We start from the raw sequence: 144179 nt of genomic DNA on the forward strand, positions 1-144179 counted from the left end.
TAATTCTCTTGATCACCCACCCTTTGTTCTTCTACTCAAGGGAGAGCACAGGATAGCAGGCCTCTCACTGCCAAATACACAGGCCCTGCCTCCCCCCACCACTTGCCCCAGGACCTCTGATAACAGCTTAGGACATTCTTAACTTTTCTGGCATATGGATGACCCTGCTTCTTCCTCTTACAATTTGATTGCAAAACTCCTTGGGGGCTGTGTTGCTACAGGAGGAGAGGTTGAATAGGGGTTCAGAAACCAGGATAAAGAGCACACCCCACACTGCTTTTAGGGAATAAAAGTCCACTGATGAATGAATTTCCAAAGTAGGCCAATCCTTCCCTCAAGAATCTGGAGTAGGGGCCTCGCTGGTGGCACAAGGGTTAGGATGCAGCACTATGAAGCTATCCACAGCCACTGCAGCACAAGTTTGATCCCTGGCCATGGAGGTGACCCACATGGCGCAGCAGACCTCTCCTGTCTTGCCCACTGCTCCCCTCAGCAGTATATTTCAGTCAGTTTGCCTGTTCTGTTCCCCACTCTGTCTCTGGTAAATCCCCCACACCTCTGGCCTGTACCCCAGTTCTTGTATGCATAAATAAATAAATCTTAAAAAAAAAAAAAAAAAAGAACCTGGAGTACCCGGGACACCAATGTCATCCTTTCCTTGACTTCATGTGGCCTTGGGGTTCCTGTACAGCCTCTACAGGCAGGACTTAAGCTGGCAACCACGTGGTGATGTGTGGTCTCTGGCTTTATGTCCACTGACCAGCCACAGGCCAGTGAGCACTGAACAGGACTGGGCGGGCTCAGGAAGGGGGCTTCAGGCAGCACTGCTCATGAATCACAACCAGGAAACATTTTTAAAGGATATTTTTAATGCTTTTTGAAATTCCAAGTATTCTTTTACTGATTCAAACAAATCAGTGGTTAAAAAAATAATGTTTTCAAGTCAGTCAAGAAGATTGAACTCATTATTAAATGATATTTTCAAGTTACTGTCAATTGTGTTAGATGTACTAATAGTATCATGGCTTGTTAAAGTCCTTACTGCTAGAGATACCCTTAGAGGAGGCAGCTGGGGTCTGGGCTGGCAGACTAGCACTGGGGCAACAATTTTCAACATTTTAAATTTTAGCTCAGAAGAGTTCCACTTCCTTAACCCAGCACCAATCCCCTACACACAATCAATGGAATGGAGTTTGCTTCCTGGTATCAAAAGGGAAGTAAGAGAGTGTTCTCTTAAAGCAAACAGATATACAGGGGGAAAAATTTTATTTAAACAGAAGAAGAGAAAAGGAAGGCTGGAATAGGAGCTTACAATGCAGACTGACTATGACCCACAGTCTCAGAAGACCCAAGATTTTCAGGGCCTACAGAAAGGGGCCCTTGAAGCAGCTCACATGCTCTCCAGGTATCGGTCTGAGGAGCCATTTGCTCAGACTTGCCCAATCCAAGGAGAAGCCCACGCTGGATCAGGGTCTAGATCTGTGTGGTCCAACATGGTAGCTACTGGTCACATTGCAACTTGTCAGAAGTTATTGAACACTTGAAATGTCAGGGCCAAAGTGAGATGTGCTGTATGTGTAAAATACAAGCAGATTTCAAACAGTATAAAAATAAAAATATAAAATTTCCATAACTTTATGTGGTTTATATGTTAAAGCAATAATATTATGGATATATAGGGTTAAACATATTATTTAAATCAGTGGTTCTGTTTCATACTGATCACTATTGCAGTATAACTGATATATATAAAAAAAACTACATGTATTTAAAGTCTATACAATTTGGTAAGTTTGACATACATATACACTGTGAAACTGTTACAGTGCTGGAGTCCAGCTCCCACCGGGGCAGGATCCCTGCAAGGACGAGATGGCAACAGCAGAATGGAGGGATGAGAGGAGAGGGAGATGAGGTAGATGAGTTAGTGAGGAGACACTGACACTTGATCAGGGTGCAGACATCTCCCACTGATTACCTCAGCGGAGCTTTATTTATACATCAGAAATTGCTATTTGATCATTACATTATGCAATCATGATTGATTTTACTTTTACATTGTTTCAGAAATTATTAATGATCATTAATCAGTTCCCAGTCCTTTTTTTAATTTTCCCAGTCTATGATTAACTTGGTCACTTGGTTACAATATTTCCCTAGGTGATGTATGTTATTCAGAAAATAAAAACAGGTGCTATACGCAATGTGATTTATATGTTCATGCTAGGTAATTAAACAAAGCTAAGCAGGCCTTGCAAAATGGAAGGGCGGCTTCCTATTTTCTATATAGAATCAAAGGGTCCCGGTACCATGGGAACAGTATGTGGTGTGTTTCTCTCGGACCATTTCGCCTCAGGGCCTTCTCTAGTGGGGACTTTCACCGGGCTCAGTTCCATCAGTTCTATCAAGCATGGCTTGGCTTGTTAAAAAACTCAGTGTTACTCATAGTAACTGAATTACAAATTGGAGGACATGGAGAATTATTGGGAATTGTTTCATTATCAATCATGTTAGAAGGTACATTTCTCAAACTACTGAAATGTGCATTACTGAAACTGGCATTGATGCCAACACTCATTGTGTTATTCTAAACTTATAGAAAATTTCCATGGTTTCAATAACTGGCACAAACAAATGAAAGGAAGTAGCAGGAGCCAGCTATGGGGCTTTCTGACTTTTCAGAAATTTCCCCCATGCCTGGACCTTGTCAGACAGCATGAGTAGCCTGGCTGACACCATTACAGGGCAGCCCCGATATAAAACTGGCTTTGGTCTGGAGTGGGGTTGGAGTCCACAAAGCCTGTATGGAATTAGCTCAGGACATCCTTTCCCCCTAACAAAACCAACAATGCAATCAAGATAATGAATATGCCTATCACCCCCCAAAAGTTTTCTAGTTACCCTATTTGGTCCCTCTTCCCACTCCTCTTCCAAGATAACCACTAGTCTGCTTTCTCATGCTATTGAATAATTTACATTCTCTAGAATTTTACGTAACTATATACTTTTTTTTCTGTTTTCACTCAATTGTGAGATTCATTCATATTGTTTCATGTATCGGGAATTCATTTCATTTGACTGCTGGATGGTATTCCATTACATGAGTATATATGGAATATATATGGAGTATATATATGGCTGTTTATCCATTTACCTATCGATGAACACTGGGGTTGTTTGCAGTTTGAGGCTATTACAGATAAAGTTGCTACAAACATTTGTTCAGCTGTTTCTTTGAACTTTTTTTAATGTGGCAACTAGAAAATGTAAAATGTGGCTCACATCATATTTCTATTTGACAGTATATCTCTAGAAGCTCTTCTTGGCCCCCCATTTTCCCAGCTCAGGCCAACCACCTACTTGAGTTCAACAAACAGGTGCCCTGAGCCAAGTGCAGAGCTGTTGTGACAGAGGTAAAGGGCCCAGGGAGAGAGGGCACTGGTTTCATGTCCCTTCCATGTCCCTCAAACCAGAACACCTCAGGGCACTGACTGTCCCGACCCGCAGGATTCGTAGGCACGAAAAGAGAAGGGCTGAGGATTGAAATGAGGGGCTTGAGACAACTTGCCGCCAGCGGTTGCTTCTTTATTTTTCCTTTACCTTTCTTTCCATGTCTTTCTTTTCCATGTCTTTCTTTTCCCTGTCTTGCTTTTCCCTGTCTTTCTTACTTCCCTGGCCTTCTCTCTGCTCCTCTCGCAGCACTCTCCTCTCTCGTGGTTCTCCTCTTAAATCTCTTTTCTTCTCTCTCCCCCGCGTTCTCCTCTTATACCCTGGTCGCTCCTCCCCCCGTACCTCCCAGTCTCACGTGATTTGCAGGAAAACGCAGGGGTTTCTCCGAAGGCGAAACAGTAAATCGAAACCTAACTCATCGAGCACATGCGCAACAGGGCGCATGCTCCAGGCGGCTCCGGACACTGACCATCTGAGCAGGAAGTACATATACATAAGCAGTCACTGCAGATTCAACATAAGAAGCCAGAGAGAAAAGTATAAAGTCTCTGGTGATACAGAAGAGCAAGCCTTCAATGTCTGTCTGGGGCAGTGGGGCAATCTCCCCAGGAGGTGATGTTTGAACTGGGTCTTAGGGCAATAGACTTCACCCTGCTGAGCTGGAGGACGGCTTTCGAAATGCAGGAGAAAGTTCTCCAATGCTTCAGGGCAGGGCAGGGGCTGGGAACTAGGAAACTTGAGCAGAGAGGCAGGCATGACATGGGAGTATCAACAGAGCAAGCTGAAGAAGACTAAGTGAGCCAGACAAAGGTCTTTTTGCCATGCTGAGGGGGTTGCTCCTGTCCTCCTGTCCTCTAATTGTGAGATTTATTCACATTGTTTCATGTTATCAGGCATTCATTTCATTTGACTGCTGGATGATATTCCATTATATGAGTATATAATAGGCTGTTTATCCATTTACCTATCAATGAACATTGGGGTTGTTTGCAGTTGAGGCTAAGCAGTGACACTACGGTATCAGGGAAAAGAGCTAGACCAGACTGCATGTTAGAAGAACACTCAGGTTAAGAAAATGGCCTGGAGGGCCTCCCCGATGGCGCAGCGGTTGAGCGCTGGGTTGCGAAGCTGCCGGCGACCTCTGTGGCGCCGGTTCGATCCCCGGCTGCTCCCTGGCCACCAGAGGAGGGTCCCACATGGCGCGCAGACCTCTCCTGCCGCCCGCTGCTCCCCTCAGCAGTGTACCTCGGTCCCTCTGCCTGCTCTGCTCCCCGCTCTGGCTCTGGTGAATTCTCTCACCCTCCCTCGCTTCTGACTGTACCCAGTGCATGTCTAAGCAAACAAACAAACAAACAAACAAATAAATAAAACATGCCTCTATTAAAAAAAAAAAAAATGGCCTGGATAAGGTTCCTGGAAATGGACAACAGAAACTAAGTTCTGGGGAGATCAGGAGCAGATGGAGCAGGAAATGGTATTAACAGGATGCAAGGCACACAGGAGAGAAAGACTCTGGGCTCCCTCCCGGCTGGTGCACACGCGTGGCACCATCCTCTCTTGCCTACACTCTGGCTGCAACCTCCCCACGGTTGTCCCTTTCACCCTGTACCTCCCACCCCTGCTCACACAGGAAGTCCCTAAGTGACTTCTCGCTCTCAGCCTGGCTAGCTAGGCTCTCGGGGAATGGAGACACGCCATGAAATGGGACTCTCAGGGAAGTCTCCATAAACAGGCGTGCTGTGGCTGGACCTGAAGGCAGGAGGGGTGTCCCAGATTGGTTCAGGGCCTGGCAGTGGCAGGGAGTAAAGTTCACTAGTTCATTGGTGGGGCAACTGCTGGCACAGGAAGTCAAAAGGCTAAAACTGAAAATTCTCATTAGTCAGTGGAAAGAACTAAAAGGGACTAGGTATGTGAAATCTGGAATGACACACTGAGGAGCTGTGATTTATTTTAAAGGGGAATAGTGGGCTGGGGTTAGTTCTTAAGTCAAATTTTGCTGACACATTTGGAAAAAGCAGAAGAGTAAGGAATATACATCTACTTAGAGGATACGGGGAAATGATGTACAACTTCTCTCTCTCTTCTTACTTTGAAAGATTCAGCTCAACAATTTGGCAGTATGGCCCCATCCCTTACCTCCATCCCCTTGCCTCAATCCAAGCCTTAGTCTCTGAGATCTTGACTCCAGGAGCCTTTGAACAGGGACAGCTAAGTCTCAGCTAATCTAGCACAAGAGGAAAGAAATGTTCTTCTGTGGTTCTGGAAGTCTCTCTTTCTCTCCATAGATGTATAAACAATTCAATGGCACATGATAAAAGAGAAGGGGAGGGACCCACATTAATTTCCTCGAGGCAAATGATAAGCCAGCAGATTTGTCTCCATGGAAGGAGATAAAAGCGCCAAACATAGTTGAATGACTATTAGGATCCGAGCCTGGTACGGATGCAAATGAAAATATAAACTATATAAACAGCAGCACAATTGCACTATTCAGTCCCCTTCATTAGCAGCCAGCTCTCCAATGCTACTGCCTGCAAAGACAGCTTCCCTTTCTTCTTCTAATTTCTAAGCTGGGTCAACAAAAGGGGCTAAGGACAAAAGCAGTTCTTACTGATGAGACTCTGGGGAGAGGGTCGTTGGGGAGATTCATTTCTGTGCAAATCAAAAAGCAAATGTGATGTCAGGCCAGCTGAGAACAGTTCTCCTGCTGGGGATTCTGAGGTGCCAAATTCCTTTTCCTAAAGCTCTCCACAGTCAGATAAAACCCCAATTGTCACATTCACCAGCCCTGACCACCCAGAGCCTGATAGAGCCAACTTCCCAAAACACTGCCTCATGAAGGGAGACCTCATTCAGTAGCCAGGCACAGGGTATGCCCACCTGCTGGCAGAGTGGTCTCGTGGCTCAAAAGAAGACTCACTCATTTGTGGCCATGATGGATCATTATGTAAGCAATCATTAGGTGAGGAGACAGTATTACCAAAACTCACTACTTATTAAACGTTCAGGCTCTAGGCGGGAACCTTGCTCACAAACCGTGGATTTCTCTCATCTTCAACTCGGGTTGGCATACATAATAACCTCTACCTCTGTAGGAAAGTCTCATCAAATGCTTAGAGCTCTCCAAGTATGTCTTTCCCCCCACAAGCCCTGCTCTTCAGCAATGAAGTTTCCATTGTTCTAGACTCAGCCCCAAACCCATATTCCTCCCCACACTTGGAATTCCCTCCTACTTCCCTTCTGCCTAGCTACATCCCTTAACCTCACAAACCTCTGTTTTCTTACTTTAAAATGGGATAATAATCTGCTCTACTCACCTCATGGGCTACTGTTGAGATGCAAATGAAACGAAAGCTGGGAACATATAAATGGCATAAGCACAGAACAGAAATGTATATTTTTTAAGATTTTATTTATTTATGCATACAAGAACTGGGTACAGGCCAGAGGTGTTGGGCGGGGAGGGTTGAGAGGATTCACCAGAGACAGAGTGGGGAACAGAACAGGCAGATTGACTGAAATACACTGCTGGGGGGAGCAGTGAGCGAGACAGGAGAGGTCTGCTGCACCATGTGGGTCAGCTTCCTGGACAGGGATCGAACTCATATGCAGTGGCTGCAGTTAGCTTCGTAGCACTGCGTCTTAACTCCTTGTCCCACCAGGGAGGCCACCAGGACATTTCTTTGGAAATGTCTTGAGGTTATAGCACTGCACCATGGCATGACTGCCCAAAATCTCTCTCTTCATGAAACAATTTTTTCCAATCATTAGGATAAATTAACACCAAAATGTATTTCAACACCAAAGTAACACTATATTAACACCAAAATGAATTTTCAACACTTTCAATTGACAGAAGCCAAAACAACCAAAGCAAGCCACCTCTGCCTTGACTCCTCGGTGTTTCCCCAGAGCATCTCACCCGCAGCTACCTGTTATGCACCCTCTGCTTCACCCAGTGTTTGCTTCCCTTCACTCTGCTCTGACATCAGGAAGAAGACTGGTGCCTAGAAGAGGGAAAGAACAAGGGGTTGTGAGGAGGAGGATTTTCCCTCTAGTTTTGAAGTTGCCTTACTTTGCCTGCTATAAGAAGAGCTCATCATTTAGAAAATGAGCTGTGTTTGTAGACTGACTGACAATAGCTGACAGTTTTTTTTCCTGCTTATATGCTAAGAAGCAAAGGAGGAGTGGGAAGAGGAGGCATATGAATATCCCACAACCAGATGCCCTTTCTACCCCTCCCCAGCCAGCAAGGGTAATCACTAGGCTGTGTGGTTATTCTCTTATTTTCCCAGTTGATAAGGATAAGGAAAGTGTTCTCTTCCCTGGACAGCCAGGGCTTTAGGCTAGGAGAATCCCAGAGCTAGTGGCTAATAGCACATGACCCAGGAGTAATTTTCTCAATACTTCAAGCCTCGGCTGCTTCAGCCTAGATAGTTGGAAAGGTAATAATGTGGAGTTGATATGCTAGGTTTTAAGTCTTCCAAACCGGACACCACTTTCCAGAAAGTATGGGGTCCAGCAAAAGCAGTAATAAGAGGAAAATATATAGCAATACAGGCTCACATCAACAAACAAGAAAGAACTCAAAGAAACAACCTAATCTCACATCTCAAAGAATTAGAAAAAGAACAACAAAAAAACCCTAAAGCCAGTAGAAGAAAGGAAATAATAAAAATCAAAGCAGAAATAAATGAATTAGAAATAAAAAAAAAAATCCAAAAGATCAATGAAACCAAACGTTGGTTCTTTGAAAAAATAAACAATATAGACAAACCTCTAGCAAGGCTCACAAAGAAAAAATGGGAGAAAACACATATAAATAGGATTATAAATGAAAGAGGAGAAATCACATCAGACTCAATAGAAATCAAAAGAATAATCAGAGATTACTATGAACACTTATGCGCTAACAAATTCAACAACCTAGAAGAGATGGACAAATTTCTAGAATGATATAATCATCCAAAGCTGGACAAAAAGAAATAAAACAATTAAATAGACCAGTTACAAACAGTGAAATTGAAGCAGTAATCAAAGCACTCCCCAAAAACAAAAGCTCAGGCCCAGATGGCTTCACAAATGAATTCTACCAAACGTTTAGCAGTGAATTAGTACCTATCCTACACAAACTCTTTCAAAAAATTGAAAAAGAAGGAATACTACCAAATACATTCTACAAAGCCAACATTACACTAATACCAAAACACAACAAAGGCAGCACAAAAAAAGAAAATTACAGGCCAATCTCCATAATGAACACTGATGCAAAAATCCTCAACAAAATCCTTGCCAACAGAATCCAACAATGCATCCATAAGATAATTCACCACGTTCAAGTAGGATTTATTCCAGGGACACAAGGATGGTTCAACATCCGAAAAGCAATCAATGTAATCCAACACATCAACAAAAAGAAATATAAAAACCATATAATAACATCCATAGATGCTGAGAAAGCATTCGACAAAGTACAATAGTACAATACCCATTTATGATAAAGGCCCTTGAAATTCTCGGGATACAAAGAACATACCTCAACATCATAAAGGCCATCTATGACAAGCCCACAGCCAATATCATTCTCAATAGTGAAAAGCTGAAAGCATTCCCATTAAGATCTGGAACAAGACAAGGATGTCCACTCTCACCACTGCTTTTCAATATGATACTGGAAGTCCTAGCCAGAGCAGTAAGACAAGAGAAAGACATACAAGGAATCCAGATAAGCAAGGAAGAAGTCAAACTATCACTGTTTGTGGATGATATGATAATATACATAGAGAACCCAAAAGCTCCACAGAAAAACTAATTCAACTAATCAATCAGTTTAATAAAATGGCAGGATATACAAAATCAACGCATGAAAATCAGTAGCCTTCCTATACACAAACAATAAATCTGAAGAAGAAATCAAGAAAACCATTCCTTTTATTATTGAAGCAAAAAAAAAAAATCAAATACTTAGGAATAAACCTAATAAAAGAAGTAAAGGACCTATACAAAGAAAACTATAAAACACTGTTAAAAGAAATAGAAGTAGACACAAAGAAATGGAAAGACATCCCCTGCTCATGGATTGGAAGAATTTAACATTATCAAAGTGGCCATCCTACAAAAAGCAATCTACAGATTCAATGCTATTCCAATTAAAATTTCAATGTCATTCTTCAAAGAAATAGAAAAAATGTTGATGAAATTCATATGGAGCCACCAAAAACGCGGAATAGCCAAAACCCTCCTGAAAAAAAAAAAAAAGAAGGGAATGGAGGCATCACGCGCCCAGATTTCAGACTATACTACAAAGCCATAATCACCAAAACTGCATGGTATTGGAACAAGAACAGACACACAGACCAATGGAACTGAAAAGAAAACCTAGAAATAAACCCACAGATTTATGGTCAACTAATCTTTGACAAAGGAGCAAAGAATATGCACTGGAGCAAAGAAAGTTTGTTCAATAAATGGTGCTGGGAAAACTGGGTCACTACATGCAAAAGAATGAAGCTTGACTACTACCTCCCACCATGCATAAAAACCAACTCAAAATGGGTTAAAGAACTAGACATAAGACCTGAAACCATAAAATATATAGAAGGCAATATAGGCGAAACACTACATGACACACACCTCAAAGACATCTTTACAGACACATCACCCAAAGCAGTGATAGTGAAGGCAAAGATAAACAGCTGGGACTACATCAAATTAAAGAGCTTCTGCATAGCAAAAGAGACAATAACAAAAACAAAGAGAAACCCCACCAACTGGGAGAACATTTTTGCACCCAACACTAATGATAAAGGACTGATCACAAAAATCTACAAAGAGCTGATAAGACTCAACAACAACAAAGAAAATAATCCAGTCAAAAAATGGGCAGAAGAGCTAAAAAGAAACTTCTCCAAAGAGGAACTACAAATCGTCAACAGGCATATGAAAAAATGTTCAATATCTCTTGCAATCAGGGAAATGCAAATCAAAACTACCATGAGATACCATCTTACACCAGTGAGAATGGCACATATTAAAAAAACTAGCAACAACAAATGCTGGCGAGGACGTGGAGAGAAAGGAACTCTCCTGCACTGCTGGTGGGAGTGCAAACTGGTCCAACCACGATGGAAATCTGTGTGGAGATTCCTCAACCTACTAAAGATAGAGCTTCCATATGATCCAGCAATTCCACTCCTAGGTATTTACCCAAAGGACACAGAAACATCAATTACAAAGAACACCTGCACCCTTATGTTTATAGCAGCACAATTTACAATAGCTAAGCTTTGGAAACAACCCAAATACCCAAAAATAGATGACTGGATCAAGAAGATGTGGTACATATACACCATGGAATAATACTCAGCATTCAAAAAAGATAAACACATGTAATTTGCAGCAACGTGGATGGAGCTGGAAGGGATCATGCTCAGCGAAATAAGCCAGAAAGAAAAAGAAAAATACTGTATGGTCTCACTCATAGCAGGAATCTAGAAAACCTAAATAAGGGACCAGGAAAAAGAATTAACTATAAGAAAGAAAAAAAAATCAAAATCAACAAACAACTATGAACCAGAGACACACTATGGGGGAGGAGGGGTTGGTGGGGAAAGAAGGGATTGGGGTCAAAATAAGGGGGTTGCAATTGTATGGGGAATATAAAAACAAAATAAATAAACAAACAAATAAATAAATAAATAAATAAATAAATAAAAGTCTTCCAAACTACTCATATCACCACTTGTAATTATTTCCTAAGGCTGCAGCAAGAAGATACCACAAACTGGGTGTTTTGTGCAGGCCTGAAGCCCCAAATCAAAGTGTCAGCAGACAGGTTCCTTCTGGAGGCCTGGAAGAAACTATTCCATGCCTCTACCAGTGGCAATCTTTGGTACTTCCTGGTTTGTGGCTAATATCACTCTAATTTCTGCCCCTCTTTTCATGTAACCTTTTCTTCAGTGCTTATGTGTCCTTTCCTCTTCTCGTAGGACACATTTTATTGGACCTAGAGCCCAACCTAAGTCCAGGATGATATCTCCAGACCCTTCTTTACATCAGCAAAGACATTTTTCTGAATAAAGTCACCTTTACCAATTACAGGAGTTAGGATTTGGATGTACTTTTTAAGGACTAGTATTCCAGTCATCACAGCAACCAACCAAAGGGGAAAAGAGAAGAAAAGGAAGCCACAGTGAGCAACTATTCAACCTTGTAAGGATTTTTGGGACAAAATGGGGACTAGGGTAATTACATGGAGTGCTGAATGGACCTTCACCATGGTGGTAGTAGAGAAAGGGTACCAGCTTGGAATCTACCCTTCACTGAAACCCACAGAGCATACTAGGTAACTGGAATGCCAAAGTCACAGGGAAAAAGCCATATCACCAATAGCTCTCCCCACTGACACACCCCCTTCCTCTCACTTCACTCAATCCTACCACGTGACCTGTGGACAACCCAGAGCTTTTACCCTCCTGGGGGTATGAGCAGTGCAGCAGTGCGCACTGAATCCCAGAAACTCTCCCAGCAACCCATCTATCTGGGGCTTCGCCTGCTCCAGAGGTCAACCAATTCTATCCACTTTAGAAATGCTTGAATGATTGCAATCTGTGATTGGCCTAAATCACAGGATTTGGTACTTTTGTCTATAGCTGTTATTGTTTACAAAAGGCAAAGCCCTCAAAAACGTGAAATCTAAATTAGAGCTCAGAAAAAGTATAAAAATTCTAAAAGGTAATTTTTCTAACAATAGAAGGAAAAAACTACTGAAACTACCACCATTTCCCCAAATTCACCAAAATTGTGAATGTACCACCAAAATTCCTGGTTTTCAAAGGAATGATTTCATAACTTATTAATGTCACTTTGCTCCAAGAAATTCCTGCCAGTTGTGTAAATAAGCAAAGCAAATGTATCAGTGGTAGTTACCAGAAAACTTCTGAGATCCAAGATGGTAGGCCTTCAGTCAAGGCCAACCTTAAATGTTTTGCTTTTCAGATCTGGAGTCCATTAACAATTGAAAGTGAAATGTTTCCCTAGAGTGCTAGGAAGAGGAAGTCTAGCAAATGTGGCCTAAAAAAGTTCTGTGTATCACTTGAGGTGCTGAAATTTTTTTTTTAAAGATTTATTTATTTATTTATTTATTTATTTTTAATTTATTTATACAAGCACTGGGTACAGTCAGAAGCACGGGAGGGTGACAGAATTCACCAGAGGCAGAGCAGGGAGCAGAGCAGGCAGAAGGACGGAAGTACACTGCTGAGGGGAGCAGCGGCGGCAGGAGAGGTCTGCACGCCATGTGGGACCCTCCTCCAGTGGCTGGGGAGCAGCCGAGGATCGAACCAGTGCTGCAGAGGCTGCGGGCAACCTTGCAACCCAGCGCTCAACTGCTGCGCCACCAGGGAGGCCTGAGGTGCTGAAATTTTGTACTGATTGAGTTAGCAGGTATTTGTTGAGTGTGTATCTCATTTTGATCACTCTACTAGATGCTGGGGAGACAGCCATGAACAGCAATTCACACACAGCCCTGTCTTCATGAAATTTTCATTCTGTGGGGGAAAGGGAAGAGGGGAAACATAAAACTATCAGACAACAATTGTATATGAGCTAAGTGCCGCAAAATGAACTGTATGGAGTAACTTGGAGGCATACAACAGGGTACTTTGCATCTCTATCAGATAACTTAAGTGGAAATATAAAGGGCAGCACCTTTCTACTTACTAGAAAGGATGCTACTCAATTCATGAATCATTTATTTTTTTTAAGATTTATTTATTTTTGCAGGAACTGGGGTAAAAGCCAGAGGTGCGGGAGATGAGAGGATTCACCAGAGGCAGAGTGGGGAACAGAACAGACAGACTGACTGAAATACACTGCTCAGGGGAGCAGCGGGTGAGACAGGAGAGGTCTGCTGTGCCATGTGGGTATCTCCCTGGGCTGGGATGGAATTCGTGCTGCAGTGGCTGCAGATAGCTTCATAGGTTATGTCTTAACCCCTTGGACTACCAGGGAGGCCCCAATTCATGAATCATTTAATAAAGCAAATTAGTTCTCTGAGTAGGTGGGTAGGTAGATGAAATGAAGGCTAGGAAAGAGAGTAGGGAGGTAGGAAAGGAGAGGGTGGGGAGGGAGGAAGTGAAACAGGGGCTATGAGGACAGGAAGATAGGGTACCAGGATAGATGAGCTAGCTACCTACCTGCCCAGACTCTAAGAAAAGAGAGCCACCAAAAAGTCCCAAAACGCCAGAAGGCTAAAAACCAAAGTCAAGGCCTATAGTAATACAATACCCACACAACAGGGGCTTATGGGCTATAGCCGAACAAAGGACAGTGCTCAGTAAGAGGACAGATCACTGCCTGTGAGTTCTCACTCACGTGCACAATTGCAAGAGAACTCAGGCTCTGAGAAAAACAACTGTGGGATTTATTTTAAAAACAGGGGAAACAAAGAGTTTACCGTAGTCACAAATGGCTGGCTATCTCACCCAGACAGTGTCCACCAGAAGCACAAGCAGAGTACCGGTCACCTGTCACCAGGTGTGCCGGACAGCACTGGCCAATAGTGATAGTCACTACTGGTCCCCCTGAGGTGGTGTCAAAAACACCAATTGCTAACAGCTCTTTGTGACACCAGGCCTGGACTTGAAGCCTTTGGTACTCCTGTCAGGCTATGTCAGAGATAGGACCAGAGGCCCAGTTGCTGACAGAGGTCTTTGGCTTCTTTTCCCTCCTCAGAGGATGGCTGCTGGATGCTTCTTTTCTTCTTTCTTCTTTCAGCTTCTGGTCCTACTTCTTTCCTGTTTCTTTGAAGGCCAGGAACAGAGTCTTCTACTTCTTTCTTTAGAGGCTGGAACAGTGTGTTCCTCCCCTCATCCCCTGCTTATGTCCTCTTTCAGGGTGCCACACCCATAAGTCTGATTGGACTATTTTCCAATTCTGGGCTGACTGGATCATTTAGCACCAATCAGTTAATAGCTCGGACCTGATTGATCCACTCCACAGTCCAGGAAGTGAAAGGGTGGTTGCTGGGTTCTGAGGAGCAACTGCTACAACTGACTTGTAGCGGAGCAGCAGGATGAGAGAACACCACTGCTCCTGCCAGCTCCTGCCACTGTGGAGGCTGGGTTCAGGTAACAGAAGGAAGGCTTTAGATAATGCGGGGGTCAAAGCCAGCTAGCTGCCTGTTGGTGTAAATAAAGATTTATTGGAACAAACATCACTTATAATCAGGGAAATGCATATCAAGACCACAATGAGGGCCTCCCCAGTGGCGCAGCGGTTGAGCACCGGGCTGCAAAGCTGCCCGCAGCCTCTGCAGCACCGGTTTGATCCCCGGCCGCCGGTGAGGGTCTCACATGGTGCGCAGACCTTTCCTGCCGCCCGCTGCTTCCCTCAGCAGTGTATTTCGTCAGTCTGCCTGCTCTGTTCCCCACTCTGGCTCTGGTGAATTCTCTCACCCTCCTGTGCTTCTGACTGTACCCAGTGCTTGTATAAATAAATAAATTAATCTTAAAAAAAAGTCTATACATATTAAAAAAAAAAAAGACCACAATGAGATATCACCTTACACCAGTAAGAATGGCACATAAAAAAACTAGCAACAGCAAACGTTGGCAAGGATGTGGAGAAAAAGGAATTCTACTACATTGCTGGTGGGAGTGCAAACTGGTCCAACCATTGTGGAAAGCTGTCTGGATGTTCCTCAGTCTACTACAAATGGAGATACCACATGATCCGGCAATTCCACTACAAGGGATCTACCCAAAGGACACAAAAACATTGATTCTAAAGACCACCCGTACACCTATGTTTATTGCAGCACTATTTACAATAGGTAAAACCTGGAAACAACCCAAATGCCCAAAAATAGATGACTGGATCAAGAAGATGTGGTCTATATACACAGTGGAATACCATTCAGCAATCAAAAAAGATAAACTAATGCCATTCATAGCAACATGGATGGAGCTAGAAGTGAAATAAGTCAGAAGGAAATCAGTGAAATCAGAGAAATAAGTCAGAAGAAAAAAGAAAAATATCAGATAGTTTCATTTATAGGAGGAATATAGAGGACCCAAATAAGACATCAGGGGAAAATAATAACAATACAAAACACAACACAACAAAACAAAAACAAACAGACAATTATAAAACAGAGACATCCTGCAGGCGAGGAAGAGGAAGAAGCATCACAGGGAGGGAGAGAGGAGCACAGGGGACTGTGGTGATAGTATTTAAAATGAACAATGATGTAAAAAATATATTTAAAAAATGAAAATAAAAATTTATTGGAACACAACCACACACATTCACTTACATGTTATCCAGGGCTGCTTTCACAATACAATAGTAGAACTGAGTAGTTTTGGCAGAGACTATATGATCCACAAAGCTGAAATTCATGACTACCCTGTACAAGGTTATCAGCTGTTGGTTATCTTGTTTTTCTCCACATTTCTGTTCTTGATATTCTCCAACTGGAAAACTTGAAATGTTTCCCTACTTCCTGTTGTTCTGTCACTCAATACACAGACTGGGTCTAGCCTTATTTAACACATGCTCCACAACTGCTATGTACAGTAAGCTAGCTATCAGACACATATGGCTATTTAATGTAGATTTAAGGTAATTAGATGTTTACAAAAGGAACTTTATCACCCCTTACTTTAGATTCCTCAGTGCTCTCATCACCACACCGCAATGTCTCCAAAACTTTTACCTGGACTGCGCTGGAAGGAGTACCATAATCCCAACAAAAAGTCTCCTTGCTAATAAGAACATCAGAGTCCACTCCTAAGCACACTCCGTGAGCCAAACAGCTAAATACTGCAGTTAGCTGTCACATCAACTTAGAGAGGAAGGAATGATCCTCTTCATTTACATTTGAAAAGAGAGACTTAGAGTTGTAAACTGCTAAAGTGACAGTCATGTTTAAACTTAGATCTACCTGTTGTACACTTTATTATTGTATCCATCTTCCTGTCTTCTGCTCAAACAATTCTACAGAATTAATGGGGAGAATCCCACCACTTTGAAAAAAGAGATAATGAGTAGGAACTGCACCATGTGAATTCACTGTGCACAACAGACCAGGCTGCCCCATGACCCAGTGTTACTGTGGTGGTTACTTGGAACATTGAAACTTTGAAACTTCAGCTACTGCTGAATTCCTTTTAAAATGCTGAACTCCTGAAGGTGTGTCCTGTGCTTAGGGCATGGCAGTGGGGGACATAGTTTGGAGGAGTTTCCCCTATTACAGGACCATGAAAGATGTAGTTGCTCCTTGCCAGTTCATATCACCCCCAAATAATCACATTATAAACCTTTATGCTCCTCATCCAGAGCAGAGAACCAGGATTGTGAGGTGATTCTGGAAACCACATAAACAATGAACACTTCTTCAGGAAGCACTGCTCTGTAGAGAAGAGAGCCTTCTGTGTGTGTTCTATCAGAGTTAAGAATGAAGACCAATAGTTAGAAAAACAATGGAAGACTTTGGCTTAAAAGTTGAAAGAATATTCCAACAACCAGAAATATCTAACAATGGAATGGTCTATTGAGATGATGAGTCTACCCAAATCTACAGATGTCCAAGTAAGGGCTAGTTGACATCTGTCAGGAATGCTGTGGCATAGATTCCTGAAAAGCATGTTAAGGTTAGACTAGCTCACCTCTAGTTACCTAGAAATTCAAATAACTAACAATCCTGTGAACAAAGAAACCAGCCTGAGGACCACACTGGGAAAATCAATGTTTAGGACCAAATTTGTTCTTTCTAAATTCTTTTGCATCCTAATTACAACATTTCACTAAAATCCAGTGCCCATACTCAACCAAATTCTAGTCACCTATGGTCATAATATAGGACAGAAAGTGTTTATGATATAGTTATCAGAATGATTTTTTTAGTTTGTCTTATGAAATTATAAGTTCTCTGGCTTTGGAGTAGGCAGCAGGGAATGGGTGATCAAAATAATATTAACATAACAAAATAATAATACTCACATTGACATTAAACCTTGCCATTTACAGGGGACTTATGATCTAGTTAATTCTTCACAACAACCCTACAAGGAAGAAGATGTTCGTCTTTATCATCCATTTTTACACTAAAAGGTTATTTGAGGGCCTCCCCTAGTGGCGCAGTGGTTGAGCGCTGGGCTGTGAAGCTGCCCGCAGCCTCTGCAGCACCAGTTCGATCTCCGGCCACTGGCGAGGGTCCCACATGGCGCAACAGACCTCTCCTGCCGCGCCCGCTGCTCCCCTCAGCAGTGTATTTCGTCAGTCTGCCTGTTCTGTTCCCCACTCTGGCTCTGGTGAATTCTCTCACCCTCCCAGCTTCTGACTGCACCCAGTGCTTGTATAAATAAATAAATAAATCTTAAAAAAAAAGGAGGTTATTTGATTCCCCCAGCTATTACAAATGACTAAAGATCTAGTGATTCCTTGAAGATGATAGGGGTCACTGTGATACACACTGTTTTGATCAGTGCCCTATGAGTGTAACTGAGAGTTCTGAATTATTAGTTAAAATTTGTTTGCATTCTTGTGAAGAAGGTGGTCATGTTGGCAATGAAACCTGTCAGAGGTATATATGTATTGCTCAGAACAGAATGTTCTTATGGTAAATGCTTTTGAAGAGCCTACCAGTGTTTTTCAGCGTTTAAGTTATTAGAATGAGTTTCACACTCTGAGGGTGCATTTAACTTGAGAGGCTAGATACTGTAATAGGTAATTATCAAGGCTCATGCCATTTAAATATAGGTTGTCATTATTGTTCACTGCTCACATGAGTGGTATTGGATTTTATATCCTATTTTCCCATCAGGTCTGGCCTGAATCATCTCTTCTTCTCACAATATTTGCCTTTGGAGGCTTCCGGAAGGAAAAAAATGTACAAACGTTAGTTAACCTATGTGCTGATTAGAGTATGCTTGCAAACTGTCACCTGGAAAAATCCTCCAGTGTTGCTGGGGTTCCATTAGGGTAATTAATAAGTCTGTGAATAACTGGAGATAGTCATCTTTGCTTCTAAAACTGAAAAATATCCCTCGTCAGAAACATGCCTGCCAGCATTTAAGGTAGGCATAAATTGGGCAGACAGATATGAGGTAAGGAATGAGAGAACATTTCAGGCAGAGGAGACCTTTGAGTAAAGGCACAGAAATGAAGACCTGATCTGTTTAGCCAGAGCACAGAGTGTGTGCAGGGGTTATACTATGAAGTCCCTCCAACACCAAGCTCCAGAAAGTACCTAAAGCTGAAGTCCAGTTTGTCAAACTTACAGGTACATCAGAATCACTGGAAGGTGATTGTTAAAGGACAATTTGCTGCACCCCACCTACAGAGTTTCAATTCACTCAGTTTGGGGTGCAGTGCAAAAATTTGCTCTACTAAGGATCCCCTAGCTGACACTTACTCTGCTGGTCCAGGTTCCAACTAGCTTTCAGAACAGCTTTGATGTAGTCACTCAGCAGATGGTAACAGTTTTGAGTACAGAAGTGAGGTGACCAGAGCTATGTGTTTACTGTTTTTGACCACTTTCAAGAGCCAATAATTCTATGAGAATATGTGTAAAGAAAGAAATTTTTAAGGAGGATTTAACCCTGGTTGTGGGTTCACATTTAGTGGTGAGAGCTGATCAAGGCATCTCACTCTTCACCTGGTTGACACTGGGTTCTGAGGGGCAGAAACCACCTGGCCCTTGTTCTACATGAAAGAATATTGGAACCTCAAAATGTTTTCAATTTTTAGATAATGCAGTCATTTAGAAAGTGCTAGAATGGAATTGTTAACGCACAAAAACAAATTTTCATAATTTGTCTAATGACACTTATCCAGCCAGTCATCAATGACCCTAGGGACCGGCAGAAGTAATGTTTCCTGGCTTTTCCTCCCTGACTTGTCATCTGCTAGGTTTGAAGAGGAAATGAATGACTATGAGTTATTCTGAAGTATCTTGAGTTTCACTGCCATCACAGAAATGACGACTAGGAAAATACAAGAAAGGCCCCAAAATATGCCTTGGATAGGAAACCCTGCCATGGCCCTTTCCCCAAACAGAAAGTCAACATGGTCTTCTCAGCTAATCACGCATAAAGATGCTGTCCTAACCAAGGTGGTCATGTGCTCTAGGCAAAGCATAAAGAGCAAAGCAAGGGGGAGACTTTTTACTAGTAGGGAGGGAGGAAATTAGTCTTAAATTATTTTAAGTGTTGTAGATATAAGAGAAAACTATTACCATATGTTCCAAAGTGTTTCTGATGATTAAAGCTTAATGCATGGCTTCATTTTATAATTTACCAAGAGACTCTTAGAATTGAGTGCTTCAGACCAGTTGAGCTGGAGGATATAACATTCTGAGGCTACACTGCAGAGGAGGTGATAACCATTGACCTAACAATTGAAGGACCTGGATTCTTTCCCTGGTTCTATAACTCTGAATTTGGGCAAAATCTTAGCCTTGTTGACTTGGATTCCTCATGTGGAAGAATCTAGACAATTGTAGCTGGTTATCTCTATGATTCCCACCATCACTGGTCTTCACTGGTTTTGTGCCAGCCATGCTGAATCTGGCTTTATGGAATGAGAGTATGCTGAGCAGTCATCATAGTGATACACCTGCTGGACACCTCATTTTTACCTGAGCCCTGCTAAGTTTAATTTCCTCATACCATTAGCATTTACCTCTATGCTAGCCTGAGAAGGCTGTGGTGGAGGAGTTTCATTATAAATAAGTAAGAAGGTGATCTAGGAAATGATCCCTTTGAACTAATGAGCTCATCTGGCTAGCTCAGTCCTCATGAAGGTAGCTCAGTCCTCATCTCCTTGCTAGCATGAATGAAAACATTGATGCCCCAAAGAGAAACAAGTATCATCAATCACTTTAAGAGATTTCCAATGAGACCACAGTACACTCTGCCCATTTGAATCACTAAGGGCATCCAATCCCATACTCAGTTCATGTACCACACTTTCTCTGCCTACTCCTCACCCCAACTTTTCACCCCCCTGTGTGTGTGTGTCAGTTTCCCCTACTCCTCACCCCAACTGTTCACCCCCCTGTGTGTGTGTGTGTCAGTTTCCTGGCCACCTCATCACAATGAGGGCAGAGACATAGTTTGTTCTTCTTTACCTAAACTTTGTGTTTGTACCCTATTAAGCCTGGGGAAGCAATTAAGAGCAGATCGGGGGCCTCCCCGGTGGCACAGTGGGTTGAGCACCGTGCTATGAAGATGTCCACAGCCTCTGCAATGTGGGTTCGACACCTGCTGGCCGGCGAGAATCCCACATGGCATGGCGGACTCTCCTGTCTCACCCACTAATCCCCTCAGCAGTGTATTTCTGTCATCTGCCTGTTCTGTTCCCTGCTCTGTCTCTGGTGAATCCTCTCACCCTCCCGCACCTCTGGCCTATACCCCAGCTCTTGTTTAAAATAAATAAATCTTAAAAAAAAAAAAAAAGAGCAGATCAGTAATGTTTGTGAATTTTGACTCTGCCTAGAATTGTTCCTGGAAGTCAGGCTCCCTACTGAGATGCCTATTCCCAGACATACCCCTGACTCCATTGCCACAATGAGAAAGGTCCCCTATGTAGCTCCTCACTGCTCCACTGGTGACAGTGGAGTCGACAGAGCTCACCGCCAATGCAGCAAGAGCCCAGGACCCTGCCTCTGCCAGCCCATTGCTTACCACGTGCCCTCTCTCACAATTTTTGCTCCTATCTCTCATCACAGAAAGGAAAGCTTCTTTCTTCATGTAGTGATAACAGTCCCTGTGAAGCTCCTCCCACCTCCCAAGGAAATCTGATCACCTTCATTTATGGATCTGTCTGCAAAACTGCTTAAAAGTTCAGAGATATTTAACTTGAAGGTGGTTGGTTCTTGGTTGTGCTATGGTGTTAGCATCTCAAGGTCATACTTCCCTGAGGAGACTGGAGGGAGAAAGCTTTGGTTGTTCAACTAACCATCACCGACTTGAGAAAACAGAAATCAGAGCACTAGCTTCTGTCAAAGGCAGACCAGGAAAGAAAGGTCACTAGCCCTATCATACATATGATGACTGTGGAACTCATACACGCGATGAACCTGTAAGATCCTCACACCCGAAATGAATCTGCACAAGTGGCAGCCCTGTGCAGTGCCTAACACCCTAGAGACCTGGAGGCTGTCCTCCTCCGCCCTCCACCACCTACACCAAAACTATGGATTCTGGAGTAAACAAAGAGAAACTTTGAGCAACCTGAGGACCTCTGAGGCTGCTGTCACAAACCCATGTGCTTAACTTCTCTAGAAAAGTGCCATTTCCGTTTCCCTAAAGCTACTGTGTGAGAAATAGGGTGATAGAAATTGGAAGCAATTGAACGTGAGGCAGAAGGGAGAAAGGAAAAGCAGAGAATGCTAAAGTTTCAGGGAAATAAAAGGACACCACAGGATAACTATTTGGGGACAGTGAGTAAAGGGGACAAAGGGTCAATTCATGTGTCTCATTTGTCTGGAGAGAATATCATTGAGTGACAGTAGTATTGACTGCTGACACCAATTCCTTGACTGCTGAAAATCACTAAAATAAAAATTATATTAAATTAAGTATGCAATATTTCAGAAACCAAAGTTATGCTACAAAAGTTTAGAATCTTCAAATTTTTTATTTTAAAGGTTTAAATTTTAGATACTAGAAAAATACACTATTTGGAATATACCATTCCCTGAAGAGGGTAGAAAGTTGGGAAAAATAGATTGCTATTGTATATAAGAACTGCTCTAAGTTTCTGCCTTGTTGTGCATTCTTCCCTAAATGTGTGTCAAAGTGGTGATTACCACAAATGGGAAAAAATAAAAGTCTTACATTACAATATTGATGGTGATTTCATAATACAAAAATTTTGTAAGTATTCTGGATGTTGTATACAAAAACTCCTCTGAAGAGCTAATGATAGGTCCTGGGGAATTGTTGGTCCTGGCAATGCCTCAATAAAACCAGCACCTACTCCCCAAGTATCAAAGGCCATGAATCCTCCCTCCCCCAGGGGGTTGGTGAAAACAGAGCCTCTGACAGAACTATCAAAATCAATTCTGATTACTAGACAGTGACATTTAGAGGACATCAAGCACCAGAATGATTATGTCAGGGCACCATTTACCAGAGCCAAATGCTCTCAAGCCCTTTTCAGGGGCAGATGTATGATAACACAGGCCTGACTGTGCAGAGAGCCATGGAAACTGTTTTGCAAGCTGTTACCATTAAGAAATACTCCTAAAGCCAGCTTCAGTGCATAATTAAGACAGGTTTCAACTCATCAGCCACCACACCCATCATCTGAAAGCATCACAAAAAGGATAAATATGCCTGCAATAAAATGAACTAGGGCAGAGTTAACAGCTTCCAGGTAAGCTATGTCGTCAGAAAACTGGGCCTTCTGGGAACAGTGGGACAGAGGCCCAATCATCAGCACCCTAGACACCACCTGCCTTTACTCTCTAAACAAGTGGTCAGATGGGGCTGTACAGCTGTGCTGCATCAAGTGCAAGAGCAGAGACGGAGCCAAGTGTGTTCCAGACAAATTCTTTCTTTTTCTGAGCTTTTTCGTCCCTCACACTGCTGGGAAGCAGAAAATGCAAGCTTCTCTACAAGAAAGGGTGGGTTCAGTCACCGGTGGAATTTCAGCCAAAGGCACAGAAAAGGAAGGAAAGGGTACTGTGTTGTGCCCACAACTGGACTCAGCACACTTCCTTGTGTTGGCACTGTCAGCGCTGAACTCATACCAAACACCCGACAGTCACCTTTCTTGGCTCAGAGCTTTCTTCATAATGCAGATTTCACTTATTTGCCCTCAGAAATTCAAGAAGAGTGGCCAGGAGCTGGTGGGGTGTAGTGGTAAGAAAAGAACTTTAGACTCCAGTGGCCCTGAGTTACAATCCTAGCTGTACTGCTTACTAGCCAGGTCACCTATACCCCTCCCACTAACCTCTCTGAGTCTCACTTTTACAAGTATAAAGGGGAATAAACCCTACCTATCTTTCCTATTTGTTTTAAGAATTCAAGGTACTATCTAGCAGAGTGATTGGCAACTAGAAATTGCCCAATAAATAGCAGCTATTTTTAGTATCTACTAATAAATTGATACGTGGGAATGATTAAAAGGGAGGTAGGAAAAAGAGAGATATTGGTACAAACAATGAAATGGATGTTGCTAGATAAGAAAGATCTTTCAGACCCATTGAGCTCCCCCATAAAAATGTTCACCAGGTCAGAATCCCGCCTCCCTCAAAGACATTAAGAATATGTAAATATTCTCTGCTCTCTTTAAGGAAGTTTCCCACAGACTTGAGATCTACAGCAGGCAAGTATCATCCTGTTTTCGTGGGCAGGAGAAACTGAGGTACAAAAGATCACCCGATTCTGTAAGTGAGTCAGAGGCAACACCCAGAATAAACCCAGGGGCATCATAGTTTCCACTATTTCTGGACCTGAACTATTCTAACAAATGATTCATATTGGTGTAAATCACAGTTTTAAAAAAATAAAAGATAAGTCCTACAATGAAGAGCCCTGTGCTTTCCATATGCAGGAAGTACACTGGCAGAAGCCCCAGGTTGATCTTTCACAGTGCGTGCTCCAACACCATACCGTGTCAGTCTTCCTTTCTTGCTAGTATCTGGTTCTCAAAAGAGTGAGTGGGTGACAGACAGAATGCACACCAAAGCATACCTTCTGAACACAAACAATTGTGATTCACCCTGACCCAGAGGGGTCCACGTGAACTCCAGACATCTGCCTATCCCTCAGATCCAGTTCCTACACCTGACTCACCAGGTCTGAGGATCACATCTTCCCACCTACTAGGCTAGTTCAAACTAGGTTCACAGAGCTGGGGTTGAGAACAGCCAGAGAGAGCCCCTGCTTGCTGTGTAAGAGGGCCCCCCCTTCAGAGGTGTGCCAGTTTCCACGACTTTGCAGAACTCCATGATGAGTTTTGTTTCTTGCTACATTTGATTATTATTCCATGTCTTGTGGCCTAATACCTTCTCCATACACGCCCCTGGACAAGAGCATTCTGAAATTGTGTGAGAAATTGGTAGCCTCAGAAAGTCCAGTGGGAGAGAGGCTGAAGCTTGTGGTCAAGTGACCGCCAGAGACCATTGAAGGAGTCTCTTCTGTTTCCATGTCCTTCCTGTTAGGTGGACAACTCCTGCTTCCTTCCATTGGAGGAATTAGAGCCTGGAATTCCTTGCTCTTTTAGTTGGATAGTGTTCTGATCTTGTGCATTTAGGAAGATGCATGTGAGGCTTTTATAAATAGGTACTTGGTTTTGTGCCTAGCAGAGTGACTTGAACATAATAGGGGCATAAATATCTGTGAAGTGTTCATTTTAGTGGCTATCTTTGTGATATTATTTCATGACCTCTGCTTTTTATTGCACCTTAAGTGATGATATACCAACTTTTACAAATGTAAATTCAGATTAACTTCCTTTAAATAAACAAGCAGAATTTAGCTATGTTCAGCACATGCTCAGGAGAGCAAATGCTAGGACCAAAATTATCTCGTTAGTAATTTTTCCCACTGAAATGATACAGAGCTCGGTCAACTGTTATTCTATTTCAGGGACTACAGGCATTCCTCTGTATTCAAGGAGAAGAAAGCAAAGCAACTACTTGCAACAAGTTCAAAAAAGCCAAAGAACCTAGATCTAGGAAAGTCTCTCAGGACTTGTAAGTTTTTGCTGCCCGGTTGCTAAGACAATAGCAACATAACAAGTATCAGGAGCATCAGCCTCTGGCTGGAGAGATTGCTCTTAAAGCATTGATGCTTAGTGCCGGTTCTTTTCTTTCCACTTTTGCTGGCTAGTTCTTCTGAGGCAGTTCAGAAGTTCTGCAGCACAGAACTGCTCAGTCTCCCTGAACATTCCTTACACCAATACTCTTTGTAAATGTTTGCTTTAAACCATAATCTGTAGCTTTACTAAGATTATGCCCTGGTCACACATTTTTTAGTCATTCGAATCTCATCTGAGAGAGCTGACAGTCTCCTGCACCCTCAGTTCTTACTCCAACTTTTCTCCTTAGATTTCCTCCAGGCCTTTCAGTTCAGATGAGGGCATTTCAGAGTCAGAAACCTACAGAACACTTGAGGACAATGATCACTTGTCACCCTTCCTTTGTATCTCCTACATGCCTTACACATGGGCGGCACTCAATAAATATTTTTAGCAAACTAGCCTACTCATTGCTCCCTGCACTTGTTAAGCACATTCCCGTCTTTAAGCCCTCGCTGTGGCTGTGGGCTCACCTCCTGCCAAGAATGCACTCCCTGCTTGTTTCCATTTATGCAAGCCTGACTGTCCCTCAGGACCAAAATCAAGCCCTCTGAGATCTTAAGAACCCTCACCGCTTGGCCATTAAAACACTTTATTTTTTTTTTAATTAGTTTTTGTCTAATTCTTGTTTCTTCAATTAATTCGAACTCCTGTATGCTCCATCTGGGCCGAACCAACTTGTCAGAACCAAAACCAGTAAGAGGGCCAAGGTGATAAAGGGAGTACGATACCAAAATTGTGCCTCTGGTATGGTGGCAGAGGTCTTTCCAAATCAGACAGGAAATAACAAATGAAAGAAAACCACAGACAGACAGAATCTGTGCAAATGACTGAGGTTCAAAGGCAGAATTTATGCAAATGATTTGGACTCCAAGAAACAGAACAGATGCAGAAGCTGAGATTAGGATGTGGTCAGTCCAGGATGATGCCTTTGGACAAGACTCCTTTGCCCTGACACTGATATTGAAGTCCAGGTCCATCTCTTCCTACCAGATTGCTCAAGGCAGTACATAAGAGAGTACTCCCCAAATCTAGTATTGACACACCCAGGCAGGTAGTGTTAAGTCCCCTGTTATAACATATCCAGCCCCCCTACCCTGAGAATCCAACACAGTGTTATAGCGGGTTTTCCACCAGAAGGAAAGGAAGAAAAAGAGAAAAAGACAAGTGGCTTCTGCCAGTTCAAAGGGCTGAAGTAAACCCAGGGGAACTGCCACCCTCACACCCCCTACTCACGCTCACCAGATACCTAGTTGTCTTGTAATAACTGCCACACCTTTCATGCTTTGTTCTTTCTGGTAGATTGTGAGATCCAGCACAGGGTCTTTAGCTGCTCTTCTTTGTATCTTCCACAGAGGAACAGACACTAGTCCCAGCTTCCAAAGTGGGTATGGAGGGTCTCACCACACAGCTCAGGGCCACTTCTGTGGATGGGTATAGCCATTCTGCTCTGTCTATCTAGTTTCTGAGAGTTATCTCTTTCCCCACCCCACCCCCCCCAAAACACCCAGAGCCAACCATGCCAACAGGGAGCAGAGTCCCCTCCAATAAGCCTTCTCCAGGTTTCTGCCTATTAGGAGTATAGGGAGGCAACCATGCCCTGGTGATTCCTCTCAGAGCCAACAGCAGAGGGATGGGGCCTCAGCACAAGCCTCGTGTTTATGGTCATGCTGAGTCCTGCCATCCTTACCCTTGCCAAGTATAACGAGAACATGTACAGTATGAAGGTGCACTGGTCTTGACACTGGGTCTGTCAGTGTCCCTCACTGTTTTCAAGACAGAATCACAGCTAGGAGAAGAGAAAGTTACTGTCATGCTGATTGTTCTGCCAATGGCCTCTTTCTCTCTCATCACACACAAAATTGGAAAACTAAGTTTATCAGGGGAATCATGAACAATGAAAACAAAAGATAAAAAAATAAAATCTAGGGCCTCCGGTGGTGCAGCGGGTTGAGTGCAGCACTGTGAAGCTGTCCTCAGCCTCTGCAGTGCCGGTTGGATTCCTGGCCAGCCAGGGAGATTCCTACATGATGCAGCAGACCTCTCCTGTCTCGCCCGCTGCTCCCCTCTGCAGTGTATTTCGTCAATCTGCCTGTTCTGCTCCCCGCTCTGTCTCTAGTGAATCTTCTCACCCTCCTGGGCCAAATAAATAAATCTTTAAAAAAAAAAATTGGTGTTTTAAAAACAAAACAAAATCTACCACCTCGTGAACAAAAGAATGGGAAATTACGCTCCATTAGGTGAAATCCTGTTTCAGATTAACTGAATGTAGAAGGAGAAAAAAGCCCCATGTGACAGAATAAAGCAGTCAAGCAAAACTGAGGAGACACTTAGTTACTTTCATAATCAATGTGAGGGCAAGGTGGACTCCGGGGAGAGAGGCTGATCCAGTCACAGCCCCAAAGAGCAGCTCCCCAAGCAGACAGGTGGTTGGGACTCACCTTTCCTGTTCCAGGCCCCATGTGTTATCTCTAAGCAAACAAAAGCTTGTCTCTTATAAGCTGGGGTGTAACAACAGCTGACAGGCGTCAACTCGACCCAGTGCTTGAGGTACAAAGAGGTGACCCTCTGGCCCTAGACTACAACCCTATAGTAGGCAGGGCAGGAATTGTCATCCATTACACAGGTAAGAAAATCAAGTCTCAGAAAGATTTGTACCCAATCTTCTAATGAAAACAAAAAATGTACCTAGATCTTAAATTAGGCTCTTCTAATTCTACGTTCCCACACTCTCATGAGGCCTTGGGCCCGTCAGGAGGGGAAGGAACCAGCTGGGTCTCTGTGAGATCCCTTGGACGTCTTGAATCCCTTTGAAACAAGAAGTGAAAGCACAGATTCCTGCCCAACCCCCAACCCCCTGCTATCCTACTGCACCCCCAAGTTCAACACCAAGACATGCTGTCAGCCACACTGGAATGCCAAAGCTGCTTCTGGTAGGACAAATCTATAAAGAGATTTATACTAAGGAGGCCCCACCCAGTTAAGCAAAAGGGAGAGAATGGGTGGATGACAAAGCTTCCTATTTTAGGAAATCTGTCAGTTCTCTATCAGTAGAGCCTGGGCCTCTGGCCAACAAGTCTCTGCTGAGAGGAAGAGTGAGTGAGGAGTCAGGGGCAGCTGTAGAGAACTTGTATCCCCACCACCAAGGCACGAGGACTGAGGAGGTGACCTTGGCCCAGCTGATCTCATGCTAGTCTGGCACTGTAGTTTGGCTCCCATCCTACCTCCACGGGACATAGACACCAATTCCCACAGCCTGGCCCTGAGCCCACTGGGGAAGGGGCTGGAGGCTATGCTGACCCTCCCCACAGCAAAGTGTCAGAGGAGAAAAGGCCCAAATCTGCCCTCTACTCACTCCTATTTCCTCGGAGAGGAAAAGGCTGTCCCCTGCAGTAGCTGTGTGACCCTGGACAATATCCTCCTCTACAAACAGGTAACTGCAACACCTACATCATAGAACACTGTAGCAATTAAATGACAGAATGTGTGTGAGCAGCCAGCACATAGTGGGACTCAACTAAAAAGCATTCACCCTTTCTTCCCAGCAGATTCTGAATTCTCCTATAGCCTTAGCCCCTCTTAGATTTTGTTCCGTATCATCAATTACAACTTTCTCTAAGCCCCTCAAATTTCTCTCTAACCTGGCTTCATATTTCTCTCTGTTGCTTCTTCAGGCCCTCTGCAGTGCTTAGCTATGCTGTATGTTTTATTATCAAGCATCACATGATATTTACCACATGCCGAGCACTCTTCTAAGGCCTTTACAAATCCACATTTCTAAAAAGCGCCCGCAGTGGTTACACTGGGGAAGGAGTACAGAGGGAGGATTCACACAACATGCTGGGCAGTGCCATGGGAAGCAGGGAGGCCCCTGGGGGTAAACTCTTCCACTTAATCATCACAGCTTCCATCTAATGTTCCAACAGCAGGCATGAGGCGCTAACTTTGCAAAGGGAAAATTGGCTGCTAACCCTTATTTCTATTTCCAAATACAGTATATTTCTTTTACATGTTTTCAAAATCTTACTCTGAGGACTTCTGATGTTAATGTGTGATCTTTCTTTAAGAACTTTGCTTGGCTCAGCCCTTCTACCATACATTCCAAGACTGAAGCAGCTTCAAGAGACAAAGCCAAACTGCAGAAGCTAGCAAATTATGAGTGTGACACCCTCTCTTTTCAGACCTTTCAAACTCAACAGTAAGAAGATGTCAGCCACAAGCTGCAGCAAACCTGGTGAGGGCAGCCAAAGGAGACAGCGTCAACTGCATCCTGACAGTTCAGTTAAAATCTCTGCACAGGCCTCGGGCCGGTGCAGCATAATGCAGTGTGACTATAGGGAGCAATCTAAACATGGATATGGAATGGGCAGCAAACACAGCACCTATAAAATGTGCCAACCACTGGGCCTGCTCCTCTGAGGGCCTGGCAACTATCATCCCCTGCAGCACAAACAAGTGAACTTTGTAAATCAAAATAGTATCCTGGGTCTTAGAAACAATGAAGGACAAATCACCAGAACTCAGAGTCTTAAAGCACTTCTGCAAAGAGAAGCTAAAACAAGATAAATCCCTGAAAGGGTATCGACCTTCCTCCTCATTGTTATGGCCCCTATTAATGATAAGGAAGGTGCATCATCATCCTCAGCCTCATGCTCCAGTGGTCCCCCTTCACCGACATAGCACCTACTTAGCCTATGGGGCTGCCTGCAGGTTGGAAAGGCAACAAAGAAACTAGATTTGCATAATGATGTTGGTTAGGACAAGGCAAGAAAGCAGGCTAAAAGGAGAGACAGAAGCACTAATACCAAGTATTTGAGACTCTGCTAATTCCCTAGCCTTTCAGGGAAATGTGAGGTGGTGGGTGACCCCACTGCCAGGACTCTGCTCTTTCTGCTCCCCTACAGCCACCCTCTTTTCCTGGGATCCTTGAATTGGAGACACCGTAAGGAAAATGGAGTTACTCAGACTTTTTCATTTTCCCACCACTAGCCTCTACAGCTGCCACCTGCAACCTTATTTGCCCAGCAGGTTTCGTTGCCCACATGTGATAACATGTTATTGCCGGAAGCACTTGGGAGCAGGAGCATGGGGGGCATACACACCTATGATTACACGCACTTGGGCCGAGAAGCCAACGAGCACGGGGCACACGCTTATAAATGTGGATACCTGGGCCTAGAAAGGGGGGTGAGAAGCCAGAGAAAAGCCAGGTAGAGAGCACGGAGGTGAGGGGGTGCAGGGGACTGGGAGACTCAGTTGCTGCTGCCCCGGTCCCCTTGTCTGCCTGGGTACCTGGCTCCCTGCTGTCACATCTATCAAGGGCTCCAAGATTCCTTATCCATTTGCCTTAATCAACCACAAACCTGCCCAGTCTGGGATGGCTGCCCCACAGACACCAAGACCCCAGGACTCTGTCTCACATTTCCTTCCCTTTTCTATTTCAGTAAGGACAGTATTTTGTATTTATTTTGTGAAGAAAGATAATTTTCTTCCTGGACCACACTGGTTTTATCAGATAGTCCAGGTACCTACTGGGTACCTGTAAGAGCAGGAACAGGACACAGTGCAGGTTTTCTGATCCCATGCAGACCGGGTAAAGGAGGAGTCAGAGTCCTCAGTGGTTTTGCAGGTCTTTTATTGGGGTTCACCAGGCATATGGCAGGCACGGGTGCTGTGGGGCCAGGAGGCTGGCAGGCCTCCCAGCCCCCAGCAAATCTTCACTCTATCTGGGCTCTCTGGTGATCTCGGCTTCTCTTTCAGCTTCTGCTTCGGCTTCTGCTGCTGCTGCTGCTGCTGGCGTCCCCGTGATGCCGCCCTTAAAAAGCACAGTCTTAGCTCAGCTGAATCCCATCTACCTATGCCCACACCCTACTCCAGGTGCCCGCCATCAGGCATGCATTCAGGACAAGGATCCATCATCTATCCTGATGGCGGAAGGGCAGAAAAGCCTGATATTTTCTTTACCCTACAGAGCCTATCACAAGTCCAACTGGGAAATGAATGTTTTTAGGAGGGTTGATGTAGGGTAAGGTAAAAAGTATCAGGCTTTTCTGCCCTCCCGCCATTAGGATTAATGATGGATCCCTGAGGTCCTGAATACATGCCTGATGGCGGCACCTGGAGTAGGGTGTGGGCATGCGTAAGTGGGTACACCTGAGAGACTGGGCTTATAAGGGCGGCGTCACAGGAATGCCAGCAGAGAGAGCACAACCACGGGAGCAGAATGAATGGAAGAGCAGAGAAGCAGAGAGCGAAACAGCAGAGAAAAGGCCACGTGACAACACCAGAAAGAGTGAAGACTTGCTGGGGTCTGGGAGGCCTGCCAGCCTCCCGGCCCCCCAGCACCCCTGCCTGCCGTGTACCTGGTAAATCCCAATAAAAGCTTGAAGCCACTGAGGGCTCCAGGACTCCTCCTTTACCCAGTCTGCTGGAATCAGAAAACCTGCTCAGTGGCCTGCCTGCGGCTACAGTTGATTTATTAACTGAAGAAAAGGAAAAACAGTATTACACCCCCAGAGGCAGTGTGTCCCAGACACAGGACAACGTGTACTTCATCTAAGAGTATCTCAGGAGGGGCCCTTCAAACAGGCAGGGCGCCCTGAACTCCTCACCAGTTCCACACTTGTTACCCTGAAACTCATGTCCTGGGAGGCCATCCCAGTGTATAGTAACCCAAGCCAGGCATTTATACCTTTCTCCATGCTGAGACCTGGCCTTCCGAGCTCCCAGCAAGCAAAGGTTCCGCTGAAAGGGAAGCGTCCCGGGTGATGAGTACAGTCCTGCTGATAGCAGCCTGTCAGAGCTACACTCACCACACCTGCTCTCTTCACCTCACAGCATGGGAAAGGGTTTCGTCGCCTGCTGAGCCCACAGCTGATTTACTTCGAGGCACAACCTGACATGAACTCCCCGGTGGCAGTCCAGTGTGTCCACTTAGCAACCTCCCTGCAGTCCCTGCAGGGCCACTTAGCAACCTCCCCAGACCCAGCCTGTAGCATCTAGGCAAAAAGGCAGATCAATAAGACTGAGGGTAGTGAGCAAGGGTGTTGTAAAGGGCAGGACTGGACCACTGAGCAGGTTTTCTGATTCCATGCAGACCGGGTAAAGGAGGAGTCAGAGTCCTCAGTGGTTTTTTGCAGGTCTTTTATTGGGGTTCAGCAATTACGTGGCAGGCAGGGAGGCTGAGGAGCTGGCAATCCTCCCAGCCCCCAGCAAATCTTCACTCTATCTGGGTTCTCTGGCGTTCTCTGCTTCTGCTTTGGGCTTCTCTTTCAGCTTCTGCTGCTTCTGGTGTCCCCGTGACGCCGCCCTTAAAAAGCACAGTCTTAGCCCAGGTGAATCCCATCTACCTAGGCCCACACCCTATTCCAGGTGCCCGCCATCAGGCATGCATTCAGGACCTCAAGGATCCATCATCAATCCTGATGGCGGAAGGGCAGAAAAGCTTGACATTTTCCCTTACCCTACAGGTGTCGAAATCTCATTTCAGCCAGTATATTCCACATCAACCCCAACAAGCATTTGATTTCCTTTATATTCCCTGTCAACCCTTTATATTCCTGTAGGGTAAGGAAAATGTCAGGCTTTTCTGCCCTCCCGCCATCAGGATAGATGATGGATCCTGTCCTGAATGCATGCCTGATGGCGGGCACCTGGAGTAGGGTGTGGGCATAGGTAGATGGGATTCACCTGGGCTGACTGTGCTTTTAAGGGCGGTGTCTCGGGGACGCCAGCAGAAGCTGAAAGAGAAGCCAAGAGCAGAGAAGCAGAGAGAACGCCAGAGAGCCCAGAAAGAGTAAAGACTTGCTGGGGGCTGGGAGGCCTGCCAGCCTCCCGGCCCCCCAGCGCCCCTGCCTGCCATGTACCTGGTAATCCCAATAAAAACCTGCAAAACCACTGAGGACTCTGACTCCTCCTTCACCCGGTCTGCATGGGATCAGAAAACCCGCACCGTGTCCAGTTCTGCCCTTACAATTGGCGTACGTCAGCAAGATGATCCATGTAGACGGGTATTGGAGCCCTCCGAAGGCCTGGAGGGACTTATGAGTAACAGACTGTGTTTGCCTGTGTGTAAGGGCCGGACTGGGCACAGTGCAGGTTTTCTGATCCCATGCAGACCGGGTAAAGGAGGAGTCAGAGTCCTCAGTAGTTTTGCAGGTTTTTTATTTGGGGTTCACCAGGCATATGGCAGGCAGGGGTGCTGGCTGGGGGGCTGGGAGGCCTGTCAGCCTCCCAGCCCCCAGCAAGTCTTCACTCTATCTGGGCTCTGCTGCTTCTCGGCTTCTCTTTCGGCTTCTGCTTCGGCTTCTACTACTGCTACTACCGCTGCTGCTGCTGCCGCTGCTGCTCCTGGCATCCCCGTGACGCCGCCCTTAAAAGCACAGTCTTAGCTCAGCTGAATCCCATCTACCTATGCCCACACCCTACTCCAGGTGCCCGCCATCAGGCATGCATTCAGGACAAGGATCCATCATCTATCCTGATGGCGGGAGGGCAGAAAAGCCTGACATTTTCTTTACCCTACACTGTGACAATGCTGGAGGCACCATGGCGGCACAGAAGGTGGACACCGTCCAGGAGCTGCAGGACGAGACCTCAGCTGGAAGAGGAGACGCCCGAGAGGACCAGCCAACGACCCTGAGGCAGCAAGAATCTTCGGGAAGAGAGGGCCACGATTCTGAGCTCGCCGGTGCTGATGGCAGGGAGAGGCCTAATGGACTTGGACTGATGGACTTTCACTGACAATCCTACCAGAAGGCGGAGGACCTTGGCAGGTTATGTTCTTTTGAGAATCTGGGGGTGGCCAGTGGGCCTTGATGGCCAAAGGCAGCATGTGTATGCCCAGCAGCTAGGCGGAGGAGAAAAGCCAACTGGAAGGCAAAAGCTGGTGCTGATGCTAAGTTTGGGAAGCCCTGAGCGGCTGCTAAGCAGCCTGAGTATGCTGAAGACCAGTGAGTCTCGTAAAATCACCTGTGGGTGATGCCCTGCTCGTTGTTGAGTGAGGGTGAGGAGCTGAGGAACCCGTCCTTGGGGGACAGGTGGGGAACGTGGCTTGGGGTGGAGCCCAAGCCGAATGCAGAGTTTGGATCCCCGACCCATGTGCTTGTGCAGCGGGTTGGCCTGAGTGCAGGGTGTCTGTGTGTCATTTCTTTCTTTCTCTTCCGCCCAAATCCTTCGACCACCTTGTGCTCGTTCTCGCTCAGTCCCGGAGATTGCCTCGATCTCCCCGCCGCTGCTGGGCTGGTCCGCGGCAGTCAGGCTTTTCTGCCCTCCCGCCATCAGGATAGATGACGGATCCTTGTCCTGAATGCATGCCTGATGGCGGGCACCTGGGATAGGGTGTGGGCATAGGTAGATGGGATTCACCTGGGCTGACTGTGCTTTTAAGGGAGGCGTCACGGGGACGCCAGCAGAAGCTGAAAGAGAAGCCAAGAGCAGAGAAGCAGAGAGAAGGCTGGAGAGCCCAGAAAGAGTAAAGACTTGCTGGGAGCTGGGAGGCCTGCCAGCCTCCCGCCCCCCCCCCCCAGCACCCCTGCCTGCCATGTACCTGGTAATCCCAATAAAAGACCTGCAAAAACCACTGAGGACTCTGACTCCTCCTTCACCCGGTCTGCATGGGATCAGAAAACCCGCACCGTGTCCATTCCTGCCTCTACAATTCCCTTTACATTCCCTTCCTTTATATTCCCTGTCACCCCTGTCAGGGGTGAAAGTAAAAGCTCAAAAAGGCAGGAGGTGGAAAGAATATACAGAAAAGGCTGCCGATCCACAATAAACACTGGACACATGGCAGATGCTCAATAAATATCTGTTAAATAAATATCTGTTAAAAGCACCTCTGTTTTAGACCTCTTGGTGGACATTTTCTGAAAAGATAAGGCAGATCTATTTGGTATGTCATTCCCTGACTTCTAAAATGTTTTCATGCATTATATTTAATCTTTGCAACAAGAAAAGGATACTAAAGCTGGGCTGGGAAATCATTTTCATTTCCATTTTTTAGCTGAGAAAACTAAGGAGCACAGACATGACAGAGCAGAGAGGTGACTTAGCTGAGTGGCACATCAGTAGAGGTCATGGGAGGGGAACTCATCCCCCAGCTCCTCTAAAGGCTCAACCACAGGCTTCCCCCCAGCAGGAACCACTGGACATCTGAGAGGAAACAGGCACTCAGGTGTACACTGAAGCCCTGTCCGTGCCTCGGCTCTATAGCAAGTGGAATGATGAAATATTTATGTGGCGATAAGACTTTGCCCTTCAGATCAAATGGCCGCTGCTGCCTGGATTATTTTGCAATGAAACAGACCCAGTGCCTGCTGCCTGAGTTGCTGGAAGGCCACTCGCACCAAGGAGCTAGAGACACAGGCCCAGGCCGAGGGTTCCTTGGCCCTAGCCCTCATCTTCCTCAGGACATCTGACTTCTGATCGCTCTGCTTTCCTTTCCTCCTAGGGATCGCACCAGGGAGTCCGTCTGCTCTTCTTTCTGCAGAATGCATCACTGCCCCCCATCCCACAGGGGTCCCTCCCTGCAAGGCAGCCTGTTGAAAAGGTTATTTTCCTACTTTGGGGAAACATTCAGTGTAAAAAGCACAAACATGGGGAAACTACAAAGGTTCACGGAAGTGGACCAAGAGCCCACAGTCACTATCCCAGCAACTTCCTTTTTAGTTGGTATTTTGAGCTCCTTTGGTGTCAAGACCCTGCTGATGGGTTTAAACATACTTCCCCTCTCCCCTACTCATCAGCAGAGCATGCCATCAGTCTTGGGTGTGGTGCTATGCCCTCTAGCCTCTCTGGCTCAGCCTGAAGACCTCCTGGCTCAGCCTGTTTTAGACTGATGTTGAGGATTAAATGATATAATTATATGAAAGTTTTCAAAATATACAGGGTATATGGTCATGAGATTAGTTGCCTGTACTGCTTAATCTCCATTTGACTCACCTCCATATGTTCTCCATCCTAAAGGAATGACCACCTGAGGAAGGCCTCTCCTGGGTGCCCTTGCTAACCAGGTCCTGCTTTGGCCAAAGGGAGGCACCCAGCAGGAAAAATGGCCAGGAGATTTCTTCCTCATGCCTTCCCAGGCGCCCTGTCTCCAGCAGCTCTAGCACTCGCTGGCTCAGGTACCAAGATTTCATTCCTCTCTTTGTCTTTTAGCCCGAGGGGGGCCATGGTTCCCTGCTACTGTGTCTGGGTACCCCGGAATTCTATATTTGTTCCCTTAAACCTGCCTGCAACTCTGTGAATCCCTTATTAAAGTCTTTTTATTTGAACCATCTGGAATAAAGTCTGTTTTCTTATGAGACACATAGACTCACTTCTGTGTGAAATCAACTGAAAGCACCAGCCTTGTCCTCCATCACCAGGTGCAAAAAACTACAGTGTCCAGTGCTGGTTAACTTAGTGTAAATGCAGTTTCCAAATTCCAAGCAAGGTGAACTCACCCTCCCTCCTCTCGTTTTCCTAGAGGCAGTGGCCTAGCTGCACATTCTGATAGAGCAGCCCAGTGTGGGCTGCCAGCAATCTGACATCAGGATGGAAGAATACAGAGGCCTCAGAGGTTCTGTACTTTCTGGAATCTAATGATTCTGCAGATCCTCTGGTGTTTAGCAATAGCTATTCAATTTCAAGATGCTTAAACCACTGCTTTGTTCTTTCTGCTGTGTAACTAGGGCACCACTAGGAATCCGGAGGAATTGCTGTTTAGGGTAGATTGGGGGAGGGAGGAGAAGTGACTAGAGGTTTTTTTTTGGGGGGGTGGGGGGGGTTACCTAGTTCTTGAGGAGTCAAACCAAATAGTAGAAGAAGGTCAAATTTATTTAAGATTTTCTCCTGTTGTAGGTCCACCGCTGACCACTTCTTTAAATGATGTTCCTGTCCCTAGGTCTCTAGAATTAACTTTTCACTTCAGGGTGGGTGCCTAGTTTGGGAGGTAAACAGGCCTTTCCTGTTTACCTCCAACTCCCAGGTCACTGTAGCTTCTTTACACATTTACACTGTACCTTCTTTACACATTTACTTACCTGCCATGTACCTGGCATGACACTGGAAACAGTGGTGACCAACCGCTGCCCCTGCCCTCCAGTACCTTCCAGTCCAGTAGGACAGGAAGGCAAGAAAAAGCTCAGGGAATTAACAGGAGGGCCTGGGTGAGAGGGTGAGCACATGGGGGTGAAGTTCCACTGGACACAGCCTCCTGTCCATCAGCTTTCTAGGGCAGGGATCAGGTTCACAGCTAGCCTATTTTCTACACCTCAGAGGAAATGTGCTTCATGAATAAGTAATCACACCTGAGTTATTATGCAAATACACACAGCTGTGCTCTCTTAATCACATTCACTCTCCTACTCCAGATTCTACACTCCATGCTACATTTACTCTATGAAACTTATTTATCATGGTTTGGGATTACTGAATGAGACAACAAGCCTGGAAAAGGAGAATTGGAAGGGTTTCCACTTGATCACCCTGAGTCAGAGTCCTTTTCATGGTCTATGTTGACTCTGGTCATCTTATAGGGAAAAAAAAAAAGACAGCTGATACACAAAAATTCAGCAGTGATAGCTCAATCCATTTATATTAAAAGGGGAATGGGAAAAGTATAATTAAAGCTGCAGGAAATCTCTTGCTCTAGTTGTCTCCCTGATATTTCCAATGCAGCCCAACACCTTCAAGGCCTCAAAGAGAGAAGCCAAGTGCAGCTGCAAGATAGGCTGCTAAGAACTTTCTGGTTTTAGTTTAGTGTCCAAAATGTTCTAGGGATTCGAAGTCTGCACTCCCAAAACACTTTAGACTGTGCTGTAACTAATGCCATGTCTTGCATTTATTTGGAAAAGGAGGCTCAAATATTCTATGTGGGTGAGATAGATACAAAGACTAGCAAGGGATTCTGGCATCCATCTTGGTTCCCATTTCCTCTGTGAAAATCCTTCAAAACAAAAAGTTATTGAATGTTGGAGTTAGAAGGGACATTGGAGATCACTTAGTCCAGTGGCCTCTCCTTTAGGAAACTGCCCTCTCAGGTATGTCTTCTTCTAGGAGTAGCCCCCATCCAGTGACTCAGCCACAGGAGTCAAAAGGCTCAGACCTCTTGCCCCAAAAGGGCACACCTCAGAGGGGCCATCCCAGCTCCAGAGCTCTCCATGTGGTCAGTTGACTTCTTTTTTGTTTTTTTTTTTTTGTTTGTTTTTTTGTGGGACCCTCGCTGGGAACGAACCAGCGCTGTAGAGGCTGTGGGCAGCCTTGAAGCCCAGCGCTCAACCGCTGCACCACCAGGGGAGGCCCTGACTTCTTTTTTGGATTGCTTCAGAGCTTAACTTCTCAGCCCCAATCCGGCTTTCTTCTCCACCCTTCCACTGGAAAGTTCTTATCTAGGGGAGAAAATTCCCTCGCAAACAGCCCACACACAAATCTCCACCTGAGTCAGCTTTTGGGGGAACCCAAATAGCAACAGGGCTTATATAAATAAAGGTACAGAGCCCCACTGAAGACAGAGAGACCTCCATCTGTGGAATATGGTCAAGTAACTCATACTTGTGAAAGACACTGCCTACTTCCTGACTTACAGGAAGAAGTCAAGGATGTCGAGGTGACAGCCTATCTCCTCTCTACAACCTCAACAGGGCTATTTAATCATCCAAGCACCAGAGAAGTGGGACTGTGAAAGCCATTCCCTCCCTCCCTCGTAGAACCATACCACCCTTGGAACACCCAACCAGAAAAAAGTTTAGGCGATCCTTAAAGACCTTTAAGGAAGATTCCAAAACTACCCTTAGTACAAGCACCTCTTGTAAGAGTGAGAAATCTTAACCATATCAGAAATGTACCCTTGCAATAATTTAAATTCCTGACACCCTGAGTTAATTTTTGTTATTTTAGGCAGAGCAATGGAAGATTTATAAGCTGCTCTTCGACTCTAAGACTCATCTTCAATTTTTTCCTTCAAGGTGAAGGATGCTGTTTCCACTAGTTTCACTGCAAAAGATCATGCTTTCAATTCTATCATCTGTGTGGCTTTTAGTAAAGAACATAAAAGAACTTCTTTCAAATTTTGGTTTGAGTGTTGCTCATTTTAATGGCTGTGCCAGTGTCTCGCCTCTTAAAGTCTGTTTTATCATCCTATGTGGCAAATGGCACTCTGGTATAATAGCAAGTCACGACCTTCAAGCCACCAAGGACACTTGGTTTCCATTCTCAAAGCAGGTATTCCCACAGCCTGGGGGCCCCAGCAGGATTTCTAACTGACTAGGTAGGAAGGGATTAAGAGGTAGGAAGAAGAAATGTTAAACCTGCATAGGTCCTAGGAACAGAGAAGCCACTGTACCCACACAGAATAAGGCGGAGGGAGGAATTCTGTAGAACTCAGTCAGAGGCAGGAAGCCTATAAGGGTTATGTATTTCTGCCTATGAAAGAAATCTTAGCACATTAGTTAGTTCTTTCTTGCCAAGAACCCTTGAGATATTTAGGATTCTGAGTTATAAAATAAAAGTGAAATAAGCCATATTTTTTTCCCCTCAGGATGCTTTCTGGATCTGCATGGCAAATAACTTATATAGGAGAAATAAAGGTGGTATTCACTTATCTGCTTTGATCCCCTTTGCAAAAGAACCACCCAGTAATTATATTTAATTGTAGGTTGATTTTTTAAAATTTATTTATTTATATATTTCTTTTTTCTAAGGTATAGTCCCCATAGAATTTCCTCCACCAATTCAGGGGACTGTGGTGACGGTGCACAGGTGAATTGGTGAGGATTTTTATATTCATTAAGAAAATTTACACCAGTTGTTGTCAACCACTTGGCCAGACACAGCGAAGGGAGCACTACTGGCATCTAGTGGACAGAGGTCAGAATGCTGTTACACCCTACAGGGTACAGGACAACTGCAAATAACAAAGAACTATCTGGTCCAAAATGTTGCTGGTGCTGAGACTGAGAAAGCCTGACTTAAAATAATTCCATGGCCTCCTAAACATATTCACCTCTTCAGGAAGCTTCAGGCATGGCTTCTTCTCCTCTAGACACACAACTAGCCTAGAAAAATTACAACCTGCTTGACTAACAAGCTCATTGTCTTGTTTTTGATGGAGGGAGAGTTGAGGGAAAAAAGGCAAGTGAAATCCCAATTATGAGCTAAAAGTAGGCTTGACCTTGGTTTATGGGCTCCCTTCAAAAGCTACGCATTGTGTAGAGACCTGTGGGTGGGCAGACTTGGTCAGAAAATACCAGAATTCTCAGAATTACTTCTTAGCTCAGTCTTGCTCAGAGACACATCTTGCTTTCAACTCTGTAATAATCTTATTTTCCCACTTTGAAACAAGAATTGAATACTGTCTAATAAATAATAAGGTAACCTCTTTAATTAGCATTGAAACCATCTCAAAGATTTTGGGAAAACACTTCCCCAAATCTGAGATATTTTTGTGTATACACCACTCCTTATTTTCCTATAGAATAGACTGGGCATGCCAATTTTCTTTGCAGCTATAGTTATAAGCAACAACTTTGTAGTTATCCTGTGCTTCAACCTGAGGTAGCATAAACAGAAATGTCAGCCAAGCCACGAGGGCATGCTGGAGCATATAAGAGTGTGGGATTGCTGCATAATGACAGGATCCTACTACAATAGGCCTTTTGAAATGTCTTAAAAAGAAATCTTATGTCTAGAATACAAAGTCCTCCTCCCCAGGCCCCAACTACCCCCACTCACCCCAGTCTCATTCCTGCTTCAGCTGAAAAGTTCAAAAAGAGAAAAGGTGCCAGAATTTTGAAACATATAAATGTGAAGTAATTTTTTGCCTTTAAAATACATATTCCTAAGAATGGTCTTCAAGTAGGATTCTGGGAAGATGGCAGAATAGAAAGTACCAGGAATCTCTCTCCCCACCCAGACAATTACACAGGCAGAATCTGTCTGATGTCACTATTTGGAGATTCTGGAGAATATCGAAGGATTGCAACATTGGGGGAAGGCCGAGTCACTAGTGCAGTCATATCCACCATCCCCAACCCCTGGCCCCATGAGAGGCATCTATGCACCTTTTCCTGGCACAACTTGAACACAGTTTGAATGTTAAATGTAATCCCCAGGATAACCACAAAGAAAATACTATAGAGTATATACAAAATAAAATGAGAAAGTATTTTAAATTTTTACCACACACACAAAAAAAAATCAGTTAAACACAGGACAGTAATGCAAGATGAGGGCCAAAAAGTATACAACATAAAATAGCATAATGACCAAAGGCCTCCTTATCAAGTAATTATTTTTTAAAAAATATTTACTTATTTTGTAGAAGAACTGGGGTGTAGGCCTGAGGTGTGGGGGGTGAGAGGATTTACCAGAGACAGAGTTGGAAGCAGAACAGGTGGATTTACTGAAATTCACTACTAAGGGGAGCAGCAACCACAGCAGAGGTCTACTGTGCCATATGTGTTAGCTCCCTGGCTGGGGATCAAACTCAGGCCTGCAGGGGTGATGGTGCTGACACTTAACCCTAGGCCACCAGAGAGCCCTTTACCTTAAATTTAAATACATTAAACTCCTCAAAAGACAGAGATTGCTAGTGTATAAAGGACACACGAGTGGCCTCCCTGATGGCATAGGGGTTAAGTCAGTGCTCTCATGCTATCATTGCTGCGGCCTGAGTTTGATCCCCAGTCAGGGAACTAACCCACCCATGGCACAGCAGACCTCTCCTGTCTCACCCACTGTTCCTCTCAGCAGGGTATTTCACTTAATCTGCCTGTTCTGCTCCCCACTCTGTCTCTGGTGACTCCTCTCGCCCTCGCCCACCCCCACCCCCCTATCCTGCACCTCTGGCCTACACCACAGTTCTATTATGCATAAGGAAATAAATTTTTAATTTTAATTTTTATTTTTAAAGATTTATTTATTTTTATACAAGAGCTGGGGTACAGGCCAGAGGCGCGGGAGGGTGGGAAGATTCACCAGAGACAGAGCGGGGAGCAAAACCGGCAGACGACCGAAATACGCTGCTGAGGGGAGCAGTGGGCACAACAGGAGAGGTCTGCCACACCATGTGGGAATCTCCCGGGCCAGCTGGGAATCAAACTCGCGCTGCAGAGGCTGTGGACAGCTTCACAGCGTGGCACTCAAACTGCTGCACCACTGGGGAGGCCCAATAAATTTCAATCCTATTTTATAAGTTGATTTATAAAATTTCATTAATAAAGTGTTCACTTTATAAAATAATAATGATATAAAACACAACACAACAAAACCAGACAACGATAAACCAGAGACATTCTGCAGGGGAGGAGGAGGGAGAGGGATCAGAGGGAGGGAGAGAGGAGCACAGTGGACTGAGGTTATGGTGCATGGGTGCATTGGTGAAGGATACTCTATGGGGACTACAACTGAGGGGGGGGGGAAGCAAATATTGTTTAAAAATGAACAATGATATAAAAAATCAATAAAATAATAAACTCAAAAAAATTAAAGTGTTCATTTTATGAGCAACTTTTCATGAATTATAAATTACAGAATGAAGATACTCCTGTTGCTGTCTAACATAGGCATCACTTGGATTGTCATGTACCCTTATCTGGTATCTGCTACTGGTGATATGAGCTTTTCAGTATCTCTCATTCCTTACAGAGATGGTCAGCATGGAGGCCATCCTCCTAGATTAGAAAATATCACCTTAATTAGAAGCTTAGATAAAAAGACATCTAGAGGGCAGGAGAACTTTGGAAAATATTCATACCCACAAACAGCATAAATTTTCTCCTTCCCAGGAGGGACAACCTGGGCAAAGAAATAAAAGGAATAGACTGGCAAAAAGTCCCCCAGTCCCTGTACCCTCAAGGAAAAAAAAGACAGATTTTCTTACATATCCCAAAGGGCAAGTTTATTATTTAAAAAAAAAAAAAAGGAAAGGTGAAGAATACACTTGCAGACACAGTGGGCAGAAAGAACTGCTGCTGTTGTGACTTTGCAAAGGAAAAACGTTAGTGAAAAGAAACACCTGCATAGTCACAGGTGGGCAGGAGAGTTGCCAGAAGACACATTCTTTGATGCCAAAGTTTATTCCTGCCTTTGGATTCTAGGCAAGAAGGGTTTCTGCACTGCAACCTGGAAGAAGACAAGGCCACTAGATTCTCTCCACTGAAGTTTCTCCTCCCTGCCCCCCGTTTAATGCTATCAGCACAAACCTCCCTCTGAATGTGTGTTCAGAAACAGATCAATGCAAGTGCTCATCTCAGTGAAGTGTGGCAAAAACAGTATGCACACTTGATGCAGACCGTATGCTCTTTGGATCAGTCAAGGCCTGCAACTCAAAACCTGTGATTATTTATCACAAAATTGTTCATAATATTCTAGATATGGAAATAACCTAAACGCCCATTAAGAGATGAATGGATTTTTCATTTCTGAACAATCATTTATTTTCATGTAATCTATATATAGTATATATGGGTATCAATAGCCTTAGATGACACATCCATAAATATACATATACCCATATCCACAACATGGATTGAGCATATTATGTTAAGTGAGATAAATCAGACAGAAAAGGACAAGTAATGTATTATATATGGAATCTAAAAAAGTGAAACCTGAAAAAAAATTTAAAAATTAAATTAAAAAAAACTTGTATAAAACACAGTAAAATTGTGGTTATAAGGGGATGAGTAGTGCAGAGGTAAGACTGATGTTGTTTAAAGCTACAAATTTGTGGGCCTCCTGGTGGCGCAAGGGGTTAGGACACAACCTGTGAAGATGTCCACAGCCACTGCAGCACAAGTTCAAGGCCCCAGCCGGCCAGGGAGCAACCCACATGGCGCAGCGGACCTCTTCTGATTCAACTGCTGCTCCCCTCAGCATTGTACTTTGGTCAACCCGCATGTTCTGTTCCCCATTCTGTCTCTGGTAAATCCTCTCACCCCCCACACTTCTGGCCTGTTCTCCAGCTCTTGTATGCATAAATGGATGGATCTTTAAAAAAAAAAGCTACAAATTTGCAATGAATCATAAATAAGCCAGTGATATAACATACACTATAATGAATTTAGACAATTCTATAATTATGTAATATAACAATTTGCTACAGTTGCTACAATATACTATAATGATGTAATGAGTCATAATATGTAATATGTCAAAGTAACACATTGTTCACCTTATATTTATGCTATGTTAATTGTCAAATTTAATAAAATTTAAAATAAAATTGCAAATTTAATTATTATATCACCTTGATATAATTAACCCATAAATGTCTGTACCTCTATGCAACTTGGCAGAGATCTTTGATAATTCAAGTCTCCTTCATGGTGGTGGCTTCCAAAATGTATATTCTCACATTCACTCAGTGCTTTCAGACTGTGTGAATATGTGTGTGAGGAATTACAAGTTCTAGGAAAGAATGGATGGGAATTTTTTTTTTAAGATTTATTTATTTATGCAAGAACCGGGGTGCAGGCCAGATGCACAGGAGGGTAAGAGGATTCACCAGAAACAAAGCGGGGAACAGAATAGGCAAACTGACAAAATATACTGCTGAGGGGAGCAGTGGGCAAGACAGGAGAGGTCTGCTGCGCCATGTGGGATTCTTGCCGGCTGGCCGGGATAGAACCTGAGCTGCAGAAGCTGCGGACAGCTTCACAGTGTGGCACTCAACCACCTGTGCCACCAGGGAGGCCCCTGGATGGGAATTTAATAGACATCTCTGTCTACAACCAGAGTTTGGAGGTGACATGCACTTCATTTCATGTTAAGCACAAATCGAACTAAAGCAAGTTCTATTTATAATAGCACACTCTGACCTGACCCAAGAAAACAAGCTAATAGAGTATAAGTCATACATCTGTTCCTTAGATGAAAAAGTGGATCCTCCCCACTGGCATGTCAGTACAGATAGAAGCTTGACAGTAGACTGTGGATTCAACGAAAGACTAAAAATGCTTGGTGTGCTTATTTCTATAGATTGTTTGATAATACATGATTAGGGCAGCTTCTTATAGCCCCAATGGAATTTCCACTGATAAGCTAATGAGATAGAAACAAAGACCCATTTGTCAAAATATTTTTAGGAAACTCTCAGTAAAAACTAATATTGCTTCATTCTCATCCTTATGGCAATATGTTGGTAAAGATAGTGACATTATTTATAGCATGAGAGAAGTGTCAAAATTACTTAAGGAGCATTTATCTTTTCCTCTTTTTATACAAATTACCTCTGTGTTACTTTCCAAACTCCTCTGCATTGGAAAACAAAATGGCCTCCATTGTTGATTGGCAATTCATATAACATGTAACTTGTTAGAATAAAAATCCCTGCCTCCTATTTCCAGGGCATCAGTAAATTGAGCATTTCCACAGCAGCTTTTTCTGAATGAGAAAACAGAGTAGTAGCTTCTTAGTCCCTTTATACACTCAAAAAGTTTCTTTTCAAGGTGATGGAAACATTAAGTCTGGCTCCTGAGTTTAGGAAAGAGGTATCAAAGTGATGGCGAGTAGGTCTGCAGATGTGTTTTGCTTGAACTATACAGCTCTCTGAAAATCAAGACTGCCCATACCAAATCTACTTTTCCAGCTTCTGATAAGGTAATTCTGAATCCACAATCCCGCATAACAAAAATTAGCTAGGCTTTACCACAATCATCCCTTTCAAAAAGTCCCCAGGTTCCCACATCTAATTATAAAAATTTCACTCATTTTAATTAGTACCAGGCCTCTTTAGAAACATGAAAGTGACCCTTTGTTAAGAACTCCAAAGAGAGATTTGCACAGGCACCCAAGGTACCTGCAGGTAACTGACAATTAAAAAAAAGAAGTGATCTCTGAAGAGGAAATGAAAATGGCCAACAGACATATGAAAAAATGTTCAACATCACTTGTAATCAGGGAAATGCAAATCAAAACTACCATGAGATACCATCTTACACCAGTGAGAATGGCATATATTAAAAAAACTAGCAACAACAAATGTTGGCGAGGGTGTGGAGAAAAAGGAACTCTCCTGCACTGCTGGTGGGAGTGCAAATTGGTCCAACCACTATGGAGAGCTGTGTGGAGATTTCTGGACCTACTAAACATAGAGTTTCCATATGATCCAGCAATTCCACTCCTAGGTATTTACCCAAACGACACAGAAACATCAATTCCAAAGAGCACCTGCACCCCTATGTTTATAGCAGCACTATTTACAATAGCTAAGCTTTGGAAACAACCCAAATGCCCAAAAACAGATGACTGGATCAAGAAGATGTGGTACATATACACCATGGAATATTACTCAGCATTCAAAAAAGACAAACACATGCAATTTGCAGCAACATGAATGGCGCTGGAAGGGATCATGCTCAGCAAAATAAGCCAGAAAGAAAAAGAAAATTACCAGATGGTCTCAGTCATAGCAGGAATCTAGAAAACTTAAATAAGGGACCAGGAAAATGAATAACTGTAAGAAAGTGAAAATCAAAATCAACAAAAAACTATGAACCAGAGACACTTTTTGGGGGTGGGGGGTGGGAGGGGAGGGATTGGGGTCAAAATGAGAGGGTTGCAATTGTATGGGGAATATAAAAATAAAATCTATTATTTAAAAAATTTAAAAAAAATTTAAAAAAAATTAAAATTGAAAAAAAAAAAAAGAAGCGAAAAGAGGGCCTCCCCTGGTGGTACAGCGGTTGAGCGCTGGGCTGCGAAGCTGCCCACAGCCTTTGCAACGCCAGTTCCATCCCCAGCTGCCGATGAGGGCCCCACAGGGCGTGCAGACCTCTCCTGCCACACCTGCTGCTCCCCTCAGCAGTGTACTTCATCAGTCTGCCTGTTCTGTTCCCGGCTCTGGCTCTGGTGAATTCTCTCACCCTCCTGCGCTTCTGACTGCACCCAGTGCTTGTATAAATAAATAAATAAATAAATAAATCTTTTTTTAAAAAAGTGAAAAGAAACAGCTATATAAATAAGTTTCCTTATTATGCACTTAATATCATTTTTATTCAAGAATATCAGAAATTATAACTACCATCAAATTGACAACTTTATACAGTATAGTGTTATACTGGTTTAACTGTTAAAATGCTGGCTTTTTTCCCTGAAGGAACAGAAGAAATTTATGAGCTTTCCAAGAAATGGAAAAACTTTTTAAAGAGCAACATTGAGGCCCATTCTTTGATTTTTACCTTAACTTATGCTTTAGCAATCCAACAGAATTCTGGACACCTAAAAAGTAACACTCCCATCTTTTAAAGTGAAAAAAAGTAATTACAATGGTTATTTCTTAATCCAGGACCGAACATTCCTAAATATTAAGAATTTTTTTTCATTAAATTTGTTTCAGAAAATCTCTAGACCTTTCTGGGTAAATGAAATTAATGGAAATTAATTTTGATAAATGCCTAACTACAATAATTAAACCTTCTGTAACTAGAACAAATACATCGTTCAGCTCCCAGGAGAGAAACATTTTCTTCTCTTCTACTGATATGGTGGAAAAATACTCATTTGAAGTTAGAGAAACTTAGTTCATCATAGCCCTTGTTATGTGATCTTTAGGATATTACTTTACCTTCTGAACTCCCTTTTCTTCACCTATAAAATTGGGAGTAATAATATCTATTTCATGAAGCTGTGGTGAAAAATTAATAAGTATATTAAAATAGCTAACAGTGTCTGACACTCAGCATTGTAAAAATATTTCTCTCCTTCACACACGGGAGGGAAAGAGGTACCCCTTATAAAAATTTTAATTTATAGGAGACTAAGGTGGAATACAGAATCTTTAGGACACTGAATCTATACTATCTGACACTTAATGGTAGACACATGTAATTAAAAATTTGTCCAAACTCATAGAACGTATACTACCAAAAGTGAACTCTAAAGTATGGATTTTGAGTGATAATGATGTGTAATTGTAGGTTCATCAATTATAGCAAATGTATCATTCTGATGCTGGGATGCTGATACAGTGGGAAGCTGCACATATTTGGGGAAAGGAATTAAATGGGAAATCTTTATACCCTCTTCTCTATATTGCCGTGAAACTAAAACTACTTAAAAGTAAAATGTATTTTAAAAGCAATTGGTTTGGAAATATATGGCAAATTTTGGCTATTTCTAACCCATTGCAAAATTGCTATTATAGCAACTTTATTATAGCTGTCAAAGGAGAACAATGTTATAAATCAAATGTTATTTAGTGCTGACCTTGAAAATTATACCTACAAGTAGACCTAATATATACCCATCAATATAAAGCCTAAAAAACAAAGCAGGAGTCCAACAGAAATGCACACATATGTTCATGTACAAGACAAGTATAAGAATGTCCATGAAAGCATTTTTAGTAGAGCTCCGCAGTAGTAGATCCACGCTAGAAATAACTTATGTCCATCTATGGTAGAATTATGGTACACTTTAACAATGGAATAATAGATAACAATGAGAATGAACATTTTTACAACATGGTAGACTCTCACAAAAAATAATAAAAAGCAAAAAATAAAAGACTTTTTTTGGTGTGAGATTCAACCATGTTGTATAATTATATCTATGGTATGAAAGTCAGGATATTGGCTACCTTTGGGAGGAGGGTAGTAAAGACTATCAGAGGGCTTCTGGGGTCCCAGGGGTGTTCTGTTTCTTCATCTGAGAGTTGTTTACACAGCTGTGAGAGAAATTATTGAGCGCTACAGTTATAATTTATGCATTTTCCAGACTGTATTATTATGCACATGTTTATAAATGAACAAAGTTTTTTTTTTTTTTTTTTTTTTTTTTTTTAAATTTTTTTTTTTTTTTAAATAGAGGCATGTTTTATTTATTTATTTATTTGTTTGTTTGTTTGTTTGTTTATACATGCACTGGGTACAGTCAGAAGCGCAGGAGGGTGAGAGAATTCACCAGAGCCAGAGCAGGGAGCAGAGCAGGCAGAAGGACCGAAGTACACTGCTGAGGGGAGCAGCGGGCGGCAGAAGAGGTCTGCGCGCCATGCGGGACCCTCCTCCGGTGGCCGGGGAGCAGCCGGGGATCGAACCGGCGCGGCAGAGGCCGCGGGCAGCTTCGCAACCCAGCGCTCAACCGCTGAGCCACCAGGGAAGCCCTAAATGAACAAAGTTTACCAAAAAATAAGGCAATAAAGCAATTTAAAGACTGGCATTAAATATAAAAGATACCAGATTGAACCTGAATTTATTAATTCAACAATTCCTTACTGAACATTTACTTTGTAGCCAGTACTATGTTTGATTTTGATAACTTTATTAATGGTAACTGTTAGGGATTGAATTATGTCTCCCCAAATTTGTGCTATGGCCCTCAGAATGTGATATTATTTGGAGACAGGGTCTTTACTGAGGTAACTAAGTTAAGGTCATTAGAGTCAGTTCCAATCCAGTATGACTGGTCTACTTACAAGACAAGGAAATTTGAACATAGACACACATAGAGGGAAGATGACCTAACAGACATAAAGAAGATAACTACCGATAAGTTGAGAAAACAGGCAGAGGGCTGGGATAGACTGAATCCTCAGAATGAATTAACCCTGGTTGCCTTGCTCTCACAATTCTAGCCTCCACAACAGTGAGACAATAAATGTTTCATCAAGCACTAGAAATGTCCCAAACCTGCAAAAAGTACTGTCCTTGACAACAACCATGATAACTGCAATATAGGACAGCACATAAAAGGAAAAGTGACATAATTAAGAAATATAAAAGATTCTCCTGAGGAAGTTTTAACTAAGACAAATATAAAGTAAAAGAAACACTAGGAAAAAAGGAAAGGGACAAACCTTCCACACAGAAGAAACAGTACATTTTAAAGCCCCTCAGAAGAGGAAAAGAAAGAAGGCAAGTACTTGATTTGTAGAAAGTGAAGAATAAAAGATAGAAGAGGTAAATTTTTTTTTTTTCCTTTTCTTGCTGCTGTTGGGGCGGTGGTGGTTGGCAGCAGCTGCAGTGATGGTGTGTGCATGTGTAAACCTCTGAAGCGACTGTGCTTCTCACATGGATGCACTTATGTTTCATCCACCTTAGCGATGTCGACTAGAACTGCAAGTTAGGAAGGGCAAGGGAATGTTTTCCATGACTTCGATATGTAATTCCCTGTTTAAAAGATTCCTTTTTTTTTTTTAATTTAATCTTTTTTTTTTTTTTAAGATTTATTTATTTATTTTATACAAGCACTGGGTACAGTCAGAAGCACGGGAGGGTGAGAGAATTCACCACAGCCAGAGCGGAGAGCAGAGCAGGCAGAAGGACCAAAGTACACTGCTGAGGGGAGCAGCGGGCAGCAGGAGAGGTCTGCGCACCATGCGGGACCCTCCTCCGGTAGCCGGGGAGCAGCCGGGGATCGAACCTGAGCTGCAGAGGCTGATGGGCAGCTACGGGCAGCTTTGCAACCCAGCGCTCAACCGCTGCGCCACCGGGGAGGCCCGAAGAGGTAAATTTTTTAAAAAGATTTATTTATACATACCAGAAATGGGGTACAGGTCAGAGGTGTGGGGGGTGAGAGTATTCACAAGAGACAGAGTGGGGAACAGAACAGGCAGATTGACTGAAATACACTACTGAGGGGAGCAGCAGGCAAGCCAGGAGAGGTCTGTTGCACCATGTGGCTGCGCTCAGCCACCTGCTCCACCAGGGAGGCCCAGAAGAGGTAGATTTAGAAGATAAAGCTGGATGGGCAACTGGAATCCTGATTACATATGGTCTTTTAGGCCAAGTTAAGGACTTTGGACTTCATCTCAAAAAGCAATGATAAGACAACCAAACATTCTGTATATCACAATATGAACAAATATGAACTACTCAGCATCACCTATGAAATATCCTTGCCAAATAGTTGGACCTAAATATAGTCAAGCCTTTAGAACTAACTTCCATTTATAGGAAACATAAGAAGTGAAATAACAAGCTAAATACTATAAGGTGGGGCCTCCCTGTTGGTACAAGGGGTTAAGACACAACCTATGAAGCTATCTGCAACCACCGCAGTACCAGTTCAATCTCCAGCCAGGGAACTACCCACATGGCACAGCAGACCTCTCCTGGCTTGCCCGCTGCTCCCCTCAGCAGTGTATTTCAGTCAATCTGCATGTTCTGCTCCCCACTCTATCTCTGGTGAATCCTCTCACCCCCTCACACTTCTGGCATGTACCACAGTTTTTGTATGCATAAATAAATCAATCTTTGAAAAATAAATAAATAATACTATAAGGGAACAATTAGACAAATACAGAATGTGGGACATTCCCAGTAACAACCAGATGAGTCCAATTAGTCAATGACAAAAGGAAAAAACAAGGGGGGAGGGGTTTACACACAATAACCAAAGAGAATAGAGGAACTTTGTTTAGATCCTGTTAGAAACAACTGTAAAAAGGCATTTTTAAAGTAATTAGTAAAATTTAAATATGGATTGAATAGTAAAGAATAGTAGTTGGTACCTCCCTGGTGGTGGAAGGGGTTAGGACACAGCCTGTGAAGCTGTCCACAGCCTCTGCAGCAGATCCTGGGAGCAAACCACATGGTGCAACAAACCTCTCCTGGCTGCTCCCCTCAGCAATGTACTTCCATCGATCTGCCTGTTCTGTTCCCTGCTCTGTCTCTGGTGAATCCTCTCATTCTCCCCCTCCCCCACATCCCACACCTCTGGCCTGTACCCCTGCTCTTGTATACATCAATAAATAAATCTTTAAAAAAAAAAAAAAAGAAAAAAAGAATTGCTAGTAGTTAAAAAAAAAAAAAGATGCTGCGCCTTCTCAGTGAAGATGTAATCTTAAAAGCAGAGCCAAGCACAAAATAGCCAAGCACAAAATTCATACTGGTTGAATTTTGGTATTTAAAATTTAGAAGGTTGGGCCTCCCCTGGTGGCGCAGGTGGTTGAGTGCTGGGCTGTGAAGCTGCCCGCAGCCTCTGCAGCGCCAGTTCGATCCCTGGCCACCTGCGAGGGTCCCACATGGCGCAACAGACCTCTCCTGCTACGCCCGCTGCTCCCCTCAGCAGTGTATTTCGTCAGTCTGCCTGTTCTGTTTCCCGCTCTGGCTCTGGTGAATTCTCACCCTCCTGCGCTTCTGACTGTACCCAGTGCTTGTACAAATAAATAAATTTTTTAAAAAATAATTAAATTTAGAAGGTCAAGAAGTTCTGTGAAATCAATTGTACCTTTGTGGAATAAGTCTTTCAACACATTGCTTTTTAAGTTGTGCCCATGTATTTCTTTTGATTGTAAATGACATAGAAATTATCTAGTGAAAATACATTCATGAAGAAAATGACAGAAAGTTAGACAGTAGCAGAGCTGATGTGATGTTAAGGACCGCTCCTGTGCTAAGCTCACATAGTACCTTTCGGTGCAATATACAGGGCGGTTCTCAGAGCTTCCATACCCTGTAAACTTACAACTCAACTTTTTCTCCTCCCCGGGTTGACTTTATATTCTCACTTTTCCTTTCAATTCCTTTTTCATCTGCAGGCGTTTTAACTTACTTTCCTTGGGAAAACTGCCAAAGGTAATGCTGACAGAGAAGGAATAATAATGAATATGGGAAAAACATTTCAAAACCAAAGTAAAATTAACCATAACAACAAAAGCTTCTATTTCAAGCTTTCTCCAAATTTTTTTACCTATTTCATTCTCCAGGATTACATGGACACATTTTTTCCTAATCTCTGTCAAAAAACACATAATGGCTTTCTATCAATCATATAGATCTCAAAGAAAATAAAGAGTTAAAGCTATTTAATACCAAAAGAATCAATACTGCTAAACTACCTTCTCTTTTTCCCTTCCTTTTTTCAGTCTTTCATGTTTTCTTCTCAAAAATCACAGTTAATATGCCGGTCAAACATAAAAATATTATTAGTTAGTATAAGTCTTTTAACATACTGCTTTTTAAGTTGTGCCCATGTATTTCTTTTAAAAATATTATACTTTATAAAATCGAATTATAATTTTACAGTATTGTGTTTAGCAATATGTGGAAAAACTGAAAATTCAGTCAGTGCTCTTTTGGATTTATAAATCAAGCCAACCCTAATATTAATGTGGAAAGATAGCTTAACATAGGTCATCAGGTATGTCAATATATCAAATACTCCAAAGAAGAATAATTATATAGACACAAATGGAAAAAAATGTGGGATTTAGTAAGTATAAGCCAAGTAGAGATTTATGTGTTTCTGACACCTATTACATTAAAATTATAATTACTTTCCACTAGATTCCTCCACTATGTTTTATATTTACACTACATATACACATCACTGATCCTCACAACAAACCTCAAGGGGAAATATTACTGCCCACATTTTACAAAGATAAGAGGTAGGGCCAGAATTTAAGTGTGAGAGTGTCTGATTCCAAGTCCATATTATTCCATATAAGGTTAAAAAAAACATTGCATTTAAACTCAGGAGGGGAAAACATAGGCTTTTTGTTCTTATTATAACAGCAGTCAATTTTTACCATGCTTCATAATCAAGGCTGACATTCAGCTGGTCTGCTTTGGTATGGCATAAGGACTAAAAGTTGTTTTGTTTTATCGGGTATCTGTTCTGTTTAGTACCCATGCCATGCGGATCACCAAATATTTTGAATATCACACCTTTCCATGATACCTAACTCTTGAGTTTTCAATAAAAAGCTTATTCGGACATTTGCAATAATCCAAAAATTACTCAAAATTACTTCTTATGGACACAGGTATCTCAGGTCTACTTCTATGCAAAATTGGTCCAGTCTTCTCTAGGTAGTAACTTGGGAAGAGTCCTAGTTTTTACAGAAGCCTAAACTTTGCCACTTATATGTATCAAAGCATGGAGCACAACTTTAAATCGGTACAAAATTTACCATACTCTAGGTTTTCATCCATGAGACCAACCTGGAAATGACACCCTACTTTTTAGCATTTGATATTTGGGGAAACAGTCTAAGAGAGACAAGATACTACTCATATATCCTCAGTTCTTGCTATCAAATTAGATAACCAGAAAGGAATTTATCTGGACATTAGCTTATGCCCTTAAATAGAAATGCCTAAACTGAGTTTTCTAGTGTTTTATCAAGATTCAATATGAAAAATGACTATATAGAAAAAAGGAGGCGCTAGTATAAATGTTTCAAAGGTAAATTTAAATGTCATCATAACTAAAGAAGTATGGATTTCTGTGAGTTTCATATTCTAGATTTATTTATGTTAGTTATACCAAAATCAGTTTCTCCAATCCACCACACATAAAATATTATAGAAGCTCTCTCAACTGGTTAAGATATAGAACTACCAAAAAACATGTTCCATTAAATTGACTGTATCATCTTCTTTAGAAATTTCTGTAACTCCAGCCTGGGATCGAAGAATGGAATTGATGTCATGAGATAATTTTTGAAATCCATTCTGTAAACATATATTTGCCATTTCCTGCCAGTTTTCTATGGAGCAAAATGGATCATTTATCATAACTTGTTCAATTGCATCTGAAGAAAAAAATACAAAATTATAGTATGATATTTATTTTATTTGATAATCCATTCTTAGCAATTCATCATAAATAGAAAAAATACATTTCTACTTAATTAATAATAAATTAGATTTCCATACCTGATTCCTGTAAGTTTAACATGGTAAGTTCATCATAGTAAGTGCTTAAGGGTTATTAATTCCTTCTCCTTCTCCATTTTCTTTAACCTTTAATACCTTAAATCAACCCTCTACCATTTCTAACATTCCCCACTCCTCTGCTCATCTCCTTCTTGATTAGGTTAGATGTTGAAGGCTACAAGAAACAAACCTCAAAAAGTGAAGAATGTATTAGGTTCAGACTTGCTTGTGTAGTTTACACGTAGCCACCAGAAACTATCAAATAACTTAACAATTATAATTCAGGTTTCATGATCCTTCAATCAGTTTTATAAATGCCCTTTTAGTGCTGACCCAAGATTTTAAAAGGTTGTTGGCAAACCCTCTATTTTATCTCTAGATAGAGACCTCCAAATAATATAACCTACATGACAAGTATTTTTCTAAAGGAAATATTTTGCTTATTAAAGAAAAGTAATGAAATTCTTTACTTTTGAAAATCAATAGTGCCCCTCTTTGAGAGATATTTATACATAAAATTCATTTCTTATCTATTACCTGCATTATTTAAAATACTTAATGTAAGGATCTTTTTCAGAATATTGTCATCACTATTATTTCTATCATGGTTATTATTTTTTATTAAATAAAATATCTTAGTTGATATCTGTAGTGATCTTAAAATTATCTTCCTAAAATGTTTTTATATAATTTAACATCCATTTTTTAACCCCCATAATAATTTAAAGTCTAGTTTTCTGCTCAAGTTTATATTAAATTAGAGAAAAGAAAGGAAAAAGAGAAATTGAATTAGTTCTTCTTAATCCCACTGCAAAGTTATCTTCAGAGTAAATATATGTGGTAATATTTACATATATATTTTATTTAATAATTAAAAACACTTGAGTCTAAACAACATTTAAAATATAAAAGATTACTAAATATACACATATGTTAAAATTATAAAGTTTTTAGTGTTAACTATTACAACATTCCTCTCAAACTTCATAGAGATTCTCTTTTCTAATTTCCTCAAGAAATATATACCATTGCAACAACACAAAAAAGGAAAACTACGGGCCAATCTCCCTAATGAACACTGATGCAAAAATCCTCAATAAAATTTTAGCTATCAGAATCCAACAATGTATCCATAAGACAATTCACCACGACCAAGTAGGATTCATTCCAGGGACACAAGGATGGTTTAACATCCGAAAATCAATCAACGTTATACAACACATCAACAAAAAGAAATATAAAAACCATATGATAATATCAATAGATGCTGAGAAAGCTTTCGACAAAGGGCAACACCCATTCATGATAAAAGCCCTTGAAATTCTTGGGATACAAGGAACATACCTCAACATCATAAAGGCCATATATGACAAGCCAACAGCCAGTATCATTCTCAATGGTGAAAAGCTGAAAGCAATTCCATTAAGATCCGGAACAAGACAAGGATGTCCACTCTCACCACTGCTTTTCAATATAATACTGGAAGTCCAGAGCAATAAGACAAGAGAAAGACATCCAAGGAATCCAAATAGGAAAAGAAGAAGTCAAACTATCACTATTTGCAGATGACATGATAATATACATAGAGAACCCCAAAAACTCCACAGAAAAACTAATTCAACTCATCAATCAGTTCAGTAAAGTGGCAGGATACAAAATCAACACGCAAAAGTCAGTAGCCTTCCTATACACAAACAATAAATCTGAAGAAGAAGAAATCAAAAAAACCATCCCTTTTATTATTGAAACAAAAAAAATCAAATATTTGGGAATAAATCTAACAAAAGAGGTAAAGGACCTATACAAAGAAAACTATAAAACACTGTTAAAAGAAATAGAAGAAGACACAAAGAAATGGAAAGACATCCCCTGCTCATGGATTGGAAGAATAAACATTATTAAAATGGCCATCCTACCAAAAGCAATATACCGATTCAATGCTATTCCAATCAAAATTTCAATGTCATTCTTCAAAGAAATAGAACAATTATTGATGAAATTCATATGGAATCACCAAAAACCCCGAATAGCCAAAGCTCTCCTGAAAAAAAAAAGAAGGGAATGGAGGCATCACACTCCCAGACTTCAAACTATACTACAAAGCCATAATCATCAAAACTGCATGTTATTGGAACAAGAACAGACATACAGACCAATGGAATCGAATAGAAAATCCAGAAATAAACCCACAGATTTATGGTCAACTAATCTTTGACAAAGGAGCAAAGACTATGCATTGGAGCAAAGAAAGTTTGTTCAATAAATGGTGCTGGGAAAACTGGGTCGCTACATGCAAAAGAATGAAGTTTGACCACTACCTCACACCATACACAAAAATCAACTCAAAATGGATTAAAGAACTAGACATAAGACCTGAAACCATAAAATATATAGAAGGAAATATAGGTGAAACACTACGTGATTTGCACATCAAAGACATCTTTACAGACACATCACCCAAAGCAGTGATAGTGAAGGCAAAGATCAACAGCTGGGACTACATCAAATTAAAGAGCTTCTGCACAGCAAAAGAGACAATAACAAAAACAAAGAGAAACCCCACCAACTGGGAGAACATTTTTGCACCCAACACTAATGATAAAGGACTGATCTCAAAAATCTGCAAAGAGCTGATGAGACTCAACAACAACAAAGAAAATAATCCAGTCAAAAAATGGGCAGAAGAGCTAAAAAGAAACTTCTCTGAAGAGGAAATGCAAATGGCCAACAGGCATATGAAAAAATGTTCAACATCACTTGTCATCAGGGAAATGCAAATCAAAACTACCATGAGATACCATCTTACACCAGTGAGGATGGCACATATTAAAAAAACTAGCAACAACAAATGTTGGCGAGGGTGTGGAGAAAAATGAACTCTTCTGCACTGTTGGTGGGAGTGCAAACTGATCCAACCACTATGGAGAGCTGTGTGGAGATTTCTGGACCTACTAAACATAGAGCTTCCATATGATCCAGCAATTCCACTCCTAGGTATTTACCCAAAGGACACAGAAACATCAATTCCAAAGAACACCTGCACCCCTATGTTTATAGCAGCACTGTTTACAATAGCTAAGCTTTGGAAACAACCCAAATGCCCAAAAATAGATGACTGGATCAAGAAGATGTGGTACATATACACCATGGAATATTACTCAGCATTCAAAAAAGATAAACACATGCAATTTGCAGCAACATGGATGGCGCTGGAAGGGATCATGCTCAGCGAAATAAGCCAAAAAGAAAAAGAAAAATACCAGATGGTCTCACTCATAGCAGGAATCTAGAAAACTTAAATAAGGGACCAGGAAAATGAATAACTATAAGAAAGTGAAAATCAAAATCAACAAAAAACTATGAACCAGAGACACTTTTTGGGGGGCGGGGGCGAGGAGGGAGGGATTGGGGTCAGAAAGGGGGGCCTGCAATTGTATGGGGAATATAAAAATAAAATTTATTATTTAAAAAAAAAGAAATATATACCATTGCAATATAATGTAATCTTTATAATCTTTATATTTTTAAATTCCTAGTGTTAATTCTTGTCAAGGACTCTTGGAATATTAAATTAACTTATAAATAATAATATTAAACCTTTCCCCAAACAACCCACTACTATTTATTCATAACAACATTTTAGTCTACCTACCTTTCCCACCCTTACTTATTTCTTGAAGCAATTTAATGCCAACTTTTTTCATATCTACAGAGAACAGATGAAGTATAGCTAGACCAAAAGATAAAGGTGGTGGTTTTCCATTCCATTCTTTAGTGAGACACTGAATTAATTCAGCATGGGGACATAACTTTGTTAGCTGCATCAGTTCATCTGAAAGCAAAAACAAAAGACTGTTTCAACATCCTAACACGAAACACCTCAACTACTGGGACCAGCCATTGTCTATACCTGCCAATCAACACTTCTTGCTCTCAATGACCCATTCCAACCCAAACTCAACAATATTCTCCCAGTCAAGAAAATCAAACTTTGGGCCTCCCCGGTGGTGCAGCAGTTGAGCGCTGGGCCACAACACTGCCTGCAGCCTCTACAGTGCTGTTTCGATCCCCAGCCACTGACAAGGGTCCCACATGGCTCGCAGACCTCTCCTGCTGCACCTGCTGCTGCTCCCCTCAGCAGTGTATTTTGTCAGTCTGCCTGTTCTGCTCCCCGCTCTGGCTCTGGTGAATTCTTTGAACCTCCCACGCTTCTGACTGTACCCAGTGCTTGTATACATAAATAAATCTTTAAAAAAAGATAAAAAAAAAAAATCAAGCATAGCATAGCAAAAAAAAAAAAAGGGGGGGGGAATGCCTATAATAAAGTGTACCAGAAATAGAAAGTGTTATGAAAAGAAATGTGGTATAGGACGAGATAGGCAACAGAAAAATTGAATTCTAATTATAGATCCATTGCTCACTTAATCTTTTGGATCTCAGTTTTTACATCTTAAAAGAGACAGAAAAGATATTGTTTATTTCTAATGTTCAAGCTAAATACTACATTATGTTTGCCTATATCTGGTTATTCTTATTTGGCTAACTTCTAGAGTATAAAATATATTTCTTTCTGGCCTTGCACAGGAAATAAGAGCTCAGTAATTTTCTCCCTAAAAAATATCAAGTAATTAGAAACTCAAAAATGAAGATTTTAAGCCATGAGCTAGTTGGGTAGCTAATGGTTGAGCCATATGAAACTGTCTCTGTCAGACCAATCTTTAATACAAAAAAAGCCATTTCAAAAAATATGGTTTAATATACTTGTTAATCACAGAGGCAACTTAAAGCTGCAATTATGATGTCTTTCATAAATAGAGAAACTTTGAGTTAACGTTCTAGATTTTTAAAATAAAAGTATTTTTCTTGGGTCACAACAGAAGTAATTTTTCCAGAGTTCTTTTTTTTAAGGTTTATTTATTTATGCATACAAGAACTGGGGTACAGTCCAGAGGTGCTGGGGAGTTAGAGGATTCACCAGAGACAGAGTTGGGAGCAGAACAGGCAGACTGACTGAAATACACTGCTGAGGGGAGCAGCAAGCGCAACAGGAGAGGTCTGCTGTACCATGTGGGTAATCTCCCTGGCCGGGAATCAAACTCGTGCTGCAGTAGCTGCGGATTGCTTCATAGTGCTGATGCTTAACCGCTTGCGCCAGCAGGGAGGCCCCTTTCAGAGTTATTTCTAACAGACTTTCAAGAACTATTATAAGTATATTTGTACTCTGAAAGAAAATATGAGGGGGCCTCCCCTGGTGGCGCAGGCGGTTGAGCGCAGCGCTGTGAAGCTGTCCGCAGTGCCAGTTCAACCCTGGCCAGCCGTGCACCCAGGTGGGAACTGCAGGAACTCCCCAACTCCCAAGTTCAGTAGCCCCTACTGTTCCAGGAATAACAACTGGATGTCCCACCTGCCTTCAACAGTGATCCAGCTGAAGAGAGTGGAGGGGAAAGCCCTCCCCTACCTCTACTCACCAACCACAGCAGCCCAGGCACTAGGCAGGTACATCCACGCCCTGGTAAGAGAACTCAGAAGTCATGCCCACCAGCACCAGTTATACTGGGGCACAATGAATAGAACAAAGCCAAAGGCAAGCAATGGGAAGAAAAATACAAGTGATCAAGAAGGCCCTCTTGGAAACAATACACCACAGAAAGAAAGTCAACCTCCAGAACCCAATAATATGGCACAGAAGAATATCTCTACCTGACAGAAAAAGAACTCAGAATTGCCATAATGAAAAGAATCAATGAGTTAAGAGAAAACACAGAAAGGGAAAATAATACAATAAATGAACTGAGGAAAGGGAACAAATCCTTGAAGAAGAAATTTTTTTTTTTATCTTTTTATTTTTTTTTTTATAGAGGCATGTTTTATTTATTTATTTTGTTTGTTTTGTTTATACATGCACTGGGTACAGTCAGAAGCGCGGGAGGGTGAGAGAATTCACCAGAGCCAGAGCGGGGAGCAGAGCAGGCAGAAGGACCGAAGTACACTGCTGAGGGGAGCAGCGGGCGGCAGGAGAGGTCTGCGCGCCATGTGGGATCCTCCGCCTGTGGCCGGGGAGCAGCCGGGGATCGAACCGGCGCCACAGAGGCCGCGGGCAGCTTCGCAACCCAGCGCTCAACCGCTGCGCCACCGGGGAGGCCCTTGAAGAAGAAATTAAAGGAAATGGAGGCTAGTCAAAGGTTAGTGGAGGAGCTAAAGTATGATGGGAAAAGCCACAACAATAGAAGAAATGGAAGAATGAATCAGTACCCTTGAAGATACAAATATAAAAAGAGCCAAAGAAGAAAAGGAAAGATACAAAGGGAAGACGATGAAGGAACACTTGAAGAACTACCTGACACCATAAGGAAAGGAAATATGAGTCATAGGAATCCCAGGTGAGGATAGAGACAAGGGAACTGAGAAATTATTCAAAGAAATAATTGAAGAGAACGTCCCAAACATGAAGAAGGAAATGAAAATAGACATACAGGAAGCTAGAACACCAAGTTATCATAATGAAATAAAAGCTATAGCAAGACACATAATAGCTAAAGTTTCTAAGAGTACAAGGCAAGGAAATAATAATGAAACTGATGAGGGGGAAGAAATGGAACATTTAATGAAAACCAATTAGGCTGACATCAGACTTCTCTGAAGAAACACTAAGGGCAAGAACAAAGTTGAGTGACATATTCAACAAACTCCAAAACAAAAAAATACCAATCAAGAATACTTTACCTTGTAAAGCTCTTCATCCTCAATGAGAGAAAAATAAAGACCTTCTCAGACAAACAAAATCTCCAGAAATTCATTACCACTAAACTCAACTCCAAAAAATATTACAAGATGCCTTAAAGCCAAAATCAACAGAGGAATAGGAAGAACAGAGTAAGATATGGAATAGAGTCTCAAAATGATGAACAAAAAGGCAAGTACAGATTCCAATGTATCAATAACCCTAATTAAAAATATTAAACTCATCAATAAAAAGACACAGAGTAGCAAGCTGGATTAAAAAACAGAATGCAACCTTCTGCTGTCTCCAGGAAACACATCTAACTGCAAAAGATAAACACAGATTGAAAGTAAAGTGTTGGAAAACAATTATACAAGCAAATGGACTCCAAAAGTAGGCAGGAACAGCCATATTATTTCAGATAAAATAAGACTTCAAACTGAAAAAGGTAAAAAGAAACATATATGGTCACTACATTATGATCAAGGGGACAATACACCAGGAAGATATAATACTCCTCAATATATACTCACAAAATGAAGGAGCACCAGAATAGGTTAGACAATTTTTATCATTTCTGAAAACAGACATTGGAGAAAATACATATGTAGTAGGAGACTTCAACACCCCACTCTCACCAACAGACAGATCAATGAGACCAAAAAATTAACAAAGACATTATAGCCTTAAATAAAGACCTAGACCTCACAGACATTTATAGGACACTGCATCCCAAAAATTTTGATTACACATTTTTCTTAAGTGCACACAGATCATTCTCCAGGACTGATCATATACTGGGCCACAAGACAAACATCAACAGATACATGAAGATCAAAATCATACCAACTATCTTCTCTGATCATAAAGGCATCAAACTAGAAATAAACTAGAAAAGAGGGCCTCCCTGGTGGTGCAAGGGTTGAGACTCAATCTTTCAAGAACTATTATAAATATATTTGCACTCTGAAAGAGAAGGGTTCAGATGTAACCTATGAGGCACTCCGCAGCCTCTGAAGCACGAGTTCGATCCCTGGCCAGCCAGGGAGCAGCCCACATGGTGCAGCAGACCTCTCCTGCCTTGCCTGCTGCTCCCTTCAGCAGTGTACTTCAGTCTGCCTGTTCTGTTCCCCACTCTGTCTCTGGTAAATCCTCTCACCACCACCCCCACCCGGTCCCCCGCCTCTGGCCTGTACCCCAACTCTTGTATGCATAAATAAATAAGTCTTTTTAAAAAAAAGAAAAGAAAGCAAAGAATACTACAATTTCATGGAGATTGAACCCCACACTACAGGAAGACCATTAGATTAATGTGGAGATCAAAGCAAAACTATTACAATTTACAGATGATATGATAATATACAGAGTAACTTTAGAAAATGCATAGATTCTGAGTGGAGATAAGCCATTTGGATGAGGGATTCCTGAATCAGTCAGAACCAAGCTGACCTGCTGACTGATCACAGAGGCATGAGAGGGTAGATACCAGACAAACCGTCTATCTAGCACAGCTTAAACTGTCAACCCGCAGAATCATGAGCTAAACAAATAATCACTGTTTAAGACACTAAGCTTTGAGTGATTCATTACACAGCAAGACTTAACAGATAAAGCCCATAGAATGTACAACAAGAATGAATCCTATAGGTTTTGAGTGATTATGATGCTATGTTGATAAATTGTAACAAATGTAGTACTCTGGAGGGGAATCTTCATAGTAAGAGAGCATATGGAGTGTATTGGAAATCTCTGTACCTTATTCTCAGTTTTTCTTTGAATCTAGAATTACTCTAAAAAAAAGTCTTAAGAAAATATAGATTCTAAGTAAAAGTCCATTTATTATTTGAAAATGATTAGATTCAACAGCCATATAAGATTCTTTTTTAAAAGATTTATTTATTTATGCACACAGAACCTCTTGTGCCACCAGGGAGGCCCCATATAAGATTCTTTATCCTATAAAAATGTGCCCTAGAATTACTATTTTGTTCCATATTGCAACTTCTTTGAACTGGGATTACATAGTCTGTAATTCATGATTTCATCATCCTAGGAGAGAGGGAGATGTCAGAGCTGTCTGTACATTAAGGTTACTGTTAGGCTAGATTCATAATAAGAGAGCAGCTACTCAACTAGTGTCACCAATTCTAAGTAAATTCTGGTAAGTTAAAAAAAATTTGTCTCACAAAAAATAACTAAAGACACTAAAGTTCTAAATAAGGACCTAGAGCACTTGGGCTTAACAGACATCTATAGATCACTAAACCCAAAAAAAACGGAGTACACATTTTTCTCAAGCGCCCAAGGATCATTCTCCAGGATCGATCACATACTGGGACATAAGAGAAACATCAACAGATACACCAAGATTGAAATCATACCAACCATCTTTTCTGACCAAGAGGCATCAAACTAGAAATAAACCATAAAAAGAAGGCAAGGAACTCTCCTACCTCATGGAGATTGAAAAACCACACTACTGGAAGACCACTGGACTAATGAGGAGATCAAAGAAGAAATTAAAAAATTCTTTGAATTGAATGGCAATGAGGACACCAATTTCCTAAATGTATGGGATGCAGCAAAAGCAGTAATAAGAGGAAAATATATAGCAATAGAGGCTCACATCAAGAAACAAGTAAGAACTCAAAGAAACAACCTAATCTCGAAGCTCAAAGATCTAGAAAAAGAACAACAACAACAAAAAAACAAAACCAGTAGAAGAAAAGAAATAATAAAAACCAAAGCAGAAATAAATGAAACTGAAACTAAAAAAACAATCCAAAGTATCAATGAAACCAAGAGCTGGTTCTTCAAAAAAATCAATAAAATAGACAAACCCCTAGCCAGGCTCACAAAGGAAAAAAGGGAGAAGCGCAAATAAACAGGATCATAAATGAAAGAGGAGAAATCACAAAGGACACAGCAGAAATCAAAAGAATAATCAGAGGGCCTCCCCGGTGGCGCAGCGGTTGAGCGCTGGGTTGCGAAGCTGCGCGCGGCCTCTGCGGCGCCGGTTCGATCCCCGGCTGCTCCCCGGCCACCAGAGGAGGGTCCCACATGGCGCGCAGACCTCTCCTGCCGCCCGCTGCTCCCCTCAGCAGTGTACTTCGGTCCTTCTGCCTGCCTGCTCTGCTCCCCGCTCTGGCTCTGGTGAATTCTCTCGCCCTCCCGCGCTTCTGACTGTACCCAGTGCATGTATAAACAAAACAAACAAACAAACCAGCAAACAAATAAATAAAGCATGCCTCTATAAAAAAAAAAAAAAAAAAAAGAATAATCAGAAACTACTATGAACAGTTATATGGAAACAAGTTCAACAATCTAGAAGAGATGGACAAATTCCTACAACTCTACAATCACCCAAAGCTATATAAAGAAGAAATAGAACACCTAAACCGACCAATTACAGCAGCGAAATTGAAATAGTAATCAAAAACCTCCCGAAAAACAAAAGCCCAGGACCTGATGGATTTACAAATGAATTCTACCAAACATTCAGAGAAGAATTAGTGCCTATCATTCACAAACTTCCAAAAAATTGAGAAGGAAGGGACAATACCAAACACGTCCTATGAAGCCAACATTACACTAATACCAAAACCGAACAAGGACAACACAAAAAAGGAAAACTACAGGCCAATCTCCCTAATGAACACTGATGCAAAAAATCCTCAATAAAATTTTAGCTATCAGAATCCAACAATGTATCCATAAGATAATTCACCACGACCAAGTAGGATTCATCCCAGGGACACAAGGATGGCTCAACATCAGAAAATCAATCAACGTTATCCAACACATCAACAAAAAGAAATATAAAAACCATATGACAATATCAATAGATGCTGAGAAAGCTTTCGATGAAGTGCAACACCCATTCATGATAAAAGCCCTTGAAATTCTTGGGATACAAGGAACATACCTCAACATCATAAAGGCCATATATGACAAGCCAACAGCCAGTATCATTCTCAATGGTGAAAAGCTGAAAGCAATTCCATTAAGATCTGGAACAAGACAAGGATGTCCACGCTCACCACTGCTTTTCAACATAATACTGGAAGTCCTAGCCAGAGCAATAAGACAAGAGAAGGACATACAAGGAATCCAAATAGGAAAAGAAGAAGTCAAACTATCATTATTTGCAGATGATCTGATAATATACATAGAGAACCCCAAAAACTCCACAGAAAAACTAATTCATCAATCAGTTCAGTAAAGTGGCAGGATACAAAATCAACACACAAAAGTCAGTAGCCTTCCTATACACAAACAATAAATCTGAAGAAGAAATCAAAAAAACCATCCCTTTTATTATCGAAACAAAAAAAATCAAATACTTGGGAATAAATCTAACAAAAGAGGTAAAGGACCTATACAAAGAAAACTATAAAACACTGTTAAAAGAAATAGAAGAAGACACAAAGAAGTGGAAAGACATCCCCTGCTCATGGATTGGAAGAATAAACATTATTAAAATGGCCATCCTACCAAAAGCAATATACAGATTCAATGCTATTCCAATAAAAATTTCAATGTCATTCTTCAAAGAAATAGAACAATTATTGATGAAATTCATACGGAATCACCAAAAACCCCGAATAGCCAAAGCTCTCCTGAAAAAAAAAGAAGGGAATGGAGGCACCACACTCCCAGACTTCAAACTATACTACAAAGCCATAATCATCAAAACTGCATGGTATTGGAACAAGAACAGACACACAGACCAATGGAATCGAGTAGAAAATCCAGAAATAGGGCCTCCCCAGTGGCGCAGCGGTTGAGCATTGGGTTGCGAAGCTGCCCGCGGCCTCTGTGGCGCTGGTTCAATCCCCAGCTGCTCCCCAGCCACTGGAGGAGTGTCCCACATGGCGCGCAGACCTCTCCTGCCACCCGCTGCTCCCCTCAGTAGTGTATTTCGGTCCCTCTGCCTGCTCTGCTCCCCGCTCTGGCTCCGGTGAATTCTCTCACCCTCCTGCGCTTCTGACTGTACCCAGTGCATGTATAAACAAAACAAACAAACAAATAAATAAATAAAAACATGCCTCTATTAAAAAAAAAAAATCTAAAAATAAATAAATAAATAAATAAAAATAATAAAAAAAAAAGAAAATCCAGAAATAGGGGCCTCCCCAGTGGCGCAGCGGTTGAGTGCTGGGTTGCGAAGCTGCCGGTGACCTCTACGGCGCCGGTTCGATCCCCGGCTGCTCCCCGGCCACCAGAGGAGGGTCCCACATGGCGCGCAGACCTCTCCTGCCGCCCGCTGCTCCCCTCAGCAGTGTACTTCGGACCTTCTGCCTGCTCTGCTCCCCGCTCTGGCTCTGGTGGATTCTCTCACCCTCCCGCGCTTCTGACTGTACCCAGTGCATGTATAAACAAAAAACAAACAAACAAATAAAGAAATAAAGAAAACATGCCTCTAAAAAAAAAGAAAATCCAGAAATAAACCCACAGATTTATGGTCAACTAATCTTTGACGAAGGAGCAAAGACTATGCATTGGAGCAAAGAAGGTTTGTTCAATAAATGGTGCTGGGAAAACTGGGTCGCTACATGCAAAAGAATGAAACTTTACTACCTAACACCATGCACAAAACCAAGTCAAAATGGATGAAAGAACTAGACATAAGACCTGAAACCATAAAATACATAGAAGGAAATACAGGCGAAACACTACGTGATATGCACATCAAAGACATCTTTACAGACACATTACCCAAAGCAGTGATAGTGAAGGCAAAGATCAACAGCTGGGACTACATCAAATTAAAGAGCTTTTGCACAGCAAAAGAGACAATAACAAAAACAAAGAGAAACCCCATCAACTGGGAGAACATTTTTACACACAACACTAATGATAAAGGACTGATCACAAAAATCCACAAAGAGCTGATGAGACTCAACAAAAACAAAGAAAATAATCCAGTCAAAAAATGGGCAGAAGAGCTAAAAAGAAACTTCTCTGAAGAGGAAATGCAAATGGCCAACAGACATATGAAAAAATGTTCAACATCACTTGTCATCAGGGAAATGCAAATCAAAACTACCATGAGATACCATCTGACACCAGTGAGGATGGCACATATTAAAAAAACTAGCAACAACAAATGTTGGTGAGGGTGTGGAGAAAAAGGAACTCTTCTGCACTGTTGGTGGGAGTGTGAACTGGTCCAACCACTGTGAAGAGCTGTGTGGAGATTTCTGGACCTACTAAACATAGAGCTTCCATATGATCCAGCAATTCCACTCCTAGGTATTTACCCAAAGGACACAGAAACATCAACTCCAAAGAGCACCTGCACCCCTATGTTTATAGCAGCACTGTTTACAATAGCTAAGCTATGGAAACAACCCAAATGCCCAAAAATAGATGACTGGATCAAGAAGATGTGGTACATATATAGCATGGAATATTACTCAGCACTCAATAAAGATAAACACATGCAATTTGCAGCTACATGGATGGCGCTGGAAAGGATCATGCTCAGCGAAATAAGCCAGAAAGAAAACGAAAAATACCGGATGGTCTCACTCATAGCAGGAATCTAGAAAACTTAAGTAAGGGACCAGGAAAATGAATAACTATAAGAAAGTAAAAATCAAAATCAACAAAAAACTATGAACCAGAGATACTCTATGGGGAGTGGGGAGCGGGGAGGGGAGGGATTGGGGTCAACATAAGGGTGTTGCAATTGTATGGGGAATATAAAAATAAAATTTATTTTAAAAGAATAGAGAAAAAAAAATTGTCTCAGATCCCTGCCCAGTCGCAACCTAGTTGTTGCAAAATTTTGAATGAACATTATTTCCTTAATTTTTCTCTTTTAATGCTTACATTATACTTCAGAACATTAGCTAAGACAAGCTGTTATTTTTTAAAAACCCCTTTAATTAGCATGGTCCAGCATATCTGTAAAATTTATCTTTAAAACTATATATTTCAGGTGCCTCTCTAGTGGCACAAGGGGTTAAGTCATAGCACTATGAGGCTGTCCACAGCCACTACAGCATGAGTTCGATTCCGGGCCAGGTTTATGACCTACATGGTGCAGCAGACCTCTCATGTCTTGCCTGCTGCTCCCCTCAGTAGTATATTTCAGTACATCTGCCTGTTTTGCTCCCCACTCTGTTGCTGGTGAATCTGCTCACCCCCCCACACCTCTGGCCTGTACCCCAGTTCTTGTATGCATAAATAAATAAATCTTTTTTTAAAACTATATATTTCAGTACTATCCAGTTTACTAAATGCTTACGTATTAAGGAAATATTTATTTGAATGGCTAACATGAATGTCATTCATCAGCCCTGACTTAATTATTTTCAGTAAAAGTTACAAAAGAAATCTACTTATCAATTTATAATGTAAACCCAAAATATTGCCGGCTATCAAGGGTGACTTTACAATTAAATAATTCCAATATATACAAATAGGTAGGGTTTTTTTTTAATTTTTGTTTTTAACTTACCAGAAGTTAAGTCCTTGAATTGTTGCATATATTCCATGGCTGCATGAACCTGACCCTGTTTACACAGGCAAAGAAGAAATTTCTTGTGCAAACCACATTTACTATAAATAATTTGAGCTAGAGCCAGGCACTTAGCCTTGTTATAAGTATCACGCTCCCCATAATCACAAAGCACATCTCCAGCCTCCTCAGAAAATGTCAGCCTAGAGCAAGAAGATCAATAGGGCACACATTATAGTTCTTGATGAGTGGATAAGAATGAAATATATGAAAACTCAGTATACCAGAAGTGGATTTTCTATAATCTTTAAGAATTTCAAGTTAATAGCCAATTGATCAATTGATCTAGAAGAAACTAAACTTATCTAAGATTTAACATTAACTAGGACAAAATCAATCATCGGTACTCCTTTGGGGAAGTACATTTTTAAAATACCTACAAAAAAGGTCAAAACCCTCCTGAAAATTCTAATGGGATTTAAAGTTATAAGGTAGACAAAAACTGTCTTAAGGTCTCAGAGGTCATGTAGATTCTAAACCTGTAACTTATTACATGCTGGTTGAAGACAGTGATAACAAATTTTAGTTCAAAATAAAGTGACAGATCTTGCAAGTATTTGTACTATAAGGAAAACAGACAAAGTATGCCAGTGTTATTTTTAAAATGTGTTATAGATTTATAAGAAACAGGAAAAAAAGAACATAACTTTGCCTATTTGGAGAGATTGAAGAAGACAACTTGATATGGTTCTACTGACTAAATTTCACTTGTCATATTTTAATTCACCATCTTCATACACAATAGAAGTGAAACATCAGTATTATCACCATTACTCTCGCTAGACATTATTAGCATAAGCTAAAAGAATATTTAGGCATGATTAAAGATATAACTTCTATATCCTCTTTTTTTTTTTATAGAGGCATGTTTTATTTATTTATTTGTTTGTTTGTTTTGTTTATACATGCACTGGGTACAGTCAGAAGTGCGGGAGGGTGAGAGAATTCACCAGAGCCAGAGCAGGGAGCAGAACAGGCAGAAGGACCGAAGTACACTGCTGAGGGGAGCAGCGGGCGGCAGGAGAGGTCCATGCGCCATGTGGGACCCTCCTCCGGTGGCCGGGGAGCAGCCGGGGATCGAACTGGCGCCGCAGAGGCCGCGGGCAGCTTCGCAACCCAGCGCTCAACCGCTGCGCCACCGGGGAGGCCCAAGATATAACTTCTAATTGGTGGTGGTAAGGAAATTACGTTTTGGTTACATTTTTTTAATAGCTACAGAATAACAGCAATCTCAAAATATTAGTGTCTGTATATATGACAAAATGCCAGTAATGTTAAAATGAAATCCTAAAACCCCTATAAGATGTCTCTTTACTGAAAAATCCATAAATAAAGATCTCTCTTTTACTGGGGTAGCAGCAAAAAGGTGGGTCTAAAATTAAAAGGCATGTTGCTGCAAATTGCATGAGTTTCTTTTTTGATTGTGGCATAATATTCCATTGTATATATGTACATCTTCTTGATTCAGTCATCTATTTTTGGGCATTTGGGTTGTTTCCATAGCTTAACTATTGTAAATAGTGCTGTTATAAACATAGGGGTGCAGGTGCCCTTTTGAATTAATGTTTCTGTGTCCTTTGGGTAAATACCTAGGAGTGGAATTGCTGGATCATAAGATAGAAAGGATCATGCTCAGCAAAATAAGCCAAAAAGAAAAAGAAAAATACCAGATGATCTCACTCATAGCAGGAATTTAGAAAACCTAAAAAAGGGACCAGGAAAAAACCTAATTGTAATAAAGTAAAAATCAAAATCAACAAGCAAGTATAAACCAGAGACACACTACAGGTGGGGGGAGGAGGCAGCAGGATCAAAACAAGGCAGGTGGGAATTGTATGGGGACTATTACCAAGATGAAAATGCATACATTGTGCAAAAATGAAAAATGATCTAAAAAATGTATAAAATAAAATAAAAAATTTAAAAATTAAATTAAAAAAATTAAATCAAAAGGCAGCTTCTGATTACAAATCAATGCTTTAAAAAGCAATTCCCTGACTTCCCCCTCTTAAAACCAAAATATAGGTTATGGTAGCTACAGCCAAAACAATTCCTGAGGCTGAACTAGTAATTGTTTTAGTATTTGTAGTGATTTACCAGAGCAATGTGACAATACCAATATTTAGTTTTTGTTTCTTAGTAATACCATTATTTTACTTTTTAAAGAGTCACCATCATGATGATGTTCCGCCTAAAAGAAAGCCAAAATCAAAGACAGGTTGCTCTGTCTTGGCTTGTCACTTTCCAAAGTCCAATTAAAAAGAAAAATTATTCTAAGCAAGCAGGAGGGTCAAGCGCCAAAAGAAAGGAATTGGCCCTATAGTGGGGAAGGGGAAAGAGAAACAAGGAATTCTAGCCCCAGGAGAAAGGGAGGTAGTAAATACCCTGGATGGAGCTGGGAAATAAGCCTCCCCCCTCCCTACCCCTGCCAATCACTACATTATATCCTGACTGATGCACTGCAATGGGGCCTGAAGCAAATGCTCAAAGAAAGTACTGATAGGAAAACTATTAAAAAGTTGAGAACAAAAACTTTATTAGTTAAAAGCTTAATTTTGCTTACCTTTCCTGAGTGACCCAATTGGTAACTAAATCTAAACGTTTTTCAGACAATCCACATTTGATTCCTTCCAAGGTTAGTTCTGCATCAATAGGACGTCTAAAAGCATGACTTGTGCTAAAGATAGCCTCAAAAAATAAGAGCAATGGAAAAGGTCTTCCTCTAATTTTTCCAATAGCTACAGAAAGAAGCAAAGTTTTTGAGTCAAATATTTTCAGTAATAGTTTGCTTTTTCTTATTGTCATCTCTTTGCATTTTCTCAACATTTTAATCTAAAGTTACATATTTGTAATTTTTAACTAATGCTTATGGATTAAACTTTGTATTTTGAATAATGAATCAATATCACATGCCACATGAAAACAAAGGCATAGATTGGATTGATGTGTCTATATGCCAAGGAATGCCAAAAATTGCTGACAGTCATTTAAAAGCCAGGAGAGAAGCATAGACCATCACCTCCTTCAGTTTCCAGAGGAAACTTTAAAAGCTGAAATAATACATGACCAGCAAACCTGTACTATAAAAAATATTTCCTTCAAGTAGAAGAAAAATGATGTAGATATGGATCTATATTAAGGAATGAAGACCAGAAAGAAGTATTTAAAAATATATTATTTTTATACAGTACATTGGTATAATATCACTGAGTGTAAAATGTGGTATGTTAAAGACATAATCTATGAGTCCTAAAGCAACAACCAAAATAAGAAAACAAAGAGTTATAGCTCATAAACAAAGAAGGAAAATGAAATCATAAAAAATCCAATTAGAGCCTCCCTGGTGGCGCAAGGGGTTAAGCACCGCACTGTGAAGCAATCCGCAGCCTCTGCAGCATGAGTTCGATCCCCGGCAGGCCAGGGAGCAACCCACATGGCCCAACAGAACTCTCCTGACTCGCCCGCTGCTCCCCTCAGCAGTGTACTTCGGTCAATCTGCCTATTCTGTTCCCCACTCTGTCTCTAGTGAATTCTCTCAACCCCCACACCTCTGGCCTGTACCCCAGCTCTTGTATGCATAAATAAATAAATCTTTTTTAAAAATCCAATTAATGTAAAAGAGGCACTAAAAGAAAAAAGGTAACAAAGAAGAGACAAGAAAAATAAAAAATAAAAATCAACTATGTCAATAATACTAAATTTAAATTACCTAAACATTCTAACTAAAAGGCAAAGATTGTTAGATTGCTTTAAAAAGTAGAATCTAAGTACAATAACTTTAAATAAAAAGACAAATAGATTAAAAGTATAGAAAAAGGTACACCATGCTAATACTATTAAAAAGAAAGATGAAAGTACCCTTCCAAATTATAAATTTACTACAAAGCTACAATAATCAAGATAGGAGGTGTTGATAAGGGATGGGCAGTTAGGCCAGTAGAATCAGGAGTGCAGAAATAAGCCTTAAATATTTACGGTCTGTTAATTTTTGAAAAGGGGAAGGGCCAAAACAATTTAATGGTAAAGAAAAGTCTTCAACAAATGGTACTGAAAAAACTAGATATTCACGTGCAAAAGAATGAATTTGAAAGCTTACCTAATGCTATACACAAAAACTCACTCCACGTAGACCATAAAAACACAGGATCTTAATTTAGGAAATGATTTTTTAGATAAGGTAACAAAAGCACAGCCTTAAAAAAGAAAAGAAGTAAATTGGACTTCATCAAAGTCCTTCATCAAATTGTTTCAAAAAATACCATCAAATAGGTGAAAAGGGAATACACACTCTGGAAGAAAATATTTGCAAATCATCTATCTGATAAGGGTCTTATCTTTTTAAAAAAAATTATTGATTTTTGCGTAGAAGAACTGGGGTGTAGGTCAGAGGTGCAGGGTTGGGGGGTGGTGAGAGAATTCACCAGAGACGGAGTGGGGAGCAGAACAGGCAGATTGAGTGAAATACACTGCTAAGGGGAACAGGGAGCAAGATAGGGGATGTCTGCTGCACCATATGTGGGTTAGCTCCACGATGGGGGATCGAACTCAGGCTGCAGTGGAGATAGCTTTGAGATTCAACCCCTTGGCCACCAGTAAGGCCCTCAGCTTTTATCCCAAATATAAAGAGAACTCTTATAAATCAGAAATAAAAACACAATAATACAATTTTAAATAGGTAATGAATAGATTTCTCCAAAGAAGATAGATAAATGGCCAATAGGCATATGAGAAGATGCTCAATACTGTTAGCCATTAGGGACATGTAAATCCAAGAGATATTACTTAACACAGATTAGAAAGACTAATCAAAAAGATGGACATTAACAAGAGTTGTTTAGGATGTAGAGGAATTGGAATCCTTATACATCGTGGGGAGCCTATTCTGCTCACCATTCTGTCTCTAGTGAATCCTCTCACCTCCCGCACCTCTGAATTACACCCAAGTTCTTCTATGCAAAATCAATAAATTTAAAAAAAAAAAAAAGGTAATTGGGCCTCCCCGGTGGCGCAGTGGTTGAGCGCTGGGTTGCGAAGCTGCCCGCAGCCTCTGCAGCGCAGGTTGGATCCCCGCCTGCTCCCTGGCCACCGGAGGAGGGTCCCACATGGCGCGCAGACCTCTCCTGCCGCCCGCTGCTCCCCTCAGCAGTGTACTTCGGTCCTTCTGCCTGTTCTGCTCCCTGCTCTGGGTCTGGTGAATTCTCTCACCCTCCCGCGCTTCTGACTGTACCCAGTGCTTGTATAAATAAATAAATAAATCTTTTAAAAAAAAAAAAAAAAAGGTAATTCCCTTATCATCAGAAAGATGATTTGCAAGTATTTTCTTCCAGAGTGTAGATTCACTTGATGGGAATAGACAATAATGCAGTTACACTGCTTAGCAGTTTCCCAAAGTATTAATGAAGTGTTACCATATAACTCAACAATTATACTCCTACCTATTTACCAAGAAATAAAAAACATATACACACAAAAGCTTGTACACAAATATTCAGAGTAGTAGTGCTCATACTAGGCCAAAGTGGAAACAACTCAAATGACCACAAACTGATGAATGGATAAACAAAATGTTATATATCAATACAACAGAATATTTAGCCATAAGAAGCAGTGAACGGGGCCTCCCCGGTGGCACAAGGGTTAATGTCAACACTATCAAGCTATGGCCAACCACTGCAGCATGAGTTCAATTCCCCGCCAGGAAGCTGACCCATATGGAGCAGCAGACCTCTTCTGTCTCGCCTGCTGCTCACCTCAGCAGTGTATTTCGGTCAATCTGCCTGTTCTATTCCCCAGTCTGTCTCTGGTGAATCCTTTCACCCCCCACACCTCTAGCTTGTATCCCCATTCTTGTGTACATAAATAAATAAATCTCTAAAAAAAAAATACTGTATCTATACAGACAGAAAGTGGATTAGCACTTACCTAGCATTTTTGTTGGGTGGGGGTGGCAGAGCAGAGCAGAGAGTAGGGAATGAGGAGTTAATAAGTATAGGTATATTTCTGGAATGAGGAAATGTTCTAAAATTAAATTACAATGATGGTTGCACAACTCTGTAATTATTATAAAATTATTAAATTTTGTGGAGTTTTCCCTAAGAAGAAATATATTCTATTAATAGGTTAAGGGCAAAAACCATATGACCAATTCCACAATGCAGGGAAAGTTATTTGACAAATTTAACATCTATTCCTTATAAAAATTCTCACCAACCGTAAATACAGTATCATCACTTAACAATGTTTCTTTCAATGACAGAACACATATACAACAGCAGACCCAATAGATTATACCAGATAACCCAGGTATGTACTAGGCCATACCATCTAGGTTTGTGTAATTATACTTTGACATTTGCACAACAATAAAATCACCCAACAACACATTTCTCAGAACATATCCCTGTTGTTAATGACTCATGACAAAAGAAGAGAATTTCATCAACTTTATAAAGGGCATCTATGAAAAATCTATACTTAATATTATATTAATGATGAAAACCTGAATATTTTATTCCTATGATCAGGAACAAGGCAAGGATATGTTCCACTACTTCTATTCAACACTGTAATGCACATCTAATCAATGTAGTAAGACAAGAAAAAAATAGGTATTCATACTGAAAAAGAAGAACTCTTCATTAGCAGATGATATGATTATCTAAGTAAAAATTCTAAGAAATCATAATACAAATACTAAAACTAATAAACAAGTTTAAGAAGACCACAGTGTACAAGATGAACATATAAAACTACATTATATTTCTATCTACTAGCAACAATTTCAGAAGTGGAAATAAAAGTTACAATAGCATAAAATATAGAAAACACCTATCAATAAATATGATAAAAGATGCATAAAAAACTGAAACACTGATTTAAAATAAAGCTTTTAGGTTTTCTGTGATACTAATGAAACTATAAATGATCTCTGGCAGAAACCACTTTGTCACCACATCTTAAGGTTTTGATTGCTTTTGTGTATGTCAATTTAAACCTCAGACTTTGAAAAGTTTCAGTTTAACACCCAAACTCCAAAAACAGATGACTGGATAAAGAAGATGTGCTATATATACACAATAGAATATTACTTGGCAATCAAAAAAGATAAATTCATTCCATTTGCAGCAACATGGATGGAGCTGAAAGGAATTAAACAAAATAAGCCAGAAGGAAAAAGACAAATACCAGATACTGTCACTTATGTGGAATATAGAGAAACCAAAGGGTTAAACAAAGACAAACTATGAAACTAATCCTTGAAAACTGACCACAGATTGGAGACATCCTAAGAGGGAAGAGCAATGGACTATGGCATGGCACTATGGGTACTTTGCAGGTAGGAGAGCTACAATTACCACATCTAAGGGGAGAAATCCAATATTGTCAAAATATTAACAAAGCTGCAAAACAACTGTACTTTATTAATAAATAATAAAACCATATCATCAGCACTCATAATAAAAGAAGACCTTTGCAGCAAAACATGATCTGATTATCATTCAGTTATTAAATTGTGTACAATTGTTGGGATGGTTTCTTGACTTCAAGTCCACTAAATAAAAACTATAAAATCATGCTCTGTGTTATTATCTATCCACTGTAAAGTCGAGGCTGGGGCAAGGCTGGGGCAGAAAAGGGGAACTTAAAACTTCTGCCACCTGTATCACGAAGACCGGCTAGAGTCCAGCCTGATAAGCAGCGATGAAAAAACAACCAGTTCTGAGAGAGAAACACTTGGCTGAAAAGCAACTTCTACTCCCCATTTTCCACCTCCCGCCAAGGCCAGATCCCACCCTATAAAAGCTTACCCATCATCCCCCAACTGGGCACGACTTCTCTGACACCCTGGGGGGGTGGGGGAACCACGCCCAGGGCGCAAATAAAGTTCCTGTCTATCAGAAACAGCCTGGCTCTCCTTCTCTTTACCATGCCAATCCTTTCATCCACTAACACTGAAAACTGTACATGTAAAAATTTGACAGAGGCCCATTCATACACAATTCAGTTATGCAATCTCTATAAATACACCTATTTGAATGCACTATGTATATGGCAATAGTTGACTGTGTTCAAACAAATGTAAAAGAACACTTTCAAACTGTTGAACATAAAGGTGTTTTGGAGATATTTATGAATAAAGGTTGTAAATATTTGACCTTACAAATTTCCACTTGAGAGTCAATTAGTAAGAAAATTAATATGTACATTTGTAAGCTCCACTGTGTTTACTTTTTCTTTATTCCTTATGAGCACCTCATCTTTTAAAAACAGCTTAGTTTTTTAAAATAAAAAAAACATTTGTGAATCTAAGCATCAGTAAGTGACATCAGTCTAGTATTGGTCAATTTCTCAGTATATGATCTACATGTCTACAAAATTAATAAAAAGTTGATGTTTTTCCATTTCACTGATAATTATACCTATGTGAGCATTAATTGCAAATTTTGATTTTTTACCAAAACTTGCAATCCATACTTTGAGGAGACCAACTCAAGGGTAGAGAGAAATTCAACAGTACACTAATACCATTTTTAACTTACATCAATTTCAGAGTATATCCAAAGAAAAAGTTCCTGGTATTTGCAAGAGGTCTGAAAATTAGTAAAATATTAAACAAGTTAATGTCAAAATTAAAAAAAGACCCAAACATTGAAAGCCTCAAAAGTGTGCTGAAAGAAATTTTAAAAGCCCTAACTACAAGGAGAGATATACTAAGTTTATGTGTTGATTAGAACAGAGGATCCAATATTGTCGAATGTTTATTCTTTCCAAACTGATGTATAGATTTAATGAAATCCCCAGAGGGCTTTTAATAGAAGCTTATAAATGGATTCTAAAAAATTACATAGAAATATGACACAAAATTTGATAAAGAACGGAGTTGGAAGATTATTACTATCTGGTTTCAACTTAATATAGAGCTATAGTTGATGTAAAGATAAATAAATTGATGAAACATAATAGACCTATAAATATATGACCAACTTTTTTTCAGTAAAGGTATAAAGGCAATTCAAAGGAGAAAGTGTTTTTCATAAATTATTCTGGAACAATAATACAATTAATTCAAGCTGGACCAAAGATAAAAACATATACTTAAGCACTAAAATCCTTAAGAAAAAAAATAATAAAAATCTATGCAGATTAAACATAGAGTTCTTAGGTATAATACTAATATCACAATTCATAAAACAGGAAAATTCATAATTTGAATATCAACAAAATTAAAAACTTCTACTCCTAGAAAGAAACTTAAAAAAATGAAAAGAGAGAAAATATTTGCTATTTATTTATGCATATAAGAGCTGGGGTGTAAGCCAGAGTTGTGGGGTGGGGGTTAGAGGATTCAGCAAAGACAGACTGGGGAGCAGAACAGGCAGATCGACTCAAATACACTGCTGAGGGGAGCAGTGGGTAAGACAGGAGAGGTCTGCTGCACTATGTGGGTTGCTCCCTGGCAGGCCGGGGATCGAACTCGTGCTGGAGTGGCTGACAGCAGTGACTGGTGATAGCTTGATAGCACTGTCTTTAACCCCTGCGCCCCCAGGGAGGCCCTTATTATATACTTTAAATATGTAAAATTTGTTGTATATGTGTCAACTTACAATAACAACTGTTTTTTAAAAGGAAGTAGAGTGAATCTGACAAAATATTAGTATTTATTAAATGTTGATAGTGAGTTCATGGCTGCTATATGTTTCTTCACACTTTTCTGTATACTTGAAATATTTCATAGCTTAATTTTGAAAATCTAATAAAACCCCTATCAATGTTATAGCTGAGGAAAATGAGTAAATGCCGGTGATAGAACTGGAGTGCAGCTCTTTAATCTCCCAGTGTAATACTCTTTTCATTCATATATAGGTGTGTGCGTATAGGTGTGTGCGTGTATATATATATATATATATATATATGGTATACATATATATATACATATACATATATATGGTATACATATATATATATATATATACACACACACATATACATATATATGGTTCAGAGAGAAATGCTTACCCTTAAGTTTATTCACTGTCCAAATGTTTTGAAGAATTCCTTTAGGACTGTTTGCTGCAAAATAAGCTGCCTTTTCAAATTTGCCAAGTAGAAGTAATTCATTGAACCTGCAGCCATTGCATTTTATTATGCATCATAATGGTATACATGAAAAAGAAAAGTGATTAGAAATGTCAAAGAGACTAAATGTTGTAGCGTAATAATATAGAAAAACAAAAACAAATATAGAAAAACAATTCTAATAAACTATAACTAGATTCATTTACTCTGCAAGATGTTATTTCACTTCTTTCCAAAATATTCTGGGTTTTTTGTAGACTCAGAGTATAACTCTGAAAAACATATAATTGTAGAAGTTTGAACCTATAACCCCAAGCAGGTACAATTATGTAAACCAAATTTAGCTCAATAAACATAATTGGAAAAAAGAAAGACTATAACTCTCACCTGCCAGCTAATTTTGAATCTGATCCTATGCTCTATTTCTATCATACTTATAGCAACCCATAGAAAATGGAAAGGACTTGAGTGATACACAATGAACTCAGATTTTTTTTCTGTCACATCTCCAGATAAAAAGAGGTACCAGTGAAAGAAGTATAATCTGCTTAAAGGTTCAGCCTAGGGGAAATATTGACCACAAAGTTGCCAAGCTGGAATCAAGAGTTGTCCTTGATATTCAGAAGCCTTTATTGTTTGGTAGGCCATCAGACTCCCAGTTAAATATTAGACTGACACACAAAGGAAAAATAATAGTTAAAAATAACTAAAGCTTCTACTCTTCTTTCTATGCTAAGAGGTATTCAAATCAATCCTCATTTTGTAATTAGTAAGACTTTGGCAAACAGGATTTACACAATGTTGTAAACAAATTTAGAAAACTAGAGCCGAAAATCAGTCAAGTAATAAAAAGCAAATATACATAAAATTTTATTTAATTTTTTTAAAGATTTATTTATGCATACATAAGTTGGGGTGTAGGCCAGAGGTAAGGGGTGAGAGGGTTCACCAGAGACAAAAGTGGGGAGCAGAACAGGCAGATTGACTAAAATACACTGCTGAGGGGAGCATTGAGGTGAGACAGGAGAGGTTTGCTGCGCCATGTGGATCACCTCCCTGGTCGGGGATAGAACTTGTGCTGCAGTGGCTGCAGATTGCTTCACAGTGCTGACACTTAACCCCATGCACCACCAGGGAGGCCCCCACATGAAATTTTAAACCTCAGCAAATGTTTTTCTCTCATATCTAAAATTGATAGACATAGAGAAACATATAGTATAGGGAAATAACAGACTTTGACGTCCCCCCCAAATTTTTACCCGTTTCTTTTTTTTTTTAGAGGCATGTTTTTATTTATTTATTTGTTTGTTTGTTTGTTTGTTTATACATGCACTGGGTACAGTCAGAAGTGCAGGAGGGTGAGAGAATTCAGCAGAGCCAAGCAGGGAGCAAAGCAGGCAGAAGGACCGAAGTACACTGCTGAGGGGAACAGCGGGTGGCAGGAGAGGTCTGCGCGCCATGTGGGACCCTCCTCCGGTGGCCGGGGAGCAGCCGGGGATCGAACCGGCGCTGCAGAGGCCGCGGGCAGCTTTGCAACCCAGCGCTCAACCGCTGCGCCACCAGGGAGGCCCTTTTTACCCCTTTCTTTGTACCATATCAACAAGCAAATCAAAAGCTGAAAACTGTCTAACATATAAGATTAGGAATATTACACATGATTATTACATACTGGCCTCATAGCCTATGAATTAACCTCTTAAAGAATAAAGTCTTAGGGGCCTCCTGGTGGTGCAAGGGGTTAAGATGCAACCTATGAAGCTATCCACAGCCTCTGCAGCACAAGTTCGATCCCTGACCGGCCAGGGAGCAACCCATATGGTGCAGCAGACCTCTCCTGTCTTGCCCACTGCTCCCCTCAGCAGTGGATTTCAGTAGATCTGTATGTTCTGCTCTCCACTCTGTCTCTGTTGAATCCTCCCACAATTGGCCTGTACCCCAGTTCCTGTACGCATAAATAAATATATCTTTAAAAATAAATAAATAAATGCTAACTGTAACAAATGAATATTAAATAAGCATTGTATAAGTATTTAAATGAACATTAAACGCTAAAATTTTAACAAAGAAAAATCAAAGTTTTAAAAATATTTGCCTTTCAATGTAGTAAAGCAAATTTTCAGCTTCTTTTGCCTTGTTTGGATCATCTGTTAGTAGTTCCTCAATAATGCCTTTCTCACCTAGATGATAATTAAGATTATTTATCAATAAAAAATAAGAAACATATTTTTAATACCAACAAATTAATGCCATGGTTTCTAAAAACACCAGCCTCTTCCTAAAGTGAGTGGCTTGGCTTCCCTTCCCTTCCCTTTCTTATTTGCAGGTTTTCTCTCTTTGGTTAACCAAATCTACTCTCAAACAATTATCTGCTAGCTGCTACAGAAAGAAGTCCGTAGGGTAAGAAAGACCTCACAGAAGTAAGTACATTTTTGATTTAAACAGTCTAGAAAATGTTTTACTCTTCAGTTTCCTGGGCAAAAACATGTCTTCCATTATTCTTGTTAGTTAAAAATGATAAACTACCGTGTAAATCTTTGGTTTTCTGAATTTGTTGCACAAAGTCTTGAAATGAGCAGCTCATACCAGATTTTACCCATGAAGAAAGTGCATATGAAATAATCTGCAGTCTTTGATGACTATAAAGACAAAAAACCATAACAATATACTGAACCTAAAGTCAAATGGTGGAATGTTGATAAACAAAAATAAAAGTTTCAACTTTTAAATAAATATAATCAACATCCATACCGAAACTGTAATTCTTTGTTCAGATTTTCAGTTAAATCTCGCCGTTTTAATGCCACAATCATTTCTTCATCTAAATCAGCCTTCTTCTGAGCTGGTATATATTTTTGTGACTTAACTTGTTTAATTTCTGCATATTTATCTTCAAGATGTTTCAGGAATTTAGTGAGAGCATCTAAATTTACAGATTCTTGGAGAGTCATGCCTATGGGAAAAGGGAAGAAATCAAACACAGCAAGCCATGACACTCCTCATGCTCTAATAACAAATCTTTGCAAAATGGTCACATAGTTTTCATTATGTTATGGAAGACTCAGAAATGGTAGCATGAACTTAATGCTTACAGAACATATACAGAATTAGCATATATTTTTAAATAGCTAGCAGTTTTAAACATATTATTAATGAAGACTCATTGCATACTGATAGTTCTAAGAACACACATACCTCAGCATCTTAAGAAAAAAAAAATTAATGATCTTATCACTATACCCCACAACCCTCTAAATATCACTCTTACTCATTAACACCAAAAGTCTCTGGCTAACAATTCAGGATTTCTGTCAAACTATTTCTCTTTAACCAAATCTTCCATTAATCTACTATAGCTAACCCCAGGGTAATCTGTTTATTATTTCCAAGCCACAATTTATAAGTGCCTGCCAAATCTTCAGTTCTCTCATCCTTTCTCACTGTCCTCTCATTATTCATAACACACACACACACACACTTCAAATATTCTTCTTTCTCATTTGGTCCAGTTATTGTCTTTATTTATTTATTTATTTTTTAAAGATTTATTTATTTATATAAGCACTGGGTACAGTGAGAAGTGTGGGAGGGTGAGAGAATTCACCAGAGTCACAGTGGAGAGCAGAGCAGGCAGACTGACGAAGCATACTGCTGAGGAGAGCAGCGGGTGGCAGGAGAGATCTGTGCGCCATGTGGGACCCTCACCCTGTGGCCGGGGATCGAACCAGCGCTGCAGAGGCTGCAGGCAGCTTCTCAACCCAGCACTCAACCGCTGCGCCACCGGGGAGGCCCAGTTATTGTCTTTAAAGGCATATTTCAGTTCTCCTCCTTCAGAAACCCCCTGGGTTAATTCTACTTGATTTTAATCATTCCAATACAGTGAATCATCTCAGTATTTAGTCAATTTACCAGTAATTCTATATATATTCATTTGCATTCTATTTGGAGTTTGCTAGTCATAATTTTTGTATTTGAAAGTGAATCTATTCCTTGCTTCCACCAAATACAGGATGATGACTTAAACTCAGTTGAAATTCTGTTATGGAGGAGCTCATTAATTAAAGACATAGTTTCTTCTGAAATCAAATCTGATTTCCAAAAATTTCCATCTACTGATCCTGCCAATAGATAAACACTAGTGAAAGCCTTAGGAGGTTTTGATACAGTTATCTATTCTCAGATTTTCTTTTCTCCAGGGTGAATATTTTTGATTCCACTCTCCATTGATTATACAATCTCTCAACATCCTGGATAAATCACAGGATATACTCCAATTTCTTAAAATGTGACTTCGCTAAAGACAAGGAACCAGTGAATGCTGACATTAACATGAATCAACAATATTTACTAGAACTTAAAACACTAGTTTTTTCATATGCTACACAACAGTTTCCCAAACTTTAGAGTACTTCAGAATAATCTGGAGAACTGACTACTGGGTTTACCCCTACTCCAATTCTTACACCCACCCCTACCCACCAATGCCCATCCTCAGAGTTTCTGACACAGTAAATCTGCAGCAGGGACAAAAAAATTGCATTTCAAACAGATTCCCAAGTAATGCTGATGTTGATGAAAGAACCACATTTCAAGAGTCATTGCATTATGATTTATATAATCCAGTGAGACTGGAATTCTTTTATTTTTTAGAGTCAAAAAACAGTACCTGGAATAGGTTTTGAAGGACCTTTGGAGAAAGTACAGTATTTTACTTCTTTCGTGTCACACTCTGCCCTAAGTTGTTTCAGTTTGTGTATTTGCGTTTGAATCTTTGAAGAATTATTTTCAATAACTCTCATTCTGAAAAACAGAAAGGTTTATGTCAACTAATTATTCAATCATAGGATTTAAAGAGGTTAAATCATTATTTTTGGCTAATTACAATTTTGAATCATGAACTAATGATTCAAGTTTATGAAAATACTCAGAAAAAGTTAACTAACTTCACAAGTTGAGGAACAACTTTCTTTCAGAGCATCACCAAAATCCTGTACTGATTATGACTTGTAACCCTTAGTTTATGTGTTAAATAAAATAATCTCCAATGTCCAGACCTATCTCCCTTAATTGAAAATTGCCAGATTTTGGGCCTCCCCGGTGGCGCAGCGGTTGAGCGCTGGGTTGCGAAGCTGCCCGCGGCCTCTGCGGCGCCGGTTCGATTCCCGGCTGCTCCCCGGCCACCGGAGGAGGGTCCCACATGGTGCACAGACCTCTCCTGCCGCCCGCTGCTCCCCTCAGCAGTGTACCTCGGTCCTTCTGCCTGCTCTGCTCTCCTCTCTGGCTCTGGTGAATTCTCTCACCCTCCCGCGCTTCTGACTGTACCCAGTGCATGTATAAAACAAAACAAACAAATAAATAAATAAATAAAACATGCCTCTATTTAAAAAAAAAAAAAAAAAAAAAAGAAAATTGCCAGATTTTAAAAATTATTTTTTCAAGTAATTGTTTTTGTTTCTTGTGGCTGTTATAACAAATTGCCACAAATTTGGTGGCATAACACACCAGAAACGTACTCCCCCACCACAGTTCTGAAGGTCAGAAACCAACATAAATAACACCCAAATCATAGTCTTGTCAGGACTATGCTTCCTCAAGAAGCTCTAGGTATAATCTGTCCATCGCCTCTTCTAGAGTCAGAGGCTTCAGCCTTCTGTGGCTGCATCAGTTAGTCTCTACTGTGGTCAGTCACAGTGCCTTCCCCACTTCTGCCTATGTCACAGCTCTTTCTGCCTCTCTCTTATAAGGACAGCTGTGATTGTATATAGGGTCCACCTGCATAACCCAGGAAAATCTCCCCAGCTCAAAATCCTTTAAGTAATCACATATGCAAAGGCCCTATTTTCAAATAAGAAATGAGATTCCAAAGATTAGGACGTGGTATATCTAACTTACTGCTGTAATTTTGCTCCTCGAGCTACAGGAATTATAGCACTTCTTTGAGACAGAACTAAGTTCATTCAAAAATGGGATCTTGGGCCTCTCTGGTGGTGTAAGGGGTTAAAATGCAACCTATAGAAGCTATCTGCAGCCACGCAGTAGAAGTTCGATGCCTGGCCAGGGAGGTGACACACATGGCATAGCAGACCTCTCCTGACTCGCGTGCTGCTCCCCTCAGCAGTGTATTTCAGTCCATCTGCCTGTTCTGCTCCCCACCCGGTCTCTGGTGAATCCTCCACCCCCCACACCTCTGGCCTGTACCCCAGTTTTTGTATGCATAAATAAATAAATCTTAAAAAAAAGAAATGGGATCTTAAAGAGCAAGAAGTATATAGAAACTTCTTTTAAGCACTATTTGAAGTTTACTTCCTAATTGTCACTGATATGTTGGCTCAGAGAAGAAATAATATTAAAATAGATACATAATGTCACAGGGTTTTTGGCAAACTGAAAACCAGTTTGTCAGTAAATAGCTGGCTGCCTGCTTCTGATTGTAAGTTCTTGGTAACAGCAGATGGCTCAGAGTAACAGTATGCAGTATTTATGAAAAGAGGGACTATGGAAATAAAACATCCTTTGGTTTTCATCCATTTAAATTTATGCTTGAAAAGGAAAAGCATGTTAAAAGTTAACAGATTTTCGAAAGAATTGAAAGCAGAGATTCAAATAGACATTCATAAATGTTGATAGTGGCATTATTCACAATAGCCAAAGGGGAAAACAACCCAAGTATCCATGAACAAGGAAATAAAATATTGTATACACAAACAAAGTATATTCAGCCATAAAGAGGAATGAAGTTCCAATACATGCTACAATAAGATTGAGGAGGTATCTAAATTGTTGTTCCTTTCTTTAAAAAAAAAAAATGATTTATTTATTTATGTATACAAGAGCTGGGGTGTAGGCCAGAGATGTGGGGGTGGAGTGAGAGGATTGACCACAGACCGAGCGGGGAGCAGAACAGGCAGATCTACTGAAATACACTGCTGAGGGGAGCAGCGAGAGACAGGAGAGGTCTGCTCAGCTATGAGGGTTAGCTCCCTGGCCAGGGATCAAACTTGTGCTTCAGTAGCTACTGAGAGCGTCATAGTACTGAGACTTAACCCACTGAGCCACCAGGGAGTCCTGCTGTTCCTTTCTAAGGCTACTTTATTTTTTAATCTTTTTCTTTGACAATTTCACTACAATAAATCTAGTTGAGACTACATTATTTATAATGCTTGGCTTACTTTGAGTTTCTTCCGTTAGTGAATTGGTACTATTTCATCATTTCTAGAAAATTCTCAGCCATTTTCTATTCAGATATTGTCGGTCTCCTAGTCTCTTCTCTTTTAGTTGTTTTCAGACTTAATGACTTTCTCGGGGCCTCCCTGGCGGCGCCAGGGGTTAAGCACGGCACTATGAAGCAATTGCAGCCTCTGCAGCACGAGTTCAATCCCCAGCAGGCCGGGGAGCAACCCACATGGCGAAGCAGACCTCTCCTGTCTCGCCCGCTGCTTTCCTCAGCAGTGTATTTCAGTCAGTCTGCCTGTTCTATTTCCCACAGTCTCTGGTGAATCCTTTCACCCGCCCCCCCCATCTCTGGCCTGTACCCCAGCTTTTGTATGCATAAATTTTTTACTTTCTTGGGCCTCCCCTGGTGGGGCAGGCGGTTTAGCGCAGCGCTGTGAGGCTATCGGCAGCCTCTGCAGCGCCGGTTCGATCCCAGCCAGACGGCGAGGGTCCCATGAGGTGCGGCAGACCTCTCCTGTCGCACCCGCTGCTCCCCTCAGCAGTGTATTTCATCAGTCTGCCTGTTCTGTTCCCCGCTCTGTCTCTGGTGAATCCTCTCACCCTCCCGCCATCTGGCCTGTACCACAGTTCTTGCATAAATAAATAAATCTTTAAAAAAAAAAGACTTTCTCACTCCATCTACCAATCTGTTTTATAACAGCTTTATTGATACAGTTCATATACCTTAAAATATGCCATGGTCAATTGTACAATTCAGTGAATTTTAGAATATTCACAAAGTTGTTAAACCATTACCACTTATTTCCAGGACATTTCACTATTCCCCAAATGAGCCCTGCACCCTTCAGTAGTACGCTGAGCAGAAGGCAATTTACCAACTAACCCTAGAGTGGGGCTTTTACCTCTGGTTCACTGTGTAGACCTTTATCATCCTAGTTTTATAAGGGGAGGCTTTCCTCTCCTCATATATATTCTTGGGCAGTCTCTCCTACCCAAGACCACACCCCTTGGGCAGATCTTGGCCTGTCTTTTATTCCTTCTGTGTCACAGTAAAAGCTGAAGCATATAGTTACTATTTGCAATAAATGCTCTTAGGGCCAAAGAAGCTTCAATGCTCCTCTCATCTTTTGTCTTCTGTTAGGATTTTGCCCTGATAAACTATATCTTGTTAGCCTCCTGTTCCTTCTGGAAAGATTAAAAATATATATATACACATATGTATATATATTTTAAGATTTATTTATTCATACATACAAGAACCGGGGTACAGGCCAGATGCATGGGAGGGTGAGAGGATTCACCAGAGACAGAGTGGGGAACAGAACAGGCAGACTGACCGAAATACACTGCTGAGGGGAGCAGAAGGTGAGACAGGAGAGGTCCACTGCACCATGTGGGATTCTCACAGACCTGCCGGGATCGAACCGGCACTGCAGAGGCTGCGGACAGCTTCACAGCACTACACTCAACTGCCTGCGCCACCAGGGGAGGCCCTACAAATATATTTTAAAGCAGCATTTTCCCTTAATAGGAAGATCTCATTATCTAAAAGCAAAGCCTCCAAAAATAGAGGTCAAACTGTGCATATAAAATTTTCCAAATTGACATTAAATTAAATGTAATTAATTTGCCCATCGTTTACCAAATTGAACACTGAAATTATGAGACTATTAAACAAGAGTGAGCATTTTATTTTTTCCAAGTAGGTTATATACCTTTGTGTATCATAGGATTAAGTGCTCCAATTCAGATGGTATTCATGAAATTGTAGCATCAAATATTCCAGGCAAGAAATTACCTGAAGCAATTATTACCATCCTTCATTTTATACCACAGTGGGCCTCCAATTATCCTAAGAGGCACTACAAAATTTTAAAACAGAAGTAACTTGAAACAAGTAAAAAATACAGTAGTTTCAAGTTGGTAGACGAGGGTAACATAAACACAGGTTTTTTTTTTAAGATTTATTTATTCATGCATACAAAAACCGGGGTACAGGCCAGATGTGCGGGAAGGTGAGAGGATTCACCAGAGACAGAGCAGGGAGCAGAACAGGCGCAATGACTGCAACACACTGCTGAGGGAAGCAGTGGGCAAGACAGGAGAGGTCTGCTACACCATGTGGGTATCTCCCTGGCCGGCCAGGAATTGAACCCACACTGCAGAGGCTGCAGACAGCTTCACAGCACTGCACTCAACCACCTGTACCACCAGGGAGGCCCATAAAAACATAGTTTTAAAATAAAATTGAAATGCAAAAAGAACTGATGCTTACTGTCTATTTGGTTAATATAACCAAATAATAATTATTACCTTTTGGGGATACTTACTAATATACTTACTTTGCTTCAAGTTGTGTTATTCTTTTCCTGTGATATGCCAATGTTGTAGGCTCTGCTGCCAAAACTTTAAGTCTTCCATGAAGACAAGCTGTAGTCCTTTGACTTCTCTTTATTGTCTCAATAAAGGTATCATATTCTTTTTTGATTGAAGTGAGAATGGGTTTGTATGCGTTGACATAATCTATTACCTGAAATATGATTTTTCTGCCTGTGGTACTGAATTTTTTTTCTAAAACAGTATGGATCAAAAGCTTTGCAAATAACATAAGCAATTTATTTTTTAAATGAAACATTATTAGCAATTAGAAGTCTAAAAGACTGGGTATTAAAAACAACTAATGTGCTCCACATGATTCATTACAATACTGTGAGCTTAAATATGAGAGGAAGAAACCTTTTTGCTCTAATTGGTGTGAACATACCCGTCATATGACAGTTAAAGCCAATATCAGGCCTAATTATCACAACTCTGAATCTTTTAAATATAATCACATAATACCTCTTACTGTCCCAAATCTAGTCTCTGACTTAAAATCCTGGACTCCCTTCACATCCTGTTTTTCTAATCTATCAGCACCTACTAGCTGATCAATGCTCTCAATTCCCAAATTGCATTTCTATTCCCAAGAGGTCTACTGCAACTGCAGAATGCCCATCACCAATATACTTTCATGGTCTCCAATGGTATTTAAGTACAGAAAATCTCTGGAGGATAATGAAAAAAAAAATAAAAAGGAAAAAGAAAAAAGAAATAGTGGATGCCTGCAGAGAAGAAAAGGGAAAGTAGGATCTAAGATCAGAAGGACCTGACTGTCCACTGGCATATTCATCACTAATTCTTTTTTTTTCCTTTCTTTTTTGTTAATGTGTGTATTCATTACCCATGCAAAAATATATACGAAACATTATCAAATAAGTTTAAAAACAAAGTTATAAGTTATGATTTCCAAATTCTGCTCATGAGGATTTCAGAAGGGGTCAATATATATAGGAAATAGATGTGATCACACCACAATTTTGCTGAAAGCTGCAATTATGCTATCCCAGCTACAGCTGGTGCAGGGGCTAAAGTCTCAGCACTATCAAGGTATCTCCAGCCACTAAGGCATGAGTTCCATCCCTAGCCCGGGAGTCAACCCACTGGGTGCAGCAGCCCTCTCCTGTCTCGCCCCTAGCTCCCCTCAGCAGTGTTTTTTAGTATATCTGCCTGTTCTGCTCCCCACTGCTGCACCTCCCCCTGCAGTGACCCTTAGGGCTAATGGCTTTCTCCACGGTCCCTAGGTCCAGCTGGGCAAGGAACCAGCACGCAGGGGGAGAACAGCAAAACTACCTGAAACAGGGGGAGAACAGCAAAACCCCCTGAAGACATAGATAAGATGGAAGCCTGTTGAAAGATAACGACCCCAAGGAGCCACTACAGGAATGCTGACCGCACGGAAACTTATCTCACCTTCTCAAGGCCCACAAACTTTATTCTAATACAACTGTCTCTCTAAAATCTTTCATCTTTCTAAAATCTTTTTTCTTTCTCTGTCTAAAAAGGTCATTGGTTGCTGATTAAAAAAAAAACATACGAAATCTAATAACTAGGCTAATTCAAATGAAATATTACTAAACACTGTATATTAATAGAACTATTAGCTTAATAATTTCTCTGTTATATGCTTAGCCTTGTTAGCATTAATCTTAATGATAAAAATATTACATTGTGAAAAGTAAAACTCACCTGTGCTAATTAATAGTAATTTAGTGGTAGTGAGTAGTTAAAACAAAAAAGTAATCACATAAAACAAAAAAAAATATTAATAGCCTAACTACTTAGGAATGCGCTGGGTCCAGATGTAAATCACTGCCCTGTCAATGATAAGCTAAACCTATAAGCAAGCTGATTTCTTCACTGATGTTCGCCATTCCTATGCTTTTAAAAAACATATATATACTGGTCACCAACTCAAAGAAAATTACACTCAGCTTTACACTCTCCCTTGAAGTGTGTCTGTTTGTCATTTCTTTAGCCAAATCCCTGACCACCCTGCGTAGTCTCTCAACCCTGAGACGGCCTCATCGTTCACTGCTGTGCTGGTCTGCGGCACCCAACTCTGTCTCTGGTGAATCCTCTCACACCCTCCACCCCCCGCACCTCTGGCCTACACCTCAGTTCTTGTAGGCATAAATAAATAAAAAATAAATCTTTAAAAAAAAATAGTGGCCACTGATCTGTGGTCTTCCAAATTGTACATTCTACTGTTTCTGACCATCCTCTACACACCCCTGTGATGAGCTCCATCAGTCCAGGACAATTCAGATATGTTAATGAAGAGAAAACAGACTTGTAATGACACCAAGATCAGCTCTCATTTGTTAGAAGAAAAAGATTCAGAAGAATATTCATTAAATCCTTTATGAATGCACAGAAAATGCATTAAAAATAAAAAACAAACTAGCATGCCACAAGAACAGTTTTGATTGATCCACAAAATGTTAAAACTTAGGAAATTTCATCTGGTTTCTCTTGAAACCTCTGAAAAATCTACCAATGACAATAATCAGCTACAACTTTAGACTACATTGGTTTTCATTATACCACAGTTGCCACCATTCCTTATTCTCTTTTATCCTGTCCACTTAACTCTATTATATTACCATCCTGGCCTCTGCATGCATTCAAGTTTGAGACTCTTGTATTAAGATTTCCAAGAGATATTTACCAGGTACAGGGGTCTAAGGGAGAAGAGAAATGGTATCCATTCAACCTCAGCATCTATATATGGATCTAGACTATTTTGTAGAACAAACCAGGAACACAAAATGCCAGATACATTCCAAAATCCAACTGCCTCCATAATTCAGCAATTCTATCAAAGTTTATTCTATTTTTTAAGATTTATTTATGTATGCATACAAGAACTGGGGTACAAGCCAGAGTTGCAGGGTGTGAGAGGATTCACCACAGAGTGGGAAACAGAACAGGTGGACTGCCTGAAATATACTGCTGAAGAGAGCAGTGAGCACGACAGGAGAGGTCTGCTGCACCATGTGGGTCACCTCCCTGTGCCATAGTTCTGAGACTTAACCCCTTGCGCCACTAGAAAGGCCCCCTATATCTTTGATTTTAAACAGAATTTGGTATTTGTTTTTGGTACCAAATACTCAGAGATGCAAGTTGTTATTATCATCAGCCCAACTGGATCCCTCCAAGAGAATGGCAGTCATTAACAGTTTAACAATCATATGTGCTAGAATAACAGGAAATATGGAAAGGCAGATCATCTGTTACTGAGAAGCTACAAGAAAAGTTTCCCTAAGTACCTAATGATTTCTCCTTCAGATGCCCTCTCAGTCTTGAAGAGCAAGTTATTACAATGTATAAATGTAGAACTTGTGTAATAGAGAACCAGAAGGAAATCTAGGGGATGGGGAGAAAAGAAATACAGCTTCTCAGGTTGAAAAAAAAATAAAACCTCTAACAAGTACTAGCATTTGGGCATGCAAAGATAAGTATTTTACAGGATAATTTTCCTTTGCTGAGTTTCAGCAAGATTCTTGATATTTATAAATCCTATTCAAAACACCATGTTTAAACATGCATCTAATACATTCATTAATGACTAAAACACAAAAAGCAGTATTACTGATTTTAATGGCATATAAAAGGAGGCTAATGTACCAATTCTAAAAGATAGATTTTTCTAGATGATTTTAAAGGAAGACCCTGTTTCTCTATTTTATACTATTATGGATATGCATCAATTTTCTTAATTTTGTTGTGTTCACTTTTCATTATAGTGCAGCACGATGTTTTTATTTATTTATTTATTTTTAAGATTTATTTATTCATACAAGAACTGGTGTACAGGCCAGAGGTGTGGAGGTGAGAGGATTCACCAGAGACAGAGTGGTGAACAGAACAGGCAAACTGACTGAAATACACAGCTGAGGGGAGCAGCAGGCCAGTCAGGAGAGGTCTGCTGTGCCATGTGGGTCAGCTCCCTGGCTGGCTAGGGCTCGAACTCGTGCTGCAGTGGCTGCGGATAGCTTCATAGGTTGTGTCTTAACCAGGGAGGCTCCAGCATTATGTTTTTATTTAGAAAACAAGTAATACTCATGGTGTGTAATGTCTAAAAATTAAATAAAAATCTGGCCCATGTTTTGCCTGTGGCTATTTTACTGAGACCAATGGTTTACAGAATTCTTAAGTAATTATTTCCTCTGGGTAGAGACAAAGATATGGACTTTGTCAATATCTTTGACAAAAGCAAAACCAAATGTTATATAAAGCCATAGCACTTTCTAACCTATCTCTGTATTTCCAAAGTTCAATCCAGTCATAACTCTGTTCACAATGTCTTTCCTGTCCTCTAATCTGTATGTGTCTTAATTTAATATGCTAGATCGAATTTAAATCAAGATTTTAATAATACCACAAACAAACCCAAAGCAGCAAGGAACTTCCACTTTCCTGCTTGCAGGCCACCTTCTCACAAAACTTCTACTTTTTTCAGGTAGAAGGTCAAATGATGATGACACAGCCATACTGTCACTCAGTAAAGATAGCCTACCCTTAAAACAACTAAGACACTTATGAATATCCTGGGAATATAAATGAAACACTGTATTTTTCCCATTCATCTCATTAAGGTAAATTAGATGAACTTTTCAAAATTGATAAATGGAATGTAGTCAAGCAATAGTGTTAACTAAAGCAAGCATATCTGTTCTCAAGGTAATTTCTACCCAAATGAAAATTCCATCTTCTAAAGAGCATTATGATACCTTATCAAAAACGTTTCGGTATATGATATAGTATTCATCAGCAGGTCCTTCCTCATTGCAGCCCACTCTTTTAGTTTCTGTAATTATGTATCTTTGCATACTTTCCAAAAATTCCTTGTCACTTCTACTAATGATGGGAGGGAGGATGGCATGTTTATTTATTTCTTGGACTGACATGTCACATTTGTTCACCAGAAAAAAAGTTAAATCTTGTCCTGCTTTTTGCAAAAAGCCAAAACTTCAAAAAGCCTGAAAGAAAAAAAAAGACCATCAATTAAATACAAAAAAAATTATGTCAAATATGGATCTTAAAAAAATGCATATTTGTTTCATAAATAATCTGATATTTTCAATTTATGAATCAAAAGGTCTAAACTTCTGGAATAGAAATGCCAAACATCAGTCAATAATTAACTCCTCACATATGTATCATAAAATTTGAAGTCAATTGGATGAAAAAGTGTTTCAAAGTCATCAACTGTCAAATGTTGCTCACAGATCAAATGACTTTGATTTAGCAAGATGGAGGTGATTAGTGATAACACCTACTCCATATTAGAAAGCTGGGGCCAAAGTTTAATAGGAGTGAATTAGGTCCATGGAAGGGGAAGATTGGAGATAATGCTATATAGACAACTCAAGAAATGTTGTAAATGTGGCAGACTATAGCATGAATAGTATTCTAGTAAGAATGGATTCTTCATTAACTGTCAAAGTATGAGAGAGCCTAAGTTTGGAACTTTAATTAGCTTTGTATTACTAAAGAGTAAAAAGTGAGTCAAGAGTTTGACCTTAGGCTGATAGGGAGGCAGGGGCTTATGATACTAAGGAATTTGGATTTTTTTGGATGCAATAGTGAAGGTGAATTAGAAAGGAAGAAAGACTGGAGATAGATGAAGAGTTAATGAACTCTTCCAGGACAAAATTTAAAAGGTGTTAACAATGTAATACTACTCAGCAATCAAAAAAAGATAAACTCATGCCATTCGCAGAAACACGGATGGAGCTAGAAGGAATTATGCTAGTGAAATAAGTCAGAAGGAAAAAGAAAAATATAGGATGGTTTCACTTATAGGAGGAATATAGGGGAAACAAATAAGACATCAGGGGGGAAAATAGTAACAATACAAAACAGAATAAAACAAAAACAGACAATTATAAATCAGAGACATCCTCTAGGAGATGAGGAAGGCAGGGATCAGAGGCAGGGAGGGAGAGAAGGAGGGAGGAGCATAGGGGACTGTGATGATGGTGCACGGGAGCATTGGTGAAGGAAATTCTATGGGGATTACACCTGAGGAAGCAAACACATTGTTTAAAAATGAACAATGATGTAAAAAATATTTTTTAAAAAATAAATTTAAATAAATAAAAAGGGTGTTCATTTGGGGATGGGGTAGGTGGGGGGGATAGAGAGATAATTAGATAAGACATTAGGAGGGTACATACAAAAAGATTCCATGGTTTGTGCAGTGGACAGAAGCCAGAGAAAGAACCTACTTGCCTCTAACCAAGGGTCAGGAGGGCCCTACACAAACTCGCTCTTACGACCTAAATTCTACAAGCAGATAGCCCTTCTACAGTTTTCTTCCGTGTAGGACACACTCTAAATATGGAGACTCCTAAGATTGTCAACATATCAGGTTTTACACTAAGGAGTGAATACCAGGCCCAGAACGCTCCTCAGGCAGAGGAGCCATGGGTTTGAGAGCGGGTGGGGAGAAAAGGATAATGGACCCAAGGTTCTGAAGATTACCCTGTTTTTCTCTCTGCCTGGAGTTGGCCTTGGAAATTTCTCCCCCTGGTTGCCCACAGAGTGCCTGAGGGAAGATGCTGCTCCATCCTCACCCCTTACTGCTCAGGGAGTAGAAAAGGACGTTCGCAAGCCCGGCTCTCCGGCCTAAGCTTCCCAGCTGCGCCCTTCCCACCCGCTCTCGCCCTCCGCTCGCTTCGCCCCTCCCCCTCCTCACCTTAAGCCCTGACACCAAACAGACTCCAGCGCCGTGGGGAGTGACTAGCAACCAGGGAGGGGTGTGGAACTGCATCCTGGGACGAGTAGTTCTAGTGACAAGAAAGCAACTGGAAACTACAACTCCCAAGAGACACTGGTCCATTTCCTCTTCCCACCCCCCTCGAGGCTCCCCCTACGTCACCCTGTTTTAAAGACCCTCCTTCGCCGCGTCGGCTGTGTGGAGGAAACTCTTTTAAAATGGGCTAAGTTGTCTGAATCTACTCTTTCGAGAGCATTCCGAAGGCGAGGCTGCGGGGCGCCCTAAGCTCACGCCTGGCCCGGCATGTGGCTGGGCAGCCGCGGAGGCGCGTCAGGCGTCTGGCGCGGCCGCCTCAGGGGCGGAGCCCCGGCGGGAGACCCCGCGCGCCGCCCGGCGCTCTTCCTTTCCGCTGCGCCGGCCGTGGTGAGTGCGCGTGCCTGGGCCGCTCCGCCGCCCGCGCCCGTGGGCCCGCTCTGCCGCGTTCCCCGGCTGACCCGTGTCCTCCTTTCCCTCACCCTCAGGTGGACCCGCCACCAAGATGCAGATTTTCGTGAAAACTCTCACGGGGAAGACGATTACCCTCGAGGTGCGGACCGGGCGGCGTGAGGAGGCCCGGGCCTGAGCGGGCCGTGGGCGGCGCGGGGCGGCCTGCTGGGTGCCGTAGCCGCGTCCTCGCGTCTGGGATCCGAAGCCTGGCGCTGAGTTAGGGTGGTCTCCTGAGCGGGGACCGGGAACTGGCTTTCGATGGGCAGAGGCCGGGGTGGGCCCGGCAGGAGCCGGCGCCGGTGGCGGGAGGCTCGCACGTGGGGCCGGCCGCCCGCCCGGCTCGGGGAGACACTAGTGCTCGCGGTAGCAGCCCGGAGTTTGTCCACCGAGTGAGCGAGCGGCTCTCACGGGGTTTCGGTTCCGAAGAACCGTCGAGATAAATTATGGGTATATTTGTTTCTTAGTGTATTACTAAGTTTGCATTTTAAAACTCGTAGGTTGAACCCTCGGATACAATCGAAAATGTAAAGGCCAAGATCCAGGATAAGGAAGGCAAGTAATAATTTCTAGATCTGAAAGAAAAAAATTCTAGCGTCTCCAGCCTGCTTGCAGGCACTAGACCTACCTGCTCTGGTGGGTGAGGGGAAGGCAAGTTGACAAAATGAAATGCTTTTGCAATGACAGAAGTGACAAAAGATGATGCGCAAGGAACCAAGCTGAAGTCCATTTTACTCCAGTTGTGAGTTTGGTTAAGCTGCTTAGTTCCCCACACTAATTTCTTCTGCAAGATAATTAACGTTAGTAGATATTTATTAAAATTAAATGAGGTTAAAAAGTGTAAACTTGTAAGTCCCTGCATAGCCTAGAGTAGGAACTCAGATAAAGATATGGTTCAAGATTATTGCTTTGTAAACCTTGAGTAAATATGCTTGTTCTGCTGTCATTTAGGTAGGTTTTTTTTTTTCCCCTCCACCAGGAATTCCTCCTGATCAGCAGAGACTAATCTTTGCTGGCAAACAACTGGAAGATGGACGAACTTTGTCTGACTACAACATTCAGAAGGTCTGTTGGAAAGAAAGAACAGCCCTTCAGATTTAGGAAATTTTACATAAAGCACAATAATGGGGACAGTGACAAGATTTCTGGGTGACATCTATGCTAACATTTGAGGGACATTGCTTTAGTTTTTCATTCTGGATTTTATAGATTGCATCCTCATGATGTGATTTAATCTCCGATAATCTAGCAGTTAAAAGATCAGCTAGTTTCACTGCCTTCCCCCTTCCTCTTATCTCTGGTATTGTGTACTACTTTTGCCTGATGCTGGTGGTCTGTTCTTGATGGAGTACTAGTGTTGATGAAATGAATTTAAGAGCCTGTTTTACTCTTTCATTAATAGGAGTCCACTCTTCATCTTGTCCTGAGACTGCGTGGTGGTGCTAAGAAAAGAAAGAAGAAGTCTTACACCACTCCCAAGAAAAATAAACATAAGAGAAAGAAGGTTAAGCTGGCTGTCCTGAAATATTATAAGGTGAGCTAGTTTAAATCAGGAGAAAACTGTTATTGAAAACTTAATTTTTGCGGTGACTGCTTGGCTTTTCTTAAGGAATAATTTGCCTCAACTGTCCAGTATTACCTGGCTTACATGAAGTGTTCTTGATATTTGAATTTTTTTTTTTTTGTAACATTGGTTTATAACATTGTGGTCTCAGGTATACATCATAATTTGACATCTGTCTGATACATACAGTTGACAATTTGAGTGAGTTTTACATATGGGGTTAACATTAACTGTTCTGAACTAAACCTCTGATTTTGTGGGGATTTTAATTTTTTTCTTATATTGTTGTCTTACATGGTTCTGCCACCATATCACCTGTGAACCATTGCCATATTCGCCTGTGGTCTTCCCATCCCTGTTTTGACCCCGCCCACCCTCCGCCCCCCTTTTGCTATATACCTCGGGTTTATGGTCAGCTTGCTAGTTTTGACTTTTTCTTGACCTTTTTGTTTTTGTTTGGTTTCTCTATATTCCACATAAGTGAGACTATCTGATACTTACTTTTCCTAGCATGATTACCCTTCCAGCTCCATCCATGTTGCCACAAGTGGCATGAATTTCTCTTGATAGCTGAGTAGTATTCTATTGTGTAAATATGCTACAGCTTTTTGTGGTCTATTTTGTTGTTTCCATATCTTGGCTATTGTAAATAGTGCTGCAATAAACATAGGAGTGTAGTACAGATTTCCTTTTGAATTAGTGTTTTTGTGTCCTTTGGGGTAGATTTCTAGGAGTGGAAAGGGTCGACCATCGGGTCAATCCATTTTTAGTGTTCTGAGGAACCTCCACATGGTAAAGTTCTGATTTTGAAATTAGGTCTTAATTCTAGTTAATTTACAACGTGGTTCTTTCAATAATGAGCAAAATGTCCCAAAACAGACACTTTTTTGTTGTAATTACAACAGAAGATTATGAGGTTTTGCAATGGTCTGGTTTATAAGCACTAAAAATTACCAGCATTGTATAGTTTAAAAAGTTAAATATTTTGAGTCACTAAGCCTTTAGAATATGTTGTAGAATTATCTTAACAGCAGGTTTGTACTTTTTTAGGTGGATGAGAATGGCAAAATCAGTCGCCTTCGTCGGGAGTGCCCATCCGATGAATGTGGTGCTGGAGTTTTTATGGCCAGCCACTTTGACAGACATTATTGTGGCAAATGTTGTCTGACCTATTGTTTCAACAAACCAGAAGACAAGTAATTGTGTATGGCTTCATAATAAATGACATTACAATTTAATGGCTGGGTTTTATTCCATTAATTGAAGGGTTGTATTTAAGCATCAAATTGACGATTTAACACCAGTTTTCTAGATAATAGGCCAATTTGTATTTTTTAACATTGTGAGCCAGATAATTGTTATGGGGTCTGTCCTGTGCATCATAGGAAAATGAACATAATCCCTGGTTGACACATTTCATGCCAGTAATAAACCACCCCACCCTGAGAAATCACTGACATGTGTGAACTAGTGTTAATTACTTCATACACAAGGGATTGAAATAAAGAGTGCTTAATTTAGTAATTCAAAATAACATTCTGTGTCCTGGAGTGATTAGGATGGAATGTTTGTAATCTAACACAAGGTGATACACTTCTTGTGTTACAGTGATAGAGGAAAATACTAGGCAATATTTGCCATATTGTGCCTCTGGGGCTCACTGCAGAGAGTGGATTGCTGCTCTTGATAACACTTTTTAAAGCATACAATTGATGTTTATTAAACTGATTATTACATTCAATGATAACACCAGTAACAATTCTCTTTACCAAACTGTTCTTTTTGTGCCGGGATTTCTAGTTGAAGGCATCCTTAAGTTTATCATTTCTGCAGCATTTTGACAGAGTACTCAACCACTATGACCAGTATTGTTAAATTCATACCCCCAATAAAGTAAAACATCTAGTCATTTACAATTTTAAAATCCTGGATCCCAAGATGTCTTGGTTAGAACTTCCTTTTCTTCATAACACACAATTTCATCTCCTATTTTAAATTCTATCTTTTCTTCATCCAAACTGAGACCACAGTCCATTCCAGTTTTGATGACTGAAACATCATCTTTATGGTGTTTCAGCGAGGTTAATGAACCTTAAAAAAAGACGAGGTTGATAAATTCAGCAAATGAGTACCCCACTATGTGTTGATGTCAAAAATTACACTAAAATGTTTTTAAGATTTTATAGTCCTGTAATGTTAAAAATGATGGGATGAAATGCATTCAAGGTCAAAGAAAAGCAGAGTTTGCTGGGAATAAGATTTGTAGATACTAAATCTCCCATTTTGAATGTAGACAAGCTGCTGAGGACAGAATTGTATTTGAGGACTTCTGTGAGATTTATCAGGATAAATGCTGAAGGCAAAAAGTCAGGATGGGAGTAAACAAGTACATCAAGTGTAGGAAATGCGTCTGGAAAGGTATCTTTGGACCAATTTACAAAATCAGATTCGGGAGACACAGGAGACATCAGAACTATTGATAGGAAGACCAATTCTGGCCTGAATAGGGAAATGGGAGTGAATAAGAGATTTCAGATGGTTACATGGTATCACTAGGTTTTGGTGATAGGAAACAAGTAGATTTTGATATTGCTTACCTTTCCAAATTACTTGTCTGTTACGGATTAATTTAAATTTTTTTTGTTTTTCTAACTGTCCCTTATGGACTCTGCAGCCAGCCACAGGAACTTTTTTCTTTCCTTCTGTTACAGAGAAGGTAGCTAGTATAGAGGCCTCACCTTTAAGAAAAAGAACATATAAGTATATAGCAAATGAGAATCAGATACACATAATTACGTTCTGCAGGTGAAAAATTTACATTTTTTTGGTGGACTAAAGGGCCCTAGAAGAGCTAACAGTTGATAGGACTAGTAGTATTACTGTCTGCCTCATGAAAATCTAGTTTTCATTTGTCCCTCAAAATATTTTCTTGAACAGATCATCTGTTGTTAGATTTATTTTTTAATACTATCAATGGTGATTTATATCCACTTAAGAGTACTAATTCTGCAACTCAGTTTAGTTTTTTTCACTGAAAATTAAATTCCAATAATGAAATGGTATGTACCAGTTTTCCTAGGGCTAGTGTGTTTTTTGACTTTTGCTAGTCCTAGAAAACCAAGTGACTTCCAGTTTTCTAAACTGCTCTTAGCATAAGAACCTAAAAATCTCTGTATGATATTTAGAGAAGTAAATCTGTGGACCAAAAATTCAGTGTAAGACAAATCCAAATTAAAGTACATTCTACAGGGACCTCCCTGTTGGCACGAGGGGTTAAGATGCAACCTATGAAGCTATTCGAGGCCACTGCAGCACGAGTTCAATCCCCAGCCAGCCAGAGAAGCTACTCACATCGCACAGCAGATTTCTCATCTCTCCCACTGCTCCCCTCAGCAGTATACTTCAGTCCATATGCCTGTTCTGTTCCCCACTCTGTCTCTGGTGAATCCTCTCACCCCCCGCACCTCTGGCCTGTACCCCAGTTCTTGTATGCATAAATAAATAAATCTTTAAAAAAAATAAAGTACATTCTACAATTCACTGGCCTATACACTTCAAAAATGTCAAAGTCAAAAGACAAGGACTGAAGAACTAAATGTAATTTATGCTGAGTTAAGGTAAAAGTACATACCAATGAAGTGCATTATTGGGAAACAATGGATAAAATTTGAATATGGAGGGCCTCCCTGGTGGTGCAAGGGGTTAAGTCTCAGCACTATGAAGCTGTCCCCACTGCAGCACAAGTTCAATCCCCAGGCAGGGAACTGGCCAACATGGCGCAGCAGACCTCACCTGTCTGCTCCCCTCAGCAGTGTATTCCCGTCGATCCGCCTGTTCTGCTCCCCACTCTGTCTCTGAATCTTCTCACCCCCCCGCCATACCTCTGGCCTACACCCAGATCTTGTATGCATACATAAATAAATTTAAAAAAAAATTGAATATGGACTGGAATATATAGATTAGTACTGTATGAATGTTAAAATTCCTGAGTTGTATTTGTTCTGTGGTTTTATAAGAGACCATCCTTGTGAGTAGGAAATACAAGCATTTAGTGGCAAATGGACACAATATGTCAAAATAGCCCAGAAAAAAAAATTGTTGTGTGGTTGGTGGGGGATAAAGACAAATGGAACAAAATGTGAGTGATGGAACCGGGTAAAGGCAATTTATATGGGAGGCAGTTCCTTATACCTTTCTTGTAATTTTTCTGGAAATTTATAATGATCAAAATAAAAAGTTAACAAAAAAAATCTGCACTTGGGAAGATGAAAGAACAGATAAAGGATTTAGCCCATTATAAATAATTTAGCCTTCAATTTGGATAATGGATATACTAGAAAGAGTATTTTTTGATTAATATTTAAATGTAAAATGAGTTTTCTTTTCATGGTGGATTTCTTTGCTAGCTCTAAGACAAAATTAATGGCTTCTTCCATGACATTGTTAATAATTTAATACCTTACATCCCACTCTTTGTATCATAATCACTTGTTTATATATAAACTTGTCTTAATTGCTTCTGTATCATCAGGCCCTTAGCACAAAGTGTTAGAAAGAGCAGGTTATTATAATACATATGAAGTTACACTGAATTCTCATCTACAATAGTCATTTTTTCTAAAATACAGGATATGTATTAGAATAATGAATATATTTCAAAAGTGAAATACATCTCTTAAACTTGCTTTCAAGTGTGGTTTTTAGCACCTAAGATATTAATGGTTATGGGTAACATTCAATAAAACCCACCTACTGGGTATTCCTCCATGGAGCTGGGCAATCTGCTGCTCAGTTCCTTTTGTAAATCTTCAATAAGACGGTAAATGATTTTGTGAAGTTTAATTTTTACTCCTTTTTTTGCAGCCAACTGCTGGATAACATTGCCTGCGTTTACATTGAAACCATATACAACACCTGGTAAACAGAAATGGAATCAATAAAAGTAGCACAAATATTCCATTAAACAATTTGTTTTCAAGCAGAAACTCAAATCTAAATTATTTTTATTTCGATTGGGGTCAAAATAAGGGGGGTGCAATTGTATGGGGAATATACAAATTAAAAAAATGTAAAAAATAAATAAGTTAAACATTAAAAAAGTATTTTTATTTACTTTTATATAAATTAAAAATAAGTATGGAAGATGAGAAATTCTTTTTGCCATGGAAACTAGTAAATTTGCAAATTAATGAAAGAATTCTCTAAATTCTAGTATGGTTCATTTAACAAGGAAAATTTCTTCATAATTTTAAATCCCCCATTTAAGAAATGTTATTTTAAGTGCTTATAACATACAAGGGAGTTAGATATTAAACAAAGTTATTTTTTACAAAAGAGAAATAAGAAACAAAAAATGATCAGGGCTGAAATATTACATTTTTTAAAGTAAAAATTTTTATTATTAAATTATGATCTTATTGTCTACAACTTTTACAGTATACTCTCATGTATTCAGTTGGCCAGAAGAAACTCAAAAGTCACTATTTAGGACCTCCCTGGTGGCCCGAGAGGTTAAGTCTTAGCACTATGAAGCTATCTGCTGCACCTGAGTTCAATCCCCCGCCAGGGAGCAAACCTACATGGAGCAGCAGACCTCTCCTGTCTCGCCCGCTGCTCCCCTCAGCAGTGTATTTCAGTCCATCTGCCTGTTCTGCTCCCTGCTCTGTCTCTGGTGAATCCTCTCACCCCCTGCATCTCTGGCCTGTACCCCAGCTCTTGTATGCATAAATAAATAAATCTTTAAAAAAAAAGTCATTATTTAATAGGTAAAGTTCAAGGATTATTTAAGAAATGAAAAAAGGTATAGATGTTGTCTCCCATCTCGCTCCTGCTCCCATGCAAGGTATTTTAATAAATCCAACTTTCCTGTTCTCCAAAAAAAAAAAAAGAAAAAAATGAAAGTTCCATGAACCTACCCATTTTGCCAAAGAACAAATATTGTATTTAACTATAAATACCTTGGGGAGAAATAAAGTAAAAGCAAAACTTTCTTGCCTTTTAACAAGTGAAAAAAATTAATGCAAATAGCTTAATCAAGAGAACTACCTCGTGATACTATCTATGCATTAAATTACAGCATGGTCCTAGACCAGTCAGTGTCAATAAAATGCTTTGAATTAACCAACATTATGAAAATACATTTTCAGTTCAATTCTAAACAAGTCAGGTCATGTGTATCTCCTTCCTAAATGATTCATTCATCACTTAGTATTGTGGTCTTTGCTAAAGTGGCAGTTGTGAGTCCCCTTTTTGTGTCATTAAGTGCAACTAATTAAAAACAGCCCACCTGCTTTCTAGGTATTTAAAGCTAAATGGAGCTTCTAATCGAGAAAGATGTGATTTGTAAAATTACCAATGAACAAAAATAGACAGCCAAAAGTAAAAGATGAATGAAATACTGACTAGGCTGGTTATGTATTAGAAACTTTCAAAAATTTATATAAAAGACAAAATAACTAACTTGGGAATGGTTGAGGTATTGAGGTGACAATAATGTCACCTTCAAGAAAAAAAATAAAGTAACATTACAGGGGCTTGAAACAGCTCTGCAAGGTTGCAATACAACAAGGAAAACTGAAAGTATGGCTACAATTTTGCACATACCATTTAGCCTCAGTTGCTAGCTGGAACTTGACTACAACAGGAAGGGTGATGCTGGTGGGGTATATATCAGATGTGACTAGCCAAGCAATAAAAGAAAGAAGCATATGGTTCATGGTGTGTTCTAGGAAACACAGTTTAAAAAATGGGAAATGCAATCCTTACCATGAAAAGTCTCAGCAAGGTTAACATCATTTTCACTAATATCACCCACACCAAAATGTACTAATTCTAGTTCGCATTCATGTGACGCGTCATAGGTATCCATAATATCCAAAATGGCCTCAACAGAACCATCAACATCACCTAAATGTAGAAAAAGTTTAAAATTACTGGTGTTAAGAGTTAAGCATTAACAAACACAAGGATGATAATAATCTACTTAAAGCCACATTAAGAAAGGCATTTTCCACTAAAACCACTTTTACTTAGTATGAGCATTAAAAAAAAACTATCTATTAAAGCATTATGAATCAAGTATAATGATTACAACATAATCAGCAAGAAAATGTTTACCACCAAATCTCCCTCAAAATACCAAAATAGTTTTGGCTTAAATCTAATGGCCCAAATTAATTGTGAGAATGAAGAAATATATATATTCCAAAACTGAGTTGTAAAATCTTCTCAAAATCACCTTTAATAATTATAGGAAGTACATTTAAATCTCTTTCTCCTTTCTCTTTTGGCTTTAAGGGTTTTTGCTCTTTTTTTTCTTGGTACTTTAAAAATGACCTCTCCTTCCAGTGCAAAGTGCCATACTTCTCACGGGCCTTCCGATGGGCATCTTGGTGTTCCTTTCGCTTTTCTTCTATTTTCTTCAGATCCTCTTTATTTTTCTCCTGTTCTTGCTCATACTTCCTCCAGTCAACAACTTCACGAGCTCTTGGCTTTATAGGGAAAAATGGTCATTAGCTAAATAGAAACTAATACCTGTTTGGTTAGAAGCTTTGTCTTTCCCTTCCACTAACTTAATTTATATATAAAACCACTAATTTTATAAGTTTGAGAAACATATATTATCTATAGAAATTAAATTTGACATACCTCAGATTCTACTTCAAGAATTTCATCTCCTGCAGAAGGGAGGTCTTTCCATCCTACAATTCCCACTGGCATGCTAGGACAGGCCTCACTGATTGTTTTTCCATTTTCATCAAACATTAATCGTACTTTTGCCCAACTCTTTCCAGCAATCAGAATAGAACCTTTTCTCAGTGTTCCTCTTTGAATTATAGCTGTAGTGACAGGCCTAAAATGAAAATTAAAAAATATATTCTTAGTGTCATAATCAGGATATAACTTTCTTAAGTAGAGCAAAAATATCCTTATGAGATTTAAAAAAACACAGGCTTATTTTCACCACTTCAAACACCTCAAGCATTTTTTCATAGTATAAAAACACTTTTTAATGCTAGCCAAAAGTTGAAAGCAATCCAAATGTCCATTAATGAAAGAATGGATAAAGAAAATGTAGCATACATGTAATATACTACTATGCAAGATTTAAAAAGGAAATTCTGTCACGTGCTACAATATGGATGAACCTCTAAAACATCATGCTAAGTAAAATAATCAAAAATGGCAACTACTGTACAATTTCACTCATATAAAGTATCTAAAGTAGTCAAAAATCATAGAAACAGAAAATAGAAAGACATTTTGGGGGATGGGGGGGCGGGCAACCCACTAACATTTGTTTTGCAAGATGAAAAAGTCCTAGGGGTCTGTTGCATAACAATCTGAATACCCATAATGCTATTACCAGACTGTACACTTAAAAATGGTTAAGTGGTAACTTTAATATTATATACCTTTTATCCCAATAAAACAAAAAAACATTTCTTGTAAGTTTATGGTAGTGGAAGTTTCAGAGAACTTAGTGTTCTGACAAAATCTTAATCCCCTTTCCATAACTAACTTTGCTAAGCAGTGAGAAGACCTCTTATGCTGAAAAGGAAGAAAATGAAAGAAGAGAACACTATTTCAAAGACCTTCTTATATATTAATGAGTATGAATTCAGAATTTTCTCAGTGCAATAACTGCTATTTCATTCCAATTTATGTTAGTCTATGAGAATTTTACTAATTCAACTAAGTCAGTGGGGCAAATAAACAATTTCAACTACTTAAGCCATCTGACTACTAAATGTATACAGACAGTTGGTATAGGCTACTGGTAATAATTGTATTTTTGTGTTCTGTGTGCTCATGCAAATATCATTCATGGGTTAAAAATAACATGCAATCAGGGCCTCCCTGGTGGCACAGAGGTTAAAGACGCATCACTATCAAGCTATCACTAGCCACTGCAGCATGAGTTCGATCCCCAGCCAAGGAGCTAACCCACATGTTGCAACAGACCTCTCCTGTCTTGCCCACTGCTCCCCTCAGCAGTGTATTTCAGTAGATCCACCTGTTCCGCACCCCACTCTGTCTCTGCTGAATCCTCTCATCCCACCATACCTCTGGTCAACACCCCAGTTCTTGTATGCATAAATAAATAAATAAATCATTTTTTCAAAAAAGACAAGCAATCAAAATAACACACTGTTATATAATGAACTCATAAAAACATGGAACAAAATTATTAAAAAGCAGACATTTTAACAGTCCTACCCTCTTCCTTTGTCTGTGAAAGATTCTATTACTGTTCCTTCCACTGGACCAGTGGGATCTGCTTTCAGTTCTAACATTTCTGCAAGAGCAATTATTGCCTCTGCCAAAGCCATCAGATTATCACCCTTTAACAACAAGAAAAATATACATTAATAAATATTACTTTCTTTGTAAATACCAGAATGAGAAAGCCTATTAATCCTTGACAGTAGCATTATATTTTTCTCTGGGAGAGAAGGAAAAAGGAGGGAGGGAGGGAAAGAAGGAAGGAGAGAGGGAAGGAGGGAGGGAGAAAACTTGATCCAAGGACAGATCTTACCAGGAAGAATGGGTACTTTCTTTTTTTTAAAGGATGGCTACTAGTGGTTCCTGTTAATACCCTTTTGACAAACACATGCTTCATTCATTCTCCTTCCTTGCATCTGTCTCTACAACTATGTTTTCTTTCTTTCACTTTTTTCACAATGCCACTTTACATTTGAAGTTCTAAGCCATTGAAAAAGCTTTCACATCTATTATTTCATTTGAGCCATTCAAGAATCCAGTAAAATAAGTAAATTAAGCATTACTTACTCTCAGATAAATAAGGAGAAAAAGCACTGACTATGCCTAGGTGCTAAGCCATACTCTTAACTACCTAAGCATGCAACTATGCATAATCACTTCACAGCTCTGGATCTGCATTCCTCAACCACAAAATGAAGGATCTAGACTAGACGATTCCTTCACCTCAAAGGATATATTTATTATGCTTCCTCGGGCTCCAGTGACATAGCTGATGACAGAACCAGAACTGATAGGCAAGGGATTTTTCCATTCCACTGTCAGCTAAGAAACTCCTCACATTTGTTACAGAGTTTACAATAACAAAGACTACTGTAAACAAAACTGCTACTTTACCTACCCTTCTTCTTAGGTCTACTATTTATTCCAATTTACAAAATGCTGCTCAGAAATGCAGAGTTGGTTTTGTCTCTTTGCATGAAGTAGTCATTTACCTCTACTTTGGAAAAGGTCTCATCTTCTCTTGCCACTCTCCCAGGTCCCTATATTCTCTGCCATGCCTCCAAATTTGCCTAAACAGTTTCCTATTTACTATTCATTTGATGGTATCTGAGTAGAAAAGGTGGTCCCATCTTCAAATGTTTTAATATTTAACCTTTAATATTGCTTTCAGAGTATAATCAATGCGTAATAGAAGATTAAGAGGGCATTTTACAAGTTTCACAGAAAAAGAAGCATGGCTTCACAAATAAAGAGGCATGATTTCTAAGCATCTTGGAAATAACAAATTTAAGAAAAGATAAAATGAGACTTAATTGGAGGCAGTAAACAAATATAATACCATCGCTTCAATGACTAGTTGGAAAAAATTCCGTATTTTGAGAAAACAATGGAATATGGTAAGGATGGCTAAAAAATAGGCCTCCCCTGGTGGCGCAGTGGTTGAGCGCTGGGCTGCGAAGCTGCCCGCAGCCTCAGCAGCGCCGGTTCGATCCCCGACCACTGGCGAGGGTCCCACATGGTGCGCAGTCCTCTCCTGCTGTGCCCACTGCTCCCCTCAGCAGTGTACTTCGTCAGTCTGCCTGTTCTGTTCCCTGCTCTGGCTCTGGTGAATTCTCTCACCCTCCCACGCTTCTGACTATACCCTGGTTCTTGTATAAATAAATAAATCTTTAAAAAAAAAAAAAAGGATGGCTAAAAAAAGGAAACTTACTGAGCTTGCGTTTTTTAAACAGAAAAAAATTGGTAATTTACATCATAAAATTTATAGCAATTTAATTATAGAAATATTGATTTACTCAATAACAAATTGAACCCAAATGACTCTATGTATTAGTGAAATTTTTGTTTAAATCTCTCTCAAATGCCTTAAGACACATTCTATAATTTTTTTCTATAAATGGCATGAAATATAAGGATTTTTTACTTACAATTAAATTTCCCTTCTGCTTAAAGCTGTCTATTACCATATCTACATATGATTCAGGATTTTCTCTTTCATTCTATCTCATAAGAAAAGCATTACAGGGGCTTCCCTGGTGGCGCAAGGGGTTAAGTCTCAGCACTATGAAACTATTGGCAGCCACTAAAGCACAAGTTCGATCCCCAGCCAGGGAGATGACCCACATGGCGCAGCAGATCTCTCCTGTCTCGTATGCGGCTCCCCTCAGCAGTATATTTCTCTAGATCTGCTGTTCTGCTCCCCACTCTGTCTCTGGTGAATACTCTTCCACCCTTCCCTCCTCCCCACCACACGACTGGCCTACACCCCAGCTCTTGTATGCATAAGGTTTAGGCCCAATTACCCACTAGTTGGCTATATAACCCTGGTTTGAAGACTGGACCTAATTTCTAGTCTGCCAAGCCAGGATAGTGGCATCAGCATTACCTCATACACAGAGAACTAAAAAGTAGAAATTATGTATGTCAAAACAGCATTTACATCTGAACATACTCATCTCTGAGGAGCCTGAATTTACCGTAAGCGCAGAGACAGGCACTGCTTGGACATCACCTCCATAGTCCTCACAAACCACATCATAGGCTAGCAGTTCTTTTTTTACTTTTTCAGGATCAGCCTCAGCTTTGTCACATTTATTTATGGCAAGGACAATAGGAACTGCAAGAGACAGAGTTAAGAGTGTAGATGATGACAACTTTAATTCCACAGTGAAAGATACAAATATTTTCTGACTTTCTCTTTACTCAATGGATGTACTTACTGGGTTTACTTACTGTAAAACCATTTTAGGCCCACCTTATTTTTTGCTCTCTAAAAAGGATTCCAGAAGCCAGATGTCCAAGTCTTTTTTTGTAATTATAAGCTGATTATGTATTAAAAATAAACAGCTAAGATAAAAAGATGAAATAGTATTTTGGGTAGCAGGACACCTAACCCTAAACCTGAAAGCAAGGTCAGCAACTACACTGGAGATAATCTCCAGAAAAAAATCAGAGGAGTCAAATTCAATTCTAATACCACTAGATTATTTGCCTTTTTTTGCAGGCGCACTTTGTGAAAACCCAACATGTCACCCAGGGGTGAAACTAAGTATCATTGTAAAATATCTTTCAGAATTTACAGAAACTCTTTTTTCATGTATTTAGTTTAGTGATTGACACATAGTACATTCTCAATGAATGTTTACTCAATGAACCAATTAATTTTATACTTTAATGGTTATTACTAAATATATACCCACCCTCTCATTAGAGATAGCACAAAATTCTAGGAGGTAATTGTCTGGTTAGGTTTCACCAATTCTTCAATTTTTTCAATTATCAATGGAATGGAAATTGAAAATAAAAACAAAAAAGCTATGCAATCCACAACCGACTATTATGAAACAGTACATCCCATATTTATGAGTTGGAAATTAACAGGAACCAGGAGAACAGCTATAGAAAGCATGATGCAAGGGATTTATCCCTCATATTTTGTTTTTATTTAAATCCCTAGAATAATTAGTCCCTTTTTCAAAAAGCAGATAAGAGAATTTGAAAGGAAAGTGAGTAACATTGGAAACTAAAAGACCAGATTCCAAATGTGGACATGCTGCAAATAATCCTAGCTGCCGGGGGTTCTTTCTCTCTGGGAGGTAGTTGTCATGTTATGACATGAAAGAACTAGATCAATGATGTTCAACTATTTTTTTTTTTCTGGTAAACAAACCTAGGAGAATATGATGCACTCTATCAAGTACATTTTTTCAAGACAACAGTATTTTCTCAGTGGATGTAGAATCATAAGAGTAAGAATGAGGGAGCCTCCCTGTTGGTACAAGGGTTAAGTTTCAGCACTAAGAAGCTATCAGCAGCTGCTGCAGCACGAGTTTGATCCCTGGCCAGGCAGTTGACCCACAGGGCGCAGCAAGACCTCTCCTGTTTTGCTAGCTACTCCCCTCAGCAGTGTATTGCAGTAGATCTGCCTGTTCTGCTCCCGACTCTGTCTCTGGTGAATCCTCTCACCCACTGCACCTCTGGCCTGTACCCCAGTACTTGTATGCATAAATAAATAAATCTTAAAAAAAGTTATATCTGCAGAATTACAAACCTAGTATCTTTGAGTCTCCTCTATAAAACAATCTGGGACTGTTATGAGCTACTTGTAAAAAGATCCTTAAAAATAAAGTTACTTCCTTCCTAGAACATATAAGTCAGCCACACAGTACCTTGAGCATCTTTTGCATGCTGAATAGATTCTATAGTTTGTTTCATTACACCATCATCTGCAGCTACAACCAATATGACAATGTCAGTGACCTGGGCACCTCTGGCTCTCATTGCTGAGAATGCAGCATGTCCCGGAGTATCAAGAAAGGTTATTTTTTCCCCAGAAGGCAGAGAGACTGTGAAAACAGAAATCCAAGAACACAAAATATTCAAACATGTAGTTCTATAATATGAAGGAATATATGTAACATTATCAAACAATAATTTTCTAAAATAATTTATTTCTTCCATTAATCTTAATCAGAATAATAATCATCATTTCATCATGAAAAGTGGTAAGTGGGAAATTTACAGTTTTCTTTACAAATAATAATTTCAAATTAAAATTCTTCATATTTCTAGGATATAACTATTCTCATAAATATACCAAAGGATATCTATTCTGGAGAACACACCAATAATTGTAAAGGCACCCACATTAGCAAATATCAGCTGCACAAAAGCTTTAAGCAACAAAGGCAATTCAGTATACCGTTAGCAGCTGAGATTTAAATCCCATAATGTTGGGTTTAAATCCTAGCTTTATCGCTTACTGGGTATAAGTGTACCTTGAGCAAGTTAATCGACTTGATCAAGCTTCAGCCTCCTCATCTGTAAAAAGTAACTATCTACTTGATAAAGGTGTTGTGAAGATAAAAAAAGATAAAGCAGGTAAGGTGCTTGGAACAGTGTTGGGCACAGAGTAGGTGCTCAGTAAATAATTATTTAATTATTATTAGTAACATTATTACAACCTAGCATTAAAGAATTTCAGGTTCACTAAACCAAACTAAGAATGGGCTAGAATAAGGAAGGTAATGTAATTTCTTCTTTCTATAATTTCTTCTTATAGAATGTACAAAAATAACCTTTATACCCCTATTCTCTACATTTCATCAAACCAGAGAGACTTGTGGAAACAGAAATCCAAGAAAACAAAATATTTGAAGCTTTTTACCTTCCATTTAACTTTGAATGAGTATTTCATATTACAACACTTTAAAAAAAAGAAGGGTTCCCAGGTATACTGTAAGATAATTTGTGTTCATACCAAGAAAGGCACCAATGTGCTGAGTGATGCCTCCAGCTTCCATTGCTGCCACTTGAGTTTTTCGCAGCTTGTCAAGTAATGTCGTTTTCCCATGATCAACATGCCCCATTATAGTAACAACAGGGGACCTTGGGGTTAACAAAGCCGGATCTGCCTGGGGCCTACAATTAATAGCAAAGGAGTTTCGTATCTTAAATATCAGAAACACTTTATACCCAGAAAACTGGTTTGCAGTTGTCACTGTGAGCTACCATTAACAATAAAACTCAATATTCAGCTTTTATTAGATAATTATTTTCCCCTTCTGAATGCATAATCACATGACAAAATATACAAGACTGCCCATCTATAATTCATCTCTCATAAGAACAAGCAGAACTGAACCAAATTTTAAAATTCAGGATCAATATACACACTTCACAAACTATTAACAGTTTTATAATAAATATCCTTTCTGATCCTTTAAACACACTGAAGAAAGGTATAACCTATATTCATACAACAGTTACACTGTAAAAGAAATTTTAAGGCAAATCTTTCCATTAAAATGTGTGAACAAAATTAGGTGGTCTCCCACCCCCAATATATATGATATAGTTTTACCTTTTTACAGCATCTTTATTTTCTCTGACTTTGTCCTCTTTTAATTTGCTCCATATTAACTTCATCCCTGCCTTCTTTATTACTTCTTTGATCCAGACTTCATCTAAATGTGAGTCTGCTTCTAGTGAGTCTATGTCAACCTTAGTATTCATTAAAGCTTCACATATATAATCTGGTTAGGATAAGATAAAACTTTTTAGTGCCATGAATTAAATGTTAAAGAAAGTGATCTCTATTAGAAAAATCTATTAAACTAGTATATTCAATGAGAGAAATATATACAGAAAATAATCTTTAAAATATGATCATTTATATCAACTGACATTTCTGCACATTCAGAAATATTTAAATACTTATTTACCTTCTGAAACATCAATAAAACACTAAACTGTATACTGTACACACATAGTATTGAGTAGTTTACTCTAGGCTAGTTCTTTGGTAATTTGTAGTTTGATGTCATGTACATACAAATTTTGTGTACATACAGTCAATTCCCACTATTTGCTATAGCAATGTTCTATAAATTCATTCAGAATACTGAATTAGCAAATACTGAATGACTGTTCTGAGGGAAAATGCAAAGTAAGTTCCTTCCGTTTTTGGCCACATTTTATCAATTGATAAATTTACACCTTATTTTCTGTGCGTCTTTTAAAAAGCCTTATTTAATACATATTGATTCACTAACTTAAACTCACAGCCAATAGCAGTATAACTAATGCTTGAACAAAGCGTATCTAACACATGTTTTTTCTCTGGAAGGCATATTATATCCTTTTTACAGCTGGTAATACTAAGTAGCTATGTTAAAGAGTCATTTTAAATAGCAAAAACGCAAAACAAAAAAAAGGGACACTAAATAAACCAAAAAAAAAAAATACAAGGACAAGTGTTGCCTTGTTCAATCTTAGTTAGGAATATGTGCAACTCAAAATTTTCATGACTTTCTGATGTCTGGAAGTGACTATATTGGTTTTGGGGCTACAATACATTTTAGAGAATATGTGAATTTGCCAATATGGAACTTCCAAATAATGAGGACAACAGTATACACACACACACAAAGAATATCTCAGAATACATGCAAGCACAATTAATTTATGTGTTTATCTTTTTAGAGTATCCAAAAGTCTTGAAACACAAGAAAAATATTCATGTGCAATTCTTTTTTTCATTTTATTTAATATGCTGTTTTTACTTCAGTCATTTTTCCCTGTGAATAACAAATGTATTTGTGATAGTGAAATAAGTAATTTTGTTTCTAGACTTTGAACTACCCTATAATTTATATTTCAAGAGACATATAAGTAAAAGCCATCATCAGGTAATCAAACATTAAAAGAACATTCTTTTCTGGGGCCTCCCCTGGTGGCGCAGCGGTTGAGTGCAGGGTTGCGAGGCTGCCCGCAGCCTCTGCAGCGCCAGTTCGATCCCTGGCCACAGCGAGGGTCCCACCAAAAAAAAAAAAAAAAAAAAGATTCTATTCTGTAGTATGCTGATAAATGTTTACTCACAAGTCTCTCCCCCCAAAAATCTGATTTATATAATGTCAATCAACTTCCATGGTACAAGTATTCCCACCAGAGCTGATTTCAAGCAACCATTAAGAAGTCACTAAACACATATAGGTATAATACGTATAAATAATCTCAAGGACATACATAATTATTATTTACACACAGTAAAATCATTAGGAAGTGAAGAGTTTTGATCTGTATTACCACTGTTTGTAATATTTTTTAATGGTTGCGTTAAATAACCAGTTCACATAATTCTTTATAAGTTCAACTGGCTAAATTGATACAAGTCAGTCCTATCACATAATAACGGAGAACACACATTTTAAGAATGAGAAAGTGGGGGCCTCCCTGGTGGCGCAAGGGGTTAAGACACAGCACTATGAAGCTATTCGCAGCCACTGCAGCACAAGTTGGATCCCTGGCCAGGGAGCTACCCACATGGTGCAGCAGATCTCTCCTGATTTGCCCACTGCTCCCCTCAGCAGTGTATTTCAGTACTTCTGCCTGTTCTGCTCCCCACTCTGTCTCTGGTGAATCCTCTGGCCCTGCCTGCACCTCTGGCCTATACCCCAGGTCTTATATGTATAAATATATAAAATACATCTTAAAAAAATTCTAGTTCTGCTATAATTTACAAAATAATAATTCTTGAGAGGTAATTGGGCTGTGGGTAAGTACATGTGCTCTGGAGCCATGCTAATTGGGTTCAAATCCTGGGTTCACATACTAGCTGTGAAATCAAGGGCAATTATTCATTTTTTTTATGTTTTAGTTTCTCAACCTAAGTGAGGAAAATTATCATACCTACTTCAACTATAATGAGAATTATATGATTAATATAAGTACTCAAATAACATTTCATTATAGGTTAATAGGAAAAAAAGAATCCCAGCTGACATTGAAGCTATGACATTATCAAGGACCTGGTTCCATTATACTTCACTTTCCTTAAAGTCACAGTTTCTAAGAACCTATAAGGATGTTAAGTGATGACTTAGTGTAACTATGAAGTATTAGTACATAGTAACATCTTAATAAATTGAGTTAATATTATCTTTTTCCAAATATCTGTTTCATGTCACTTTATTTTGCTATAATCACTTATTTATTACTGAATTTTAATGTCAATTTATATTGAAAATTCAAATTTTGCTTCAACAATCCTAAATTGGCAAAAAATATATCAACGGTACAGTAAAGAAATAAAAAAGACAATTATGATATACATTTATAAATATTAATACTATCATTAAAAGTTGTCTTTAAGGACCTCCCTGGTGGTGCAAGGGGTTGGGAGGCAACCTATGAAGCTGTCTGCAGCCACTGCAGCATGAGTTCGATCCCCGGCCAGGGAGCTACCCACATGGTGCAGCAGACCTCTCTGGGCTCACCTGCTGCTCCCCTCAGCAGTGTATTTCAGTCTATCTGCCTGATCTATTCCCAGTCTGACTCTGGTGGCTTCTCTCACCCCTACACCTCTGGCCTGTACCCCAGTTCTTGTAAGCATAAATAAATAAAGCTTTAAAAAAAGTTATCATTAAAAGTAGTTATTACTACAAATATTTTTGCAGCTGGCACTACAGATACTGTCAAAATGAGTGAAAAAAGAAATCAGAAAATTATAGAAAAACAAAGGCAAAATAAATGAGTATAAATATGACTCAGTTGAAAAGTACTCTTTGCACTTATTCTAATAACCCATAAAATTTCTGAGAAAAAAGATTAGTTCAGATGAAATTTTTTCTTTCATTAATAAAATCTCTGAAAATATTATTAGGCAAAGAGCCACAAAACTAGTCAGGGTTTATTATTTCAAGTGAACCATAATAGAACACCTTTATAAGTTGTCAGCCTGATTTTCACCCTTGAATGCCCTAGTCTCATTGCAAATAAAATGCCAGGTATTTTTTGTTCCCATATTTTTCCTTACAAAATTATTTATCTTACCTATGTCTTTTTCCATTGCTCTGGCCAGATCCTCAACAGTCATTCCAATCCACACCTCTACTTCCTTTTTAGATTTTGTTGAAGATAATTGAGATTTTCGTGACCTTTCTTCCTAATAAAATTTCAGAATACATAAAAAAGGAAGAAAAAACTTTAAGTTTTAAATTTAGATTTATTCTGGAATATCTATCATAACCATGCCTCCTAATTGCAACTAACACTGCCATAAGTAGTTAAACCTTAAAATTTTAAATTCTGTATCCTCAATTGACTGTTACTCACTGATTTCTAAGTAATAAAATTAATCAGCATTGATAAACAACTAACTAGACCTTATCTTCTTTACAAAGATTAGCACTGTACTGTAGCGTAGTATTAGGAATATAGATCTTATAAGTGACAAAATACTAAAAATAGATTTCTACTTATGGTTCCAGGCATTTTCATCTCAGACCAGATAACACAGTAACTGATAGAAATCTATAACTACCTTCTTTGTTACTAGAAGCCTATACTGAAATAAAGCAGTCCTGATGAGTGTGTATGTTTGCCAGGGCCAGGCATACAGCTGAGCCTGCCGCACTCGATAAGCAGTTGAAAGCACATGCCTCTGGTGTGCTAACATTCTTCTTTGAGCAGAGCTGTGAAGGTGCCTACAGACAGTGTGAAATCGAAGCAAGTTCTCCAACTTTAGTATCTTCTGGTTCATATTTCTCCTAGAGAAAAAGGTTTTAAAATAATATTTTGGTTAATATTGAAATAAAATTCATAAATATTAATAGGCTATCTACAATGTGCAAAAAAAAGTGTTAAAGTTAGAACAATGAGTAAAACTATGTTCCTGCCTTGAAGGAGTTCATAGTCTAATCAGAGAAATAGAATTTCACATTAAGTAGTCTCTAGATTTAAGCTACGGTTACTACTAATGTTCCCACTATGTTAGAACTGAAATACAATGTCAAACTTATAAGTTGCTCTATTTCTCCTCTTGAAACATCAGCTAACCAAATCACAAGTCACAACTAGGGTGATTTTCCTAAAATGCAAATTTGAACTTACCACCTTTGCTCCTTTCACCCTCCAGCAGCCTCTTAATATCCCATTTAACATACAACCTCAAAACATGCTATGTAAGCACTCATCTATCCTTCCTCACTTTTCCTTTTAGTATTATTTCCCCCTCACTCCTACCTTCCAAGTTTTTGAACTTTTGCATATGTGCTCTTTACCTGGAATTGTTCTTTCCTCAACATTTTTCCCTCTGCACAGGTCTCCCCCAGACCTCAATGCTTTAAGAGTGGGAAGAAAGCACCCAATACACAACTGTTAAAATAATGCCTTTTGAACATTATTCTTGGAATGAAAGGAACTTATTGAGAGAAAACTGCAACAGACCTCAGTAATAGAATTCAGAACCCAGCGGTATATTTCTTTTCTTCCTGGGTCTTTTATTTTCTTTGCTCTCAGGACTGTAGTCCTACAACTTTGCTTTTCAGCTTTTAATGGAACAACTAAAATAATACAAGGAGTTCATGTTTCTTCCTCAACAAACATTTCTAGAGCACCATAATCCAGGTAATGTGCTTGATGTTTTTACTCAACTTTAATAAGCCGAAGTTCCTTTCTTAGAGTCCACTGTCTTTAAAGTATTACAAAGTAATGTTTTTTTAATTTTATTTTATATATATTTTACATCGTTCTTCCTTTTTTTGTACAATGCATGCTTTCTCCTTTCAGGTGTACTCCCCGCAAAATTCCAGGAAGCTTGTTAGTTATTCCAAGCCTCTCATTTTACCGAGAAGGAAACTAGTCGACAGAGGTCAAAAAAAAAAAAAAAAAAAAACGTCTGAAATGTCATACCGCTAGTTACTGGCAGTCAGGACTAGAACTCAGGCTTTCTGACTCTCCATTCGATGTTCTTTCGTCTTTAAGATAGTCTTGTCATGAAATCTGAAAAAGGATGCTGGAAATGTGTAGTTGCATCGGTGGAAACATAAGGGTAAGAGGCGGAAACTTTGGAAATTATCTGAAGGGTAAAAAAGAAGTCATTGTAGAAAAATCACGAATTTGGAACGGTTTCACTTCGAACCCGAGCCGAGAAAACCGTGGGCACACGGGAGGCTGGGCGGTGGGCGCCTGCCCCCGCCGCAGGGCGCGGACACAGAAATCAGTGGGTCGCTTCGTTTTGAAAACCTTTTCGTTGTGCCGTAAGTGGCGTCATGCCGGGGTTAAATGCATCATGGAAAGACTTCCGAAGTGCAATGTTTATGACTTAGCTACTGCCGGTTAAGACCAAAAACTATACGCCTACCGGGCCGACCCGGACGCGGGGCCCCGCTCATTCAGCTCCTACCTAAAGGCTGCGGATCTGGCTTCTAAGGCTCAGCGCTCATCTCCTTCCCGCCGGGAGGGCTGTGGCTAAACCAGCCCGCTGCCCAAATGGCCCCGGCCAGCTTCCGCCGCCGCCGGAAGTGGTTCTTCACGGAAGTCCGTAGTCGAGATGGGGATTTTTGGTCGTCGCCGCCCGGGCTGTGACGTCCCTGGGCGGGTAGGTGCCCGCTCAACCTGCTGCCTTCTTTGGGAGTCAGCCACGCCTGGATGTTCTACCCCATCCCACTCCAGGAAATCAGCTACTGGCACTCTGGGACTATGACTCAAGGGAAAGTTAGACGAGGAATCCTGGGAGAAATGATATGTTTTGTTTTGTTTTATATCCAAAAGGGCAGGTTTCTTATAAAAAGGGGGGAAAGAGTAAAGGACACTTGCCTGTGCAAGCGAGCAGAAAGGGACAGGTTTGCGGAAAGAAACACCTGCGTAGTCACAGGTGGACCAAAGGGCTGCTGCCAGAAATTATTTGTTCTTAAAAGTCACATGCCTAACAAGAGAGGGGAAATGCAAGGAACAAGGCCAAGAACACAGGCGAGGAGAAGCTTGATTAGTATGTGAACTTGCCACTTGCGTAGACGAGGAGACATTAGGTAAACTCCTCTAGATCTGCATTAAGGTAGTGGTCATTTCATAGGATAGCAGTAAGATTTATGGGAGAACCTGGGTTGTGATTATTGCACAGGTCAATTTATTAAGTAGGAAACAATGAACTGGACAGATAGTTATTTTCTCCAACTGGCATGGTATGTCCTATTGAACATGGCCCCAATCTAAGGAAGAAATATTTATTCTTCATCCATGCTTCTTGAAAAAAGTCACCGTTGGTGACTGTTTAAAATTGGAATTTACTCCTCAGTATTCTGCTTCTGCCCTATGTTTGACAGTGTTATGCTTCCATTTTGACTGGTCCATTGATCACTGCTGTTGAGAAATCTTGGCAACTAATAGCCCCAGATGTATCTTTTCATTGCTTTCCCCCTGACTGTAGACAATACATCTGGCATCTTGGAACACACTGTCTAGATTTCTTCTGGTAAAACTGGGATTTTCCTAGTTAGCTGCTTATTTTAAAAATCCAATTTGTTGATTTACCTTTTTTTTTTTTTTTTTTTTTACAAAACTATATAATTTGGGGAGTAATTTTATGCCTCACTATGTGTACATGCTTCACTCACCCACCACCAAAGCTCTAGTGCCACTACATTGTCACAATTGACTCCCTCTACCTGTGTCTCTTTCCCCCCAAGAACAGTATTGCTTTTGTAGGTAATCTAGTACTGACATGTATGTTTAATAAATATTGCATTAAACATGGGTTAGGATCATTTTAAATAGTGATATTGTTATAGGGCAGCCCTGATACAAAATGGGTTGCCTGACTGTGGGTGCTCACCTGCGTGCTTAAAAAGACTTATCAATACTCTACTGCAGGCACACGCGAAAGGTTAATAAAAGGTTTATTTACAAGGGAAGGGCAAATGAGTAAATGTACAACTCAGGGAGAAAAGTGGGAGACAAAGTTTTAAATGCATCCTACCCGATCCGCCAATCTGGAATCCCAAATGGCACTCTGAGAGCTGGCTGCAAGCCAGGAGCTGTGAAGCCAGGAGGTGACCAAGAGAGCGAGCCCCCCCCCCCCCCAAGCCCACGTGTTTGGTTTTTACACCAACCCTGGCTGTTTAACTCCACCCTCAGGTCCCAGCCACCTTCCCTTTGGTGGTGATGGGATTTGTCTTTCCCAATGTCTTGATGGCTTTGGTCTGGAGTGGGGGTGGAGTCCACAAAGGCTGCATGGAATTAGCTCAGGACATCCTTTCCCCCTAACAATATGAGGTTCTTTCACCATAGATAAATTTAGCGCCATTTTATAATAAAATTCTTTAGTTTTAGACTCATTTGATGTAGGATACTCATTTAATCATAGGTAGACTAAAAATTAAGAGACCTTTAGATCAGAAGGAAAATGATAGTTTGGACTAGGGTGATGGAGGTAGTGAGAGTAATAGAATTTGAGAAATGAGCTGTGACCATATCTAGTGGGGTGTCAGAGGCAGGGAGGAAGGGATTCATGCCTTGCATAACTGATGGATGGCAAAGAGATTTCCAAGCCAGAACATCCTGTCTAAACAATATGCTGTCACAGCCAGTTTTCCCTCTTTCTGTACCTATTTTGTAGCTATCATGAAGTTCCTACCCATGGCTAATGTTTTCCTGCTTTTACGATGCATGATTTCTCATTTACAATCAGATTCTAATTCTTCCCCCTACTTATTGTCAGGGCACTGTGATTCGATTGGAGTATTTTTGAACATCTTCATATATTTAAGGACAATCATTTGGGATATGTCATTTTCAAATGGATGATCTTTGCTATTCTAATGATTTATCATTTCTTCTTAGAAGAAAAGTTAGTGATAAAAGTGAGCCCCACTGACTTGCCCTGGGACTCACCATCACTACTTATATGTCAAAGTAAATTGGAAATGAATTAATGAATTAAACATTCTAAAGAAAATAGAGTGAATATTCAGTCTATTGCTGGACATTAGTTTTCTAAACTAAGACCAGAATAACTTAAGGAGGAAATGAAAAATGAGTGACTTCTGACATAAAACCAGAAAAAGTTTTTTCTCATATGGAAAAAAATTAAAACGATTTGGAAGATATATTGTTATAGGACAGGGAGAGGGGCAGCCCAAACCCCGTCCACGACCAAAAGACAAGCGCAGTTTCTTCACGTGTCTCTCGGCTCCATGCGCCTCCTCCAGGTCTCCTTCTGGCTCCATCCTGCCACGACCAAAAGACAAGCGCAGTTTCTTCACGTGTCTCTCGGCTCCATGCGCCTCCTCCAGGTCTCCTTCTGGCTCCATCCTGCTTCCTTCCTCAGTCTCTTCTGCAGCTTCTCCTCTTCCTGCTCAGCTCCACCCTCCCTTGGGTGGGGCAGGGAACCTGGAACTTCCCCCTTTCCTGGGGACCACCCTGTTACAATCCCCCCTTTTAATTTTTATTCCACCATATCTATGGTGGCACAATCTCAGGGTGTAGTCTTAGGAGACAGTCTTTTTTAGGGTTACAATGTGTATAAGAGAAGCAACAATTAGTCAGCAGCATTGTCCATGAATGTTCAGGGAGAGGGGCAGCCCAAACCCCGCAAACCTGCCTATTCTAAATGGGCTCTGCCATCCGCCGCATCAACACAAAACATATGAGACCTTAATGGGAAGGAACTTTAATAAAACTAGGAAACAATACAGGTAAGGCAAAGAGTCTAGTTTCTAAATGAAGCACCCAAAATTACCCATCCCCTCGTGGGTAAAACTCCATCCAAATGGGATTGGCCCAGAACAAGGCCCCAAAGCCTGCCACAAGTCTAAAGCATCTTCCAGTGGGGACCCACAGAAAAGGGTCACAAACAACTGGACAAGCCCGGAAGGAAAAGAGCAAAATCAACATCAAGATAAAAGCTGCCATGGTCACCTCCCCACGGGTCTCACCCACATCTGTATCACCCAGTCCACGACCAAAAGACAAGCGCAGTTTCTTCACGTGTCTCTCGGCTCCATGCGCCTCCTCCAGGTCTCCTTCTGGCTCCATCCTGCTTCCTTCCTCAGTCTCTTCTGCAGCTTCTCCTCTTCCTGCTCAGCTCCACCCTCCCTTGGGTGGGGCAGGGAACCTGGAACTTCCCCCTTTCCTGGGGACCACCCTGTTACAATATGACATATAAAAAGGCACATACCTTGCAATAAAGAGCTGATATAAATCATTTATATATATAACATATATATCTTATGTTTTATTTGTATGTAACATTTTTTCAGTAACTGAGCCAAGAACTGAACAGAATTGATTTATAAATGAGAAAATAAAATAATAAAGATGGAAATATTCTCATTGATTCTTTCCCACTTGTTTATGTTTTCCTAACACCGGGCAATGTGATTTGCTGCTTTTGTTGTTGACCTAAGTGGGCAGCAGGGCTGTTGGCTCTATATTCAGAGATCAAAGAATTTTATGGAGTCTTTGAAAGGAAACAGTTCAACGGTTTTATGAGGTGGATAAAGCTACTTAGTTTTCAAATTTGTGAAGTCCTCTCCTCTTCCTGGGCAACTGTGCCCGTGTGATTTGATGCTTTCTGTGTCTTAAGAGGCTTCCTTCCCTCGATCTTCATTTGCACAACCGAAATGACTTAAATTCATTCATACGAGACACACATTTCTAGCAATATCTACGTTACCCGGGATTTGAGCTTTAATACACATTCATAAAAGAAACCCTAAAAAGGAATTTCATGCCTCATTCAAGGGTCATCTCTGAAAGACAAGCCCTTCCCCTCCCAACACGAACGTGGTTACACAGCTTCGCCCGCCCCGGAAGAGCTGGTGCCGGGCTTCCGCTTCAGGCCCACCAGGCACTTCCGCTTCCGCCGTCCGTCTGAGTGACGCGGAAGGTGCGCTTGGTCCTCGGCAGGCCTGGTCCATGGTCTCGCCCCGGCATGGCGGGCGGCGAGTTGCGGGCGGCGCTCGAGCAGCGGCTCGGTGACTTAGCCATTCACACCGAGGTCGTGGAGCACCCCGAGGTGAGCCGTTCCCGCGGCCAGCCGGGGCGAAGTGGGTGGCCAGTGCGGCGCGGCCGCGGAGACCAGCTGTCCCCAGGGTTCTTGTGGCCCAGAAGTACAGGTTCAAAATCTACTCCCGGGCTCCAGAATACGAAAGGGACCTGACAGGAGATTAGATTTGGGACTCCCCCCCCCCCCACCAAAAAAAAAAAAAAAAAAGCCAAAAGACACTGGGAACTCCAAATCCCATCCCCACCAAAGGGAAGGTGGCTGGGACCTGAGGGTGGGGTTAAGCAGCCAGGTTCGGTATAAAACCAGACACGAGGGCTTTGGGGGGTTCCCTTTTTGGCTCTCTGCTCGGCCAGCTCTCGGAGTGCCTTTGTGTTTCCAGGTCGGCAGATCGGGTAGGACGCATTAAAGACTTTATTTCCCTATTTTCTCCCTGAGTTGTACATTTCCTCATTTCCCTTTCCCTTGTAAATAAACCTTTTATTAACCTTTTGTGTGTGCCTGTAGTGGAGTATTAGTAAGTCCCTTTTAAGCGCGCAGGTGAGGACCCACAGCCAGGAACCCGTTTTATGTCGGGGTTGCCCCATAACAGAGTGACTTGATCACACCTCATGTTGAGTGTCTGTGCAACATTTGAGAACGTGTACATCTAAAACTGGTCCTGGGCAGTGGGTCCACTTTACATGCTGTGTTGGGCAGTGGGTCCACTTTACATGCAGATTACCAGGTAAATCGGCTGTCAGTGGTTACGATGTATCGGGCATCATGCATGTATTCAAAACCAGGAGACCACCGTTAGCAGTTTGGTATTCCTAATGTTATAGAGCAGCCCCGTTCCCTCAGTTCCCAGCTACCTTCCCTTTGGTGGGGATGGGATTTGGAGTTCCCAGAGTCTTTGGCTTTGGCCTGGGGTGGGGGTGGAGTCCACAAAGCCTGTATGGAATTAGCTTTAGGACATCCTTTTCCCCCTAACACTAATATGATATAGGGTATTGATGTGAAAATTGCAAATATTTCACTTCCAATGTGTAACTTAAGGGGTGCATGGCCACAAAGGTTTTACCAAGGCTAGAGTAGCAGCTAATGATAATAGCTAATTTTGTCGACACGTTAAAACTGTCTTTGTCACCTTTATAATTTAACATGGAAACTTTTATATTTTTTACATCATTTTTCTACAATGTATGCTTTCTCATCTCAGTTATAGTCCCCATGAAATTCCCACCAATTCACCTGTGTACCATCACCACAGCGCCACAGTCCTTTGTGCCCTTCTCCATCCGTTTATAGTTGCTTGTTGATTTTGATTTTCACTTTATTATAATTACTACCGCCCCACCCCCATCTTATTTGGCTCCTCTACATCACTCCTATAATGAAACCATCCAATATATATGTATTTTTTCTTTCTGGCTTGTTTCACTGAGTATGATCCTTTCCAGCTCCATCCATGATGCTGTAAATGGCATTGATTGCTGAGTAATATTCCACTGTGTATATATACCACATCTTCTTGATCCAGTCATCTATTTTTGGGCGTTTGGTTTGAGACATGGAATCTTTTCTGACCTTCCTCCCTCTCCTTAGTCATATACGCCCCCTTCTATACCAGTGCACATTGCCAGCTTTTCTGGTGTTAATTTGGGTCTTATTCCCAGCCCTCTCCCCCTCGCTATGGTTACACATTTGTAGAGGCTGTCACATCGTTTGGATGTAAGAAGTAGGGGTCCCGACTGCTATAAACCTTCAGTATTAGAAGTTTAAAGGAAAAACAAACGGGATTTTAAAAATGTTTGGCTAGCACAGTGGAACAGAGAATTGATGTAAGGATCTGCATGAGACCCCTGAGATGAGGAATTTAATTTTTTTTTCAAGATTGATTTATGCATACAAGAACTGGGGGTGTAGGCCAGAGGTGTGGTGGGGTGAGAGGATTCACCAGAATTGGGAGAGGAGCAGCGGGCAACACAGGAGAGGTCTGTTGGCACCATGTGGGTCAGCTCCCTGGCCAGCTATTGAACTCGTACAGCAGTGGCTAGTGACAGCTTGAGAGGGCAGTGTTTTTAATCCCTGAGCCGCCAGAGTGACCCCAAGGGCTTATAATCATTTGGCAGTGTGCTAGAAATGGATCTCTACCAGTGAAACATGGGAACTGAATACTCCTTAGGCTTGCTTTGTTTCACCCAGTAAGCAAATATGTAACAATATAAGTGAAATTATGTGTATTCATGTGTATTATTCTTATACTTATTATGGTATTTTACAGGTATTTACAGTTGAAGAAATGATGCCACATATCCAGCATTTGAAAGGAGCACATAGTAAGAACTTATTTCTTAAAGACAAAAAGAAAAAAGGGTATTGGCTAGTGACAGTTCTTCATGATAGACATATTAATTTGAATGATCTTGCCAAGCAGTTAGGAGTTGGGAGTGGAAATCTGCGGTTTGCTGATGAAACAGCCATGCTAGAAAAACTCAAAGTTGGCAAAGGCTGTGCCACACCCTTGGCACTCTTCTGTGATAGTGGAGATGTGAAGTTTGTTCTGGATTCTGCATTTTTGGAAGGTGGACATGAAAAGGTGTACTTTCATCCAATGACCAATGCTGCATCTATGGGGTTGAGCCCTGAAGATTTTCTCACATTTGTGAAGACAACAGGACATGATCCCATAATACTAAATTTCAATAAAAACTGATTTGACTGTAATGTTTAGAATACATTTTGTTGTGTTTTTTAAAAAAGATTTGTATTTATTTATGCATACAAGAACTGGGTTGCAGGCCAGAGGTGCAGGGGTGAGAGGATTCAACAGAGACAGAGTGGGGAACAGAACAGGCAGATTGACTGAAATACACTGCTAAGGGGAGCAGTGGGCAAGACAGGAGGGGTCTGCTGGACCATGTGTGCCAGCCCCCTTGATATAACTCACTCTGCAGTGGCTACCAACAGCCTCATAGTGCTATGACCCAACCCCTTGTGCCACCAGGGAGGCCCTAAAATACATTTATTGTGGGAAGCTGCTTTTCTTATTTGTAATATATAAGTGGCATTAAAAGTGATAAGAATATCTAGCACCTTGGTTTGATGACTACCTAAAATCATTTGAAGACTATTTCATTTCCAATTAATGAACTGTTTTTAAATATATATATAGTTTTAGTTCAAACACATTCTAGTCTCACCCTCACCCCCTAATGACAGTTACTCATTACAGGAATGCCTTCAACAATTAAAAATAACGGGGGCCACCCTGGTGGTGCAGGCAGTTGAGCACAGCGCTGTGAAGCTGTCCTCAGCCTCTGCAGTGCCAGTTTGATCCCCGCCGGCCACCGAGCAATCCACATGGCAAAGCAGACCTCTCCTGTCTCGCCCACTGCTCCCCTCAGCAGTGTATTTCAGTCAATCCACCTGTTCTGTTCCCCACTCTTGTCTCTGGTGAATCCTCTCACCCCCCACACCTCTGGCCTGTACCCCAGGTCTTGTATGCATAAATAAATCTTTAAAAAAAACATTGAAACTAAGATTAGTGTTCACTGTACTTGACAAAAGCAAGTTGCAAAATGAGCATATTGAAAATTCTACATATGGTAGTCTATGTATAGCGAAAAAATCAAAAGCAATGTAAAACTGATAGTGGTTGGCGAATGGTGATTAAGGAGTAAGCTAATAAAATAATTTTAAAAAACAGGATTAAGGGGGAGAACTACATTAAAGGATTTTTTTTAAAAAACATTTTCTTTCCAGTGAAAAATAAGCTATTTAATCTTTTCAAAAAAGATTTTATGTATACAAGAACTGGGGTGTAGGCCAGAGGTGTGGGGTGTGAGAGGATTCACCAGAGACAGTGGGGAGCAGAACAGGCAGATACACCGATAAACACTTGAGGGGAGCGATAAACACTTGAGGGGAGCTATGGGCAAGACAGGAGAGGTCTGCTGCACCATGTGGATAACTCCCTGGCCAGAGATCCAATGCCTCAGTGGCTGCTAATATCTTCATAGGTTGCATCTTAACCCCTTGAGCTACCAGGGAGACCCCCTAATTTAACTTTTCTATAAAAGTATGCCTTTAGAAATTTTTAATGTAGAAAACACTCAAAATAGATGGAAAAATGGTATATTGTAATCATTATACTTTATTTTTTTTTTTAAATATTTATTTATTTATTTATTTATACATACAAGCACTGGGCACAGTCAGAAGCGCGGGAGGGTGAGAGAATTCACCAGAGCCAGACAGGGAGGAGAGCAGGCAGAAGGACCGAAGTACACTGCTGAGGGGAGCAACGGGCGGCAGGAGAAGTCTGCGCGCCATGTGGGACCCTCCTCCGGTGGCCGGGGATCCAACCGGCGCTGCAGAGGCTGCGGGCAGCTTCGCAACCCAGCGCTCAACCGCTGCGCCACCGGGGAGGCCCGTAATCATTATACTTTAAAGCTACATTCTTTTAAAAGATTTTTTATTTATTTATGCATAGAAGAACTGGGGTATAGGCCAGAGGTGGGGGAGGTGATGAGAGGATTCTCCAGAGACAGTGGGGAGAACAAGCAGATGTACCTAAACATGACGACTAAGGAGAACAGCAGGTGAGACGAGAAGTCTGCTGTGCCATATTCGTGTTGGCTCCCTGGCCCAAATGGAAGTCAGGCCCATTTGGGACTTAACCACTACACCACCAGGGGGGGCCAAAACTCAGAATACATATATAGGCCATTACTGATTTGTTGAATCCCTTGTTCAGAGGTTAAAAATGTCAACATACTTAAAATTTCTCCTAGGGTATATTAAATTTTTTTTGAAGTTGGCAAGATTGAACATTTTTATTATATTAATTTTTTAAAAAAGATTTATTTATACAAACACTGGATAGAGTCAGAAGTGCGGGAGGGTGAGAGGATTCACTAGAGCCAGAGTGGGGAACAGAACAGGCAGACCGACGAAATACACTGCTGAGGGGAGCAGCAGGCGAGACAGGAGAGGTCTGCCGCGCCATGTGGGCCCCTCGCTGGCTGGCCAGGATCAAACCTGTGCTGCAGAGGCTGCCGACAGCTTCACAGCACTGCCCAACCGCCTACGCCACCAGGGGAGGCCCCATTGTTCATTTTTAAACAATACTTGCTTCCCCCCACTCCCTCAGGTGTAGTCCCCATAATTTCCTTCCCCAATGCACCATCTACGCAGTCCCCTGTTCTCCTCCCTTCCGCCCTCTGATCCCTCTCCCCCCTCCTCCCTGCAGTATGTCTCTGATTTATAATTATCTGGTTTTGCTTTGTTGTGTTTTGTACTGTTATTTTTTTACATTGATGTCTCATTTGGTTTCCTATATTCCTGCTATAAGTGAAACCATCCAATATTTTCTTTTTCCTTCTGGATTATTTCACTGAGCATAATTCCTTTTAGCTCCATCCATGTTGATGTGAATAGCATGAGTTTTATCCTTTTTGATTGCTGAATATTCCATTGTGTATATAAGGTATATTAAATTTTACTAGTTTCTTTCAATTATGGCCTCTGAAACAGTGTAAGAATTCAGGATAGTGTGTCAGTTGTCATACAGAAGGTAGTTCAGAAATAGTGAAGGAAATTGACACATTTTGCCCCCTTATTTAAACAAAACCTTCATTAGTGGAGGGGGGACTGACATAGACTACAATAATTTCTAATCATGTAAAGTCTCATCTTTTTTTCTAGCACAATCAAGTGGGATATTCATATGATTATTTTTCTAAGTTTCATCACTCAATTTCCATCTGGTAACTACTGTATTTGTACCAATCAATCTCTGTTAACTAAATGGCAAAATATTTCTTGATACATATGATTAGGTACTACATGTCCACTCATGGCAGAATTTTTATAAAATATAGACTGGATTGAAGACATGTGGAGTTAGTAGGAAATACTTTCCATAAACAATAACCTCATTTCTGAGACACCATGTCAGTTTTTACCCTTATTTCTAAGAGGCAATTTTAGGTTGCTTTACATATAAAATGAATATTAAATGTATACAATCAAAGACACCAAAGGACCTCAGCTAACTAGTCTAACTGCCCTCCCCATTTTATGATAAGAATTAGCTCTGAAAGACTGACTTACACAAGAACAAAAGGCTGGCTATCACCTCAAACATTCTGCCTACTAAAGTAAAAATGAAGGAGATAGATTTTTACAGTCTAATAGATTGTATTTAGACCTCTTTTGGGATTGATAGAACTGACACTTTCACCCAAAACCTCTGCTACATCCCCCCTTTCCTCAAATGATGAGAACAGAACCAACTAAACAAGGGTATGAGTTATGTCTAGAAATAGATTTTCCAGGGAAAAGGGAAAGTAACACTTGGCTAAAATTGTATGATTTTTAAAATAATTACTAGTCACTTATTAAAAAAGCACCTCTTTATTTTTATATCAGTTTGATAAATGAATGTTAAGCCAGCTTTATTTTTTAAGGAGAAATAGAAACTAAAGTGAAAAATGGTTTAAGAAAGACAAATCAAGTTGTGGCGTCTCTTGCTATGAACTGGATTTCTGTGATTGGTACTAGGGATTGCCAAATAATAAATATTGTACCACTCAATTCCAAATTCCTCAGCATTACTTTTAAAGGAAGTATTACCGCTTTCATATTATTTGATTTGGTATTTAATAACAGTTGTAAAGTACAATGGCAAACATTGAAAAAGAGAACCCTTAATAGAAAAGAAAAACAGTTTAAAATCAGGTTTTGTTAAAGGGTGTTGTAAGTGCAACTTTATCCATAAGCATTCCTTTTAAGGCATTTTCATTGTTGTCCAAATATCTCTCAACATGTACATCAAGTTTATATTATAAAATGGGCTCCTTTTGTATCATTCAAGGCTTAAAGAAAAAAAAAATACATCTCAGGACTAAGTACTGCAGGAGAGAAAAACACAAAAATTTACCACTTTTATCATAAAAAGTAACTTAAAATACAGAAGTCATTTAGCATACATTATTACTCCTCATTGTAATTCCAGATTTGGTACAATGTTTTCCACTTTCTGACAAACTGTTAAGACAGTGCAGGCTGTAATGCTTTTGTGAGGTGGCTTTAATTCTGTATATGCACAGTGATTTTTAAATAGGCTCTTACCATGCCTTGCATGAAAGGTGCTATATACACAAACCTGTTTCATGAATTCTTTGGTAAACCACTGGTTCAAAAACTTGGACCAAACATTTTCACATGGCCAGATCTTAAGCACTTTATTGGAGGCCCAGACTGAAGCTATTACCCTATTTATTGAATTCTTCAGTTTCTTTGGGGGTTTAGATATTGTCTGACAATAGAACCAGATAATTAAAAGCATGTCAGGCCCTCGTCAGGTAAAGGGTTCCAGTTAGTTTCTAGCTGGCCATACTATTTTGCTTGGTAGAAGTTCATCTAAGGGAAAAAGAATGACTTCCTACTAAGTTTATTTCTGAAGGTATCTTGGGGGAAAAATATACTCATGTGGTTATTTAGTCTTTTCTTGAAAGGGTATGAGAAAGATGATAAATATAATTGAGATTCATACTTTTGCAGTCTTAAGTGTTCCCATGGTTGTTTCTCTAACTGAGCTTCCTCAGGGTGAGCTTACTTAGATCTAATACTTTATGGGCTGCCATTAAGCATTTCATACTTAAAGCAACAATGTATTGTTAAGTCAGCAGGTTCCCTGTTTTAGAACATTAGTGTCCTGGAGCAGTCAAATGGTGATACCATTCACCTCATTGGGGTACCTCCTACTCATTAAATTTCAACTTTCAGTAACTGTCCTGTGATGTGTCCTAGTTGTGCAAATTGGATGCTAGTTAATATAAATCTAAATTACCCATCTACTGTATTACCCACCTAAAAATGAATTTACATTTTTTACATGCAAGTGTCTCTAGACTGCCATGATACCCATTATCAATGTGATACTTGAATCTAGGGAGTCATGATAAGAGCAAGGTGTTTCAAGGTCTAGAGAAAGGTTTTAAATATGTGTGTTGTACATTATTTGTATTTTAGTAAGAATCCTCTGTATTTATATTTACATAGCACCTTTCATCCAAGAGTTTAAAAGTGATTTAACCATTCTTGGGGGGAAAAAAGTGATTTAGCTTTACACTATTATTTGGTGGCAAAACCTAAGTTAATTGTGGCATTAAGTTGACTAAGTCCAAGTTTTCTAACTTTCATTTTAGCTCTGGTCAAGTATACACGCTGTTTTTATTAATGGTCTTTCTGAAAGTAGATTATGAACATAACATGCTACTGGTCTACCAAAAAACAACAGGGGAGGTACGAAGGAAGAGAAACAGACAGACAAATATATTTCTCATAGCTACTGGATTAGTAAGGAAAAACACAATTCATAAACTACACAATATGGAACATGAATTATTCCAAAAAGATCTTTAGAGCTGGTAATGAGAGCCTAAGAAGTATACTGTTAAAATAAAAAAGTTATCTTTTTTATTTTAGACCTTTAAGATTTTTCTGATATGCATGTTAAATAATGAATTTGCATTAATAAGTATTAATGCATTTTTTAATTTCATAAGAAAATAAAACTGTGATATAAAATTGGAACTACAAAAAATTTAATGTGTCCCTGGGTTAACTAAATCTATTTTTTGTGCTTCCTTCAAATGTTTAAGGTAACAAATGCATACAAATAGTTCAAAAGTACCAGTAATAGTTACCAACTTTAACTGTAATAATATAAAGGACAAAACCAAAAATCTTAGTGATAGTCTTAGTAATAAATGAATCCTTGGCAAAATGCAGATAATAGTAAATTATTTACATTATTTTTGCCATAAGAAAAACTTCTTAAGCAACAGTCAGCTCTCAAGTTAAAAAACAAACACACATATATAACCCAATGCTAAAAAAGGGAAATGAGTTAAAATACAACAGTTTTATCTTGGGAATGCCATTTGTTGGAAAACCACCTTACCAAAAAGTTTCAGAAAAACACTCTTTAATTACCTTGGATCCATGTATGAATGCTTAGTGTTGCTTAATGGGAATACAGAAAGATTAACTGTACATTTTTTATAACTCCTTTCTCATGAATTCTTTAGATTTACTTATAAACTGAATTTCTTTTGCAGTGCGTCAAAATAATTGGCTTAAAAAAAAAAAAGGAGTACCAACACATGCAGTCTGCTAGCCAAATAAGGCTCTGACATGCCAAAGCAGTGTTCTCTGTATCTTAATATATAGTACATTCCACCACATACTACAGCATTTAATTTAGATTTACACAACTAAATATAAATGGCTAGATTTTGGCTAATACTTAGCAGAAGCATTAAGCAAACAGATAAATTCATAAACAAATGATGAAAGAAGTAGATGTTCTTGGTGTACTTCTTGAAACCTTAAAACACTTGGTCCTTAGCGAGAGAACATCCTTTATTCAGTAGATCTTAACAGAGTGTAGTAAGTTCTAAAACCTTCTAAAAATTTTGGCAGTTGACTCCAGTAGTGCTCCTTGATTCAAGGAAGGAATGAAGGTTTGTATTTCTTGCCTGCTCTAGTCACGAAGGATTGTTTAAAGTCTCCTTAAAGAGTTTAAAAATGATTCCTATAGTTGGGTGTCTTGTTACTTCAGAAATAAAGGCTTCATACTGAGAAACTGAAGGACACTTTTCTCTCTGTATTTAATTGGAAGGTAGAAAGAAGAAAGAAAATTTAAGAAAAGCTTGAAGATAAGAGAGTTGTAAACTAAAGAGAAGCCAGTGTAAGAACAGCATGCACCAGACAGTTCTATAAGAATGAGACAGTGATAGAGACAATTTTTCTGACTCCTAACTGAAATGATATTTAGTTTATTTTCAATTATCAAGAAAATGGGGGGGGGGGAATTTATATTTCTACCCCCCACACACACACACTCTCTCTCTCTCCCTCCCTCTCTCTCTTTCTCTCTCTCTCTCACTCCCACACACTTGAAACTAAAAAAGGAATTCCTAAAAATATTAATTAGTAAAATCACATTTAAACTGAGGAGAAAAGAATAATTTTTAAAGGTTTGTTTCATGAACTGACAGACAAAAACTTAACGGCAATCAAATAATCTTGCTTTACTAGTAAGACAGAAGGTCATGAATTAAGCAAGCAATATTTACATCTGTTAATGCAATGTGCCTTGTTCTTATAACTTAAATGCGGTTAGTTTGTATAAATGAGTCCAATCTCATTTACATTTTAAGCAAGAAACTCACCACTTGGCCCACATGTCATGTAGTGGGTAATAGAATTAGGAGCTTTGTTGCTCCCTAGACCTGCTTTTTGAATTTCTGCTTTCTTGTACTTTGTCCACATCTGCAGGAGAAAAGCATTTCATATTATTTAATCAAAGTTAAACATTTTACAATTCATGAAGTTAAGAAACCAAAGAGCTTTTACTGAGTATGGAAAGGGGAAGGAATCTAGTTCTGTGAAATTTATTAATCCAACAGATATTTAAAGCATTACTTAATGACTAATTTTTATATTTTAAAATTTACAAATAATGTTCTTACGTCCATTGTCTCTTTACTTACTGTATTTATTTATGAAATGTCCACATACAGTTTTAAAATAAAAACTAATCTTGAATACAACAGCAGATGGATCCACAATAAAGTATTTGTATCATCTGCTGATAAACCCAGGGCCTGAGGATTCTTTATAAGCAAATAATATACTTGCCCTATTCCAACTAAAATTTTTTGATCAAAGGGGACCCAATGCCTAATAGTGTAACTATACAATGTCATATAAATAACAGAACCTAAACTAGGAATATAAAAACTATTCAGATTTATCATTTAAAAAGTGAGGGTACTGAATATCCAAATTGCTTTTCAATTAAACCTTTGTGAAGCCATAGGATATTTATGGAAATGACACAGAGAAAAAAGTATAGCTGGTTAACTGAGAGTTATTTCATTTTAAAAATAAAAGTTTATTTTTTAATTTGGGGCATGTCTAATATTTATAGAAAGTATGATGTTTAATTTTTAAAGCTTGGGAAACACTGGTTATGTATCATTTCTAAGTTTCTTCTCACCATGAAAAATGATTCCAAATTCTATGAAGAAAGAGGTAATAAACTACAATTTGGGGGAATTTTATGACTCCATATTTGTCAGTTTCTGGAGAAAGTCTAGTCTATATTCTCAGACAATGCTCAAGGTGCATGGACATGGTATGTATCTGTCTTACATGCACAATATGTTCTTTTTGAAAACATTCTGTATATGTAACTATAGCCATCTGGGTTAGAAATACTTTTGTTCTGTAAGTCTAATTTTGTAAAAATAATCACAGTGTTTAATATAATAGTACATTATTTCTCAAGTTATATTGCACAACTTTAGTATCATATTCATAACACCCAAAAAGTTGAAACAGTTGTAAATAATCCAATGTAGAAAGAAATAATGCTAATTACAGTATCTGTCTCATCTACAGTCCCCATCTAATATCTTCTATACTTATCATTAAGTTTTACTATTACCTTATATAAGCAAAGAAAATGGACACTAGAAGTATCTGAAATGTTAGGACTGTGACATGACTGACCATAGAAGAGATTAATGTAATCATGTAGAAAATATTTTAGGTGATACTTTAATATATATGAAATGTTTCTGACTGTGTTCATTTCACTGCCTGTATTAGAACCATTTTTAGTGAGAAAGAAGTATGATCAAAGATAAAAATGGAAGGGGCCTAGAACCTCAAAAGATGTACAAATACAAAAGGATGGTTTAAATCACAATGGATTATAAATTTCATTAAGCAAAGATTCTCTATGGCCCAATTAAAACGAATTTAATATAACAAAAATATAACATGTATAATAAACTTTCTCCTTTTTTAGAAAGTTACATTTCAAAGCATTCCTTCGAGATGCCAGGCTGAGTTATTATCAGTAATGTTTAGGCTCAATCAAAATAGCAGTAACATTCCAGAGACAGAACTAAGATACACTCCCCAAATGGATGGGGTTTAAGAGTTAGAGACAGCAATATTTTCTCTTTCATTTTTTTTTAAAATTCAGAGTTTATCCTTTTTGTGAAGTTTCTTCTACTAAAAATATACTATTTAATGGCCACAAATCCCAAATTGTGTATTTTATTTTGCACAATGTACTCATTTTAGAAAATTCCAATTTATAAACATATATAATTTAGTAATAAATTATAATTACAGAAGTAACAGATCTTATCACTTTGTAAATTTCCTACCTTTTTGAACCTAAGTAAAAAAATGCAGATTTCCAACACACTGAGTATGATTTGGTTTATTCTCTTAGAGTCTATATAAAAATGGGAAGAACTATTAATTAATTCCAAGTAAAAATATAATTTTATAGAATAGGTATTTGAGCTCTTGTATGAAGAAAAGTGCAAAGGGGAATACAAATGCTCCTAGTCACTGTATAAGCCACATTTAAATTTGATGGGTTTTTAAAAATTACACTACATTAATGAATATTAACAATGTATTGAGTAACTTTATAAATAGAGGCAGAATTTGCTACTTGCTACGTAGTGTTAATTCAGTTATAACTATTTATTTGAAAATGAAACAGGAAAGCACAATTTAATGGCAAAAGAAAATGATATCTTTTAAAATATTTTCCTCACTATTATTGTATATGCAAAATATGAAGTACACATTCTGGAAAAAAAAGGAGTGAGAAAGAGACAGCTAGGGAAATGAGAGAGTAGGCGAAATGATCATTCTTTTTGGAAGCACCAAAATAAACATGACTTGGAAATGCCTTCTTATTATTATAGCATGCAACAATTTTAACATGCTTCTATGTATCTAAGCAACAGTCTCTTATCAGACCATAAGAAACCATAAGAAACTTGAAAGGAAGAAAATACACTGCTAAGGTTTTTAAAGTCATGCAGAAAAAGCACAATGCAATTAATATTTCATGCAGGCTTTGGTGTGGTTACACATTCACATTTATATAAATGCCATCACGTACAGCTTAACACTACATCACAATTTAAAAGTAAAATATAAACCTAGCTAAGTTATACTTTTCAACAGAAGCTCTTCAAATCATATTACAGAGCACAGTATATATCAAAGGATCATACACAACCATATTCATACCAAACAGTTTGATTATCCTCAGAAACTAACAATGCAGTTTCTGTGTCATCAGGATAGTGGCATGCAAGAGTGATAAGATTATTACTATTTACAAAAGAGTATGGGTTACTGTTTCTAGGGTTCTGATTATTAGAAAACTGTTCAATATCTTTTTGTGCAACTTTATCCAAAGAGGCAGAAGCCTGGTCTGTCACTCTGATGACTGGCCTGGGAGGTAGCCCAGTAATGTTACTCACTAATTCTGTATTCAAGGATAAAAAAGGCTGAGATGGATGAGCCACAGTAAATGACTCTATGCTATCTTTAGCTGATATTACAAATTCATCATTAGACATATTAATAGTGACAAAAGTTTGGTTTGGAAAGCGTGACCTTTCTGTTCTTGAGCTTCTAGACTGGGCATATAGAGACTCAGATAAATCTATAGCTAAATCATTGTGTGCATGAGAGTCTATAGCATGTGTTGGACCATGAGGTGTATGAGAGGACCATAGGTGTAAAGGGTACTCACTAGATGCTGCAGTGATGTTGCTATCAGCAGTAGTAGCTGGTGGTGAATCAACTGACATAGACAGTCTACTGTCCTTGGTCAAAAAATCATGGATGCTTGTCCTCCGGGTAGTTCCTTCAGCAGTAGAGATCACACTGCTTGCACGAGGTAAAGTGGCATAAGGATTACTATCTTTTGATTGTCGTGACAGAGAAGTTTCTTTTACTAATTTTATTTTTCCTTGAGTGCCTGATGTAGGTTTTCCTGGAGAACTAATGGAAAAATTATCTTCAGTCTTTTGAGCTCCAGGTCTCACAAACTGTTCAGGCTTAGTTGTCCATCTATCATAGAAGTCTCCTGGGGTTTTTCCACTGACTGACCTGGCAAGACCACAGCTAACTGGTTTACTTTTTCCCAAAAAGTCAGAAGAGACAGACAAGCTTTTCATTACTTCATCTAAAAGATTCTCTTGACTTGAAGACTTTATCTGTTAAAAAAACCAAAGCAGATTAATAAATGAATACAGTCAGTTATTTTCCTGATGTATTTTGTACAATATGAAACTGTTCATATATCTACTCCTTAACATAAAATAAGCTTTAAAGTTCAATCATACAAATTTATTTGTGATATTCATCTAAATTAAGTTCACTATAGATAAAACTAACCTGTATTGAGGTAAGCTTGCTGCTTTCTTCCAAAAACTGTTGTAGTGTAACAACTTCGCTTCCAGGGGAACCAGTTTTGATTTTGTGGTATGTTCGACCTTCCAGTGTTTCAGGCATTTTGTGCTGTAGTACTGGACTTGATCTGGTTTGTCTTTTCAAGTACTGAATTGGACTGCTACCACTGCTGGACCAAGCCTCATGATCAAGAAGTAGGCTAAATTCTCCACTGCTATGGCTTTGTGGTCTGCTCTGGATGTTAACTGCACCTGCTTTTGGAGTAAATGGTGTGTTAAGAGTACAATAAATAGAAGTGAGATTAAAACCATATAAGAAGTAACGTTTGTAAACTGGATTCTTATGAATAGCCAAACAGATGTTCAAGCTAATTTGAAGATGGTTAAGTAAATGTGTTAATCTGTCATCAATCTAACAATAGTCTACCATAGCCTGCTTCCTTATTTTGTTTATATAGACAAAATTATAAGCACCACAGGCAAAGATATACTTTCATTACTGTACCCAGATCCTAAACATACAAAGAAGGCACTCAATATGATGAGTAAATAAATGAATATACAAATGATTGGGGCCTCTCTGGTGGCACAGGAGTTAAAGTCTCAGCACTATCAAGTTAATGCCAGCCACTGTGGCATGAGTTCGATCCCTGGCAAGGGAGATAACCCACATGGTGCAGGAGACCTCTCCTGTTTTGCCCACTGCTCCCCTCAGCAATGTGTTTCAGTAAATCTCCCTGTTGGGCTCTCCACTCTGTCTCTGCACCACCCCCACACCCTGACCTGTTACACCCCTGTTCTTGTATGCATAAATAAAATTAAATCTTAAAAAATTACAAATGATTAATGTATTTTTTAAAATTCAGGTTCCAATAATTATAGAACATTTCAAAATCTAGAACAAAACATGATTATATATGAATTCTAAACTACTTCAAAAGTTTAAAATCAAAAACTGTTCTAAATACAAGGACCAGGGTACAGGCCAGATGCGCGGGAGGGTGAAAAGATTCACCAGAGACAGAGCAGGGAACAGAATAGGCAGACTGACGAAATACACTGCTGAGGGGAGCAGCGGGCGGGACAGGAGAGGTCTGCTGCGCCATGTGGGACCCTCGCAGGCTGGCTGGGATAGAACCGGCACTGCAGAGGCTGCGGACAGCTTCATAGAGCTGTACTCAAATGCCTGCACCACCAGGGGAGGACCAATTCGAAAATTTTACAGAAATAACATTTTCTTAAATTTACAAATTAGGAAAAAAATGCTTCTTGACATTTTCAGGACTACATTTTCCTACTGGACACAAACATGATTATAAAAATGAAAAAAAGAAATCCCTCTCTGAGATCAGGTTTTTCAGGTCATTCCAACAAAACCATAGCATTAATGATAAAATTACAACTGAGACAAAATGATTCCAAAATACAAAAACACAACAAATGCATTCATTATAATTTGACAAATTTGTATTGTAGAAAAACTACATAATCAACTTTTTTTAACTTGGAAGCTGAATAGGCAGTACACCTTTAAGGAAAAGTTATCAGTGCAGGCTTCTGGATATTTACATAAAGAACTCACTTTGGAATGCATACCAAAAATTAAACAAAAAATTTCTTGAAATAATTCTTTTTCTGTGCTTTATGCATCCATTTGGCTCTTGTTACAAATACAAACACAACTGTCTTCTCACTAAAAAACGGATTTCATGGATGTTATAAGTATGTATCTGTTTTTAATCTCAAATTTTATTGATTTACCACTACTTTATATAACTATAATTTAGGAAGTACAAGTTCACATGTGTGCATGTCTCATTCACTCTCCACCACCTCTGCATTGCCACAGCCCTATCACCATTCCTCCCCTTCGCCATTCCCTCTGGTAGCCAGTATATTTTTCAGTCTAAGATGTCTTGTTTTCCCAGTTTGTTTTCTGCATAAGTTATAACTGGTAAATTTCCTTCCCTTCGTGATTTGTTTTACTTTGCAAAACACTTCAGAAACCATCCATTTTGTCAAAAAAGGCACTAATATCATCACTTTAATAGCTGAGTAGTATTTGATTCAGTATACATTCGACAATTACTTATCGAGTCATCTGCTGATGGATATTTAGTTTGCTTGTATGTTCTGGATATTGTGCATAATGCTGATACAAAGACAGGAGTGCATAAATCACTTTATTCTAGTGTTTTCATGTTTTTTTTTTAATATTTATTTTATTTATACAAGCACTGGGTACAGTCAGAAGCATGGGAGGGTGAGAGAATTCACCAGAGCCAGAGCGGGGAGCAGAACAGGCAGAATGACAAAATACACTGCTGAGGGGAGCAGCAGGCATGGCAGGAGAGGTCTTTGTGCCATGTGGGACCCTCGCCGGTGGCTGGGGATCAAACTGGCACTGCAGAGGCTGCGGGCAGCCTTGCAACCCAGTGCTCAACCGCTGTGCCACCAGGGAAGGCCCTGTTTTCATGTTTTTTAGATAAATACCTAGCAATGTTATTTCTGGACTATATGGTATTTCCAACTTTTATTTTTTGGAGGAATCTGTATTGTTTTCCATAGAGACTGCACCAACTTACAACCCCACTGATAATGGAAGTGTTCCTTTTTCTCTACATCCTCACAAACATTTGTTGTTTCTGGTCCTTTTGATATAGCACATTTTCACTGGGATGAAATGGTATTGCATTGTGGTATTTGATTTACATTCCCCTTATTCCCAATTTTTGACTGGATTTTTTTGCTGTTGGTGGTGAGTTTTATGAGTTATTTATATATTTTGTAAATTTACAATGGTTAGATTTGTGATGTGCAAATATCTTCTCCCAGCACATAGGTTGTCTTATTTTTGTGGCAGTTTGTTTTGAAGTAAAAAAGCTTTTGTTTGATACAGTCCCATTTGTTTATTTTTGCTTTTGTTTCCCTTGATTTTGGAGACGTGTCCCCAAATACACATTTCTGATTGATGTCCAGTAGTGTATCATGTATGTTTTCTTTTATGATTTCAGATCTTATACAAATCTTTAGTTCATTTTGAATTAATATTTTTGTATGGAGTTAAGTAACGATCTAGTTTCATTTTTTGCATGCGGCTGTCCAAGTTTCCCAAAACCATTTGTTGACACTTGTCTATAAGCTACGCTCATAATTCCTTTGTCAAAGATTACCTGCCCATATTTGTGTGCTTTAATTCTGGGCTCTATACCTTTGGTCTCTGTTTTTATTGTAATACCATGCTTTTTTGATCACTATTACTGTAAAGTTTGAAGTCAGGGAACATGATACTCCATTTTTCTTCATTTCCTGAGGATTAGCTTTGGTTATTTGGGATCCTGTATGGTTCCATACAAATTTTCTAATTGTTCGATCTCCTTGAAGAATGTGATTGGAATTTTGACAGTATTGCACTGAAAATGTAAATTGCTTTGGGGAAGATAGTCACTTTAACTAAGTTATTTTTCCAATCATGAACAAGGGATATCTTTCTGTTTTATGTCTCCTTTTATTTCCTTTGCCAAGTCTTAAAGTTTTCAGTATATAGCAATAGTGCCTTTGCTTCCTTTGTTAAGCTTATTCCAGGTATTTCATCTTTTTTGGTGTGGTTTCCAATGGGATTTGTGTTCTTAATATTTTTTCCTAACTCATTTTTTAATGTATATATAGAGAATATTTTCATGTATTGATTTTTTATCCTGCAATTTTACTGTATTATTTCCAGTAGTTCTTCGGTAGAGTCCTTTGGATTTTCTATGTATATTATCATCTGCAAATAGTGATGTTTTCACTCTCCTCCAATTTGGACTCTTTATGTCTTTGTTTCTGCCTAAATATTCTGGCTAGGCCTTCCAAATACTATGTTGAACAGTAATGTTGAACCAGGTGACAGTGGTAATCTTTGTCTTACTCCTGACCTTAGGGAAAATACTTTCAGTTTTTCATTATTGAGTATTATTTCCCTGTGGGCTTTTTATATATAGCTTTTATTAAATGTTGAGGTATATTCCTTTTATGCACATTTTATTTTTTTTAAAGATTTTATCCATTTATGCATACAAGAACTGGCGTACAGGCCAGAGGTGTGGGAGGTGAGAGGATTCACCAGATACAGAGCTGAGAACAGAACAGGAAGATAGACTGAAATATACTGCTGAGAGGATCAGCCGGCGAGTCAGGAGAGGTCTGCTGTGCCATGTGGGCAGTTCCCTGACTGGCCGGGGATTGAAACCGCCCTGCAGAGGCTGCTGACAGCTTCACAGCACTGTGCTTATACCCCTTGCACCAGCAGGGAGGCCCTATTCACATTTTATTGACAGCTTTTTATCATCAATGTGTACTGAATCTTGTCAAATGCTTTTTCAGTATCATTGAAATGATAATAACTTTCTTTACATTGTCGTCAATGACACTTATTTGCCTATGTTGAACCAGCCTTGCATGCCTGTAATGAAATCGACTTGGCCATGGTGAATGACAGTCTTTTTGAAATTTATATTTTTATTTTTTTAAAATAAATTTTATTTTTATGTTCCCCATACAATTGCAACCCCCTTATTTTGACCCCAATCCCTCCACCTCCCCACCCCCCATAAAGTGTCTCTGGCTCATAGTTTTTTGTTGATTTTGATTTTCACTTTCTTACAGTTAGTCATTTTCCTGGTCCCTTATTTAAGTTTTCTAGATTCCTGCTATGAGTGAGACCATCCGGTATTTTTCGTTTTCTTTCTGGCTTATTTCGCTGAGCATGATCCCTTCCAGTGCCATCCATTTTGCTGCAAATTGCATGTGTTTATATTTATTGAGTGCTGAGTAATATTCCATGGTATATATGTACCACATCTTCTTGATCCAGTCATCTATTTTTGGGTATTTGGGTTGTTTCCAAAGCTTAGCTATTGTAAACAGTGGTGCTTTAAACATAGGGGTGCAGGTGCTCTTTGGAATTGATGTTTCTGTGTCCTTTGGGTAAATACCTAGCAGTGGAATTGCTGGATCATATGGAAGCTCTATGTTTAGTAGGTCCAGAAATCTCCACACAGCTCTCCATAGTGGTTGGACCAGTTTGCACTCCCACCAACAGTGCAGGAGAGTTCCTTTTTCTCCACATCCTCGCCAACATTTGTTGTTGCTAATTTTTTTTAATATGTGCCATTCTCACTGGTGTAAGATGGTATCTCATGGTAGTTTTGATTTGCATTTCCCTGATTACAAGTGATGTTGAACATTTTTTCATATGCCTGTCGGCCATTTGCATTTCCTCTTCAGAGAAGTTTCTTTTTAGCTCTTCTGCCCATTTTTTGACTGGATTTTTTCTTTGTTGTTGTTGAGTCTCATCAGCTCTTTGCAGATTTTTGTGATAGGTCCTTTATCATTAGCGTTGTGTGCAAAAATGTTCTCCCAGTTGGTGGGGTTTCTCTTTGTTTTGGTTATTGTCTCTTTTGCTGTGCAGAAGCTCTTTGATTTGATGTAGTCCCAGCTGTTTATCTTTGCCTTCACTATCACTGCTTTGGGTGATGTGTCTGTAAAGATGTCTTTGATGTGCATATCACTTAGTGTTTTGCCTATATTTCCTTCTATGTATTTTATGGTTTCAGGTCTTATGTCTAGTTCTTTCATCCATTTTGAGTTGATTTTTGTGTATGGTGTGAGGTAGTGGTCAAGCTTCATTCTTTTGCACGTAGTGACCCAGTTTTCCCAGCACCATTTATTGAACAAACTTTCTTTGCTCCAATGCCTAGTCTTTGCTCCTTTGTCAAAGATTAGTTGACCATAAATCTGTGGGCTTATTTCTGGATTTACTATTCATTTCCATTGGTCTGTATGTCTGTTCTTGTTCTAATACCATGCAGTTTTGATGATTATGGCTTTGTAGTATAGTTTGAAGTCTGGGAATGTGATGCCTTCATTCCCTTCTTTTTTTTTTCAGGAGAGCTTTGGCTATTCGGGGTTTTTGGTGATTCCATATGAGTTTCATCAATAGTTATTCTATTTCTTTGAAGAATGACATTGAAATTTTTATTGGAATAGCACTGAATCTGTGTATTGCTTTTGGTAGGATGGCCATTTTAGTAATGTTTATTCTTCCAATCCATGAGCAGGGGATGTCTTTCCATTTCTTTGTGTCTTCTTCTATTTCTTTTAACAGTGTTTTATAGTTTTCCTTGTGCAGGTCCTTTACCTCTTTTGTTAGATTTATTCCCAAGTATTTGATTTTTTTTGTTTCGATAATAAAAGTGATGGTTTTTTTGATTTCTTCTTCAGATTTATTGTTTGTGTATAGGAAGACTACTGACTTTTGCGTGTTGATTTTGTATCCTGCCACTTTACTGAACTGATTGATTAGTTTAATTAGCTTTTCTGTGGAGTTTTTGGGGTTCTCTATGTATATTATCATGTCATCTGCAAATAGTGATAGTTTGACTTCTTCTTTTCCTATTTGGATTCCTTGTATGTCTCTCTCTTGTCTTATTGCTCTGGCTAGGACTTCCAGTATTATATTGAAAAGCAGTGGTGAGAGTGGACATCCTTGTCTTGTTCCAGATCTTAATGGAATTGCTTTCAGCTTTTCACCATTGAGAATGATACTGGCTGTTGGCTTGTCATATATGGCCTTTATGATGTTGAGGTATGTTCGTTGTATCCCAAGAATTTCCAGGGCTTTTATCATGAATGGGTGTTGCACTTTGTCGAATGCTTTCTCAGCATCTATTGATATTGTCATATGGTTTTTATATTTCTTTTTGTTGATGTGTTGGATGACGCTGATTGATTTTCGGATGCTGAACCATCCTTGTGTCCCTGGAATGAATCCTACTTGGTCGTGGTGAATTATCTTATGGATACATTGTTGGATTCTGATAACTAAA

General features: G+C 39.8%; 5 protein-coding genes across 10 annotated transcripts in view; 2 read left to right on the top strand and 3 right to left on the bottom strand.

Moving 5' to 3' along the window:
- Nucleotides 1-54391: 54391 nt before the first annotated feature.
- CLHC1 (clathrin heavy chain linker domain containing 1) lies at nucleotides 54392-95758 on the bottom strand. Of its 3 annotated transcripts, none has more exons than XM_037527416.2 (12): nucleotides 95433-95758; nucleotides 93463-93711; nucleotides 88690-88877; nucleotides 83841-83974; nucleotides 81926-82127; nucleotides 81701-81813; nucleotides 81270-81354; nucleotides 79118-79224; nucleotides 71664-71838; nucleotides 69041-69243; nucleotides 58504-58683; nucleotides 54392-54727 (listed from the first exon to the last, which is right to left on the bottom strand). In XM_037527416.2, exons 2-12 carry the CDS (start codon nucleotides 93637-93639, stop codon nucleotides 54531-54533), a joined length of 1761 nt encoding a protein of 586 aa, XP_037383313.1. In that variant the 5' UTR covers nucleotides 93640-93711; nucleotides 95433-95758; the 3' UTR covers nucleotides 54392-54530. The 3 variants fall into 3 exon arrangements, with proteins under 3 accessions (XP_037383313.1, XP_037383314.1, XP_054557490.1); XM_037527417.2 differs by lacking the exon at nucleotides 95433-95758 and adding an exon at nucleotides 95219-95394; XM_054701515.1 differs by lacking the exons at nucleotides 93463-93711; nucleotides 95433-95758 and having other exon boundaries at nucleotides 88678-88708.
- A 117-nt stretch (nucleotides 95759-95875) lies between these two features.
- On the top strand, nucleotides 95876-99020 carry RPS27A (ribosomal protein S27a). The gene is made up of 5 exons (XM_054701468.1): nucleotides 95876-96039; nucleotides 96437-96491; nucleotides 96916-97001; nucleotides 97339-97470; nucleotides 98551-99020. The coding sequence occupies exons 1-5, from the start codon at nucleotides 95992-95994 to the stop codon at nucleotides 98698-98700; spliced, it is 471 nt and encodes a 156-aa protein (XP_054557443.1). The 5' UTR covers nucleotides 95876-95991; the 3' UTR covers nucleotides 98701-99020.
- MTIF2 (mitochondrial translational initiation factor 2) lies at nucleotides 98713-118526 on the bottom strand. 4 transcript variants are annotated; one of them, XM_037527419.2, is made up of 15 exons: nucleotides 118412-118525; nucleotides 117919-118084; nucleotides 116549-116774; nucleotides 116059-116170; nucleotides 112589-112760; nucleotides 111986-112146; nucleotides 110895-111071; nucleotides 109203-109342; nucleotides 106720-106844; nucleotides 105148-105352; nucleotides 104738-104990; nucleotides 104266-104406; nucleotides 102250-102414; nucleotides 100098-100238; nucleotides 98713-99591 (listed from the first exon to the last, which is right to left on the bottom strand). In XM_037527419.2, the coding sequence occupies exons 3-15, from the start codon at nucleotides 116765-116767 to the stop codon at nucleotides 99419-99421; spliced, it is 2184 nt and encodes a 727-aa protein (XP_037383316.1). In that variant the 5' UTR covers nucleotides 116768-116774; nucleotides 117919-118084; nucleotides 118412-118525; the 3' UTR covers nucleotides 98713-99418. The 4 variants fall into 4 exon arrangements, with proteins under 4 accessions (XP_037383316.1, XP_037383318.1, XP_037383315.1 ...); XM_037527421.1 differs by lacking the exon at nucleotides 117919-118084 and having other exon boundaries at nucleotides 118412-118526; XM_037527418.1 differs by lacking the exon at nucleotides 118412-118525 and having other exon boundaries at nucleotides 117919-118402.
- A 4330-nt stretch (nucleotides 118527-122856) lies between these two features.
- Nucleotides 122857-125746, top strand: LOC119259819 (prolyl-tRNA synthetase associated domain-containing protein 1). Its single transcript, XM_037528804.2, has 2 exons — nucleotides 122857-123022; nucleotides 125277-125746. Exons 1-2 carry the CDS (start codon nucleotides 122939-122941, stop codon nucleotides 125706-125708), a joined length of 516 nt encoding a protein of 171 aa, XP_037384701.1. The 5' UTR covers nucleotides 122857-122938; the 3' UTR covers nucleotides 125709-125746.
- A 3638-nt stretch (nucleotides 125747-129384) lies between these two features.
- CCDC88A (coiled-coil domain containing 88A) overlaps nucleotides 129385-144179 on the bottom strand; it is a 154918-nt gene continuing 140123 nt past the window's right edge. Inside the window, exons 30-33 of the mRNA XM_054687742.1 lie at nucleotides 137297-137565; nucleotides 136650-137115; nucleotides 133240-133339; nucleotides 129385-132669 (exon numbers count right to left, since the gene is read on the bottom strand). Of these exons, the coding sequence (XP_054543717.1) occupies nucleotides 133275-133339; nucleotides 136650-137115; nucleotides 137297-137565 (800 nt within the window). The 3' untranslated portion in view covers nucleotides 129385-132669; nucleotides 133240-133274. The remainder of the gene's footprint in view (nucleotides 132670-133239; nucleotides 133340-136649; nucleotides 137116-137296; nucleotides 137566-144179) is intronic.

Source organism: Talpa occidentalis, unplaced genomic scaffold (assembly GCF_014898055.3).
Source record: "Talpa occidentalis isolate TD23 unplaced genomic scaffold, MPIMG_talOcc4v2.1 talOcc4.5, whole genome shotgun sequence".
NCBI classification, from domain to species: domain Eukaryota; kingdom Metazoa; phylum Chordata; class Mammalia; order Eulipotyphla; family Talpidae; genus Talpa; species Talpa occidentalis.

What these genes read in the sequence shown, in the direction of transcription:
- LOC119259819 (XM_037528804.2), top strand. Translation starts at nt 122,939, where the DNA reads ATGGCGGGCGGCGAGTTGCGGGCGGCGCTCGAGCAGCGGCTCGGTGAC. An exon ending in AGGTCGTGGAGCACCCCGAG is followed by an intron (nt 123,023 to 125,276) that starts GTGAGCCGTTCC and finishes GGTATTTTACAG; the next exon opens with GTATTTACAGTTGAAGAAAT.
- RPS27A (XM_054701468.1), top strand. Translation starts at nt 95,992, where the DNA reads ATGCAGATTTTCGTGAAAACTCTCACGGGGAAGACGATTACCCTCGAG. An exon ending in GGAAGACGATTACCCTCGAG is followed by an intron (nt 96,040 to 96,436) that starts GTGCGGACCGGG and finishes TAAAACTCGTAG; the next exon opens with GTTGAACCCTCGGATACAAT. An exon ending in CTGTCCTGAAATATTATAAG is followed by an intron (nt 97,471 to 98,550) that starts GTGAGCTAGTTT and finishes GTACTTTTTTAG; the next exon opens with GTGGATGAGAATGGCAAAAT.
- MTIF2 (XM_037527421.1), bottom strand. Translation starts at nt 116,767, where the DNA reads ATGAACCAGAAGATACTAAAGTTGGAGAACTTGCTTCGATTTCACACT. An exon ending in AATAAAGATGCTGTAAAAAG is followed by an intron (nt 112,147 to 112,588) that starts GTAAAACTATAT and finishes TATTAATTGTAG; the next exon opens with GCCCCAGGCAGATCCGGCTT. An exon ending in GCATGCAAAAGATGCTCAAG is followed by an intron (nt 109,343 to 110,894) that starts GTACTGTGTGGC and finishes TGTCTCTTGCAG; the next exon opens with TTCCTATTGTCCTTGCCATA.
- CLHC1 (XM_037527416.2), bottom strand. Translation starts at nt 93,639, where the DNA reads ATGTCAGTCCAAGAAATAAATAAACATGCCATCCTCCCTCCCATCATT. An exon ending in AACAAAGAATTACAGTTTCG is followed by an intron (nt 81,814 to 81,925) that starts GTATGGATGTTG and finishes TTGTCTTTATAG; the next exon opens with TCATCAAAGACTGCAGATTA. An exon ending in TTGCTTTACTACATTGAAAG is followed by an intron (nt 79,225 to 81,269) that starts GCAAATATTTTT and finishes CAATGGCTGCAG; the next exon opens with GTTCAATGAATTACTTCTAC.